Genomic DNA, 121,587 nt, shown 5'->3' with positions numbered 1-121,587 from the left:
CTGGAGCTTTAGACTTAGCTAGCTGTGCGATCGCTTCCGTGATGTCGTGCTCGGTAATAGGTGCTTCAAGTAGCTCAACTTGTTCTCGATTCAGCTGGGGGAACTGTATGGAAGATAAGTACGATTGAATTTCCCTCTGTGTGTATGACTGGTGGGATCTATATAGATTACTATAGAATTGTCTAAATTGAGCTCCCTCCCACCTGTTCTGGGTTCGTTATATTACACCCGTCTGGGTCAACAAGTGACACCACGACTGGGGGCTTGTCGTCCATGTGAGCCAAAAAGGCCAAAAGTCTCCCCGCCCTTTCACCCTGCTCATACACCCTCTGCCTGCAAAAAAGAACCACGCTGTTTAGCCTTCTCTGTGTGCAGCTGCGTGACTAATCGGGTCTGCAGTTTCACTCTGTCCAGGTTTTCAAGGGTCGGGTTAGAACTATAGGCCTCTTCTAAGTCTTGCAGTTTGTCAGATGTGAGTTGAAGTACAGTGTTAGACTCTCGTTTTAACCTATTTATCCTGGAGGATAATATTCTACGGGCGTGAGTTTTAAAGTCATCCCAGTGTGTGGTAAGGGCATGGGGTCCTTGTATACCCTCCAAAAAGAAGAGCAGCTCCCTGGCGATGGAGTCATGGTCTTTAAGAAGAGATAGCCAATGAGGGTTTAGTCGCCAGCATCTGGTGGGAGAAGCTACTCTCAAGGAAGCTGTCAGCCAGCACGGAGAATGGTCTGACAGGATCCTAGGAGCAAATCCCGTGCCTGTGACCTTTGGTAAAAGGGCCCTGGAAACAAGTATGTAATCTATCCTGGACATGGTATTATGACTTATTGAGTGGCATGTGTATGCTCTAGTCGTGGGGTTAGCATGTCTCCACGCATCAACAAGGGCAAACTCAGTCAATGTACGTTACAGCCTAGTGTGCTGTGGTTCATCAGGTCTGGTTGCAGCCCGCGCCGGGTGGTCAAGGGATGGAGTCATCGTGTAATTGAAGTCCCCCATCCACACTACCGGTATGGACAGGTACAACGCTATAAATGCGAGACCCTCTGCGACCACATCCGACCTGTATGGGGGGGGGGGGTATAGCTTGCCAGTATCAACAAGGGGTCTCCCCCCACAATTGCATGCAGAAAGAGGTACCTACCCTGCCGATCTGACACCATGGAGACCAGTTCAAAAGGTGTAGATTTTGCAATCAACACCGTTACCCCTCTAGACATATTAGTGTGGGTGCTGTGGTAAGCCCACCCCACCCAGGGACGCTTCAGGGCCGCCTGTAAGTGACCTGTAACATGCATCTCCACCAATGCGACAATATCCACCTTCTGACCTTTCAAATATTGTAACACTGCTGTAAAAACATTCCAAGTAAATAACTTGTGCACAACGGTGCCAACATTCCCAATGTTCTGATCAAAAGATATAACATTTTCCTTCCCACCCAGCTTCTCGCCTCCCCAACTTGGCGGAAGCATATAGTCCCATGCAACCTGTATATATATCATTTCCAGCTAGCAACATTAGCTGGAGGTACAACACTTAGAATAGAATGAGCAAAAAAGTACAAAAAAAAGAAAATGGGTTGCAAACTTGAAGGGGGCGATTATTCACTGATTGAAGCAAGGTTAGGACACGAAACATAACCTATGTCTCTTTCTCCATCAGAGTGAGTCTCTCGCTGTAAGGATACACAGTCATGCGGATGTACTAGAGTTCTGGGGCCTCCACCCTACGGTATCTCGATAAGTATGCTGTGAGGACAATAAGATGCACAGGATGGTATACTCTATGGTTCAAATAACTCCAGGCCCAAACCCGAGTGTCCAGGATTATCAATGTCCCAAGTCCCCCCCCCCCAAAGAGGGAGCACAAGGGCTGGACACCCTAACTTCAAAAAAAGGGGGGAGTCTCCATTCTCATATGCAGTAATGCGTGTGTTATATAGAAGGGGGGGGGGGAGTAAAAAGAAGAAAATGGTAGATTGGGAATATCACCCACAACAGAGGGGACGTTTAGAAAAAGGAAGGGCCTTGCCAGTAGTCAACATCATTGACAGTACTCACAGTAACATGCCGCATATCCGGTCAGCCATCTGGACACCCGCGTTGATCCAACCAGTGTGTTGCCGCCTTCGGGTCCTCGAAGAATATGGCTCTGCCATCCTCCTCCACTCTCAATCTGGCCAGGAACAACATGGCATATTTAAGGTGCGCCGCTCTGAGCCGCCTTTTAACATCTTGGAACTGTGTTCGCTTCCTTTGGACTTCATTAGAGAAATCGGGAAACACTGCGACATGGCCATTGCCCATGGTGATGTTACCTTTCTCTCTGTCTCTGAAATTAAGAAACTTGGCAATAAAAGTTCTGGGGGGGGCTCCCACAGGAGGAGGCTTTGCTGGGATGCGGTATGCCCGTTCCACTGCGAACATAACAGAAAAGGCCTCTCTACCAAAGTGTTGAATCAGAAGGGATTCCAAGTATTCAGCAGGGTTGGTGCCTTCAGCCTTTTTAGGTAAACCGATGAATCGGAGATTGCAGCGTCTCAAACGATTCTCCATGTCATCTTGGTGAGCATGTAATTGCTGAATCTGGTGCTGCAGGTCCTCCGTGGTGTGACTCAGGGGGTGCAGGATGTCTTCCGCCGCTCCGATGCGTGTCTCGGCTTCTGTAACCCTATATTTTACCTTAGATAGATCTTGGCGCAGCAGGGAAATGTCAATCTTGACCTCATCTATTTTGGCAGCGAGCGTCCCTTGCAGTGCCGCAATAGCATCCAGGACCTTAGTTGTGTCTGCGCCCTGATGGCCTGCCTCTGAACACGTGCCTTCGCCATTTTTGGCCTGCGGGTCTTGATCTTGATGGCGATATTTCGCCAACTTATCCACCGCCTCGGAATTTCTTTTCGGCGGGGACATGTTCTCACTTTGCTCCAGAGTGCGGACAGCCGAGCCATCCCCAGGCAGCGCTATATGGCCGCCGCGCCAGGAGTTAGGCCTAAGTTTCGCTCCTTCCCCAAAGGCAATGTTAGATGTGCTTGGATTTGTACAGTCACAGGCAGCCCAGAGGATATTTCAGAATGGGCTGGGGTACAGGACTCTTAGAAATGCCAGGGTATCTCCTCCAGGCCTCCGCCGGGTGGAGCAAGATGGCCGCCGCTCCAGAACACAGGCCGAAACCGCGGCCCGTCTCAGGGCCAACACTGGGTAGAAAAGTACCTCTGCAGCGGCCTGGATTAATCCGGAGGGTCCTCCCGCTAATGGGCGAGTTCCCGGTCGTCCAGGAGGCCAGTACAATGTACAAGATGGCCGCCGCTCCGGGAACTAAGCTGAAGCCGCGGCCTTTCCTAGAGCCAAGGCCCATCCGGCGGTCCGTGTCTCAGCGGCCTCGAGCGGCGCCTCAACGGGCTGGCAGACTTCAGATAATACAGGGGAGATCCTCGGGTGTATCACAGGGTGCACAGGATATCGCCAGGATTTTACAGAGGAGTATAGGTCAGCGGAGCTCGCTCTATATGCGACCTACTCCATTACTCCCCAGGCCACGCCCCCAGAGGATTCTGCTTTAACAAGACCAGCAATGCAGCTTTGAGATAGGAGCTTTTTTGAAGAATCTCCTAGCCTCACTTTACATGTAGCACAGGAGACCCAACAGAGGAACCTAAATGACACTGCTTAACTGGGCTTTCTCTCACCACTTCTCCTGCCTCCTCTATGATGCAAAGAACACTGATGCACTTGACCGGAACCAGAAGACACCAGTCTGTACCCTCCTCCTTCCCCTGTGTTTACAGCAGCTGAAACTGATGCCACACGCCTCACATTTAGCAGTGGTAGTAATAGCACTGATAAATAGTTCAACTTTTAAATAATACATTTGTTAAATAGCAAGTGGATAGACAAATACTTAACAATTTTTTTTTTATTTTAGTGAATGGACTAAAATGTAATTTGACCCCCCCCCAAATATTTAAAGGTAGTGAAATGACACTTTATATATCACAAGATATTTTCTATAAATCACAAATATCTAAATTTGATGAACATTAGTGAATGGACACCCAGATCTCATAATATGCTCTCGAATAATGGTTTTAGCAAATTTTATTTTTAGTCTTCAAAAAGACGCATTGTGGCAGCTGTACAATTATCAATGTCTCCTTGATGAAGTGCACATTAAGGCTTGATTCACACCTATGCATTTTTAGTGCTTTTTGCATTTTGCACTACAGATCGTGTTCCATAGGAAACAATGTTAAATGGACTGTAGTGCAAATCTGCAAAATGCAAAAAGCACTAAAAAGGCATAGGTGTGAATCCAGCCTTAGGCTGGGTTCACACCACAGCAGGGAGCAGCTCACAGCAGGGGTCCGATGTGTCCATGTTCACCGTTTCAGGTCCGATTTCAGCCCCAATTTTTGGCTGAATTTGGACCTGAAAACAGACGAGAAGACGCACAGGATTCCTGTGCAATTCGCGCTGGAGCCGCTCTGGAGATGTGAGAACCCGGCTCCATAGAGAGCCGGTCACAATCTTCTGATATGTGAAGAAACCCGCAATAGTGTGAAACAGGCCTCAAGGGATTACAGCAACTGCCATTGGAGGGAGAGGGAGAGGTGTGTTCCTACATAAGTACTCTCTATCACTCTCCGTAGCCTTCAAATTCCTTTTGTTGCTGCTCTCGCTTCCTGTTAGGTGGCTGCATTAATTTTATATGATCTTATTGTGTGCTGCCATGTAGCCACCCTCTCTTGCTTGCTCCCAAGGTGAACTATGGGATTTGTAGTGTGAGAAAAACCACTGTATATCTAATCAACATGAGCAATTCTTTCCCAAGAAACACTGCATTAAGAGACAACATGTGAATATAGCTAAAGACATAACAAGGTTTTCCATTTTATTCTGTATATATTTTTTATGGTAACATATCAGCGGATGGTAACATTAAATGTTATATTTACAAATGTTTTCCTTTTTACAAAGTTTTTATATGCGGCACACTTATTTCATGACATGTAAACTAATCAGAATAATTGTTTACATTAAAACTACAGCAGCAAAGAATGAAAAACAAAATGACAATGCAAGTAGGAATACAAGGCTTATAATTAACTGGTTAGAGGTGAAGACTGATTCAATAATAAATGAGAATAAGGAGTAAAGGCCATAAAAACAAAATTAGTTTCAGGACTTCTTGTACTCAATTCGCTCTACTTTCACATCATCCCCAATTAACTGGTACACGTAGGTGACCACTGTAGAAGCCTGGATATCCATGAGTACAAAGGAAGGAATAATGTTGCTGTAAGACATCAAAATGATAAAAATAAATTGTTTTGCATCTAGAACTAAAGAAATGTCCTTATTATAAGCAAACTATCATTACACCAACCATTCAACAATTTTCATATAGTGGCAGTATAAATTCCGTCATTTATAACTTCAGTTAAAATTTAGATTTCCCCAAATTGAACATGGTTAACAGTTGAGTTTTAATTTCCAGAGAATGAGGCTGGTTTACTAAAGGAGTTGAGAATCTTCACACAAATTGTGTAACCTTCACTTCCATTATCCAATCATGTGGATAGCAAATTTCTTTTTACCTCTAATCTTCACATTTATTGTATAAAAAAAAAAAATCTCAATTCCCTTACTAAATCTGCCCAAAAAATGTCCATGCTGACCCTCTGGATTCAATTCTTTGGACCAGGTGCAGGTAAGTGTTTATAGGGGGACTGGGCCTTGGGTGTCACTTCATCACGGCCATCTTATTATTAAGCCAAGAGTCGGCACATGTGTTTAATACGTGCATAGAGCTAGCACTGGTGCAATATTCTGCTTTTATTTATTAAACCTTGTAAATAAAAGAACATTCGATCTTGTGTACTTCCCTTTTCTTACCATATACATTGGGTGTTCCTGAGGACCTATGTACCCTTCCTATTGGAAAAGAGGAGTGAGGATCTGTTAAAAGCCTGTCAGAGCTCACAAATTATCTCCGGGAACACTGCTTACTTTGAACTTCTGGTAATGCAGTGGTCATGGCTTCGAGGTGAGCGGACAGTTTGTATGGTGGTGGAACGCAGAGAACTTCTATTATTTGGATCACAATGTATATACTGATTGAATTTAAATGTTACACCATTTGTGGACTATCATATTTGTTGCACACTATAAAATTGTATTAGATGTTTATAGCACTTTAATATTTAGGTGTTGATATTTAGTACAAGAGATTTATTTTTGTTGTGCTGCACTGTTTTCCATTTAAAGTATTTAGAACTATGTATTGGCTTTTCTGATCTTCACACTTGCTCTGGGTCAGCAACTGTGAAATAAGGAAGCCAGTGGGTCAGTATAAAAGTCAGGCAAATAGCACATCAGGCTGAGATGTACTTTATTCAGATCAGCGATCCTTGTGTGCAAGTTACCGTAAATGGATGATCATGCAAATATGAAATTAGAGTGGAGCAATTCTATTTGCAAAACAGGAAGCAGAAGTGCATGACATGGAAACATTGAGCTACGTAAACAAGCATTTCATACTTACCTGCTCTGTGCAAGAGTTTTGCACAAAGTGGCCCCCGATCCTCCTTTTCTGGAGGTCCCCCCGCGGTGTTCTTGGCTCCTCCTGTTCGGTGAGTGCCCCCATGGAGAGCCGATTTCCACGGGGGCACCCGTGCGGAGCGCACTCCCGAGACAGCAGGACTCGGCCCCGCCCCCGTGTCACTGGATTTGATTGACAGCAGCGGTAGCCAATGGCTCCTGCTGCTATCAATCCATCCAATGAGGACCCAAGACAGCGGCTGGACCCGTGCCTGTCACTGGAACGATCGGGTTCAGGTAAGAAAAAGGGGACCTCTGAGGGGCAGCGCAGAAGGTTTACACCTTAAAATGCATAGAATGAGACTGAGACTTTACAAAATGTCCTTTCCTGTTATAATTCCTTAAGCTCTTCTTTAAATTGGTATTAAACCCAAAACCAAAAATGTAATCTATTGCCACTTGCCAATAATTAGATGTGGTGGCTGCAATTTTTTTTTTTTTTTTAGGCTTTTTTCCCCCCTCTGTTTTCATCTGGTGAGTCTGCCATTAACACATCTCCTATACTTTGGTGCCCCCACTCTGGAGGAAGGAGCACCTTTAAACAGCAGTACTGTCAGTCTGGGGGTAGGGGAGTATTAGATTGACTAGCAGTTACACAAGCATTTACAGCAAACTTTTTTCTTCTTTTGGGATAAATGTTTTACAATAATAAAATAAAAGCTGATCATTGTAAGCACCCCTGTCAGTGTTAAATGATTAGTCTCAACACTTTTAATTGAAACATTTGCAAGAGAGCTTGTTCCTTTGAAAAAAACAGACTTACTGACCAGAACAGGTGAAAATAAAAGAAAGACGACCCAAAAACACACCACTAATGCAGCCATCACATCTAAGAATTGGCAAGCTGCATTTTAATAAAAGGTTTGTTTTTGATTTTAATAGGACTTTAAGAAGCAAGCCATACCAGCAGAGATGAGCAGAATATCAGACAAAAGTCCAACACCAGACTGTGAAGATTATCACACAAGTGCTGAAACCTCTGCCTGTATATGTAGCCTTTATTTTTGAAGCACAGCAATGTGAAATACATAGAGTTATGACCAAAAATATCAGCATCCCTGCATTTCTGTCAGATAATGCACCACTTCGCCCAGAAATTTTTTGCAATTACAAACGTTTAGGCATTCTCATATTTATTTCTATTGGTATAACACAAAAGGCACAAAAAGCCAAATGTGACACATTTCACGCAAAAAAACTCCATAAATGGACTGGACAAAAATTATTGGCACATTCTCAAAATTGTAAGAAATAATTGCATTCCAAGTTTGTGATGCTCCTTTAATTTGTAATTATACTCAATTGTATCAATTAACAGGTGCTGACAATATAGAAATCACACCGGCAACCAGTTAAAATGGTGAAAAATTGACTCAACCCTTTCTGTTGTGTGCCACATGGAAAAGAGAAATAGCAGCAAAGAATTGTCTGAGGATTTGAGAACAAAAATTGTGGAAAAGCATGGACAATCTCAAGGTTCATCTCCAGAGATGTTATTGTTCCTGTGTCCACTGTGCGCGACATTGTCAAGAAGTTTACAGCCCATGGCACTAGCTAATCTCTCTGGACGTGGACAAAAGAGAAAAATTGATCAAAGAGCTTGCCACAACTTACCCAAGGAAGCCAAAATCTTTTTGGGAGAATGTGCTGTGGACAGATGAAACAAAAATTACAGCTTTTTGGTAAAGCCCACCGCTCTATGGTTTTCGGGAAAAAAGAAATAGGAGGCCTTTAAAGAAAAGAATACAGTACCTACATTCAGGTTCACTGGATGTTTTGGGGTTGCTTTGCGGCTTCAGGCACTGGATGTCTTGACTGTGTACATGGCGTTATGAAATCTGAAGACTACCAAAGAATTCTGGGGTGGGATGTAGAATTCAATGTAGGACCCAGTGTCAGAAATTTGGGTCTCGGGTAGAGGTCGAACGATATGGGTTTTTCTCTGGCCGATGCCGATATTTAGAAATTGCGGCGACCGATGGCCGATATATGATGCCGATTTTTTTGGGCCGATATGTTAAGCCGATTTTTGTTTTTTACCCCTTCATCTCATAAAATCTAAGTTAGACCCCTTTCACAATGGGGCGTTTTTCAGGCGCTTTTGGGCTAAAAATAGTGCCTGTAAAATGCCTGCAAAACGGCTCCTCTGCAGTCTCAGTGTGAAAGCCCAAGTGCTTGCGCTGGCAGGATGTTAAAAAAAAGTCCTGCAGCATCTTTGGAGCTGTGTATACCGCTCCTCCACCATTCCTGCCCATTGAAATGAATGCACACCGCTGCTGAAGCACCTGCAAAGCGATTCGGCAGCGGCACTTCACGGGCGCATTCAACCCCTTCCTCGGGCGCTAGCTGGGTTATAAGCGCCCCGCTAGCAGCCGAATAGCGCCGCTAAAATGACGGTAAAGCGCTGCTAAAACTAGCAGCGTTTTACCGTCAACGCCTGCCTGCTCCAGTGTGAAAGCAGCCTTAAGTAATAAGCAATACAGAAAATTTCTTACATTTAAACAGGTAATCAAAACTTTTTTTTTTTTTTTTGTCCAAAAAAGGAGGACTAACTTTACTGCTTAGTTTTTTTATTCATTAGTGTATTTTTTCCCAAAAAAAAAAAAATTTGCGTTTGAAAGACCGCTGTGCAAATACCGTGTGACATAAAATATTGCAGCAACCGCTATTTTATTCCCTAGGGTCTCTGATTAAAAAAAAAATTTTTTTTTTTTAATTATAAATTTTTGGGGGTTCTAAGTGATTTTCTAGCAGAAAATACATGATTTTTACTTGTAAGCCACAAATGTCAGAAAAGATTTAGTCTTTAAATGGTTAAACTGAGAACTCCTCCACACAGAGTTCAGTCCATTGATAAGTTTAAACATTGTATCTTTTTATCTTCTTTTATCAGACTTGGCAGGCTGCCCAGAGAGGATAGAAGTGGCTCCACAGAAGACTTCAGGCAACTTGCATTGACTTCTATTACAGAAGTCATTTGCAAGTCACGCTGAAGTTATAAATCTGACTTTTTATCAGCACAATCGGCCAATGAATTAAAAAACGCCAAATATTGGTCGACCTCTAGTCTCGGGCAGAGGGCATGGGTCTTACAGCAGACCAATGACCCAAAGCACAAGTCAGAAAGCAACCAGAAATGGGTTACATCAAAGCGCTGGAGAGTGCTACAGTGGGCAGCAATGAGTCCAGATCTAAATCCCAAAGAGCACCTGTGGAAAGATCTTAAAACAGTCGTTGGGAAAAAAAGGAACCCTTCCAATCTGTGAGACTTGGAATGAAAGAGTGGTCCAAAATTCCAGTAGAGGTGTAAGAAACTCATTGATGGTTACAGAAAGCGATTGATTGTAGTTATTTTTTCCAAGGGGGTGTGCTACCAAATATTACATTGAGGGTGCCAATAAGTTTGTCCAGTTCATTTTTGGAGTTTTGCAAGGAATGTGTCAGATTTGGCTTTTTGTTTCTCCATAGTTTATATACATACATACACACCGCAGGTAGAGCTCAGCTCCCAGGATGCAGCATGCGCCCTTTCCCTACTCTTGTCTATGTCCTAGCAATCAACAGCATGTAATAAAGGGTGGGCATAAAGATTTTCAAGGAAAATCCAATGCCAAGCTGTATACTATATGCTCTCAAACTGAAAGGAAAGCTTGAAGTGGTTACACTTAGTATTTACTGCAATAACAGCCATGTGCTTGGTTTAAAATGAATCCACTGGCTTTTCTATACTTAGACTCTGAGGTTTATTTACTAAAGGCAAATCCACTTTGCACTACAAGTGTGCTTGGAAGTGCAGTTGCTGTAGATCTGAGGGGGACATGTAAGGAAAATAAAAAACAGCATTTTAGCTTGCACATGATTGGATGATAAAATCAGCAGAGCTTCCCCTCAGATCTAAAGCGACTGCACTTTCAAGTGTACTTGTAGTGCAAAGTAGATTTGCCTTTACTAAATAAACCCCAAAGTGATTTAGGTGGCTGCAAAGGCTTCTATATTTCCAAGAAAGTGTTACAGCCACTGCTGCTATCCAACACTTCCAGGTTTTTGGATAACTGGTCCCTCCCCTTGTCCTGTGGTTCCCTTCCCTGACCACAAACCACTGCAATACACAGTAATAATGCAAGCATTTGTTGGAGAACCACGCTATCCAAACACATTCAGAAGTGTCAATGTGTATATGTATGTATATATATATATATATATATATATATATATATATATATATATATATATATATATATATATATATTATACACATACATATATATATATATATATATACACATACATATACACACACAAATTTTTTTCCCACAGAAGCCTGCAAAGCATTGCACCTGTGACCAGTGGATATGGGGGTGGGGTTGGCTTGGCAACGTGGTAAAACCTAAATACGGGTTTAACATGTACAATGCAAAAAGGCGAAGGCTCAAAATAAAGGCAATAGAAATGCGGCTGTTTCCCTAGCCAGCACCTCTGTTTCTTTTATCAGCTTTTATACAAGTTCACTGTAAGAAAATACCATCTTGAAGTTACCTTCTAAACCAAAGCTGGCAAGATTTAACTCACCATTCTAAAGCACTGTAGGCTCCTGTTGCAGATCCAGGGTTAATATAAAACTTGTTTTCATGCTCAAAGGCCTCAAATTTCTGCGTATGTCCGGAAACCATTATGTCTACATCAAGTTGCCGCTGCAATAGTGCCAGGCTAGCCATGTCACCCCAAGGAATGACCTGGTGGCCATGGATTAAGCCGATTTTGAACTGCCCAACTGTCACCACTTTTTGTTCTGGGTAGTTTAGGTTCTATGGGAGGAAAATAAATAAATAAATAAATAAATAAACACAGGAGATTAATGAACTCCAGCTTGGAAAAAAAAAATCTGCTGTTAAAGTTAAATATCAGGTTATATGTAGGGGGAATTTCCTAAATTGGAGCAATTAAAAAAATAAAAAAACTAAAAAAAAAAAAAAATAAAAAATGTAGTAAGCATTTAAGGCAAATAATAAATTGCAGGGGTGGGTGGGGAATTAGGGGAGCAAGGTTGGAGAGGGAGAGGGTCTGCTGCCTTTCTATGGATTTTTAGTTGCTGCTTGGTGGTGTACACACTACAGTCTCTTAAAGCAATAAAAAGTGAAAGTCTAAAAAAAAAAAAAACGCTGACAGGCAGGGATTTTATGACAGAAGAGATCATAAAAGGTCTCTTCTGTCATAAATGTTCCCCCTGCCTGTCAGCGGGTAAGGTGATTTGAGCCACACATGCGCGGTGATGGGACTCCCATGCGCATGAGTGACGTCACCTTAGCCTGGCCAATCGGCTGAAGATACTAAGCCCGGGTGAAGATGGGAGCCGATGGGGACCAGGGAGAGCACTGTCAACGCTGCGCTGGAGGGCACAGTTTTAAGGCAAGTCTGTCATAATGTACCAGTATACAGTGCATACTTGTACATTATGACTTAAACCTGCCGAGTGACCCATTTTTTTTTTCCATTATTACAGACTTTACTAATGCTTTAAAAGCAGTAAAATCCCTTGTACAACAATCACAGGTTCCCTATTCGGGGCATATGCGGTGATATCAAACTAACTATTGGGATCTTAAAGGGGTTGTAAAGTTGTTTTTTTTTTTTTTTTTTTAAATAACAAACATGTTATACTTACCTTCACTGTGCAGCTCGTTCTGCACAGAGTGGCCCCGAACCTGGTCTTCTGGGGTCCCTCGGCGGCTGTTTCAGCTCCTCCCCGCAAGCATTTACCACCTTCATGCGAGCTCCCTCGCACGGTGGTGAGTGCTTGCGGGCGCGCTCCCGTGATACAGCTGGCGGCTATAGCCGCTCGCTGTATCACTCGGCCCCGCCCCCCGGCGCGCCGCGTCATCGGATGTGATTGACAGCAGCGCGAGCCAATGGCTGCGCTGCTTTCAATCCATCCACTGCAGCCAATCAGCGACCAGGCTGAGCTGCAATGAAGCTGACGAGGACGAGGAGCGAAGATTCGAGGCGTCAGGTAAGTAAAACGGGGGGGCTGGGGGCGGCGGTACTGTCAAAAGTTTTTTCACCTTAATGCATAGAATGCATTAAGGTGAAAAAATTTTTACCTTTACAACCCCTTTAAAGTTATCACCATCAATCTCAGCTTTATAGCCAAAGATGCAGAGAAAATTGGATGAGAATTATCCAACTGCATTAATCTCTGCATTTCACATCAGGAGATTGTATTGTACAATAATCTTATTCCATGCATGGTCATTAAATGTTACATGTCAAACATATGCAAACAGAAGTGTCTATAAGAAATAACGAGAACCTCATCAAAGTCTCCTCTGACGATGTGAACATCCCCGGCCAGTGTCTTGAGGTAGTCATAGCTCTCCTTGGTACAGAGATTCCCAGTGCATAAAATATGTTGGATCTTGCCAGGCACAAGCAATTTTTTAAATTTTGCTGGCAAACTATTACATCGATGTGGGATATGTAGATCTCCTAACACCAAGACCAACTACAGAGGTTAAAAAGAAATCACATTAATTACACACAATACATAAAAAAAAAAAAAAATTATGCAAGATATTTATATAATGACACTCAAAAGCAGACATTAGTGTTTATTCAAAGCTGCATCCATTCATAATATTTATTGCCTGACAATTGCAATTTACTGTAAACTCTACAAAGTTAAAGAAAAAAAAAATGTATTTGTTGAACATGGTCAGTTAAAGTTAACCTACATTTAAAAAATTAGACAACCCACTAAATCCTGTGCTGTATAGTAGGCACCCCAGGAGCCTTTACTTACATCCCCTGCTCCTATCTGCTTCCCATGGTCCCTTGCATTCTGTTTGGCCCCTAATGTGGACAAACCCTTTTATAAAACTGAGAAAAATCCAATCTGAATATCCCTACACGGTCAACGTTTACTACAAAGGACAATGCACCACTTAAAATGTTAGACTTCTACAGTTCCAAGGTGCATACCAGTCAATAGAAAAGCAGAGTCAAAATGTCTCTCATGGGAGTGGATACATCTTTATAATTCACAAATACACTGCAAGAATCCAGTCACATCATAGTTTATTACAAAAAAAAAAAAAAAAAAAAAAAAAAAAAAGGGGGTTATAAAATATAGAATAAACTCAAAAAAAGAAAATAAAACAAACAGATAAAAATACAGGGGCCATTTTATTATCTCAGTCATGTATTTATTTCAATTTATGGTTTGTATTATTAGTCATTTTACAGCTCTTGTAGGTCAATGCCTTCAAAGACATATCAGTCTCCATAGGAAAATTTGATACAGATTACTTCCACCCTAGACATGCAAATTAGTCACATGACAGGCACAAGAACAGCAATCAATGAGTTTTTTTTCAAAGCAGTGAATAAAAAAGGAAATGCATCTATCCAAAATTCAATGATGTACCTACTCCGGTTTGTCCTCCGTTACTGATAAACCATTTTGGTACATATACTCTAACAAGGATGAGGCATTAAACTTAGAAGTGTATCCTTTGCTAGTTTTCTAGAAATAAAAAAAATGTAACTGGCTGCAAAGGGCTTTGGAAGGCGAATGTATGTTTTATTATATGACTAAGTTGTGATAGGAAAGGATAATGATTTCTAGTATAGAGGGAAAGATACATAGGAGTCCAATCACACACCCGCAGTGTTAGTGCACGATTAGAGGTAAACTTACTCTGTGCCCAGGCTTATGGAGGAGTTGATTGCAGACAAGGGAGTATGAAAGGGTGAAGCATGAGCGATGTTAAATAAAAAGAAAGCAAAAGAAAATGGGTGACAGATTAGGAAAATGAATACAAAATAAAAAATAATAAACGATTTGGGATGTTAAGAAAGAATATGATTTAAGAGGTTCCTTTGAAAAGCAGAAAAAAAAAAAAAAAAAAAGTGGTTTGAAGAATACTGTGGATATACTGACAACACTTGCCATAATATCTATAAAAAGTGTTCTTCATGATGAATGAAGGCTCGTAAAAAATATACTCACTCATTTTGGTTGTAAAAAAAAAAAAAAAAAAAAAACAAAAAACAAACACACACATTTAGGACATAATATAATATAATGTAATATAATATATGGTATGCTACAGTTAATGCATTTAATTTGATGCAAAAGAAAGTGAAGCTGTTGCACATTTTTCTTTCTCTGGTTAAAACAACAAAGGCAAAGTGAGTCTGTTATTAAACGTAAATTCATCTTTAATGTATGGAATTTGTATTACTGTATATGTTAATAAACTGAATTTTTGTCAGCCAGATCTGGACTGCACATTCAGTCAAGGCATTTACATATAGGATTGCTGCACTACTGCCAACAGCACTCCATCTCCAAAGAAGTTGTAGCTGCTGAAGAACTGTCCTGGGAAGGTCCCTGCCAGGACACAAACCGCAATTACAAACTGAAATGGGTTAAGGGGTTCAGAGTCTTCCCCACTCTATCCAAAAAACATGTCGACTACAGATATTTGAAAAGCACCAGTGACCCTAAAAATGCCCCCCCCCCCCCCAAACACAAAGTTGATTGAAGGTAGCCTTTGTTGGAAGACCCCCATCAGTCAGCCATTGCCCAAGAGTAGGGCTTCTCATAGAAATATGAGCTGCCAATATGGACCCTTACACAAAGGTGTCATCCATTCAGTCACTTTTTTTTAGCAAAGGAAAAAAAAAATTGAAGAAAATGGATTCAGATTACATCAGTTAACATCAATTTGCACATCTGTCTTCAGTTGAGTTCACATCAGTTTTTACTTCAGATCAGTTTATATCAGTCTACATCCTTTGTTGTAAAAACCAAATCAGAGGTGACAACTGTATAAACAAAAAAAAAAACTAAAAAAAAAAAAAAAAACTGTTTTTTGGTTCTTGCATAACAAAACGGACATAAACAGAACAGATGTAATCAGATGGCATCCGTTTACATTTATTCCATTTCAACAGATCTGAACGCTGGCTGTTCAGTTTAACAGAAAAGAAAAAAATAGAACTGAATGGATGTAATCAGATGATCATCCGTTTGTCCATAGAAATAAAATGCTGTCCATTTTTTATCCATCAGTAGACGGATAAAAAAAAAAAAAAACAGACAGACGGATTGCCTGTGTGAAAGGGGGCCTAATTGTGCAAACTCCAGTTGCCATCCTTTTCCTTTTTCACAGCAAGTATGCAGGAAAAGAGTCTTGACTTTAACGGCTTACCTTACAGTGAAGCAAGCATGAAGATGACACAGCTTGCACTTTTTTTTTTTTTTTTTACTTCTAAAGACAGCTCCCATATCTCTATTATGACTGGAAACTCTTTTCACCACTATTGTAATAAGCTGAAAACAATATCTAGGTCCACTCAATACATTACTGTGCACCAGTTAAAGCCCAGCGCTGTGCATTACCAGGTATAGGTTAGAACCCAGCACTGTATATTATCAGGTATTGGCTAGAGCTCTGTACATTTCCAGTTATTTGTCAGGACTCAGTGATGTACGTTACTGGGTACTGATAAGGAGATCAGCACTTTACATTACCAGGTATTGGTTAGTGATCAGTTCTGTACATTACCAGGTATTGTCAGAGCTCAGTGCTATACATTACCATTTATTAGGTTAGGGCACAAGGTCATACATTACTGGGGTGTTGGTTAAAGATCAGCACCGTACATCCCTGGGTACTGGCTAAAGTTCAGCGTTGTACATTACTGGGTACCATTCTGGCACAATTGCACTGCTGGCAGTTCTGAAGCACTCAGTGAAGTTCCCCCATGTTGACAGCTGTAAGAAAACTTATTAAACCTCATATCAATTACAGGTTGAAGCAGAACTCTGAGATAACAAAATACCCTTGCAGTTCCCAGCCATTTCCTGTACTGCAACGGTTAGATGCTTGCCAAGTCTAGGTGTAGAGGAACAAGCTGTAATATATCATCCCTCCCCACCTTCTCTGAGCTGTCAGTGTCCTTACACACATTGCAAGACTATTGGTCCTTTATTATCCTTGATGTGCGCACTGGCTAAGCATTCCGTAAACGCGTGTGAAATTGCACGTTTTCACACATGTTCACAGGACGCATATAAAAACGAAATAAAACAAACTAAAAAAAAACAAAACATTGTTCGTTGTTAATGGCCACCAGTCCCATGTTTCTACGCATGCCAAAATGCACTGTAAAAAAATTCAAAATACTGCAGGAGCTTCTGTGGCAAGTTAGTTGCACCTAGGGCAGCTTCAAATAAATCGGTTGCCCTGTGCATGTAGCACAAAAACGTGCATTGTGCTTGCCAAACTATTTATTGTTAAAGAGTAACTCCTTTTGTTAAAAATAGGAATGCACCAATACCGAATATTTTCACGAGTACGCATACGTTTGGCCCTGCACAGTAACACTAATGGCCTCTGCACAGTGCCACTTCTCTGGTACTAGTGAAAATGCTCCCAATACCTATACTTTTGTGGTGCGATTTGCATTCAAATTATTGGTTGCCCTGTGTATGTAGCACAAAGACACGGTATTGTGCTTGCAAAACCATTCACTGTTAAAGAGTAACTAGACTTTTGTTAAAAATAGGGATGTACCGATACAGAGTATTTTCTTAAGTACTCCTACCGATACTTTTTGCCATATACTTGCCGATACAGAGTACCGATAATTTGCGGCGCAATTTGTGTTCCTAGAAAATTAATTGGTGCAAATTGCATTGCAAAGAAATCGCATGCAATTTGCCCCTCTCCTCCTGTGTGTGCACCGCAGAAAGTGTGAAGCGAAGCAGCTGAATTTGATCATTCAGCTGCTGGGCTTCACACTTAACAGCTGAGTTCCAGTCCCCCATTTTTTTAAACACTCCGCCATACTTGTCTACACATACACAGCAACATTTAGAGAATGTCATATATGTGGGCGGCACAGTGGTGTTGTGGGTAGCACTCTCGCCTAGCAGTAAGAAGGGTCGCTGGTTCGAATCCTGACCACGACACTACCTGCCTGGAGTTTGCATGTTCTCCCTGTGTCTGCGTTGGTTTCCTCCGGGTACTCCGGTTTCCTCCCACACTCCAAAGACATGCTGGTAGGTTAATTGGATCCTGTCTAAATTGTCCCTAGTATGTATGAATGTGAGTTAGGGACCTTAGATTGTAAGCTCCTTGAGGGTGTAGGGACTGATGTGAATGTATAATGTATATGTAAAGCGCTGCGTAAATTGACGGTGCTATATAAGTACCTGAAATAAAATTAAAAAAAATAAATATGTGGTCCTTGTAGTTTATGTTAAAATAGTGGAATGCTATATCAGATCTCGGAAGCAGGCAGATTCCACTTCAGCTGTGGGCATCTGAAACCCTTCTTTTCATTTCTGGGAATTGGTGCAGTTGGCTACCCAGCATGCACCTCCCGATCTCACGCCTGAGTGGTAATGCCACTGTGCGGTGCTCTCTCTTCCTTTCCTCTCTTTCTGGTCTGGAAATAAAGCGAGATTGTGTCACTAGGCGATTCACATGGTTTCCTCAGATACATTAAGCCTATATCCCTGGAGTCCTTGTGAATTGCCTAGTGGCAAAATTGCCCTAGGCGGCTGCAGCCAGAAGTGCTGCTGAAAATAGAAAAAAAAAATAAATAAATAAATTGCCTTTTGTAAGAGCATTCTCAATGGCCATGGGAAAGATTGCACATGTAGAAAATGGGTGGAACGCCACTGTAAACAGTGCCCACACAGGAGGAGAGGGGTGGGAAGAGAAGTAGCAGATTGGCTCTCTCCTCTCCCATCCGTGCGAGGGAGGGTGAACTGTCAGTGCAGGCTCTGGGCTGTATGAGAGAGATGCTGTCAGCTCAAACTCCTGCTGAGGAGGCACTGATGAGTACTGATAGGTGGCATGGATAAGCACTGATGGATGATCACTGATGGGCGGCATGGATGAGCACTGATAGATGATCACTGATGGGCGGCATGGATGAGCACTGATAGATGATCACTGATGAGCGGCATGGATGAGCACCGATAGGTGGCATGGATGAGCACTGATGGATGAGCACCGATAGGCGGCACTGATAATCAGTGTAAACAACGTACTGACAGTCTTGCCGGTTAATGGCTCTCCTTTCCTCAAACAGACACAGCGTGGGAGGAAAGGACTGCTGGTAACCGGCTAGTCTGTTGCCATGTGATCAGCTGATCACATGGTAAAGGGCCGCTGTGATTAGTCCTTTACTGTGAAGGGCACAGCAGTCGCAGAGCCCCCCGGATGCACACCCCAGGGGGCGGGATTCTGGAAGAATATCCATGGACGCCTTCCCACTACTGGAAGCCGGGGGCTCGGATGGGGGGCTGTCAGGCCGGCCCTTGATGGTTTCTTCCACCGGGGCAATTAGCGCTCTGGTGGGAAGGGTACTTTTCCTACACGGATGTCTTGGATCTTCACAGAAAGGAAGTAGTAGTGGTTCCCATTTTCTTCAGCACCCTGTATTGTAATGTCAGTTCCTCCATGTCTCTCCCAGTGTTGGTGAACACAGATCAGCCTCGATCAATGGCACATGAAAGGCGTCAGAAGTGCTGACTTCCTGTGGGGACTTTTCATTGAGAATGACTGAGATCATATGACAGAACCACCACCCATGTCTGCAGCCCAGGCCTATGTCACTCCTTAGCCGCACAGCGGACCTTCCTTGCCGGACTATACATTGCACACCCTTCAAAGCCCCGCCGCAATAAAAGAACTGAGCACCGGGACGTGTCCCCCTCACTACCCCAGGTATCCGAGTTCTTACCATCCTGCACCCCGGAGTCGTGCAATCACACTGGATGCCGCAAGAATAAACGCGGTGACCAATGGGCAAAGAGAGGCCTCTGCCAATCACAAGATGGCGACAGCAGCAGCAAATGAGCAATCAGTCACCACAGCCAATCAGCGAACAGGCTGCTAAAGAATTTTCTACGGAGCGCCAGATAGGCCCAAATTAACGTCACATGAGAAAAAGGGAACGCAGGAAGCGTGACGTCTACGGCTGTCACATGAGTGGCCTGCGCCCTGGGCGGAAGCTGTTCTGCGCGTGCGCAGTTGTCTTCTGAGGTGTTCCCGCTTTTTATTGAGCTAAATGATGACACTATCAGGTTATTGGTCACAGGAAGGGATCCTGGAACTGTGAGATTTTCTGTGTCAGCAGTCAATGAGCTCTGTGTGCTGTTTTGGTCATGAAGTGTGTAATACCCGGCGGGCACTTAAAAGGTATTAAAACATAATGATGAGCTTTATTCAGAAAGACGCCTTTTATAGAGAATATTTATTTATTTCAGGTACTTATATAGCGCCGTCAATTTACGCAGCGCTTTACATATATATTGTACATTCACATCAGTCCCTACACCCTCAAGGAGCTTACAATCTAAGGTCCCTAACTCACATTCATACATACTAGGGACAATTTAGACAGGATCAGATTAACCTACCAGCATGTCTTTGGAGTGTGGGAGAAAACCGGAGTACTCGGAGGAAACCCACGCAGGCACAGGGAGAACATGCAAACTCCAGGCAGGTAGTGTCGTGGTTGGGATTCGAACCAGCGACCCTTCTTACTGCTAGGCGAAAGTGCTACCCACTACACCACTGCGCCGCCCTTGATATGACTAAATGTAGAACCTCTTACGGTTTTTAACCACCTAAGCCCCAGACCATTTGGCTGCCCAAAGACCAGAGCACTTTTGCAAATCGGCAATGCGTCGCTTTAACTGACAATTGCGCGGTCGTGCGACGTGGCTCCCAAACAAAATTGACGTCCTTTTTTCCCCACAAATAGAGCTTTCTTTTGGTGGTATTTGATCACCTCTGCGGTTTTTATTTTTTGCACTATAAACAAAAAAATAGCGACAATTTTGAAAAAACGCACTATTTTTTACTTTTTGCTATAATAAATATCCCCCCAAAAATATATAAAAAAACTGTTTTTTTCCTCAGTTTAGGCCGATACGTATTCTTCTACATATTTTTGGTAAAAAAAATCGCAATAAGTGTTTATTGATCGGTTTGCGCAAAAGTTATAGCGTCCACAAAATAGGGGATAGTTTTATGGCATTTTTATTAATATTTTTTTTTTACTAGTAATGGCAGCAATCAGTGATTTTTATCGTGACTGCGGCATTATGGCGGACAGATCGGACACTTTTGGCGCGATTTTGGGACCATTCACATTTATACAGAGATCAGTGCGATTAAAAATGCATTGATTACTGTGTAAATGTGACTGGCAGTGAAGGGGTTAACCACTAGGGTGCAGTGAAGGGGTTAAGTGTGTCCTAGGGAGTGATTCTAACTGTGGGGGGGGGGCATGGCTATGTGTGACATGACACTGATCACAGCTCCCAATTACAGGGAGCTGTGATCAGTGTCCTGTCACTAGGCAGAACGGGGAAATGCTTGTTTACACAAGCATTTCCCCATTCTTCCTCTCCGTGAGACGATCGCGGGTATCCCTGCAGACACCGGGTCAGCGGGACCCGCAATCACACTCATGGAGGGCACGCCCGCAAACTGCTTCTCAAAGGGCAACGTACAGGTACGTTAATATGCCTGTACGTGCCCTTCTGCCGACGTATATCGGCGTGAGTCGGTGAGCAAGCGGTTAAGTTGGCAAACAAAGGCCTCACTGAAAAGCGATTACAGTAGTATTAAACCTTCAACATTTTTTATTTAACGCTGAGTTCTACCCAAAAGTGGAACTTCCCCTTATATGCTTCTCCCCCCCCCCACCCTCTAGTGCCACATTTGGCACCTTTCAGGGGGGACCAGCAGCCCAATCTCCTGGAAGTCCCCCCCTCCTCCTTCCCCCGCTGCCAGGCCAATTAGAGAGCGCTTTGCGCATGCGCAGTAGGCATGCGCCCAAAGGCTTCACTGCCTGGTTCCCTTAACAGGAATGGCGGCGGCAGTACCCGGGATGGGATGCCGACATCATGGGCTCCCTAAACAGGTAAGTGCCCTAATATTAAAAGTCAGCAGCTACAGTATTTGTAGCTGCTGACTTTTATGTTTTTTTCACCCAGGCCAGGAAGCTTCACCCCCGTTCATGACCAGGCCATTTTTAACGATACGCACGGCGTTACTTTAACTGACAATTGTGCGGTCCTGCGATGCTGTACCCAAATAAAATGTATATCCATTTTTTCCCACAAATAGAGCTTTCTTTTGGTGGTATGTGATCACCTCTGCGGTTTTTATTGTTTGCGCTATAAACAAAAAAGAGCGACAAATTTGAGAAAAAAAACAATACTTTTTACTTTCTGCTATAAAACATACCAATACAAAAATGTAAAAAAATCTACTTTCTTCATTAATGTAGGCCAATATGTATTCTGCTACATATTTTTTGGTAAAAAAAATCCCAATAAGCTTATTTTGATACTGGAATATTTAATTATTTCATTTTATATACCAGTAATGGGAGGGATCAGCGAATTATATATATTTTATATATATATATATTATAGCAGGACTGCAATATTGCAGTGGACAAAGGGACACCTAACTGACACTTTTTGGGAACATTAATACAGTGATTAGTGCTACAAATATGGATTGTCACTGTACTAATGACACTGGCTGGGAAGGGGTTAAACATCAGGGGTGATCAAAGGGTTATTTTTTTACTAAGGGAAGTGATGGATTTTATTCCCTGCTTTGCAGGGACACACACCTTATCCCTTCCCCCCTGCCAGAACAAAGCTCTGCCTTGTTTACATACATAGGCAGATCCCTGTTCTGTGTCTCTGCCTGACGATCGTCAGGTGTCAGCGGACATTCAGTAATCACAGCAGAAACGGACTGCCGGCAGCGCGCGCCCCCTAGGCGGATGCGCAGAATCACATATGTGTATGGGATTCTGCATAGGAGGGCCATCCTGTAGTATATCTGCTATGGGGCGGTCCTTAAGTGGTTAATACATCGAGCACAAGAAGATAAACTTTCCTCAACAAACTATTTGTTAAAATTCTTACCTCAGCCCCTGCAGTTTTATAACACCGCCAGCTCCTGCTCTCTAAGCGCTTCTTCGCTGAACTTCCAGTATTCACACAAAAAATTTAAGTAGAATTGCTGCCTAACACTTACTATGTTTAAAATGTCCCCCTCCCCCACCTGTGCTGTCTAACATGTGTATACTTACCTATTTTCAGCTTTCTCTGGTCACGTTATCTACAGCCAGGGTGAGGAGGATGTGCCAACAGCAGCTGGGACATGGGAGCCTATGGATGACAATACAGCTCCCTCCTCTCCTTTGCACAGGGGAACACATAAAAACAACAAAAAGGGCGCAAACACCTAGTGCATTACCTCCAACAATTTATTAAAGAATAGAAAATTAAGTTATATTCACTAGACATGTGCACTGACAAAAAATGTATTAGTTTCCGTTTCATTCTCTTTTTGCTATTTTCGAAAATTCGGAATATCAGAAATTTGGAAAATATCGAAAATTCGGATTTTCAAATTTCCGAGTTTCGAATTTTCGGATTTTCGAATATTCACATTTTCGATTTTCAAATTTTCGATTTTTAAATTTCCGAATTTTTGAATTTACAAATTTTTGAATTTTCGAATTCCGAATTTTCGAACTTCGGAAATTCAAAAATTCGGAAATTCAAAAATGTAAAATCCAAAAATTCAAAAGTCTGAAAAAAAGGAATAAAATCAGTAATAACTAACTATTAAATTATAGGTATTGGAATTTCCTTTCAAATTTGGCTGTTTGTGAACGTAACGAATACAAATTTATCTGAGGTTATGAATTATCCGAAATAACGAATGCCGCATCTAGTCAAATGGAATGGAACAAATTAATATTATAAATAATAATAAAAGGTTTCATTATTATTGTTATTTATTATTATTAGAGCGTTACGTTCTATGCGTTTAGATACAGCATTCGTTATTTCAGAAAATTTGTAACTTTGGATAAATTCATACTCGTTACGTTCATTTACCGCTTCCTGACTGCCTCACGCAGATATACGTCGGCAGAAGGGCACGTACAGGCAGAATCACTTACCTGTACGTTGCCCTTTAAGAGGCAGCTTGCGGGCGCGCGTGCACCGTCAGCGCTGCGCACGCCGGGAGCTCCGTGAGCGTGGTCGCGGGTCCCGCGGACTCGATGTCCGCGGGGATACCCGCGATCGTCTCACAGAGAGGAAGAACGGGAAATGCCAATGTAAAGAAGCATTTCCCTGTTCTGCCTAGTGACACTGTCACTGATCACCGCTCCCTGTAATCAGGAACGGTGATCAGTGTCATGTCACACATAGCCCATCCCCACCACAGTTAGAATCCCTCCCTAGGACACACTTAACCCCTACAGCGCCACCTAGTGGTTAACCCCTTCACTGCCAGTCACATTTACACAGTAATCAATGCAATTTTAATTGCACCGATCGCTGTATAAATGTGAATGGTCCCAAAATCGCGCCTAAAGTGTCCGATCTGTCCGCCATAATGTCGCAGTCATGATAAAAATCGCTGATCGCCACCATTACTAATAAAAAAAAAAATAATTAATAAAAATACCATAAAACTATCCCTTATTTTGTAAACGCTATAACTTTTGCGCAAACCAATCAATAAACGCTTATTGCGTTTTTTTTTTTTTTTTTACCAAAAATATGTAGAATACGTATCGGCCTAAACTGAGAAAAAAAATCGTTTTTTTTTCAAAATTGTCGCTATTTTTTTGTTTATAGCGCAAAAAATAAAAACCACAGAGGTGATCAAGTACCACCAAAAGAAAGCTCTATTTGTGGGAAAAAAAGGACATCAATTTTGTTTGGGAACCACGTCGCACAACCATGCAATTGTCAGTTAAAGCGTCGCAGGGCCGAATCGCAAAAAGTGCTCTGGTCTTTGGCCAGCCAAATGGTCCGGGGCTTAAGTGGTTAGCAGCCAAATTTGAAAGGAAATTCCAATACCTATGATTTAATAGTTATTATTAGTTATTTATTATTTCGGGTTTCTATTCTTTTGAATTTTCAGATTTTCATTCTTATTTTCCGATTTTCAAATTTCCAAATTTTTGAATTTCCAAATTTCCTCATTTTGAATTTTTGAATTTCAGAAATTTCAAATTTTCGAATTTCAGAAATTTCCAATTTCGGAATTTCCAATTTCCAAAATTCAGAATTTTCGAAATTTCGAATTTTCGGAAATTTCAAAATTCGGAAATTCTAAAATTTGGAATTTCGGAATTAACGAATTTGTCAAAATTTGTTAAAAAACGAATTCGGCACTAAACGAATTGCACATGTCTAATATTCACAAATCAATGTGGTATATGTGAAAAGCAGAGTCCAAAAGCCCTATCTCCACCTGCATGGAATGTTGCAGATGGCGACAGCTGATGCGTTTCGGGGGACAGGCCCCCTTTTATTCTTTAATAAATTGTTGGGGGTAATGCATTAGGCATTTGTTCCCTTTTTGTTTTTGTTGTTTGAATAGTATCCGGTTCCCGACCGGCTCACGCAGATACAGTGCAGCAGAATGGCTCTCCTGGGCAAAATCCCATATATATACACAGAGGCACACGCGCGCGCCAGCTGCACGCACGATCACGTGCACGAGAGCCAGCATAGGGATTTGTGTGTGCAAACACACAAATCCCTGTGCTGTCAGAGGAGAGGAGACAGATCGTGTGTTCCTACAGAGTAGGGACAGCAATCTGTCATCTCTCCTAGTTAGTCCCATCCCCACACAGTTAGAACACAGTGAGAGAACACACAGTTAACTCCTTGATCGCCCCCTAGTGTTAACCCCTTCCCTGATAGTGACATTTATACAGTAATCAGTGCATATTTATAGCACTGATCGCTCTATAAATGTCAGTGGTCCGAAAAATGTGTCAAAAGTGTCCGATCTGCCAACCGCAATGTCGCAATACTGCTAAAAATCGCAGATCACCACCATTACTAGTAAAAAAAATAATAATAATAATAAAAACGCTATAAAAATGCCATAAATCTTTCCCATAGCTTGTAGACCCTATAACTTTTGTGCAAAGCAATCAATATACACTTATTGATTTTTTTTACCAAAAATATGTAGAAGAATACATATTGGCCTAAACTGATGAAGAAATTTGTATTTTATAAAAAATTTGGGGGATATTTATTATAACAAAAAGTAAAAAATATTGTTTTTTTTCAAAATTGTCGCTCTTTTTTTGTTTATAGCACATAAAATAAAAACTACAGAAGTGATCAAATACCACCAAAAGAAAGCTCTATTTGTGGGAAAAAAATACGCAAATTTCATTTGGGTACAGCATTGCATGACCGCGCAATTGTCAGTTAAAGAGACGCAGTGCCAATTTGTAAAAAGTGCTCTGGTCAGGAAGGGGGTAAAATCTTCCGGTGCTTCTCATAAAATTAGAATATCATCAAAAAGTAAATTTATTTCAGTAATTCAATTCAAAAAGTGAAACTCATATATTTTATATAAATGTGTTACACACAGTGATATATTTCAAACATTTTTCTTTAATTTTGATGATTATGGCTTACAGCTAGTGAAAACCCAAAATTCAGTATCTCAGAAAATTACAGTCAGGAAGCGGTAGAATATTACATAAGACCAATGTTTGGAAATTTTATGAAGACGTATTTAATATGTATTGTCATAGTGTCTCCCAGTGTTAGTTCTCCCGCAACTCGCTCTAAAGAGCTGACTGGGGCAGACTGACGCTGGTTGAGATCCGTTTAGTAGTGAAAAACTCCTTGGGAATTGTGACAGACCTAGCCGGGACAGAGCCTTTTGGAGGGGACTGAATGCCAGACTCTTGCCAACCAATTATGGGCCCTGGCATTTGGGGGAATGGTGCTCTTTGTGAGCTGTATGCCTGGGGACCCTTGAGGTGGCATTACTTTAGATTCAGATCCATGTCCCCTAAGACACACAGACTCTGGGGACCCTGGATATGCCATTGTGATAGGAGTCACGAAGAGGGGCACAAGGTGAATGAGAACCCCACTATGATCTGTGCTAGTCAGACTCAATGCTGTATATATGTATATATAATGTGTGCTGTCTCATTGTGTTGTGTACTATTTGCTGTGCTAGTTTGGGGTGGGGCTGTATTCCAATGTTCTATTGTGTCTCTCTGCCTTGGATATCACAGGATGTGCATCTCTATGGAGGGAGGGGGGATTCCTCCAACAGCTCTCCCTGCTGATAAGACTGTGTTCTGATGAGACGTTAAACTCACCTGACCTGTGTGTCCATTGTCATTGGACAGTTTAACCCGCCCTGTTTTCCAAGGGTGGGGGGGGAAGTGTTTTGAAGTGGGATCTGTATAACATGTTTTTGAATAAAGATTCATTCCTGCTTGAACCCCAAGACAAAGCATCTTGTCTCGTATTTGGGGGAGAATTATTTGTATGGGTTCCTTGTTCGGCTGATTGAAGTGCTCGATAGCTGCCTTTGTGTTTGGGTATGGAATGTCCTAAACGACTTTTACCCCTTTCATACTCAGGGTGTCGTTACAGGGATGTAGAGAAGTGTTTGCAGAGTGGGGATATGTCCACCAGCGAAGGGCCCCTGTGCGATGTACACAACGATCTTCTGGGGGGATGTGTTCGCTCTGCAAAGACATTATCGGTTTAGCGGATGTATGCTCGTGTCACCCCTGTGTGACTGATCAACACATTTGGGGGGGCGTAGTGTGCACCCACACAGGACAGTAGTATAATCCGGGTATGCTTTGTTCTCTGAACAACGCAGAATAAGGATTCACACCAAACGGTAAAAACGGGAGTCTTTGGGTGCGTTATGGTCAGAGACAGCGTTCATGAATTCAAGCCATGCGACTTCCTTTGTCTAGGTATTTTAGATTACAGAGACAGGGGGCGGGAAATTGTACACGCTGCCTCCCACCCAGACACACCCATAAGACTCCCCTAGTGATTGTTCATTGGTTGTTGTATAACCCCTCCTGTTTGAAGGCATGCCTGTGCTTGATTGGTCGATTGTGAAACCATGAGGCTCTATTTGTTATAAGAATAAAATTTGCTCGGAGGTTCAGGGCAGTTGGTTTGACGATGGAGCCAACAACATCAGAAAGGTGACTATGTCTGTTTATTTGGGAAATGCAGGAGACACGGGTTGTTTAAAGATGCATTATACTGACAGGATGGTGGTTTATCCATGACACCAATAAAAAAAAGGATTTTTAATACAGAAATGTTGGCTTACTAAAAAGTATGTCCATGTACAGTATAGTATTCACTATACCAATACTTGGTCGGGGATCCTTTTGCATGAATTACTGCAACAATTAAAGCAACCTGGGCTTCCATAACACCTCAGCAGTGCCACAGGCTGATCGCCTCCATGCCACGCCGCATTGATGCAGTAATTCACGCAAAAGGAGCCCCGAGTTAGTATTGAGTGCATACTATACTGTACATGGAGATACTTTTCAGTAAATAAAGTTAAAGGAATACTGCGCTGTGAACCTGCAACCTAGCAGCCAGCACAGCTTGTAGACAAAAAGGAAACACTGTGAATAAATGCAGCGCTAAGGTTGTAAAAAAGCAAATTTGCATAAATTATATAAATGTGACTTAAACATAAATATATCAAATAAACAGAGATTCATACATGGTGAAATGTGACTCAACTAAAGAAAAAGTGAAATTTCTGAAAAAATACAGGTATGGTGAAGAATGTGCTAGTATGGTGACTTTACCTTAAATCAGGTGAGAGATAGAAATTAGGGTGTTAATATTAAACAGAAACACATCAAATAAACAAGGATTAACACAAAACGAATGTGAGTCCAAACTCAGAAAAAATTAGAATAATTTCTGAAAAATGTGCTAGTATAATAATGTGCTAGTATAATAATGTGCTAGTATAACAACTGCACAATAAACAAAGTCCAAAAAACGAAAATGGTGATTTATAAAGTCCAAAAAAATCCAATTAGATGTGCAGTCCCGTTAAAAAAAAAAAATAAAAAAAAAATGCTGGTATAATGAAAAATGTGCTAGTATGGTGACTATACCATACATAAGGTGAGAGATAGTAATTAGGGTGTTAATATTGAACAGAAACACATCAAATAAACAAGGATTAACACATAATGAATGTGAGTTCAAACTCAGAAAAAATTACAATAATTCATGTGCTAGTATAATAATGTGCTAGTATAACTGCACAATAAACAAAGTTCAAAAAACAGAAATGGTGAATAGTAAAGTCCAAAGAAATCCAATTAGATGTGCAGTCCTGTTAGACATATGGGGGATTCCAATCACCGGTATGAACTGTGAAGGAAAAAACGAAAGTACCACCATCATAAACAGGGGGAGGCTTACCAGATCTTATTGACTTGGCGGGGCTTACACCACCCAATTCTGCAGAGCTTATTAGGTTGAACACATCTGTTGGAAACAACTGGTTCTACAGATGTGTTCAACATCTAAGCCCCGCCAAGTCAATAAGATCTGGTAAGCCTCCCCCTGTTTATGATGGTGGTACTTTCGTTTTTTCCTTCACAGTTCATACCGGTGATTGGAATCCCCCATATGTCTAACAGGACTGCACATCTAATTGGATTTCTTTGGACTTTACTATTCACCATTTCTGTTTTTTGAACTTTGTTTATTGTGCAGTTATACTAGCACATTATTATACTAGCACATGAATTATTGTAATTTTTTCTGAGTTTGAACTCACATTCATTATGTGTTAATCCTTGTTTATTTGATGTGTTTCTGTTTAATATTAACACCCTAATTTCTATCTCTCACCTGATTTATGGTAAAGTCACCATACTAGCACATTTTTCACCATACCTGTATTTTTTCAGAAATTTCACTTTTTCTTTGGTTGATTCACATTTCACCATGTATGAATCTCTGTTAATTGATATATTTATGTTTAAGTCACATTTATATAACTTATGCAAATTTGCTTTTTTGAAACCTTAGCGGTGCACTTATTTATTCACGATACTTTTCAGTAAGCCAACATTTTCTATTAAAAATCCTTTTTTTATTGGTCTTATGTAATATTCAAATCTTCTGAGATACTGAATTTTGGGTTTTCACTAGCTGTAAGCCATAATCATCAAAATGAAAGAAAGAAATGTTTGAAATATATCAGTCTGTGTGTAACACATCTATATAAAATTGATGAATTTCACTTTTTGAATTGAATTACTAAATATAAATTAAACTTTGATGATATTTTAATTTTATGAGATGCACCTGTATGTATGTGTTGTATAGTATAGTATATACAGTATTGCTGCCACACATCTCATGGCTCCTGTTTAGCATTGCCTTGCCCTGCGAAAGGATTGATCAATGTCCCCTTGTATCTCTTTTGCTGCTGTGCAAAGTATCCGCTATGAGTAAATAATTAAAATACATTTAACACATTAAAGTTTAGCATCAGTGCTGCTCTTTGCACAGTGAATGATGGGTGCTGTGGTGATGCCCCCTCAGGAGGTAGGCCCATGACATTCTGCAGAAACTTCCAAAAGACTGGGGAGATCTTGTGGCAAAAAGAGAGTATCTTAACATGCAAATACAGGGTGAGAGGGAGAAATCCATTTATAATAAATACATATTTAAACAAATTAGTAAATAAAGAAAATGTAAAGGATATTGCACGTACTTTGATCATGACAAGCAGTCTGATTTGCAGTAGACCCCTATCTAATTTTGTAGGTAATTTGCTTAATAAATGTTCCTCATGGTGGTTACTGGTGCTTTTGAAGTGTGAGAAAAGGCACATTTTGCTTGTCACATTATGAGAGGTCTGGACCCAATACTTTTTTTTTTAGGTTGTTTTATTGTGTTATATTTTAACATCCCATCTTGTTTCTTTGATGTTAGTTTTTGGAAAAGCACTTCACTCACTTTCACGAGTTGGCGATGAACTGTGGTTTGACCCACTGGAGAACGGTGTAAGTTTTACTACAGCTTTCTTTTGCATTTTTTAATCAGATATGTTTAGATTTAGATTCAGATTCATGCATGTAGAGTATAGACTAATCTTTTTCTGTTCATTAGAGGGCATGCCTGGTGAGTAAATGCAAGTCAATGGTCTTTATATTTACATTATGATGAATCAGCAGTAATACCCCATGTATAGTGTTATCAAACTGAAGGTGTTACCTTCTGTAATACTATTATCTGCTTTTGGGATTCTCAGGAATTTCTATGTAATTTACACAGATGATGATGTACGCAGCAGTGGCCATGAGTGCCAATGGAGGAGAGCAAATTGCACACAATAGTGTGATACAGCAAAAGTCTGCACCACTTATTCTAAGCAGATGCTGTTATCAGTGTTGTTAATTTGGTGTGATCAGTTCTCTGTTCTGACGTGTCTATGACAGGCAACACAGAGAACATGAAATTTGGAGCTGTATCTTGCTCTGATCTCTTATGCCGCGTACACACGGTCGGACTTTTCGTCTACAAAAGTCCGACAGCCTGTCCGACAGACTTCCGGCGGACTTCCGGCGGACTTTCGGCGGACTTGCAGTAGACTTTCTAACGAACGGACTTGCCTACACACGACCACACAAAAGTCCGACGGATTCGTACGTGATGACGTACACCGGACTAAAATAAGGAAGTTCATAGCCAGTAGCCAATAGCTGCCCTAGCATGGGTTTTTGTCCGTCGGACTAGCACACAGACGAGCGGATTTCGGGGTCCGTCGTAGTTACGACGTAAAGATTTGAAGCATGTTTCAAATCTAAAGTCCGTCGGATTTGAGGCTGAAAAAGTCTGCTGAAAGTCCGGAGAAGCCCACACACGATCGGATTACCAGCCAGCTTTAGTCCGTCGGCGTCCGTTGGACTTTTGTAGATGAAAAGTCCGACCGTGTGTACGCGGCATTAGCTCAGAGTGGATGGAGGAGGATTGTTACCCTGCATGCTCTGCTCATGTAGTGAAATCTCTGTGCAAGCAAAGAGAGGGACGTGAATTGTCTGCTGGCAGCCTACATTTGGTATGACAAGGTCATACCTGGCAGGAATCTGCGGCAGTTTTCTACATTCCCTCTGTTGATTAGGGGTAGACCTGTGCTAAGTTTTATTTCACTCTAAAATACATACTTGCACAGGTTGTGCAGATTGACCTAAAATAGCGAGTTTCCTGCATTATTATAATGGAACAGGAAGCTTAGTTAATTTCTCCCGAAAATTGTGGTATTCCTCCAGTTGTAGCCACATGACCATAGTAGTATCCAGGAGTAGTATTGGGCAGTTCGTAACGGTGTGAATAAAAGACCAGCTGTTAAAGGGGTTGTAAACCCTCGTATTTTTTAACCTTAATGCATCCTATGCATTAAGGTGAAAAAACTTTTGACACAGAGCAACCCCCCAGCCCCCTTGTTTTAATCACATGAGCCCATTCGTTCCCATGGCAGAAAACGCACTCTACTTCTCTGCCCGTTGTCTCAACTCTTGATTGGATAGATTGATAGCAGCGCAGCCATTGGCTCCCGCTAATGTCAATCAAATCCAATGCTGCTGGTGCCGGGGGGCGGGGCCGAGTCTTGCTTTCTGTGTGAATACATGCAGAAGCAGGACTCGGGAGCGTGCCCGCATGGGTGTCCACCAAATAGAGCGCTTCTCCAACGTGGACACCCAATGCGGGGAGGAGCTACCAGCACCGCCGGGGGTCCCCAGAAGAGGTGGATCGGGGCCACTCTGTGCAAAACGAACTACACAGTGGAGGTAAGTATGACATGTTTGTTATTTTAAAAAAAAATGAGGGTTTACAACACCTTTAAGTACAAACTTAAAATTAATCTGTAGCCAGGCTACGGACAATACAGTATTTACAATTTCTTAACAGGCAGTAAAGTATATTTAAAGCAAGGTCTCACTGACCTCTTTAGTTGCAGGCACTGTGGAGAAATTTTTAAAAGTGAATTCCATGTATAGATATTTTATACATACTGTAGTTACGTTACATTGATCCAGCTTTGAAAGAGGGAAAAAAACACTTTATTTATGGGTTGCTTTAATATAATGGAGGTTACTGTGCTGTAAAAATGTAAAGGGGCCCTAAGGCATTTTAAAAAGCCAGTCTAGCAAGAATGATATTTCAGTTTTGGATGGATTATAGTCAGAATTGTATTGTGATAGGATAATCACTTATTTATTGGCTTACTATAAATTTTAAAATGCTCTGGACATTTTTTTAATGAAAATGCAGCAGTAAATTCTAAAGGGTTAGCCTCCCTCTCTCTCTTCCTTTCATTTCTCTCTCCCTCCCCATACTTTTTTCCATCTCTTTTTCTCCCAATCCCCTCTTCCTTTGTGCCTCCTTCCCACTGACTCCAGCAATGCTGGAGTACTTTTTTTCTCTGCGACTGTTAGACTAATATCTTAGTGAGGTATGCTACTGTGGGTGCTGTTCTAGTAAACTCTTGATTGTTGTGATGCATTTAGCACGCCTCAATTGTTCAATTGAATCTACATGCGCCACTATTCATTTTTTTGCAGCATCCAATTGCAGGCTCCCTAACTCCTTATGCCATGTACACACAAACGGAATGTCTGACAGAAAAAGTCAGACGGGAGCTTTTCATCGTATATTCCAAGCGTGTGTATGCCCCATCGGGAAAACCGCTCATCTGTATGCTGTTCTGACGTACCAAAAACTACGCACGCTCTGAAGCAAGTACGAGACGGAAGCTATTGGCTACTGGCTATTGAACTTCCGTTTTCTAGTCCCGTCGTACGTGTTGTACGTCACCGCGTTCTGGATGATCGGAATTTGGTGTGACCGTGTGTATGCAAGACAGCTTGAGTGGAATTCCGTCGGAACTCTGTCGGAAAAACCTTCAGAGTTTATTCCGACGGGAAAACTGGTCGTGTGTACAGGGCATTAAAGTTCCAAGGTATGATTACCTGTGCCACAAAGATATAATAAAAATAGCAGACTAGACCTCAGTTCTCTTAAGTGAGTTTAAAGTACTCAAATAACCATTTAGTCATACTTAATTTTTGTTAATTTTTGAGGAGCAGGGAAATTTCCATTCACTTTCTGTCCCAGAGACACAACAGGAAATGAGTGGTAATCTATTTATAGTGAGGGGAAATCCGTCTTAGGGCTCATTCACATGAACGACCAGGGAGCAGTAAAACCAGGTTGCTGAACCATTTGTTTAAGGCCCCCCTAAACACTGTCATGCACACACTCATTGTGGTGTTGTGGAGCTGTATTTAGTGGGTTAAATCAGACAGTAGTGAGGAGACGACATGTAGACGATGAAAAATACAGGACAAAGCACCTTTCTAATTACTATTTTTTCCTTACAACAAACCAGTGCCTGAAATGTCTTTGTATGCCATTCTGATCTTCTCACAGGGCTGGTGCAAAGAATCTTTGACACCCTAGGCGAAACCTCATTTTGCCGCCCCCTTGGCTCTGCCCCTGACTCCACCCCCTTTGCCCTGCCCATGAATTCCCCACCTTTTTAATGACTGCTACCATTTTGGGGGTGGAGTCAGTCACCATGGGCACTGAGTGCCACCTATAAGTCTCCATCAGTGCCACCCAGGGCCGCCATCAGGGGGGTGCAGCCAACACACTTGTAAGGGGCCCAAGCGTCCCAAGGGGCCCGCCCGCACCCCCACAGCAGCTTAATTAATGAAACTGTTAGTCTTAGCACAGCAGGCAGCCCAGGCCTAAAGCGGTGTAAGGGGCCCCAAAATTACTGATGGCTGCCCTGGTGCCACCTATCAGTGCCGCCTCATCAGTGCCCATCCGTGGGGAACCCCTCATAATGGGCACAGCAATTGTACATAAATAAATAAACAGTGAACGTTCAAAAATTCCTAAACACAAAATACATGTGTACATGTAAAAAACTTAATAGTGAGTGATAAGAAACAAAGTTATAAAGTTATTAAAAAAAAAAAAAAATGAATGACAAATAAATGAAAAAAAGTCCATTGAAGTAATAAAATGAATAAAAAGGAAAAATCCGTTAAGGTGCAAAGTTTCAAGGGTTATCCACCTTCACCATACAGGATAGTAGAGGGGGGAAGGAAAGGATCCCAATCTGAAGAGAAGAACCCACTCTATAATTGGAAACCCTTACTGGAACAGATGGACCCCCTCTAGAGCGAGGTCATAAACACAGGCAGATTAAGCCCTCTGTGGGGACTGGTAAGTATCCGATACCTCCGGGATCCTCTGAGTATGGACGGGAGCCACTCAGCAGGGTATAACAGGAACAGACCAACAGGCAATCCAATCACTTGCAGTACATTTAAAGTCCCCCACATATGCTTGGTTAAGAGTAGTTTATACTTGTGTATAAAATTGGTTTAGCCTCAAGAGATAATCTGGGTTTGTTCTGACCTTGAGGATGAAAAGGTTGTTTGTGCAGCTATTACTCAACGGGGAGGCGAGTCTGGCTTGGTTGGGGAGCGAAGCGTGAGCTGAGGAGTACGGAGAATTGAGAACCCTGGTTTCAAAATTTTGCCAAAAAGAATACGAATAATCACCACATGTGTATTAATGCTTGGTCATATCTACAAGGTCAGTAGAGCAATAGCTGCACAAACAACCTTTTCATCCTCAAGGTCAGAACAATTCCAGATCACCTCTTGAGGCTAAACCAATTTTATAAAGTACTCTTAACCAAGCATACGTGGGGGACTTTAAATGTACTGCAAATGATTGGAGTGCCTCTTGGTCTGTTCCTGTTATACAATGCTGAGTGCCTCCCGTCCATACCTCGCTCTAGAGGGGGTCCATCTGTTCCGGTAAGGGTTCCCACTTATAGAGTGGGACAGGGGAGGAGAGGGGGGGATCCTTTCCTTTTCCCCCGCTCTCCTCCCCTGTTGGTGGATAACCCTTGGAACTTTGTACCTCAACAGATTTTTCCTTATTATTCATTTTATTACTTCAATGGACTTTTTTTCATTCTTTTTTGATTTTTTTTATATATTCATTAACTTTGTTTCTTATAACTCACTATTAAGTTTTTTATATGTGTAACGGTACATTTGTAAGGGCTGCTGATTTGGTTACTTAGCAATCCGCCAATCACCCTGCTGCCAGGCTCCCCGCATTCAGATGAGACAAGGAACAGTCATTTGCACGCTTTTGTTGTGTTTATTTGAAGGATACAACTTGGGTGGAACAAAAGGGGTGATATGAGATGCCCAGAAAACTTGGTATATTGTACTACAATACTGAATAGCCTTGGCTTGAAGTTGTTGTACATCTAGTATTTTCAGCAAACTGTTGAAACACTACTTCTTCACTTCCAGTTTTGACAAAGAAGAATCACACTGAATAATTCCACCTTGCAGACTATGACGGTTTCTGGGAATCAAAGATCCAGAGGCCTAACACAACCTCTCCCCGATGGATCAATGAGTTAGACAGCCACACAGTCTTTGGAAGATATTACCAATGTGCTAACCAGACCAAAGATAGCACGGTATTCCCCCCCCCCCCCCGATGGCCTGACACATGGTAATAGAGGGACTACTGCTCCCAGCCAGTCCTTTGCTATCAATGCTGTGTTCCCCAGCCACAGCATTCCATACTGTTCTTAATAACTTGTCTAGTTCTGTACACTGACCTTTGGTTACTTCGCCATTCTGTGTCCCTGGTCACAGAACGCTGCTCTACTCTCTTCAGCTTTACTGCTACTTCTTCTGTTCTGATCTTGTCCAGCATTCAAGTACTGTGTTCCCCTGTCACAGCAGCTTGATACTCTTTTAAAGTCGAAGATCTTTATCTAAGACTCCCTCTCCGCGGTTCCTCCATCCCTCCTCTGCGCCCGGCGTATCCCTGCGTGGGGACGCCCGGAACAGCACCTCAATACTCCATGCTGTCCTTTCTGGCACTTCAGACTCCTCCCTGGAAGCATGTGACCCCAGCTTATATGAGAGGCCTGCCCCCTGCCAATACCAAAAGATAATTGGTCAGGGCTCCTCACATGAGCTGCCTGCCACTGCCAAGTCCAACCTCTCTTCCAGAACCATCCGTCTGAAAGCAGGGGAGGCATCTCTGAGTCAGAGCATCGGTGGCCACACCCCCCACTACACTGGACACTCCCAGTCCCAAATCACAACAACCAGGCCCATCTTAAGGCACAGGCCTGGCTAACTTTACTTGCATCTGAGCCCTGTGCTTAGAAAAATCCTACTCTAGCACCCAGGGCCATCTTTAATTTTGATTGGGCCCTGGGCAAACATTTTCTTGGGGCCCCCCCTCCATTCTGAGACATACAAAAAATAGCAGGTAGACTCAAAATCAGTTTACTGCAGCAGATCACGCAGCGATTGCAATTGTTTGCCAGAGGTTACAGCCTATCATTACTGCTCAATGGCTGGTTTCTAGAGGTTACAACACATAATTTGTGCTTGCTGATTGGTTGCTAGGGGTTAATGTACATTATTAGCGCTCACTATTTGGTTGCTAGGGGTTACAGCACATCATTAGCACTTACTGATTGGTTGCTAGAGATTAAAGCAGATCACTACTGTTTGATGATTGGTTGCTAGAGGTTTATGCACATCATTACCTCTCACTGAACAGTGGAGCAATCCCAAATAATTGAGCAAGTAAAGGGGCACATTAATACACATACTACAGGAGAGTGTAAGAGACTGTGGACATACTGCAGGAGACAATCAGAGACTGCGGACATACTGCAGGAGATTACCAGAGACTGCGGACATACTGCAGGAGACACTCAGAGGCTGCGGACATACTGCAGGAGACAATCAGAGACTGCAGACATACTGCAGGAGATTACCAGAGACTGCGGACATACTGCAGGAGACACTCAGAGGCTGCGGACATACTGCAGGAGACAATCAGAGACTGCGGACATACTGCAGGAGATTACCAGAGACTGCGGACATACTGCAGGAGACACTCAGAGGCTGCGGACATACTGCAGGAGACAATCAGAGACTGCAGACATACTGCAGGAGATTACCAGAGACTGCGGACATACTGCAGGAGACACTCAGAGACTGCAGACATACTGCAGGAGACAATCAGAGACTGCGGACATACTGCAGGAGACAATCAGAGACTGCGGACATACTGCAGGAGACAATCAGAGACTGCGGACATACTGCAGGAGATTACCAGAGACTGCGGACATACTGCAGGAGACACTCAGAGGCTGCGGACATACTGCAGGAGACACTCAGAGGCTGCGGACATACTGCAGGAGACAATCAGAGACTGCGGACATACTGCAGGAGATTAGCAGAGACTGCGGACATACTGCAGGAGACACTCAGAGGCTGCGGACATACTGCAGGAGACAATCAGAGACTGCGGACATACTGCAGGAGACAATCAGAGACTGCGGACATACTGCAGGAGATTACCAGAGACTGCGGACATACTGCAGGAGACACTCAGAGGCTGCGGACATACTGCAGGAGACACTCAGAGGCTGCGGACATACTGCAGGAGACAATCAGAGACTGCGGACATACTGCAGGAGATTAGCAGAGACTGTGGACATACTGCAGGAGACACTCAGAGGCTGCAGACATACTGCAGGAGACACTCAGAGGCTGCGGACATACTGCAGGAGACAATCAGAGACTGCGGACATACTGCAGGAGACAATCAGAGGCTGCGGACATACTGCAGGAGATTACCAGAGACTGCGGACATACGGCAGGAGACAATCAGAGACTGTGTAAATACTGCAGGAGACAATCAGAGGCTGCGGACATACTGCAGGAGACAATCAGAGACTGCGGACATACGGCAGGAGACAATCCGAGACTGCGGACATACTGCAGGAGACAATCAGAGACTGTGTAAATACTGCAGGAGACAATCCGAGACTGCGGACATACTGCAGGAGACAATCCGAGACTGCGGACATACTGCAGGAGACAATCCGAGACTGTGTAAATACTGCAGGAGACAATCCGAGACTGTGTAAATACTGCAGGAGACAATCCGAGACTGTGTAAATACTGCAGGAGATTACCAGAGACTGTGGACATACTGCAGGAGACAATCAGAGACTGCAGACATTATACAGGGGATGGTCAGAGAACTTTCAGCAACGCACAGCTTTACAGTGAAATAACACAGCTCAGGGTTTAAACAGTCAGGCATTTTATGGTTGTAAGGACATACCTGGCCAGCCAAACTCATTACATACATTCAGGACTGTGGGCGGGGTTTCCACTCTCTGCTCTCACTAAAGCAGCTGGGAGCTCCACTGATGCTTTGTTGGGGGGGCCCTGGGCCCACATCACCCGTGAATTGTCGCCCCGATGACAACTTTAGAGAGCGCACAGAGGACATGGGAGGATGTATTTCGCGCTAGCCAGCTGAGAGCGGCGGGGCCGGGAGCTCCACTGACGCTCTGACCCCACCCACGTGCAGCCTGTGTACTCGGAAAAGAGCTTCTGTAGTGAGAGCCAGTGATCGTAGTGGGAGTGTCAGTGGAGCTTCCGTCCCCGCCCCCGGACCTCTGTATTCACCAGCCAGTATAGAGGGGGCGGGGACGGAAGCTCCACTGACACTCCCACTACGATCACTGGCTCTCACTACAGAAGCTCTTTTCTGAGTACACAGGCTGCACGTGGGCGGGGTCAGAGCGTCAGTGGAGCTCCCGGCCCCGCCCCCTCTCAGCTGGCAAGCGAGGAATACATCCTCCCGTGTCCTCTGTGCGCTCCTGCAAAGCTGTGATCGGGGCCCCCCAACAAATCTTTCAAAACAGCATAAATCTTTCAATCTTCTTTTATGCTGTTTGGAAAGATTTTTGATGCACGTTTACATCTCTACAGCTGTTATCCATCTATCCTCTGAAGAAGACCCACTGGGGTCGAAACGTGTCAAGATTTTACTATTTTGATCTTGTTGCTCTAGGTGTATTGTACTGTACACTGGTCCCGGTCATGGGCATTGTGTTTTTTATTAACTTTGTACTCCATTTCATGTCTTGACTTTTTAATGTCAGAATTCACTATTACTTTTATACTTTTTTGTACCAATAAAAACTATTTTTGATTATCCATTTATTTTGGAATTGTGTTACTGGCTGCATTAAAGCCCCGTCAGGGGGTCTTTCGTTTGTTTTTTCCGATGTCTCCCTATACACAGGATCTGTGGCTCCCCAGCTAGGACTTTATCAGTGTGTGCCAGTGCCCAGGACAAGTGTTGGGAGCTGGGCAGAAGACACTTCCAGGCCACTCTGTGTATTCTTCATAGGAGGAGAGTGCAGATCTCTCCCATGCACATGTAGTGCAGAGCGGATCCACCAAAAATCTGCTGCTTAATAAAATGCCCCAGTGACTGAGCTGCACTGTCTCTACACTCCTCCCCCTTCTCGTGTTTGTCAGTCCTGTCAGACTCAGACACCCAGTGTTCTATCGAGAAGTGCCCACTATCGAGAAGTACCCGGGACGAATGGCGCATGCGCCATATGGAACTGCACAACAGCTGATTTTACGTGAGACGGCGCCTGTGCACAATAGCCGACGGAAGAAATTTTACGGTCAGATTGTGCCTTGCGCTCCCGAGGCGTGTTCATGTTGGTGAGGGGCGTATTTGTACATGTTGGGGGCGGATTTATAAATGATGGCCAGTGCTGCAAATATGGGGCAGATTTTTTAAAGATGGCCAGTGCTGCAAAACAAACCTTTTTCTGCTATTCTTCCTGGACGCTGGCAGGGCGTGTTTAGTCAACTGAAGTGCGGGTTTTTCTATGTTGATGGGCGGGTTTGTAGGCCGTATTTAGCTAGCTACCACAAGCCATTTGCCACAGTACCAGTGCCGATTTTGATGTTGTGTTGCAGCTTTGTTGAAGGACCCTCTAATTTGCACATAGTTTCAAAAAGATTTTTTTTTCAGCACTGGCCATCTTTAAAAATTCCGCCCCCATCTTTGCAGCACTGGACATCATTTATAAATCCGCCCTTAACATGTACAAATTTGCCCCTCACTGACATGAACACGCCTCGGGAGCGCGAGGCACAATCTGACAGAAAAAAATCTTCTGTCGGCTATTGCGCGCAGGCGCTGTCTCGCCGTCACAACAGCTGATCGTAAAATCAGCTGTTGAGTTGTTCCGTACAGCACATGCGCAGTACAATCCGGGCACTTCTCGATAGCGGGCACTATCCGACAGAACACCGGCTCTACACACAAGGCCATTGTTATATCCACAGCAGAGACCTGTGTACACAGCAGCCGCGGTTGCACCCTAGGTGGCAGTGCACCCTAGGCGGCTGCCTAGTCCGCCTATTGGTAGCATAGGCCCTGTCTTCTCGTTACCATAAACACAGATTCCCAGCAAAAATAATTGTGTTTAGATATGACAGCCACCAAACATTGGTGCATGAGGGTGGTCAGATTATGCCTGCATGCCTGATTGCGCTCTAGTGTTCTTGCCTATGACTAAGGCCGTTAGGCTAGGCCAGTGATGGCGAACCTTGGCACTCCAGATGTTTTTGAACTACATTTCCCATGATGCTCCTGCACTCTGCAGTGTAATTGAGCATCATGGGAAATGTAGTTCCAAAACATCTGGAGTGCCAAGCTTCGCCATCACTGGGCTAGGCTGTAACATGTAAGCGGGTCTGAAACGTTTGGATTTTACCTTATGTCTTAATAAAGTCTTCATATGTTTATTAGATCCTGCCATGTGCCGAATTTTGCTAGACTTTCTAGTATTTTTGCCCCCTTTAAAAAAAATTAAGAACTCTGCTAGAGTACACAGCACACCATATATAACTGACATGTTAAACTGTTGTGTTTAGATTACCTTTAATAACGTATGGCTGATCACAGTCATTTATAGGTTTCTGTTAAGATTAAATAAATAACCAATAATCTAAAATCTTACTAAGCTTTCTTAACATTACGACATAACTGTTCAACTTTCATAAATACATTGTTTAACTTTAAGTTCTTTCTATATATCTAGCTTGCCTTGAGAGTGCTCAATTCTTCCAGATCTGCATACGCCTACGTCTTCTTTTCTTCCTTATTTTTTCAAAACTACCAAAGGCCATTTGTTCATGAACAAGGCCAAGGCGATGTTCCTTTAAAGCTGAATTGCAAATTTTCATTAAAGGTATCTAAAGCCTAAATTAGTTAAAGTGATATTGGTCAATGACATGTTTAAAGCAATCACTTGAATTTTCTTGTCAAAAGAAGTTTATTGAGTATACAATGTTATAAAGATACATAAAGTAAGTTTACAAGGATCTATAAAGTAAGCTCGTTGTTTTACAGTAGGGTTTATATAGGTAAATATCATGAAATTTCAAATATTAAACATTGGGTTCACGTAAACCTAAATTAAAGATATATATCATTTCCTTAGTTACTTTTGTAGGTATTTAAATGATTTATACCTACTATACATATTGTTTACAAGTAGAGTGTATATAGGTCAAATAAATTCTGATAATGAGCTTTAATCGTAAGGTGGAGAAAAGGAAAGAGAAAGAAGAAAAAGGGTTGAAAGGTAGAGGTATGGTCCACAAGGTTGTCCCGCTCGTCAGTTTATTATTCTTTTTAGTTCTCTTTGAAGCCATAGAATGGGTGTCTCTGTAAGTCATTTAATCTGTTACCATGGCAACAGGACAGAGTCATTGAAGTTTGACAGGAACTGTTGTTTTATCCAAGGATGCCAAAGTTTTTCAAATTTTGGAATTTGGTTTTGATCGATGGCTACCATCTTAGCATGGGACATTGTATTATTCATTCTGTGAATTGTTTCTGCTAGTACCAATGTAGGAGATTTCCATGCCTTGGCCACTGTTTGTTTTGCAGCCGTTATTAGTTGGATCATAAGTTTGAATTGAGAGAGTGTTAACCATTTTGGTTTTAGCTTAAGTAAAGTTAAATATGGATCTGGTTGTATTATTTTTTTAAATATTTTAGATGCAATCACGAAGACTTCCTTCCAGAAGGTTTGGATTACTGGGCACGTCCACCATATGTGTAAATATGTGCCTATTTCTGGGCATCCTCGAAAACAAAGAGCTGAGGTATTAGGTGAATATTTTGCCACTCTAGCGGGTACAAGGTACCAGCGAGTTAGGACTTTATAATTTGTCTCCAGTGCTAAGATGTTGGGTGAAGATGACTTAGATGTGAGCCATATGTTAGGCCAGTCCGTGTCTTCTAAAGTTCGTCCCAGGTCCTCCTCCCACCTCTGAACGTAAGAGGGTCTATTAAGATTTGCTACTCCATATAATTGATTATAAAGTGATGAAATTGTACCTTTAGCAAATGGATCTTTTGTACAGATTGATTCAAAAATGGATAATTGGGATAATGGTGTATCCCCTTTAGGAATGGTGTATAGAAATTTTTGATTTGGAGATATCTAAATATCTCAGAGTTTGGTAGATCATATTTTTCTCTAAGCGATGGGAATGAAAGGAATGATTTAGATGCTATGAAGTCATTTAGTGTCTGAATGCCTGATGTTGTCCAAGCTTTAAAAGAATTTGGGTAGATCCAAAAGGCCGGATTTCTGATAAAAGAAAGGAGAGGATTGTGTGGAGATTGTAACTGATATTTGGTTTTTAGTTTATCCCAGAGAGATAAGAAGTGTTTAGTTTATGGGATTATGAATTTTAAAGCGGTCTTTAGGATCAAGCCATAATAAATTTGATATTAATAGAGGGTCATTTTCTGAAGCCTCTATAAATACCCATAATGGGATTTCCTGTTTTGCATGGTATTTGGACAGACTGGCCAAATGTGCTGCTCTGTAGTAGTTAGTAAAATTAGGGTATCCCAGGCCTCCTTTATTTTTGGGAAGATGTAGTGTGTGTATAGGTATACGTGGTTTAGAAGAGCCCCACATAAACGAAGTTGCTCTTTTTTGTACTATTCTCAAAAAATAGGAAGGAATTGGAATAGGGAGGACTCTGAATAGATAAAGCAATTTGGGTAGAATAGTCATTTTGATTGCATTAATCTTCCCTATCCAGGATAAAGGAAGTTGCGACCATTGTTTTATTAGATTTGTGATCTGTCTTAATACAGGAGGATAATTGGTTGAGAATAAGTCAGAATGAGATGCTGTTAAATGAATTCCAAGATATGGGATTGATTTTTCTGCCCATGAGAATGGGAGTGCAGCCCTAGCCGGGATCAATTCTATGTTTGTGAGTGAAATATTAAGCACTAGGCATTTCTTAGGATTAATCATAAGGCCGGATAGGGCTGCAAATCCATCAAGAGCTGGTATTAAGTTAGGACCAGAGACCTGTGGTGATGATAGAAAAAGTAATATATCGTCTGCAAATATACATAATTTGTGTGTAATACCTCCTACTTCAATGCCAGTTATAGTTTGGTTTGTTCTGATGTATTGGGCCATGGGTTCGAGTATAAGGGCAATTAATAAGGGAGATAATGGGCAACCCTGTCGGGTACCTCTTTCGATATTAAAGGCTTCAGATTTGTATCCAGCATATTTTATATAGGCTTTGGGTTTATTATATAATGCTTTGATCCATGTTAAAAAGTGGGGTCCAAAACCCCATTTTTGTAATGAATATTGCATATATTGCCAGGATACTGTGTCAAATGCCCTCTTAATATCGAGAGATAGAAAACATAAAGGGATTTTCCGTTTTTTAGCAATATGTGCCAATAACACTGCCCTGCGTATATTATCGCCTGCCTGTCTATTTGGCATGAAGCCTACTTGATCTCTATGTATTAATTTTCCTATAATGCTATTGAGGCGTTTTGCTATTATTTTTGCTAATAATTTAATATCAAGGTTTAACAGAGAGATAGGCCGATAATTCACACAGGAAGTATCATCAGAAAGGGGTTTTGGGATCATACAAACAATTGCCATTAGTGTTTCTTGCCGAAAAGAATGTCCATCTAGAAGTTTGTTAAAAGTTTCAGTGAGAATGGGAGAGAGTATTTCTGAGAATGTTTTATAGTATAAAGCCGAGTAGCCGTCTGGGCCTGGTCTTTTGTTAAGTTTTAGGTCTTTTATGGCGTTAGCAACTTCATCTATAGTTATAGACTCATCCAAACTGCTTTTTTGATTCTGAGATAACTCAGGTAAGGTTATTTTTGAGAAGAAGGATTCAGCCTCTGTAGGATTAAATTCATTGTTTGTCTTGTATAAAGTTGCGAGATGTGAGTGAAATTTATGGACTATTTTAACTGGATTACAAGTGTAAACATTTTTTGATAATTTCAAACGTATTGGTTTGAAAGATTTGTTAGTTGAATTTAATGCCCGAGCCAAATATGTACCTGGTTTGTTTGTATTCATGTAGAAATTGTTTTTGGAGCGTTTGAGGGATTTATCAACTGACTCAGTGAGAAATAGATCGTATTCCAATCTAGATTTTTCCAGATGAGATTTTGTACTCTGAGATGGATTATCTTGAAATGATATGTAGGCTGCATTAAAATTGAGTTCTAGTTTTTTTGCTAGATTTTTGCGTTCCCGTTTAAATAGTGCCATTTGTCTTTGTATTGTACCACGCAAGACAGGCTTATGAGCTTCCCACAGTGTTATTGGGGAGATGTCTGTTGTATTATTAATTGATATGTATTCCTTTAAAGCTTGTTCAATGGCCATCTGATGTAGTGGGTGTTTGAGCATTATGTCCGGTAAGTACCACGTTGGGTCATGCGCTTTTGGTATGGCTGAGGCTATAGTAGTGTATACTGCATTATGGTCAGACCACGGAATCGGAATTATATCTGATGCAATAATTTCTGGTATCATTCCTATTGTTAGAAAAATATGATCTATTCTGGTGAAGGTTTGATGAGGGTGCGAGAAATAAGTGAATTTCTTTTTCATTGGGTCACTTTCTCTCCACGAATCTACCAGATTGTATTTGGAAAGAAGTTGAGAAAAAGGTAATCTAGAGGTTATTTTGGATGGTGTAAAAGGTGATTTATCTAGAAATGGGAGGAGGACCTGGTTCGAATCCCCACACATTATCACTGTTCCTATTTTGTGTGTATTAATCACTTGTAATATATGTGAGAGGAATGGTGTAGGTTGTTTGTTAGGAGCGTAGTAGGAAATCACCGTGATTGCTGTATCCATTATATAACCCATGAATATCAGGTATCTACCTTCTGGGTCTTTAATTTCTGATGATAAGGTGAATGGTGTGGATCGGTGAAATGCAATTAGAGTTCCCCTTTGCTTGGTACAGGCAGAAGCCGTGTAAATTTGTTGATAAAAAGGAGAAATATATTTTGGAGTAGAATCTTTGGTGAAGTGTGTTTCTTGGAGGCATACTATGTGAGCCTTCTTGTTATGGAAAGTACGGAAGGCTTTGGTCCTTTTTTGAGGGACATTTATTCCCTGAACATTCAGGGAAAGTATATTTAGTGGTGCCATGGCAACAGATCAAATAGTTTTGACTTACTTTTTGTTATGCAGAGCTGACTGCGCAGATCAACCTGTGTGGACTGAAGAGATGAATAGATAGAAAAGAAACCAGTAAATTCTGGAGTAAAGAGTAAACAAAAAACATACGAGATTAGATGATACATTGTATAAATTATTTTTTGCAAGTAATCACAATTTACCCGTGAAAGAGAATAAATATCTCTCTCAGGGGAATAAGTGCCTTCGTCACACTCCCACATAATATGGTTGGGAGAATGAGGAGGGCTAATGGGGGAACACGGATCTTCCGCTTACAGGAGAGAAGTGCTATGTCAAAAGACATCAAAATGATGTTTCATTAATTGGAGTGCAGAATATAGTTTTTGTTGAAATTATTTATTCCAGGGTGGTTGTATATGGTTAGTCTTGCCCTAAGCTAAATAATTCAGTTAGAAAGGTACTGTTAATAACTTTGGTATTGATGAAGATAGTTTGAATTATTTTGGGATTTTAACCCTTTTAGAGTAAACAATTACATATTTTATTCATATGTAACTGTTTAGATATGTTAACTCATAAAATTGAGGTTGTATTGCTTCAGATTAGAATAAACAAAAACATAATTCTAGGAACTAGTTAGGTAATAATATATTTGTTTTAAGAAAAGAAAGAAAAAGCTTCCATTACTTCTGGATTATTGAACATATTTGTCCTAAAAAGTAATAAATCTATTGTTATTACCTGATAATATATAACTGAACAAGAATTTCCTTATTTCACTTATATATTCTAAGGCTATATGAATCAGAAGTAATAAGAAATATAACTGGAATGTAACATGATCCCACACAGTGTGTGACTATCAGAATGCAGTTACATTCAGTTATAAATACAGGTTTTTTATAGAGAACCATCTCTTAGTATAATAAATGAAGAGATATCAGGAATTAGGATGTCAGTCCATTGAATCTTCTTGGTCCATGGATGATGTGGCATAACGGCCTCTTTTGTGAGAATGATGATTCCCATTTTGTTCGGGAATTTTCGGGGTGCTGCCTGAAGGTGAAGATGATGCCATTCTTCTGCGTGTGGGAGTGTTGCTGCTTGTGGGTTCTGTCAGATTTAATTTTAAAAGGGTTTGTTGTAGTTCATCTGCTGATCTGCTTCTGTAAATTGTACCTTGGTGGTTAAATCTGACTGAAAAGGGGAAGCCCCATTGATACATAATGTTGTGGCGTTGCAGTTCCATTAGTTGGGGTTTCATGGATCGTCTTTTAGTAATAGTAAGTTGGGATAGGTCAGCAAAAATTTGATAATTGTGTCCTTGAAAATTAAGTTCCTTTTTTTCTCTTGCAGCAATTAGTATTTGTTCTTTCGTTCTGTAATAATGAAATTTTGTGATTATATCACGTGGGGGTCCATCTTTCTTTTTGGCTGTGAGGGCTCTGTGTACTCTGTCCAGTTCTAAACGTTCAATAGGGATATCTGGCTTTAGTTCTTGTAATAGAGCAGTAATAGTAGATTGCAGGTCTGTCACAGTTTCAGGTATTCCCCTTATGCGCAAGTTTGAACGTCTGGCTCTATTTTCGTAATCTTCGAGCTTAGTTTGAAGTATTAAATTCTCTTTTTTTAATTGTTCCAATTCTGTTATATTTTCTTGGGTTGTAATTTCAATTTCATCCATTTTTATTTCTAAGGCTGCGGTGCGGTTTCCCAGCTCTCTTATTTCTTTAGTTAGGCTTTTTGTTATTTGGTCTGAGGTTTGTTTTAAAGCCTTATGAAACATCTTTTCAAATTGTAATAATATTACTGGGGATACTGCGGAGGCTTGTGGAGAAGTTTGTGAGAGGATTTGTTCTGTATCTGACTCAAATGGAGAGTCTTGCTGTGACATTTTCTGTCTGTGAGAGCGCCCTGATGCTGTATCTTGTGAGGTGATTGGAGCTGCTTCAGCTGCAGTGAGTGCCTGTGAGCTCTTTGTGAGGTGATTTTTATTTCTGCCACGGTTTCCTCCCAGTACCATATTTCCTGCCCAAACTTTCACAGTTTGTTCCCTGGGGCAAAAAGGTTCAAATGGATACCTTTTGAGCCTGCAGGCTCCGCTTTGTCCTTCTCTTCTCTCCTCAGCAGTGTGGAGCTCTAACAATGCATGTCTGCTCCGCCAGGCTCCGCCTCCTGCCCCCATCACTTGAATTTTCAATAAAGTTAAAGAGAAAATTGAGTACTGTCCGTGATACTTTTTTTATTTGCACTAACATACAAGTTTTCAGGACAAGCTTTCGGGGTATGTCCCCTTCTTCAAGGTCCAAGCAGTACTGACACTCTCTGATACTCTGGGTTCCAACATTCTTGTGGTGACAAAAGTCAGGATGTGATGACAAAGGCAGAGTCCAGGCTGGGCACTAGTAGGATACTGTCTCACTGTGGCAACACTGCAGAATATCTCCTAAATATGCAGGCAACACTAGCCAGCTCCTGGGTACATCAATTTAGACTTGTGACAAGTGTCACAATTTTTTTCTATAGCAGTCCTTTCAACTTTACTGAGACCAGTGCCCAGTGAATTCTTCAAAAGCCTTTCATGCTCCAACAGCATAAAAAAAAAAGTTTATACTCACACTAGAAGAGGGATGGGGTTAAGAGAATTTGCAGCAGACTTGGTGGCCCTGTAGCGTAAGGTTTCTGCAGGGAGCTGGGGACAACTGTGAAGGGTGGGATCTCAGGCGGGGAATGGTGGTATCTCCAAGAGGCTGGGGGGCTTTGCAGAGGCACTGCAGGAGACTGGAGGGCAGTACAGTGGCTGTCGGGGGGGGGGTGTGCACTGGGGACACTATTTGGAGTACTTTGGGGGGCTGGATGCTCTGTGGAAAGCTAGGGGGTGCTGCAGGGGCTGGGACACACTGTGGGAGGATGGATAGCACTGAGAGAGGTTGGGGGGGGAATGTGGGGGCTGAAAGATGGGATCTTAGGTGACCTGGGGGCACTGTGAGAGGTTCAGGGGCACTTTGGGTGCTGGGATGAACTGTGTGAGGTCAGGGAATCTGCCGCTGGCCTGGTTGAGTATCATTGTCTTATAGCACACTTTCATATATTAGCCCATCTGTGTTTTTTGTGAATTGTGAATTAGTTATAACACACAATAAAACAGACCCCCCCCCTCCCCATGCTACATGCTATCAATAGACAAATCTCTCTGGCAATTGTATTTTGACAGCTGGCCCCACCAGCTTTCAAAATACCTGAACAGCTTCTGCATCTGATTTGGATACAGGTGCTGTTTGGCCAACAATTTTCAGTAGAAAGATGTCACACAACCCAGGAGCTGGACAAAATTTGCATAATGTATGGACAGCTTTAGGGAACGCTTTTGGTGCACTAGGATTCAAGTGGTCTCCGCAGGGACACAGGAAAAGTATTAAAACGTACACATTTTCTTCCAGTCCAGCTCTGTATCTTACCCTAGAAACATATTAGGTCAAGTCAGGATCACTACAGTTTAGACCAAGGGATAGTTAGACATCTCCTTTATTCTGTTGTGCGCAGCTCAGCAGTCAGTAGCATATCTCAACAATGTCCTTGCAGCCTCACGTTCAACTTTACCACCCTCCCCAGCCCTCCTTGCAGCCTTTACAGGTGCCCCAACATCTAATGCTGGGTCCTGGCCTCTCCATTATACCTCCATGGGTACTGGCAGCTGTGGTTGAGCATGTTATTTATCATTGGCCTAATGCACCCATGTGTGACGCATTTTCTTTTTCTCAAGGAATGTGGCCCAACTTATATGTTTAAATATACTGATCAGCCAAAAAAAACCCCCAAAAAACAACCTACTGCATTTTCTTTTACAGTCTCTACTGCATGTGTTTAGATGTCTCAACATATTGGACAAGAATGTGGAAAAATGCCAAATTTATTTAAATTTCAATTCATTTCATATGGTATTCCGTTTTTTCTGCAAACACGGTAAGCAGCTTTTAAATGGATCCTAAAGTACTTTGAGCATTGATCTCATCTGCAAAGGTTGAAATATCCATATCAGAAGTGCCAGACAAATTGGCAGTATTAACATTAGGAGGCCAAGAAATGAAAGAGCCATGACAGCTTAAAATATTATTTTTGTGTTTGTATACATTTTTGTGTTTTTAATAATTAGTAACTGTGAAGTTACACATATGCAGAGAAACATGGTAGCTCTAATTTGGTCATATTCACATTTCAACCCATTTGTAGCAGGCAGATAGAACACATTTAATTCTCTGGTATTTCTTTATTACAATCAACAATCAGGGCTGCTGTTAGAAACCACAGGGCCCCCTACAGCCAACCCGACAGCCCCTCCCCAAATAAACAAAGTTTACTATGCTTCAGGTATGAATGAACACACTGAGTGGTCAGTACTAGTCACTCTTTGTGTTCATTCAAGAAAGAAAGGGGCTTGGAAATGTGACATATTTACTGGACCCTTCCCCCACTCTCCATCCTGAAGGATCCTATTGTGTGCTTGTAGCTGCCGGCGACAAGAGGAGGGAAGTTGGCAGCACTGCAGGGGTGGGGATGGGGCACACAGGGGGGAAATGCATGGTGCACAGGGAGGGTGATCTGTGTGGCGGGTGGGCAGTTACTGGAACCAATCCCCTGTATGGCTCTCTGCAGCAGCTGAAAGCTGGCAGGAGAGAGAGGAGGAGAAACCAGCTTTCTGCTGCTGCTGCAGAGAAAGCCATACAGGAGATTTGTTCCAGTAATTGCCTCCTCACCCTCCCTGCTCACATTCATCCAGCTGTCTGGGCCCCCCTGTTGGCCTGGGCCTCATGCAGGAGAACTGGTGGTACCACCTTATCCACAGCTCTGCATACAATTAAACTGGTGTTAAGAAATCTTATAATACATTTCCAGGGGCCTGGCGGTGACCCCCAAAGACAGGGAGGGCCAACATTCCTCCTCAGGGTGCACAAAGAGAAGTTTATTTCTCACAAACAGGAAAATGTGGGAAAGAGGGGATGGGGCACAGGACATCCTCTGCCAAAAATAATAATGATTAGCAGACAGGCAGACTTCTTAGACAAAAAGGTGAGATAAGGCAGACAGCGGTACAGGAAAAGAGCCTTCAAGCTGAACCAGCACATCTGTACTTTGTAGAACAGGATGCCTCCTATGGCAGCCGAACTTTACTCACAGCATCATACAGAATTTTCTTGGATAAGTTCTCTTTTGAAGCTCTCCCAGCCACCTCATGGGTTCCTGGTCCATGAAGAGTCACCTCTGGTACTTCTCTAGAACTACATCCCTCTCAGCATTGTTTCCAGGTATTGAGCAGGCTCTCCTCTGTAAAATCTTGAACACCTGGATAGGCCTCAAACAGACCTTTCAACCAGGAGAGCTCCTGGATAGGCCTCAGGCTTTAGGCATAGCAGCCAGGAGTTGTTCCTCACGCAGCCACCCAGACCGCAGTATGGGCAGAGAAGACCTAGTTCACCTGACTTTCTCCAAATAAATACCTTCTCCCAGCATTCATAGCAGCTAGTCTTATTGGCTGAGAAAGGTATGTTTATTCATAACCTGACTTCACTGTAGCTCATCATACTAATGCCTGAGGCAACAGTGCCACCTACTGACAAAAGGCAGAAGCAACAGCTGAAACTGGAAGCCCATTTGATCCATAAAGACTACAAATTAGCCAGGCTAGCTACCACCCAGCACAGTTAAATTTACCTGTAGCCCTGTTTTAGGACAAGGGTGCTACATGTATTATAATAATATATAAATAAGAACTGCAGTTGTGGAATTATTCTGTGTCTAACATATTTTCAAGGTCTTACTAAAACGCATAACTTGGCCTATGAAGAGTGCGAGTCACAACAAGTTGTGTTTTCCAAAACATCATGTCCTAATGTACTGAAAATTCAATCCAGGTATATTTTTGCTTCTTAATTATGAATGCATTTAGTTTATAAATGAATTGGATTTTTTCTAAAGGTAGCTATAGACCCTTTAAATGGTATAATATAGAATAACCTGTGCGCTGCTATGTGAATGAACCTATCACTGTGAATAATTACCTAGGAACAGCTGCTACCATTCTAAAAGTGACCTCACACTAATAAGAATATATACAGCAAATAATGGTTCACTCATGTAGTAATTAACCTGCAAATGGATTAAATGATACAAAGCAAATACAAAAATGTATTTCGAGTGCAAATACTAAATAATTAACATGTGAATCCATAAAAGTGTAGTTTATAAGTCCATGAATATGCAAAAAATTCCGGAGAAAAATCCAAAAATAAATAGTTCAAAGTGAGCAAAAGTCCCTCTCACTGAAAAGTGAAATTCCTATACGCGCTTGAATATAAATTGTAGTCACCACCACCACCTTTAACTGAATTGGCCTCTCACCTCAGAATAAGGTCCACCTGGGTCTAATCAAGCCTTGTTTTAAGCATAGGAAGATCCTGTAATCAGGAACGCCAGCTCCAATATCACACGCTCTCTTTAGACAGAACGATTTCTCTAATAATACTCAAAATATATAAGAAAAGATCATTGCGCAATATCATTTAAATTGATTTATTGTATAAAAACATATGGTTGGTGCACTCACACTTTACACATCTTGGAAAATAACAAAATAGTAATCCAGATTGCGAGCTCCTTGCCTCCTCACTGCAATCCCGATGCACGAGACACCGGAAATTATGTCACCAGCTCCACCCAACGCATTGCGTCACTTATCACTTTGAAGGGATCCTTTGAAGAAGTCACTTCACGAGTGTCGGGTGGAGCTGGTGATGTCATTTCCGATGTCTCATGCATCGGGATTGCGGCAAAGAGTTCACAATCTGGATTACTATTTTGCTATTTTACAAGATGTGGAAAGGTTGAGTGCAACATCCATATGTTTTTATACAATAAATAGATTTAAATGATATTGCGCAATGATTTTTCCTTATATATTTTGAGTATTATTGGAGAAATTGTTGTCAAAAGAGAGCATGTGTGATATTGGAGCTGGCATTCCTGATTACAGAGGATCTTCGTATGTTTAAAACAAGGCTTGATTAGACACGGATGAGTCTTATTCTGAGGTGAGTGGCCAATTCACTTAAAGGTGGTGGTGGTGACTACAATTTATATTCAAGCACATATTGGAATTTCACTTTTCAGTGAGAGGGACTTTTTGCTTTTTTGAACTATTTATTTTTGGATTTTTTTCCAGAATTTGCATTTGCATATTCATGGCCTTATAAAATGCACTTTATGGATTCACATGTTAATTATTTAGTATTTGCACTCAATATCAGTTTTTGTATTTGCTTTGTATCATTTAATCAGTTTGCAGCTTTATATATAGACCTTTTAACCCCCCCCCCCAAAAAAAAAAAAAAACATTTCTTCCCCCCACCAAATTTCACATTGCTTCAGCAAGAATCAGAATAACAATTTTGTCAATCATGTTATTTGGTACTGGTATTAAGCAGGGTATACACAGATCCCTGCATCCATACAGGCGATGCCACGCTATTGTATTCTGACTATGGGGACTCCCCCCATCAGAATACAGAGATCAGCGCTGCAGCCATTGGCTGCAAGCACTGATCAAATTATGGTTTTCCAGCAGGACTGCCCGACGACAGAAGCCAGTCGTTAGACCGGATTCTGTTGAACAGACAGCAGTACACATAGAGCAAAATTTGGCCAGTTCCTGCTGAATCAGGTGATTATCAGTCTGTGTATGCCAGTCAGATTAGATTAGATTGAATTTAGCAATAACTTTCCATTGTACTTTCTGCTGTAAACAATGGTGAAATTATAAGCGTTGCAGAGGAACTACAAATCATTGCATTGTACTACCTTATAAGCTTGTAAACAATGTTTTAATATTTTTTATTCAGGTACCTGCAGTAAGTGTACAAAATGATACGGCATCATGAAAATATTGTATTAGTCCCAACCTGCAGCCCATTGGTACTTGTTGTGTTGTCCCTGAACCCCAGTGATCCTTAGTAGTCCTAATAGGAAGCATTGAACTTTAAAGGGGCTATACTGATAGTGATCTTTAGCTATCTCATATAATGTGCCCCCAGCCACATTAGTTGCATGTCCAAAGACTGTAATTATCTGATGTTGTATGTCTGCAGTCTCTGACAGTCTTCACTAGTGTTACGTAAAATGAATATTATACAGTGTGTGGCTTCTTGGTAGTGTCAGGGGCCACAATTAGGACCACCCAGTCTTTGGCCCATAAAGGTCATAAAGACATGGATGAGTGTGTTTGGGGTGGAGGAACTTGACTGGCCTGCACAAAGTCCTGACCTCAACCTAATAGAACACCTTTGGGATGAATTAGAGTGGAGACTGCAAGCCAGGCCTTCTAGTCCACACTGACCTCACAAATGCGCTTCTGGAAGACTGGTCAAACATTAGACACACTCCTAAACCTTGTGGACAGCCTTCCCAGAAGAGCTGAAGCTGTTATAGCTGCAAAGGGTAGGCCAACTTAATATTGACCCCTATGGACTAAGACTGTGATGCCATTAAAGATCATATGCGTGTAAAGGCAGGTGTCCCAATACTTTTGTTAAAACAGTAAAACCTTGGATTGCGAGCATAATTCGTTCCGGAAACATGCTTGTAATCCAAAGCACTTGTATATCAAAATGAATTTCCCCATAAGAAATAATGAAAACTCAGATGATTTGTTCCACAGCCATTTATTCATAGGTTGTGTAACTGTAAAATTTCCATCCACAAACGGCAGCTTCCACAAGGGGATTAAAAGCAAAATCCAGCAGGAGCTACAGAGTATAAAAGAGAAGAGAGGCACCTCTAAGCGTAGCAATATGTTGCTAAATGTTGTACCTTCATTAAGTGTAACCATATTGCTACAATTAGAGGCGCCTCTCTTCTCTTTTATACTCAGTTGTGACATGATGCTACTCTTATATCAAGACATCGCTTGTATATCAAGTCAAAATTGTTTTAAAAAATTTGCTTGTCTTGCAAAATGCTCTTAAACCAAGTTACTCTCAAACCAAGGTTTTACTGTATAGTGTAGGTCCAGTTTCAGGCAGGAGGAAAAGCCTGAACTGACACAGATGTCATGGAAGCCTGCAGTAGCACAGATTCCTGTTTACAGATTCCTCACTAACCAGAAAGGACGTGCCCGTGTGAAAGGGCCCTAAGGCCGGCCATACACAAAGTGAATTTCTTTCAAAGTGAATTTCTTCCCTGCAACCATGGGTTGTAGGAAAGAAATTTGCTGGATTCCTCCATCAGCACAGACAGTGTTACTGCGGGAATCCCTCCTGCCGAGCCACTATCTTCTCCCAGCAGGGGGAATCCATCCCCGTCGGGAGAAGACAGTGATTATCTCTAGCAGCTATAGCAGCCGCTAGTGATAATCGCAAGAGAATCCAGCAGGCTGGTTGTAGTTGATCGATCGATTAACTTGGTACATTCACCCTGCCCATTAATGGTTTGAATCTCGGCCGGTTCAGCACCGTGTATGGCCAGCCTTAATCTTCTACCCTTCCGTCAGAAGGTTCGTATTGTGGAAAAGAAGAAACCAAATTAATGTTATGCTGGTGTGAAGATGGGTCAGTGGGGTAGGGGGTTATGGGAAAGGGAGGGAAGTCTCAGGTGAAAAAAAAAAATTCACAGAGAAAGGGAGTGGAAAAGAAGGGTGAAGAGGGGAAGAGAGAGGCCTGCAAATATTTAAAATTATTTTACAGGGTTTTATCTGATGTGATAATTCACTTTCCATCTTGCCAAGAGGAAGTTACTCTGACTGCAACACCAATGAAAATTACATTAAAGAGCTACAGTGAGGAAGATATCGGTAAGAATAAATACCTTACTTTTCTAAACAATGCAGTATGCAGTAAGTACAGTCTCCCTGAACTTGGTCTTTTCAATATGAACTGAAAAGTATGAATAATATGGCTATGGTATAAACATGGGAATGTTGTTTCCTCATCACCATTATGGGTTTGTAGAAACAGGTTTTTGGCTAGCTGCATGTTAGTGGGCTAGAGATGTTGTTAATATTTAGTGTAATTCATCACAACTCACTCAGTCCTGAAAGAAAGAGTCATTCGACCTCCTTAGTTCACACTATTGAGAATTGCATGCGGGTTTCTCTGCATCCAATTCACATGTCAGGAAACTGTGACTGGCTTCAATGGAGCCGGTTCACACAGATCTGGGACTGCTGTCGAGCAAATTGCACAGGAGTCCTGTGCATCTTCTGGTACGTTCCAGGTCCAAATTCAGTAAAAAATTCGGACAAAAATCGGAACTTAAACAGTGAACAAGGATGCACCAGGCCCCTGCTGCGAGCTGCTCCGCATGGCAGTGTGAACCCAGCTTTAGAGTTAATTTACACTCACTTGCAGGGCAGCCATCAGAAATTTTGGGGCCCCTTACACAGATTTAGGCCTGGGCCCCCCCGGGGCCTGACCACCAACATTCCCCGGGGCCAGCCCACTGGCTGTCCCACCGAGTCCCCATTCACGCCCAGCATCATCCATCCCTCTTGTACAATGTATCCCCATCCGCACCCAGAATCATCAATCCCTCTCTACAATGTATTCCCATCTATTCCCAGCATCATCCATCCCTCTCCACAATGTATCCTCATCCACGCCCAGAATCCTGGAGAGGGATGGATGATTCTGGGCGTGGATGGGGATGCATTGTGGAGAGGGATGGATGGTGCTGGGCGTGGATGGGGATGCATTGTGGAGAGGGATGGATGGTGCTGGGCGTGAGTGGGGATAAATTGTGGAGAGGGATGGATGGTGCTAGGCATGGATGGAAGATGCATTGTGGAGACTGGAGGGATGAATGGTGCTGGGCGTGGATGGGGATGTATTGTGGAGACTGGAGGGATGGATGATGCTGGGGTGGAATGGTGATGCATTATGGAGACTGGAGGGATGGATTGTGCTGGGCGGGGATGGGGATGCATTGTGGAGACTGGAGGGATGGATGGTGCTGGGCGGGGATGGGGGTTGAAGATGCATTGTGGAGACTGGAGGGATGAATGGTGCTGGGCGTGGATGGGGATGCGTTGTGGAGACTGGAGGGATGGATGGTGCTGGGTGGGGATGGGGATGCATTGTGGAGACTGGAGGAATGGATGGTGCTGGGTGGGGATGGGGATGCATTGTGGAGACTGGAGGGATGGATGGTGCTGGGCGGGGATGGGGATGCATTGTGGAGACTGGAGGAATGGATGGTGCTGGGCGGGGATGGGGATGCATTGTGGAGAGGGATGGATGGTGCTAGGCGTGGGTGGGGATGCATTGTGGTGACTGGAGGGATGGATGGTGCTGGGCATGGATGGATGATGCATTGTGGAGACTGGAGGGATGGATGGTTGCTGGGCGGGGATGGGGAGCATTGTGGAAACTGGAGGGATGGATGGTGCTGGGCGGGGATGGGGATGCATTGTGGAGACTGGAGGGATGGTTGGTGCTGAGCGGGGATGAGGATGATGGAGTTGCATTGTGGAAAATGGATGAGGATGACTCTAAGTGGGTATGAGTTACATAGTGAAAAGGCTCTCCACAATGTAACTCTCATCCCCACCCAGAGTCATCCTCATCCATTTTCCACAATGCAACTCCATCATGCCACTGATCCCAGCTTGTCAGCCTCGGCCCTCAGGTGTCCCATCCAAGGAGAAGGAGATAAATAAATTCTAAATCTACAGGCAGCACATGGGCACAGCAGTGCACACAAAATTTTTGTGACTTACCCTCCAGGCTGCTCTCTGGTATCTATCTGCATGCACCTGCTAGGGCTGGGTGCATGCAGATAGACGCTGACAAGCTGACCACAACCCCTGCCCATGTCCAGGCCAATTACGCCAATTACATTGTAAACCAACCTAGTAGCAGCCAGCAGGCTCCGCCTCAGCAGGGAAGGAAGAGGAGCGAGTGCTGGGCGCGATCACCTGCTGGGGGGGTTACTAGTCAGGAAGGTGGCGGCCGGCGGAGGCTCAGGCTTGGTGTAATGCTTCTCTCCACTTCTCTACTGCGGGGGGGGGGGAATACGACTGCTAGTGAAAGGAGGCTCTATAGCGGCCAGGCGCCGCGCAGTCTAGCGGCACAGGTGATAGATTAATTTCATGTGCTGCTGTGGGTGGAACGGGCCCTGGCCAGCTGGGCACCTTGGGACGCTCGGGCCCCTTACTTGAGTACTGCCTGTACCCCCATGATGGTGGCCCTGGGTTCCAGAAGGAAAACTGGACCTTGCCAGAGTAGATGAACCCTCCACAGGAAGAGTGCTGCCATGGAGTTAGTCAGGAAAATCCCACTAATGGCCAGTGCAATGCCTGGTACAATCATCAAAACAGTAAATTAAGGTGCTGCTGGCAGCTATAGCGAATGCTGCTGGGGAATGAGAGTGATGTTATATCAGCACAGCGTAGAGCACCTTGCAAAGGTTTGCTGAGGACTGCAGTAAGTTCTTTTCCTGACTTTAATTCTGCTTTAAATCTTCTCAGCCAAACTTGATCTTTCATAGGAAAAACATGCTTTCACATTTCTTTGTAGATATGTGTCATCATAATTACCTTGTTATTTCATCTAGGTATTTCAAAAGTAATGCATACTGAAGTGCATTTAAATCCTGAAGAATTTATTAACTTCCAAATTGGAACTGATTCTGAAGTAACATTTTGCTTAAAGGAACTTAGGGTAAGTACAAGGAGTTTGAGGGATAAAAAATTGTTCAATTCGTTCAATAAATGTAATCTGCATTTTATATTGTAGCAATAAATACAACTGCATACTATAAAGGCTTGATTTTGAAGGTGATGTATTGCCATAGCCATAGCAATAGCTGCCAGATCTCATGTGCATGTAAAAAAATAAATACATTTGACACTTGTCTGACACAAGTAACATAACTAGTTCTTAGAAATGTTATTCACCAGCTGTTGCCTACACAATATGGTGCATCAAACAAATATCTGGGCAGACATATAACTTGACTTGCATTATATTTATTGTGGGTATATTTAGTTACTTAAAGCGTTTGTCAACCCCCCCAAAAATATAGATTTCCTGGTCCCTTAAAGCAGATTACACAGCACAGTGCTTGTGCTGTGTAATCTGCCTCCCTCTAAACTGTAAAAAAAAACCCTGAACCCTCCACTTCCTGTATCCCCCTCTTTAAACAGACTACGAAAATCATGGCTGCTGAGCCATGACCACTGTGGTCAAAGTTCGTCCCTTCGTCATACACTGCCCTGCTCTCTGCTCTCCTCTCTCCCCCCTCACCCCCTCCTTCCTGCCTGTCAGCTAGTGTCTGTGTGTCTACATCTCCACCCCCCGCCCACCGCCGCTATTAGCAAAATTAAAAATTTGTAAATGCACACTGCCAGCCCCTCTATGATATCCTGCCACAGCACACCGCATTCACTTTTCATAAAAACAAGCTTTGTAAATAACGATTCAGTGCTGTCTTCAGGCTGGTCACGTGACTCTCAGCCGGTTTCCAGGGTTACTGCAGGGGAGGCTGAGCAGCCAGCTGACGTCGGAGAGAGATCATGGCCCCTCCTGCAGTATCCATGTATCAGAGCGGTACAGCGGCCGTGAGACATGTGACCGGCCTGAAGACAGCTCAAAATAGGTATTTACACCACTCGTTTTTGCAAAATACTAATGCAGTGTGCTCTGCCAGGCTCTAATAGAGGGTCTGGCAGAGTTTGTCTTATATGGGTTAACAAACCCTTTAAGTAAGCATCAGTGGCGTCACTAGGGTTGGTGTCACCTGGTGCTGTAAAACATGGTATCACCCCCCTATTCCTGCCTAGGCTGCACCCTGCAGGCAGCACATAGTCACAGGGCGCACCCCAAACCAGCCCCTGTAAATGATGGTATAGGGTGGTATAATGGCAGGTTAGGGTAGTATAGGGTGGTATAGTGGCAGGTTGGGGTGGTATAGGGCAGGTTGGGGTGGTATAGGGCAAGTTAGGGTGGCACAGGGCAGGTTGGGGTGGTATAGGGCAAGTTAGCGTGGCACAGGGCAGGTTGGGATTGGTATAGGTCAAGTTGGGGTGGCACAGGGCAGGTTGGGGTGGTATAGGGCAAGTTAGGGTGGCACAGGGCAGGTTGGGGTGGTATAGGCCAAGTTAGGGTGGCACAGGGCAGGTTGGGGTGGTATAGGGCAAGATAGGGTTGCACAGGGCAGGTTGGGGTGGTATAGGTCAAGTTAGGGTGGCACAGGGCAGGTTGGGATGGTTTAGGGCGGGTTGGGGTGGTATAGGGCAAGTTAGGACTCTGTAGTGACACTGCACTGCATTTACTTACAGCATGCTTCATGCCTGCATATGGGCGGGGCTGCTGTGTCCTTGCCTCTCATCTCCTTCAGCTGCGGGATCAGCAATAGTGAAGGAGTCTGTGGGAGGAGTGGAGGATGCAGCCACACCCCCCAGCTCCGCCCACCAACTCCGGTTCACTCGGGGATATTAGCCTGCCTGCCTGGGGAGTGTTACAGGCAGCCTCCCCCGCACCGCCTCACTGCAAGCAATAAAGTACAGTGTTTAGCGGCGGCCCCGGTGTCACCCCACTGGTAAGCATCATTCCACACACTTCCTTTGTAGGCACCTCAAGGTATTTCTTAGATGACTGTTGTACAACATTTGATTAAAAAAAACAAACAAACAAACAAACAAAAAACACTCGCTGGACTCCGGAGATCATTTGATATTAGGCCATCTTCATTTTGTATCTTCATATTGATGCAGTTTCACAGGGTATGATCTGGGAGGGTTTCGAGGAGGACGTGCGTCAGGATTTCACATGAAGCATTATTTGCCTAAATTTATTTTAGCCATATTACATATAGATTTCTCAGGGGTTGAATGATAGGAAACTAATAGAATCCTTCATCCATACTAAACAGCATGGATGGAGGAATCTCCACTGCCAGGTATTGTATTCAGACAGCCAGCAACTGAGGCTGTTTGAATACCTGAATACCTTGAATACCATAGACTGTACTTGATTGGATGTAGTTACTGGCTGACAATTTTCCACCACGCTCATTGGATTGTTCAATTGAAGTTTGTCAAGCCGAATGCTGCGACAAGGACACCCACGGCTTGAAATTTGGCCGATTACCAAGAATCAGTCAAAATTCAAGCTGTGCATGGACTCACCCTTTTGGGGTGGATCATCACGTTGACCTGGGCTCATAATACAATACTGCACAGAACTGTGCTGATGGTATAACATCAGTGCTGCTCTCTGCAGTATTGATGATCAAGTTCCACTGCCAGAAACAGAAAAGAATTAATACCCTAGGACTTCATGTGTCCACCCAGAGGACCTCAGCTTAAAAAGGTACGTATGAAGGGAATTTTCAAAATTAGCAAAAAACTGGAGTTTTGCTTTAACAAAAATTATGCTCTGCTTCATCTAGTCATGTTGCAGACTGACAAATTCCAGTGTACCCTCACGTGCTCTGTCACATTTTTCCACTGGATCTTACTAATAAAAGAAGCTGTATATTATATAAAAGCAAAAGCTGTGTACACACTAATTTATGTTGCTTTTTTTCTAGGGATTCTTGTCCTTTGCAGAGGCAACCAGTGCTCTGATTATGGTTCACTTTAACAAGCCGGGAAAGTATGTGTATAAATATTTACGATCAATGTATGTTATATAACGTTCTTAAGAATCCCTCAAAAACTCTTTCTGAGAAACGTTTGAGTCAGTTTACAGAGACATTTACGTTATTTGACCATCATAAAACCTCTCATTAAAATGCTTAATTTACAGACATAACTATCAAATTGGTGTGGAATTAGTATTTTTTCACATAGAGGTCAAATTTATTTAAACCTTAAAATTATAGGTAATCAATTATTGGCATATCTGTACATAATGATCTTATTTTTCCTTTCCTTTATTTTGACCTGGTGATCCTTCTAGTTTTATCCTACACTGGCACTTCCTGACCTAGAGTGACTAAACTGCCTGAATGGCTCCCAGCAGCAATATTGTCACACTAGAAATGCTTGCTTCTCCTGGGTATAGTAAGCTATTGCGTCAGCGTTTACTGTGACAGTATGTTCAGTCTGCAGTCATAAAATGAAGTGTGCCTATAGAGTGATTTTTACTTTCTACATTGCTCACCTTCAGTGACTGACAGCAGTTTCCTCCTAAAGTCTGTTGCTGTCACTTCTAATAGTAGTGGCGCAAAGCAACTTGTGCCAGATGCTTACCACAATGCCTGTGTAGACATGGCTTATCTGCACAAAGTAGGTATGAAGCTCTTCTGCAAGGTGTTATATATAGTTATGTTATATATAGTTGGGTTCAGTTTTAAGCGGAGAGCTCGCAGAGAGGTAATCCAAGTGTCAAGTGGGTTTAAGGGCTTTCTGCCCATGTTTATTGGTCAGTGGTTCAACAAAACAGGACCCAAAACAAAAGCCAACAGAAAATACTAATTATATCCTAGGTTTAAAAAAGGGTGTGGCCAGTGCTACATCCTGCTACAAAATTTTACTGCCATCCATTTATCTCATGAACCACAAAATCAAACAGTGCCTTGAAAAAGTATTTCTACCCCTTGAATTTTTCCACATTTTGTCATGTTACATCCAAAAACATCAATGTATTTTTATTGGGATTTTATGTGATAGACCAACACAAAGTGGCACGTAATTGTGAAGTGGAGAGAAAATGATAAATGGTTTTCAAAATTTTTTACAAATAAATATCTGAAAAGTGTAGCGTGCACTTGTATTCAGCACCCCTGAGTCAATACTTTGTAGAACCACCTTTCACTGCAATTACAGCTGCAAGTCTTTTTGGGGATGTCTCTACCAGCTTTGCACATCTAGATAGTGAAATTTTTGCCCATTCTTCTTTCAAAATAGCTCAAGCTCTGTCAGGTTGGATGGAGAGCGTCTGTGAACAGGAATTTTCAAGTCTTGCCTTAGATTCTTGGATTTAGGTCTGACTGGGCCATTCTAACACATGAATATGCTTTGTTCTAAACCACCCCATTGTAGCTCTGGCTGTATGTTTAGGGTCGTTGTCCTGCTGGAAAGTGAACCTCCGCCCCAGTCTCAAATCTTTTGCAGACTTTAACAGGTTTTCTTCTAAGATTGCCCTGTATTTAGCTCCATCCATCTTCCCATCAACTCTGACCAGCTTCCCTGTCCCTGCTGAAGAAAAGCATCCCCACAAAATGATGCTGTCACCACCATGTTTCATGGTGGGGATGGTGTGTTCAGTGTGATGTGCAGTATTAGTTTTCCACCACAAATAGCATTTTGCTTTTAAACCAAAAAGTTAAATTTGGTCTCATCTGATCAGAGCACCTCCTTCCACATGTTTGCTGTGTCCACCACATGGCTTCTCGCAAAATGCAAACAGGACTTCTTATGGCTTTCTTTGCACAATGGTTTTCTTCTTGCCACTCTTCCATAAAGGCCAGATATGTGGAGTGCACGGCTAATAGTTGTCCTGTGGACAGATTCTCCCACCTGAGCTGTGGATTTCTGCATTTCATCCAGAGTTAACATGGACCTCTTGGCTGCTTCTCTGATTAATGCTCTCTTTGCCCAGCGTGTCAGTTTAGATGGAAGGGCATGTCTTGGTGGGTATGAAGTTGTGCTATACTTTTTCAATTTTCGGATGATGGATTGAGCAGTGCTCCATGAGATGTTCAATGTTTGTGATTATTTTTTTATAACCTAACCCTGCTCTAAACTTCTCCACAACTTTATGTCTGACCTGTCTGGTGTGTTCCTTGGCCTTCATGATGCTGTTTGTTCACTAAGGTTCTCTGAGGGCTTCACAGAACATCTGTATTTATATTGAGATGAAATTACACACAGGTGGACTCTATTTACGAATTAGGTGACTTTTAAAGGCAATTAGTTCCACTAGATCAGGGGTAGGCAACCTCAGCATTCCAGCTGTGGTGAAACTACAAATCCCAGCATGCCTCTGGCTCTAGGAGTCATGCCTGTGATTGTCGAGGTCTTGCAATGTCTCATGGGACTTGTAGTTTCACCGCAGCTGGAGGGCCGAGGTTGCCTACCCCTGCACTAAATTTTAGTTAGGGGTATCAGAGTAAAGGGCGCTGAATACAAATGTACAGCACACTTTTCAGATATTTATTTGTAAAAAATTTTGAAAACCATTTATCATTATCCTTCCACTTCACAATTTTCCCACTTTGTGATGGTGTATCACATACAATCCCAATGACCATCACCTTCAAGACACTGGCGAAAAAACTGAGGTGCTTTCGGTATAGGAGGGGTTATATGGGAGGAACCGTCTTACTATTGGTTGCCAGTGTCCAATCACCTAAAGGTAAGCGTATAACCCACATAGTCATTATTATGGTGCTCTGTGTCTCGTTATGTACAATAAAGAAATGTGGAAAATTTCAAGGGGTATGAACAGGGCCGGCCCTACCATGGGACCATGGCTCCAGGCGGCATTTAAGAAGGGGCGGCATCCCAGGGCCGTCCTTTTGCATTGGCATGCTGGGCAGTTTCCCGGGGGCCCCACTTGCCTGGGGGGCCCCTCCTGCCCAGCGTCCCCAAAAAGCCCCGGGTCTCATATTGCTCATTAGCCCCGAGTGTAAACATCCAGTGATTGGTGGGCAAGCTGGGGGTGTGCGGCTGCAGTGAGAGTGGAGCTGTCAAATCTAAGCACTGATGTCGGGGATGGGTGGGGCTCCGCCCATCCCCATCAGTGCTTAGATTTGACAGCTCTGGGGCGTACCAAGTGGGGGGGTGGTCCACCCCGGGTGCCACACATGGGCGGGGGTGTCAGTGGCTAGGTGGCATTTCTATGGGGGTGCGCTCTGCACCCAGGTCGGGTAACACTGTTTGACAGAATCCCAAGGGCATCCCTGGCTCTGGCTGCTCTGTTTAGTAGGTTTTTTTTGTCAGCTGGAACACCTCCAGCACCGTGGCCAAAATAGTATGGTCTGATTACTGTTTTCCCCTGCTATCTCCACTCACCACTGCTGAGCAGCTAAGCTGAATGTGTCATCATTCAGCGCGGGGGGGGGCGGCTGCTGTTACACACTGTGTCCACACAGTCTTCCGGAGTCCGGACCTCCCCAGCTGAAGCTGAGAGCCCGAGGTGAGCTGGTGATAGGGGGTGTGTGTGGGTTGTGAGAAGAGGCTGGAGGAGTGTTTGTGTCTGCCCTGCCACCCTGACTGTGCTGGTGTGACAGAGAAAGGGGGGTAATTGCTGTGTCCACCACCACCCAGGTATAGAAAGCTGAGCTGATAAGGGTTGCAGAATCCACACATGCGCTATGTACAGGTTGCAGAATCCACACATGTGCTATGTACAGGTTGCAGAATCCACACATGTGCTATGTACAGGTTGCAGAATCCAGTTGTTAATTGTTACAGCGTGGCCGCCGAACACAGACCCAGCCAGCTCCGTGATATACAGGAGGAGATGCCTGCCGTGTGTGTGTTACCAGGCGATGGTGAGTCTGTATTAATTGGCACAGTGATGCTGCAATCATGGGCACAGGGTGCAATTGTGGGCACAGTGAGACTGCATTCATGGGCACAGTGAGGCTGTAATGGTGGGCACAGTGAGGCTGCATTCACGAGCACAGTGAGGCTGCAATGGTGGACACAGTGAGGCTGCATTCATGGACACAGTGAGGCTGCATTTGATGGGCACAGTGAGGCTGCATTCACGGGCTGTCAGAAACCATGAATCAGACCAAGATAGAAGTACAGTTTATCACACTTGTTTAATAATAATAAAAAGGTAAACAGAGTAAGCATAGTCAATACATAGCCAGAGTTCAGTAACCTGATCGGGTAGTCAACTAATGCCAGAGAGCCAGAGATCAACGTAGTAGTACAGCAAGCAGGATCAGGAGCCAGAAGGGATGTCAGCCGAGCAAGTCTTCAACAGGAACGCAGGAGAAGTCTCTGAGATGTGACCAAAGGCGAAGGCAGAGATGAAGTGAGCTGGACGGCTTTAAGTAGCCAGGACTGACGAGCAGATCATTAACAGCTAAGTCACTGTGGAGAGAGAGAGAGAGGAGCTGCCAATTAGCTGACAGCTGAGCGGCCAGCTTTGAGAAGGAAGGGCTGAGCCCAGCCCTGACAGTACCCCCTCCTCCCATGACCCCTCCCCCTCTGAGGACCACCAGGCTTGAGGGGAAAACGCCTATGGAATTCATGAAGGAGAACAGGAGCATGTACGTCCGAGGATGAGACCCAAGAGCTTTCCTCCGGACTGTACCCCTTCCAATGCAGCAGGTACTGTATGCGCCCACGGAACCTATAGGAGTCAACAATGAATTGTACTTCATACTCCTCATGGTTCTCAACTTGTATAGGGTGAGGACGTGGCACCAAGGTGGTAAAGCGGTTGCAGACCAAAGGTTTCAATAAGGAGACATGAAACACATTAGAGATGCGCATACTAGGAGGAAGGTCCAACGCGTAAGCCACTGGGTTAATCCTGCGAAGGATACGGAAAGGCCCAATAAACCGAGGTGCGAACTTCAAAGAAGGAACACGAAGTCGGAGGTTGCGAGATGACAGCCAGACTCTGTCCCCAACCTGGTAGGAAGGCGCAGGCTAGCATCTGCGGTCAGCATGGAGTCTGTACCTATCGTTAGCATGTCGCAAAGCCTCCTGGACTTGTGCCCAAGTGGAACGAAGGCCACGGAGATGCTCCTCTAACGCAGGAATACTCTGCGGAACAAACGAGGCAGGCAACACGGAAGGTTGGAAACCATAGTTCGCCATAAACGGGGACAAACGGGAAGCTGAATTCAAGGCACTATTGTGAGCAAACTCTGCCCATGGTAAGAGGTCTGACCAGTTGTTATGATGGTCAGAAATATAGCAATGTAGGAATTGCTCCAAGGACTGATTGGCTTGTTCTGCGGCCCCATTAGACTGCGGGTGATACACAGAGGAGAAAGCAAGCTGAATACCCAACTGTGCACAAAGGCTCACCAGAATCGGGATACAAACTGACTACCCCTGTTTGAGACAATCACCTTGGGTAGCCCATGTAAGCGGAAGATCTTCCGAGCAAAAATAGAAGCTAGTTCCTTAGAAGTAGGCAATCTCTTGAGTGGAATACATTGCAACATTTTTGAGAACCGGTCAACCACCATAAGAATAACTGTGTTGCCCTGGGAGTTGGGTAACCCCACAATGAAATCCATAGACAGGTGGGTCCAGGGCCACTCTCCATTGGGTATGGGTTGTAAGAGGCCCACTGGAAGGTGTCGTGGAGTCTTACTCTGAGCACACACGGAACAGGCAGCTACAAAGGCGGTTACATCAGCACGTAGACTAGGCCACCAGAATTGTTGGGATATGACCCAAAAGAGTTGATTCTTCCTAAGGTGGCCAGCAGCCTTGGGAGAATGGTAAGTCTAGTCACAAGGTTTCTCAGGAGGAACATCGACCTGAGCAGCAAGAATTTTGTCACCCAAAGGAGAAGTAAGACTGGTGTGAACTGTAGCCAGAATACGATCAGGAGGAATCACAGGAACCGGAACCGACTCCATCTTGGAAGTGGAGGAAAATTGTCGTGACAAGGCATCAGCCCTTACATTCTTAGTATTCGGTAAGAATGAGACAATGTAAATAAAACTCGACAAGAAAAGAGCCCATCGCGCCCTTCTGGGAGAGAGGCGCTTAGCCTCAGACAAGAATGTGAGATTCTTATGGTCAGTAAGAATGAGAACCGGCACAGTGGTACCTTCAAGGAGATGTCTCCATTCTTTCAGGGCTTAAATGATCGCCAACAGCTCTCTGTCACCAATCTCGTAATTGCACTCTGCCGGTGACAATTTCTTGAAAAAGTAGCCAAACGGATGCATAGCGCACTCAGAGTTAGGATGTTGAGACAGAAGGGCGCCAACTCCAGTCTCAGAAGCAACTTCTAGGATAAAAGGCAACGTAGGATCAGGGTGTGCCAACACAGGAGCAGAAACAAAGGCAGCCTTGAGACTCTCAAAGGCCTTAATGGACTCCGGAGACCAACTCTGTGGGTTGCCATCTTTCCTGGTCATCAGTCAGGGGCTTGACCATAGATGAGAAGTTACGAATAAACTTCCGATAATAGTTAGCAAAGCCAAGAAAACGCTGCAGAGGACGTAAACCCACGGGTTGAGGCCACTATTGGACCGCTGAAAGTTTCTCCGGGTCCATCAAAAAAACAGCAGTGGAAATGACATAGCCCAGGAATTTAACCTGTTCACAAAGGAATTTACACTTTTCCAATTTACAATAGAGATTGTTCTCTCTTCTGCCCCGTACACACGGTCGGACATTGATCGGACATTCCGACAACAAAATCCTCGGATTTTTTCCTACGGATGTTGGCTCAAACTTGTTTTGCCTACACACGGTCGCACAAAGTTGTCGGAATTTCCGATCGCCAAGAACGCGGTGACGTCAAGCACGTACGACGAGACAAGAAAAGGCCGGTTCAGAACCAAGCGCGGCACCCTTTGGGCTCCTTTTGCTAATCTCGTGTTAGTAAAAGTTTGGTGAGAGACGATTCGCGCTTTTTCAGACTCGTGGCTTTCAGATCGTTTTCTGCCGTTCAGTTTGTGCTTGTGGGTTTGTATCTGCTCTTCAGTGCGTGCAGTCAGTTCGTATCGGAGTTTTCTGTGCGATCTTGTCCGCTCGTTGCTGTTTTTCAGGTCGCTCTTCACAGGCCTTGCTGTTCTTCAGTGCGTTCTGTTACTTCGTTCTGAGCAGCCGACCGTTTTCTAGCCATGTTTCCTATGCGTACTCCTCGTACAGTTCGTGCTGTGCGGGGGCTTGGTGTTGGGGTCCTGACCTTGACACAAGTCCAGTCCATGAACAGGGGGGGGAGGAGTTCATGGACCAAGAATTGGTTGCTTCAGCGTCACCAGTTCTGTCATATGCCTTTGCTCCGTGAGATCCGTGAGAAGAATCCTGAGGATTTCAGGAACTTTCTCAGGATGACGGACCCCGTGTTTCACCGTTTGTTGGCTTCGCTGACCCATTATATTAGCAGGCAGGATACCTGCATGAGGCAAGCCATCACTCCGGAGCAGAGGTTGGTTGCTACCTTGCGGTATTTGGCCACAGGGAGAAGTCTGCAGGACCTCAAGTTCTCGACAGGCATCTCCCCCCAGGCTCTTCTTTGTGGACATTTACTGCTTGTGTTTGTTTTAGCTGACCCTGACAGAAATGTGTGGAGTCCAGAAAATGTCGTGATTGTGTAACCTTATACAAAGCACTGTTGGCTGTTATTTACTAAATGCAAAGACACTTTTCACTACAAGTGCACTTGCAACTGCCCTGAAACTGCACTTGTAGTGCAAAGTGGATTTGCCCTTAGGAAATAACCCCCATTTTCTTATCAAACAACAATTACATCACCCCAAAAGTGTTGTAGCGTTGAGACAATAATCCACACATTCTTGATGAACAATCTTTTTAATACCTGCACAATCACATGTGCATTTACCAAAGGTTTTTCTGACAAACCAACATGTTTATTGTATAACATATTTTGTGGTGTCATTATCCAAAATCAAAATGTGCATTTTATAGAAAACAGGCCTGTGTAAAACCAACAAGAAAGAAACAAATCTTGATCTTACAAAGTTCACATTTGGTAGAACTTGAAGGCAATATCAGACATGAGTATTTAGGAACTGTGTTTGATATTGCGTTCAGATGGGGGAAATCACCCCTGGAAAAGCCAAATTTGGAAGATGCACACAAATTTCCCAATGTCAACATGTGCTATCTGCCATCACGGGGGATCAAGGGACGTGTTTTGGGGGAGAAAGCCCTTCCTCACCGCTACTTTATAGTGAGGACCCCCAAAACGCGTCCATTGATCTCCCGTGATGGCAGATAGCACATGTTGGCACACTGTGTGCATCCTCCAAATTTGGCTTTGGGAAAAATCACAAAAACATTTAGCACATTGTAGCACACAAAAGAAGAAAGTGATTTGGAGGGGCTTTAAACTCGCCCCAAAACATCAATGATGTTTTTATATTTTGGAATAACATCATTGATGTTTTGCTTGATGTTTTCCAATTGTAAATTACACCCCATGATCTCCCCGATCAGGATCTGGGCACTTTCGGATGTGAAAGGATCTTCATCCACAACCTCACGATCACCTAAAAAGAAAGGAACCCCAAAATAAATTAGGTCAAAAAAAAAATGCCGCCATCCATCTCTTATCTGAGCCTGTAGTCGCAGACACTCACCTGTTGTGGTGACTACTTCCACCACATCTTCTTCCTCCTGCTCAGCTTGTGTTGGGGGGATTTCACCTTCTTCCAGAGGGGGGGGGGGGCTCTGGTCTCCTGGGATGAGGGGTGTCCTCCGAGTCTTTTCTCCCCTATGTAAAACAAAAATGGTATAATTAGCACACAGATATTTGATGGCAGAACTCTAAAGATGAAACATTGCTTGGAAGTGGGGTACAATTGTCTATTTTAGCAGAGTTCCAAGATGTAGCTTTTTTAGTGTCCTTTGTCAAGCTGCAATACTTTACCTGTTTAGTACAAGCTTCACAGATGTAGCCCCCCCTATAGTATACACTGGAGCACCTGTGTGGCCCCCCTAATAAAAATGGTGTTCTGGGGTCCGACACTAGTGCTCCAGTGTCCAGATGTGAAAACAGCTGCTGAGTGTCCCCTCCTTACACACAATCTAGTTTGCATTTCATTCTAGTAACAAAGCCATCTACACAACCCAATTCTTTGAAGACAAGTATAGGGCCTCAAAATGGTGGCCAAATGCATATGGGCTAAACAATGGTGTTTTATAGTCCGAAAAAAAAATGTGTGATCCGAACGAATAATGTGCCCATGAACATGAAAGTTGCCATTTTAAACTGTACAACAGTTCCTAAAAGCACATGGAGCAGCACGAACGTAAGAAACATAAAAAGAATAGGAACACAGCACAACTACTTACTTTTTTGCAGCACTCTCCGGATCTTTCTGTACTGCTCATGTTCTCATAATTTGAGGTCTGACCACTGCTTCCTGAGCTGATCTTTCGATCGTCGTACCCCGAATTTCCGGTGCAGACTCCTGACCACTTTCCCCATGATCTTGGCCTTTCGGACATTGTGGTTGGGGTAAGGCAAATACTTTCCATCATAGTCGGCCTTCTTCAGGATGTCCACCATCTCCAACATCTCCCCAAAGGACATATTTGAGTCCTTTAATCTCCTTCTGGATCGGGACATTTCAGGCTCCAGCCTTTCCTCCTCCTCCTCCTCCTCGTTGCTGTAAATAGCACGATCCTGCTGTCTATCCGCCATGTGCTCTTCCTCCACTGCGCCGAACGAAAAGGGGCGGGGAATAGAATAGAAAGAACGTCAGGGGCGGGCGGAGTTATACGCATGCGCAGTGTGTATAAATCGTAACGCGCGCGTCTTACGTACGATCTGTGAGCGGAGGAAGGAGCATCGGAGACGCCGATCGTGCTAACGAAGGTAGGATCTAAACTTGGGCCTATACTGCTTCGAAATGGAAGCCTATATTGTAACAAGATTAGGGGAGTTTGGCCTGACATTAGGGTTTGTCTTGTGTTGTGTCTTGCAGAGAAAATGGATGGGTTCAACGACCACAATTTCCTGCCCCTGTTCATAGACAAGTACAGGGAGCTGCCCTGTCTGTGGCAAGTGAGACACCCCCACTATATTCACAAACAGAAGAGGCAGGCAGCGCTGGAGAAACTGCTGGAGTTGGTGAAGCCGGTGGTCCCCACAGCAACCATCCCTTATTTAAAAGCTAAAATTGGGGGCCTGAGGAGCACTTATCTTAGGGAGCGCAAGAAGGTCACAGATTCCCAGAGATCAGGAGCTGCAGCAGATGACGTTTATGTCCCCAGGCTCTGGTACTATGAGAGACTGTGATTTCTGTCAGACCACACTGAAGTCAGGGAATCCCTCTCTACTCTTCCTTCCACTCTTCCTTCCACCCCAGCTGAGGCTTCCGATGTCCAACCTGGGCCTTCCAGCCAGGAAGAAGTGGAGGAGCCCAGCTGGAGTCAGGTATAGCATTCTTCTACAGATTTCTGGGCAATAAAGAAATGATGTTTACTAGATGTTATTATTGATCACTAATTGCTGCTTGAAAGTGTTTTACATATCAATAGACAGTAGTGGGCACCCAAAATTGGGACAAGAATGAAAAATGCTGGGCTCAGAAGGATAGTCTGTTATATTTGTTAACATTCAATTTGCAGCAGTCAGGAGGTGAAAATTGTGTGTAATTGATGAAAACAATACTAAAACTATGTCCCTTTTTCATACACAGGAAGACCTCAGCCAGGAGGAGGCTGTGGAATATGGCAGTCAGGAGGAGGCGGGGATTATTAGTGTCAGCCAGGAGGAGGCGGGGATTAGTGGCAGCCAGGAGGAGGCGGGGCTAAGTGGCAGCCAAGAGAAGCCTGGGACAAGTCGCAGCCTGACTGAGTCTCAGGTTCCTCCCCTCCGCCTGCCATATAAAAGGGCCAGGAAGGCCACTCCCAGTCCTGTGCAGGATTCAGCATACAGGCTGATCCAGGAGGCTTCGGCGTCCCTCAGAGCCTTCCCCAGTCCTGAAGAGGCCTTTGCCTGCATGGCTGCCACCAAATTGCAGGGCATGCAGGAGGGTCAACGCAAGATCTCTGAGGACCTGATTTATAAAGTCCTTCGTAAGGGGGAGAGTGGGGAACTGACACCCAAGACGGATGTCATGGAGAGGGACGATCCTCCTCCTCCTCCTCCTCCTGCTGCCACAACTCCACCACCACAGCCAAAGCCTGTAAGGAAGCGTGTAAGGAAGACCAAAGAGTGATTGCCCTGGGTTCAGTCTGGTCTGACAGAAGCTGCAGTCTCTCGTATGACCACAGCCTGGGGACACAGATGTCATCTGCTGCTTTCCGGATCTCTGGGACTTCTGGACCAGACTGCCCTCCCTTAGATATGGACTCCTCAGGCCACCAATTTTGCTTTTAAATAATTGATGTCTGCCCTGGGGGTCCAAGGCTTCGCCCACTTCTGCAGTTTCTCCTGCATTGCCTCCCTCTTTGTTTATAGTTGTGACCCCTTAATAAAATATTTTTAGGTAAATTCTACTCTCCTGTGTGTGTTTTCATCCAAAAAGGACAGTTTGTTGGTGACGATTCAGGTACATTTCTAAAGTACAATGTGAAATTAACAAGGGACAACAACACCAAACAATCTCCTCCTACAGATTAAATAGAACAACATATCAATGGTGTTGTGGGAACTTGTCACAAAAAACACACAAACATTTTCGGGAGTACAAATCAAATTCACCAACAAAAAAAAATAAATAAAAAGAGAAACACAAAAAAAGATTCTACATTAAAGTAAAAAAAAAAAAAATAAAAAATATGTTGTCAGATGTGAGAAATCAAAATATATTGAGGGAATCCCGATAAATAGTAACGAAAAAAGTTTGTGAGAAGTGTGTGTGAATATGAGCATCAAAACGACTTAATTCTTGTCACATTATAAAGAAGAAGAGAGTGCGCTATATTAAACCATTTTTTACATTGCAGCGTGACGAAAGTGCTTTATCCATTACGAACGCTAAGTTTACCAGAACGAGCTGTCCCGTGTCGGAATTTCTTCTGAGCATGCGTGGCACTTTGTGCGTCGGAACAGGCCACACACGGTCGGAATTGACGCGATCGGATTTTGTGGTCGGAAAATTTTATCTCCTGCTGTCCAACTTTGTGTGTCGGAAAATCCGATGGAAAATGTCCGATGGAGCCCACACACGGTCGGAATTTCCGACAACACGCTCCGATCGGACATTTTCCATCGGAAAATCCGACCGTGTGTACGGGGCATTCGTCTCTGAAGCACACAAAAGACATCTGTGTGATGGCTCTCCAGGGACTTGGAAAATATGAGGACATCATCTAGATAAACCACCACACATAAATAAAGTTGCGCTAAAGACAAACGTGAATTACATGTGAGAAATCATAAATAATACATATGCATAAATATTTAAATGCACTGTAATAAACTGTGAATCATAATGTGAAAAGGGATTAAATCAAATCACAAGGTGCAATAGATCGAACATGTGATAATGTCCACAGTGGGTAGCATAAATGAATAGATTTCACACAAACAATATGTGATGAGTTCCAAGGTGGGAGATAATATGGTGAAGTATTAAAAAACTCCTTGGGACATAGATGGTGGACAGATGGATTACAATATCAGAGAGGCAATCTGTGTGTGGAGACCCTTACCGGAAAAGGTGGACCCCCTCCAGCGCAGGGTCATGTAAGCAGACAGATTACCCTCTGTGGGGAACTGTAGAAGCTGCAGGTGTTTGATGCAGCGGCAAGTGGAGTGTCACGCAACTGCAGTGGAATCGAGTGCTTTGATACAAAAGCTGCATCAATGAACAGGCCTGCAGCCCCAGAGTCGATTAGAGCCTGTATCTCGACGGATGACTCAGCCCAAGACAGGGTAACCGAAACCAGAGGCTTATCTTTCTGGGAAACTGGAGACTAAACAACGCTACCTAAGGTCTGTCCGTGACAGGACCTCAAGGTTCGGGCGTTACCTGGACGGGTAGGACAAGACTTCAAAAAGTGACCAGCCTGGCCACAATAAAGGCACAATCTCTCCCTCCTCCTAAGGGCTCTTTCATCCGCAAGTGCATGGGTTCATCTTCACAGACCGACTCGGTATCAGGAGGCATGGGAGGTGAGGGAGGCAAGGGTGGGACTGCAAAGCTCGGAGACAAATGTACAGGAGGCTTGCGCCAGCGCTCCTTTAAAGAGAGTCTTTCTCTGAGTCTGGAGTCAATGAGGATGGCAAATGTGATCGACCTCTCCAGCTCAGTGGGTATATCTCAGGCTGCTATCTCATCCGAGAGACCATGAGAGAAGGCAGCCACGAGGGCCTCAGTGTTCCAAGCAACCTCTCATGCCTGAGTATGGAATTCAATGGTGTAATCGGCAACAGTTCTCGTACTCTGTTTGGTGGACATGAAGCTCTTGGCAGCAGAAGCGGAGCATGCAGGAACATCAAATACCCTTTTGAAGGAAGCCACAAATTCTAGGTAACTCAGGACCACGGGTTTTTGCGTCTCCCATAGAGGGTTTGCCCAGGCCAAGGCTCTCTCAGAAAGCAAAGATATCACGAAACCTACTTTGCTTCTGTCCGTGGGAAACGCCTGGGGCAGCATCTCAAGAGAAAGGAGCTGGCAATCAGCCGAAAGCTGAGCGGCCAGCTCAGAAGGAAGGGCTGAGCCCAGCCCTGACACGGGCACAGTGAGGCTGCATTCACGGGCTCAGTAAAGCTGCATTTGATGGGCAATCGTGCGTGATTGTGTAGACAGGGCCCCAGTGCACTGTATTGCCCGGGGGCCTATAATGCTCTTAAGATGGCACTGCAGTAGCCAGGCCGGCAAGAAGTTACCGCCAGGAATCCCGGATCAGTCAGCAAGACTCTCAGGAGCAGAGCCTAGCGGATGGTGGTCGGCTGTGCACTGTCTCCTGCGCCCAGCGCCTAGCAACCAGTGACGTCAGAGGCTGCGGCCGGCACAGCATTCACAACGCTCAGCCTCCGCGTCAATCAATTGCTCCGCCCACCCCTTCCATTTTCCATCTCCAGCGTGAGGAAAGGAAGGGTCTGAGGAGAGCTGCCTGTGCGGCTGTGCCCGTGACAGAGTGTGAGCTTAGGCTGGGAAGCCTCTCTGCCTATCTGAAAAACAAGGTGAGTTAGGTTGGTTGGTAGTACAACTTCAAGTGATTTCTCTCTAAGATTTTTTTCTTTTATAAGGGACTCAAGCTGGATTGAATGTGACTGACTGTACCCATATTTTCCCTGGAAACACCTTGAGGCCTTTTCTTCTGTACTGTTTGTAAATGATCATGCAGATTTACAAAAGAAACATGCTTTTTACATACAAACTATAAAATTATTTGTATGATTTTGATGGTTTCTAATCAAGATGCAATAGTGTTACAATAGTGGTGAATTTTATTGGGAACAGGCATAAAAGAGGTTAATTACTGCTGTGCTTCAACTCCCTCTCTGTGCAAGATAGATCAGATTGTCAGTAAGGCTACTTTCACACTGAGGCGTTGCGGCGCTTTACCGTCGTTTTTGCGGTGCTTTTCGTCTGCTAGCGGGGTGCTTTTATCCCCCGCTAGTGGCAGAAAAGGGGTTAAAACCGCCGGCAAAGTGCCGCTGCAGCAGCGCTTTGCCGGCAGTTCGGAGGTGCTGCCCATTGATTTCAATGGGCAGGGGCGCTTTAGGAGAGTGTATTCACCGCTCCTACAGCACCTCAAAGATTTAATTAAATTTTAGTTATCATGATATAAAATAATGAATGTGGGGGCCTTTTGGTGGGTGTGATTTTTTTTTTTTTAATTTGGGGGGAGGGGGGGGGCAGCATTTCATTCTTGGTCCCAGGCAGCACCATGTCTTGGGCGGCACTGGGTATGAATACTCTTTCAAGGCACTGTATGTGGCAAATACACTCCATCCACAACTGACAGCAGAGGATGTTTGTTACATACCTCCCCCTCTGTTTGAACCTGTGATTTCAAACACCAGCTACCAAACAGTGGGTTATTCTCATTTTTTTTTTTTTACATCCCGCTGCTACACTTTAACAACTTGCCTACTGGGCACTTTTATCCCCTTCCTGCCCAGGCCAATTTTCAGCTTTCAACGCTGTCGCACTTTGAATGACAATTGTGCAGTTATGCAACACTGTACCCATATGACATTTTTTCATTTGTTCACACAAATAGAGCCAAACATTTTGGAATAAAAAAAATGTTTTTCTTAGTTTCTGTTATTTTGCAAACAGGTAATTAAAAAAAAAAAAAAAAAAACAATGAATGGCGTCCTGTGAAATCAGTGAACAAACATAATGGAAACATAATGGAAGCTGCCCCTTTAAAAGTGAACAGGTCACCAAATGCTGTGGGAAAATTATATTAAAGGATGAGGCGCTAGTGATGTTCAGTGAATCAAAAATGCAAATACAAAAAAATAGCAAGCTAAAAGTCCATATATGATAAATCCCAACACCAAATTGTGATGCTCAAAATCGGATTCCTATTTCTTCACCACAGGAGAGATAGGTGGCCACTCACCAGAGAATTATGCCCCCTTTTTACAGGAAGGTCAAACAGCGCTTCTGGAATACCAATTGATTCCACTGACAGTACAGTTCAACTCCACTGGCCCCTCAAGATGAAACTAGGATGGTAAAAATGACTCCACAAGAGACATAGAGTTACACACACCGTTCCCACCATACAGCATAAACCAACCTGATATCAACATGTAAAAACTCAAAAGACACATTAAAAAAATCACAAATTTATAAAATATCATAGCTAAATCACATAAAGAAAATAGTGACATGATAAAAAATATAATAAACAGGAACCATGTAAACTGGCACCATCTAGTGGCCAGGCATAATAAATGTGTAACCTAGATGCGTGCAACATAGCCTATAATGAAAAAACACCACAAAGCAGCGCCATCTAGTGGTCAATATCTAAAAAGGCCTGAAACAAAAATGTATACATGGCCAAAACTGGAAAAATAAAATTATATATTAAAAAAAATTCTATAAAAAATATATTTTATAAAATAATATAAATTCATGCATACAAGCTAGATGAACTAGCAAAAAGGAAAAGAAGAAAAAGGAGAAGAAAACCTGGAAAGAGTCACCCCGTAAAAATAGATTAAAAAAAAAAAAAAAAATGCTACACTCCACCCACCAAAAATGTGATGGATGGCCCATAGCACAACAGTTCTCAATAGTCAGTCAAAAAACACTTCAGATCAATGTTCAACCCCCTAGGCTGTAAAGATTGGAGTCTAAATATCCATCGCGTCTCCATTTGAGACATCTTCTTTGCCATGTCTGTACCTCTCCAATGCTGGCGAACCCTAGCAATACCCTAAAATCTGAGTAGGGAGGGGTCTTATTGTGTACCAACCTAAAGCAGTTGGGAACACTATGGTACTTAAACCCTTTTTTGATGTTTTCTGTATGCTCCGCCACCCTTATAGCCATGGTCCTGGTGGTTCTGCCCACATATTGGAAATTACAGGGGCACATCAAGAGGTAGGTGACATATCTTGTGTCACAGGTGATGAACTGACGAATATCATATTCACCCCCCTGACCACCGATGGGAAAACTTGTGGCCTTCCTAGTTTCATCACTAGTGGTTCTGCATGCTTTACATCTCCTGCACTTAAAGAATCCTGTGCGATCCAGAAAGGTAGGAGGTCTCTTGGGGGGCCGGGTAACATTTTTGGCCAACATATTGTGCAACCCTGGAGCCCTCCTATATATAAACTTTGGTTTTCTAGGAAGAACCTTTTTTTAAGGTAGGGTCCTTACACAATAATGGCAAATGGGTCTTGATAATTCTCTCAACTTCCTTATATTGAAGACTAAAGCCAGATACAAAAGCAAAATCAAACTTATCTTGTCCTGGATTTTTTACTTTAGGCTCCAAAAAGGTTGAATGATCAATTAATCTGACTTGTTCCCTCGTAGCTTCCAATTGCCTTTTATTGTATCCTTTTTCCACAAACCTGCCAATGAGCATATCAGTCTGAACCATGAAGTCTCCTTCACTCGCACAGTTTCTCTTGATTCGGAGAAACTGGCCTTTCGGAATCGCCCGCACCCAGTTTGGGTGGTGGCAACTCCGAGTGGAAATGTAGCCATTCCGATCGGTCTCTTTGAAGTGGGTTTGTGTCTCTAGACTGGAACCCACCTTAAAGATTTCAAGATCCAGGAACTGTATAACTGTATTGATGCCAAGTGCTTATAAACTTGATATGATAATCATTACAATTTATGTATGATAAGAACCTTTCCAATCCCTCTTGCTGACCCTCCCACACGATGAAAATATCATCTATGTATCGTCGGTACATTTGTAGTTGTGGCCACTGGTTAGTAAAGATACATTCCTCCTCCCACTTGTTTAGAAACATATTTGCAATGCTCGGAGCATACCTAGCCCCCATAGTCACCCCATTGATTTGGTTGTAGAAATTTCCTGTGTGCCAAAAATAGATATTGTTTATTGCCATGTCAAGAAATTTGACTTGGGGCTTTTTAAGGTGGGAGTATTTTTGTAACGCCCATAGGGCAGCATCAAGAGCATCCTGTTGGACAATGTTGGTATATAGGGACTCAACGTCCACTGTTACCAGCAACGTATAGTCTCCCACCACAGTTGTCTTAGTGGGTCTGCCTAGAGGAGTTTGTCCGTTTTTATGTATCTTCGGAATATAATAAATAACCGGAATTTTAGGGACTTTAGGTAATAGGTATTTGGCTTCTTTTTTGTTAAGTATATCCAATATTAAACCTTTATCAATCAATTTGGACAAGGCGATTCGAAATTTCCCAGTCGGATCACCCAGGAGTCTTATGTAGGTAGCTGGATCCTGCACTAATCGTTGCATTTCTGCAATATAGTCCTCTTTCTTCAGGATAACCAACCCATAGTCTTATGACTGTGTCTCTATTTTGTTACAGTTTAGAAATGGCTTCTCTGGTTTGTTTGACTTTTCTTTTTTTTATTGAAAGGAATGTCCTTAATATTTTCCTGTACTAAATGTTTGAAAACCTCTATGAACCTATGGGAGGCATTTTTGGGATTGAAAGCAGACTTGTTCCACAGCTCCGTGTGAACATGGGTCTGCGGAACAACTGCCCGATTGGAACTGGGGTGTTCCTCAAAAAATGTCTTAATGTTCAGTTTCCTGGAAAATTTTTCCAGGTCTATGAATGTTTCAAATTTTTTTAGAAACTTTGCCGGTGCAAATTTTAAACCCTCATTGAGAATAAGACGTTCCTCCTGAGTGAAGGTAATATCAGTGAGGTTTAAAATGCCTGTGGTCAGGCTTCTCTTATTCTTTTCTTTTCTACCCCCTCTGCATCCTCTCCTCCGTGGTCTACCAGAACCTTGGATGGTCGGGAAAGGATGGGGGTAATGATTCCCCTTCTGTGGATAACCGGTTTGCACAATTTTGAATTGTTCCTTTCACTCCTTTTTTTGTAAATTGTTTTCCTTTACTGATGTGCGTTGATGCTGCACTGATGAGACGGCACTGATGAGGCAGCAATTGTGGGCACTGATAGGTGGCACTGATGAGGAGGCACTGATTGACACTCATAAGCAGCAATGCCCTGGTTGTCAGTGCAGATGTCCCCTTTCACCCTAGCTGGTTACCAACTCTCTCCTCTCCTCACGCTGAAAGGAATGCCGATAACCGGCAAGTATGTTTACATTGTGGACACAACCGATCACGTGGTAAAGAGCCACTGTCATTGGCTCTTTACCCCGATCGGTGATGCAGTGTGTGTCCTAGGGACACAGCTCACCACCGATCGCCGCACCGCGTGCCCCCAAGGGCGCGCATGCATGGCAAGAATGGGAGGATGTCATATGAACAGAACTAGAGCGGTCCTGCCTGGCCGTCATTTGACTATACAGCGGGCGAGAACCGGTTAAAAGAAAAATTTTTGGATGGTCAGGAACCAGCAGGTAACCCTTGAATTGTGATCCTTAGGCTGGGCCATTAACCACTTGACCTCTGGAAGGTTGTACCCCTTCAGGACCAGAGCATTTTTTGCTATTCATCACTGTGCTACTTTATCAGGTTGATTAAATGGTCATGCAACAATGTACACAAATTAAATTTATATAATTTTTTTTCACACAAATAGAGTTTTCTTTTGGTGGTATTTGATCACCACTGGGTTGTTTCATTTTTATTTATAAACTAAAAAAGATAGAACATTTTGCAAAATACAATATTTTCTACTTTCTGTTATAAAACATATCCAATTAAAAACAAATCAAATCAGAAGCCAGAAGCATGGAGGGCACAGTACAGGGGGATCAGGAGGGTTGGAGTCTCAAGAAGGCATGGCAATGGGGAGACAGGAGGATATGGTATTGGGGGGATCAGGAGGACTGGGGTGTCAGGAGGGCTGGAGTGTACAGAAGTTTTTAATGCAGAGTGGCGCAGAGTAGGTGCAGTGGTGCTAACCCCTGCCAGGAAATCCTCTCTCACCTTCCCACATGGTATCCTTGTATCTGGGAGGAGGGTCGGTGGTGATGGGCGCGGAATATCGATACAAAGCACTCGGGCTTGTTCGGAGAAGAGCCCGAACCCAGGTGAGCTATTCTGGAGGCTTTCCCCACCCTGCAGCCGCACATATGCAAGGGGCCTCTGCAGCCTGGGATTAGATGAGCGTGCACATGCATCACTCTGGAGTAAGGACCGGGTCGGCAACGGTGGGACGTCTTCATGGTCTACTGTCATCTGTCGGTGGTCGACAGGTAGCCCGCGATCGACGGGTTGCTGACCCTGCTCTAAGGCCCACTTAATGGCCAAACACTCTCTCTCCACAATACCATACTTCCTTTCCACAGGGGTCAGCTTTCAACTCAAATAGACCACCGGGTGTTCTACTCAAGGCATTGGTCTGGACCACAAATTCTTTCCTGAAGTTGAGGCTACCAGCACTGGCTGCTTACACAGAGCCTGCTTCAGACTTTGGTAAAGCTTCTTAGCTTCTCAGTCTCTGGATTTCACTTAATCGCTACAGAGGAACTCTTGCCCTTGGTGAGACCAGTTAAGGATGCTGCTATTGTGGCAAAATCTAGGATGAACCTACGATATTACTCGTGCTGTCAATATCATGAGAACCAAGTTTCTCACTTGTTTCTTGATGGCAGGAGCAGGCCCGTCTCTTATGGCTTCCACCTTATGGATTTGGCTTTTCATTAGGCCCAGCTCCATGGTGTATCACAGATAGTGCCCCCCACCCCCACCCCGATCCCCTGTTGTGATAGTGGGCTAGGGATCTTTTAAAAAACATGGCCCTGTGGGGCTCCTTCCACCCAGCCGTGGTGCTCATTTACAGAGTTCTGTGAATGGGAGAACTTCAACTACTGCGGCTGATGGCCTGTACTTCTCAATGAACTACCAGGGCGTTGATGAGCGCTTTAGGTAGTTCATTGAATCTTCAAGTCATTCTGAGGTACAAGCAGACAGCTACACTCACAGTCTGTAGGAGTCTCAGATTGCACCCGTAATCTGTACAATGCTTTCCAGGCTCCTAACAAAAAAAATAAATAAATGCACATTTTTTTACTAGTAAAAAGAGGTGCATTTATTATTTTTCATAAAAAAGGTGTACTTATCCTTTAAGCCAAAGTTTCCAATGGAATTCAGGACAGCCTGCACTTTAGGTAGGTGACTTTCCCAGTCTGTGCTTCAAATAACCACATCATCTAGATAGGCCACTAAAAAGTGTTGATGTGGGCTGAGAATTTCATCCATCATCCGCTGGAATGTAGCGGAGCTACATTCAGCCCAAAGGGCATCCAGACATACTGCCATAAATTCTCTGGGGGCTGCCTTTTCTTTTGCTTCATCTGTCAGGGGACCTGCCAATATCCTCTAGTGAGATCAAGGGTGGTTATATACTGGGCAGGACCCAATTATTCAATTAGTTCATTAACCTTTGCATACATATTCAGGGTAACAAGTGTTAAAGTGTCCAATATTTTGGAACAAGACCACAAGGTCCAATTCACATCTACTCATTGTAGTTAATGTGCAAGAAAATTAGTATTTTCCTGTGCCTTACCACAATATACATTGCTGCATAAGCCACAGTGCTTTGCAGTGCCATAAATTTTGAATGACACCCAATGCACAGTTACAGTAGTGGACCCATACCACATCTTACACATTGTGGTGTGTTGAGTTTTAAGCAGGCCTATGTGCACAATAATACACTGCATTGACACAGGTGCGGGTGTTAACACAACACAAGGGAATCTATTTAAAAAAATGCTGTATGAATATTTTAAGTACTTCATCTAGTGGGCATAATCCAGTATTTTCCTGATTTAGGTATTTCAGAAAAATATTGCATTATGGCCACTAGACGAATAAACATTAGGCAAAATATAGGGATTACTTGTGACAGCTGTGCAAATGCTTGAGACATTTGTACAGCAACATTTTTTAATGAATAGTGTATGTAAATGGGACTAAGACAGGGGTCTCCAAACTTTTCACAGGGCCAGTTTAACGTCCTTCAGACTTTAGGGGGGCTGGACTGTGGCCAGTGAGGGTAGAAAATGTCCCAGGCCCAGCATGAGTGAGAATAAACATTGCCTCAGGGTTTGTGGTCAGTTACATAGCGCCTGTGGTCAGTGAGAGGAATAGTGCCCCATCATTGGTATTACTGAAAAGAATAGTTCCCCATCATTGGTATTACTGGAAGGAATAGTTCCCCATCATTGGTATTAGTGGGAGGAATAGTGCCCTGTCATTGGTATTACTAAGAGGAATAGTGCTCCGTCATTGGTATTACTGGGAGGAATAGTTCCCATCATTGATATTAGTGGGAGGAATAGTGCCCCGTCATTGGTATTACTGGGAGGAATAGTGCCCCTTCAATGGTATTAGTGGGTGGAATAGTGCCCCGTCATTGGTATTATTGGGAGGAATAGTACCTGGTCATTGATATTATTGGTAGGAATAGTGCCCCATCACAAGTATTACTGGGAGGAATAGTGTCCCGTCATTGGTATTACTGGAGGAAAAGTGCCCCGTCGTTGGTATTACTGGGAGGAATAGTGCCCCGTCATTGGTATTACTGGGAGGAATAGTGCCCCGTCATTGGTATTACTGGGAAGAATAGTGCCCCGTCATTAGTGTCAGTGGCAGGAAATATGCACAGTTATTGGTGTCAGTGGAAGGAATAGGGCCCCATATCAGTGGCCCAAGGGCCAGATGAAGACTAGCAAAGGGCTGCATCCGGCCCTTGGGTCCCAGTTTGGAGACCCCTGGCCTAAGAGGTACTGCATGTGCTGTTTACATTGATACTATGGGGTAATGACTTCTGTAAATGAGCCGATATATAAATGCCTAATGCCCCGTACACACGGTCGGATTTTCCGATGGAAAATGTCCGATCGGAGCGTGTTGTTGGAAATTCCGACCGTGTGTGGGCTCCATCGGACATTTTCCATCGGATTTTCTGACACACAAAGTTGGAGAGCAGGAGATCAAATTTTACGACAACAAAATCCGTTGTCGGAAATTCCGATCGTGTGTACACAAATCCGACGGACAAAGTGCCACGCATGCTCAGAATAAATAAAGAGATGAAAGCTATTGGCCACTGCCCCGTTTATTTATTTATTTCAGGTACTTATATAGCGCCGTCAATTTACGCAGCGCTTTTACATATACATTGTACATTCACATCAGTCCCTACCCTCAAGGAGCTTACAATCTAAGGTCCCTAACTCACATTCATACATACTAGGGACAATTTTTTAGACAGGATCCAATTAACCTACCAGCATGTCTTTGGAGTGTGGGAGGAAACCGGAGTACCCGGAGGAAACCCACGCAGGCACAGGGAGAACATGCAAACTCCAGGCAGGTAGTGTCGTGGTTGGGATTCGAACCAGCGACCCTTCTTACTGCTAGGTGAGAGTGCTACCACCACACCACTGTGTTTATAGTCCCGACGTACGTGTTTTACGTCACCGCGTTCAGAACGATCGGATTTTCCGACAACTTTGTGTGACCATGTGTATGCAAGACAAGTTTGAGCCAACATCCGTCTGAAAAAATCCTAGGATTTTGTGGTCGGAATGTCCGAACAAAGTCCGACCGTGTGTACGTCCTATTAATGTGTTTTTTACACAGGTGATCAAATAATGCATAGTAAAACAAAATGTGTGCTGTAAAGATTTTGTGATTTGACCGCATAGGGGTTTACTTTTTCAGTTTCCATAGGTCAGTAAATTGGTCACTGTTTTTATTCCATTCCATATACAGACCAATTGTCTTCAGCTTGGATGACATAGTCTTTAAAGCCAATTTTATTCTGGCAACATTAGCAGAAGTAAATTATAACACTTGTCCGAAATCACCTGTCAACTCCCTAAAGTAAGTGCAGCTATTTTGTATTTCTACTGTGGTAATATGTAATTAGCTCATTGGTCTATAAAAGATGTTACAGAGAAATTTTGTAGAGGTTGAAGAGGTTTTGAATTAATTCAGAAGCACTATCTATAGTACAACTATTTATAATTTCTAGAATCTACAATGACCAAAGGTCACAAAATGACTGTATCTGATCAATATTACTGATCATTTATGCTTACACAATTTTCCTTCAGTTATTTGGTACCACTGTGTAGCATCACACAAGTATGGGAAGAAGAATCAGCTTCCTCAAATATCACACAGTAACAGCATCTTGGAAGTTGACCAGATTACTCCACGATCATGTGACAAGAGCATAGATATCAATGATGCAGTGTTGCTTTTCTTTTTTATAAAGCTTTTTCTCTTTTTTCAATTTAGGTCATCTTCAATATTAAAAGAACGTAGAGAAAGCTCTACTGTGGATAAGAACAATGAACAAAGTGTCCCTGCAGGCCATACTAGGAGCCAGCAGCCACCTATTACCTGCAGCTCTAAATTAAACACAGGCGGGCTTCACGTTCAAGAGAAGCCACGTCACACATCATCTTATCACAAGGTACTCCTTAGCGTAAATAAAAAGGGGTTACTGATTATTTATTGGTATTGATACAATATTTTTCCATGCTGGAAGTGTGAAAATTACATTCGTAATCTTTTTTCTTACAAGAGAAGGCTTCACAGATCATGAAACTTGCATAGTACTCCACCCAGTGGCAGAAAGTAGAATAAAAAACTTGAAGTGTTACTAAACCCAGTATTTTGAAAATAGTTCATCTGCCCCCCACCCCACCCACAGTGCCCACAGTGCCCACAGCTTATAAATCTTCTTTTTACATTAAAATATTGCCTTTATATACGTTTTTGGCTGATCTTATACCACGATCAGTGATAAACTGCACAGTTTCTCCAGAGCTGAGAGTTCAGGTGGGAGGAGATTTCCACTTCAGCCTGAATACATGCCCACATGTGTGATGCCAATATCATGTGACCTGGCTATCTCTGACAAGTAATTATTCTCTCCAGCATAAAAGACACAACTGAGCGTGCATGTGCAGGTTGGCTACTCTGCCTGTGTTAGCTGGCTTTCCCCAGATAGACAGCGCAGGAGGGAAGGATCTGTGCATACAGGATAAAACAGCCTTTTTACACAATGCAGAGGATTAACCCCTTAAGTTCCACATGAGAATAACAAGTATGCTATGCTGCATATACAGACAGATTTTACTGTTGTGAGTTTAGTAACACTTTAAGATTGCATTTACCGTATTTTGGCACTGAACACAATAAGTAAAGAATGAAAAATCTTTTGAAAACACAATATATTCCCTTTAAAGAAACAGATACAACCATTATCCAATAACTGTAATTACAAAGATTTGATGCTATATCTTGTCATTCTCATTTAATGTACATGCAAAAACACACTCAGATAAGACTATTAAAACATCTCGCTGTATAGGGTCAAACAGCATTTTGCTCCTAGAAGATGGTGGGTGGTACAGCCATGTACATACACATTCCATCATATAAATTATTAGGATTTTTTTGGTTTGTACTTACTGTACAATCCTTTTCTCTGCATGCATTGGACACAGCTCTGCTTTACATCAATACCATTGGGGTACAGGCCACCTATAGGAGGCTAGGTTCAGCTAAAAAAAACAAATGACATCCCAGGAATAGGCCTTGCAGGTAAGCAAAACCTCCCACACTGTAAAACGAACTGTTAATAACACAACAGTGCAAGATACTTAATCTTTAAACTCACAGACAGCAGCAAAAGAATGAGTGGGTGCTGTATCCTTCAATGATTTCAGAGAAAAGGCATTTACAGTGTGAACAAAAATCAAATTTTATCTTTCATTCATTGGAGAATACAGCACTACTTTATTTCATTACCACTGTGGTGTGCCAAACTAGTGGCACCAACAGGACAGACAAACAAAAAAAAAGATTAAAACCTAGTATACGGGGGATGTTGCAAAAAAAATTGACAGCTCCGGTCAGAGCCGCTGTACTAACAATCCGATCTTAGTATGGCGATCTCCCCTGCTGTTCTATTGTGTTCTGACAGGGGGGACGAACTCCCCACCAGAACACTCCTGTCAGCTGTTGGTTTTCCAGCATGCTTGCCCAACAGAAGCCGGCTTCTGACGGACCGGCTGCCATACACACAGGCCGAATGTCGGACGTTTTTTTCTAGGCTTTACCATTCCAAAGGCAATGATACAGGCCAGACTGTTGTCTGCAAAACCTTATCACCTAAACTTGGTTAGCTTACAGTATGAAAAGACAACTGCATTACAAATCTGGGAAACTAAACCTTGGTGGTGGAAAGCCCAGAAAGAAGTTACTGTTCTCGTAGAATACACTGTAACCAGAAAAGGTGACTCTCAAAGTTTGATAGCATAGGCTCATGAAACAGATTTCCGGATCTTGCATGAATTAGTAAGAGTTCATGCTGCAGGGCCCTTATGTGGGCCCTCTACAACCACAAACATAGAATCTGACCTGCGAAGCCCAGACATGGCATTCAAATATAGCAGAACTGCCCTGACTACATCAAAGGAATGCAAATACATTTTCTTAGGGTGGACTGGTTTGGAACAAAGCAAATGGAACACAATGTCTGTATTAAAGTAAAAAGGCAATCCCAACATATAGAAAAAAGGAGAGTCTCAGGTAATCGGTAGACATGCCAAGTACCAGCCAAATGAGATCCACATACCATGACCCTTGGGGCCAATCTGTAAGCACCAGAATCACTGAAATACTACCCAACCTTCATCTGGCGCAATACCTGTGGCAAAAGCTTTATCCAAGGGCAAGATAACAAAGTGTAGTGAACCAACAGCACCACCAATGCATCCCCCTTGCCTGCCCAAAGGTTGCTTACTCTGGCTAAACATCTGTCCACCTTTTGATTAGGCCATAGCACCAGAAAGTTTACATCTGGAGTTCCCCATGATAAGATTTGTTGGAAGACTTTGTTGGTGAACAGTCCCACTCTTTCCAATCTGGATCCTTTTGACAGATCATCCACTTGCCAGTTTTCTACCCGAGGTACATGTACTGTGGACAAGGCCAGCTTGTAACTCTTTGCCCAACTCAGAATGGACTGCACCTACAGTGCTGCTGTGAAGCTCTTTGTTTCTCCCTGATGGTTTATACAGTATATCACAAAAGTGAGTACACCCCTCACATTTTTGTAAATATTTTATTCTACCTTTTCATGTGACAACACTGAAGAAATGACACTTTGCTACAATGTAAAGTAGTGAGTGTACAGTTTGTATAACAGTGTCAATTTGCTGTCCCCTCAAAATAACTCAACACACAGCCATTAATGTCTAAACCGCTGGCAACAAAAGTGACTACACCCCTAAGTGAAAATGTCCAAATTGGGACCAATTAGCCATTTTCCTTCCCCGGTGTCATGTGATTCGTTAGTGTTACAAGGTCTCAGGTGTGAATGGGGAGTAGGCGTGTTAAATTTGGTGTTACCGCTCTCATTCTCTCATACTGGTCACTGGAAGTTCAACATGGGACCTCATGGCAAAGAACTCTCCGAGGATCTGAAAAAAAGAATTGTTGCTCTACTTAAAGATGGCCTAGGCTATAAGAAGATTGCCAAGACCCTGAAACTGAGCTGCAGAATGGTGGCCAAGACCATACAGCAGTTTAACAGGACAGGTTCCACTCAGAACAAGCCTCGTCATGGTCGACCAAAGAAGTTGAGTGCACATGCTCAACATCATATCTGGAGGTTGTCTTTCAGAAATAGACGTATAAGTTCTGCCAGCATTGCTGCAGAGGTTGAAGGGGTGAGGGGTCAGCCTGTCAGTGCTCAGACCATTCGCCGCACACTGCATCAAATTGGTCTGCATGGCTGTCGTCCCAGAAGGAAGCCTCTTCCTAAGATGATGCGCAAGAAAGCTCACAAACAGTTTTCTGAAGGCAAGCAGACTAAGGACATGGATTACTGTAACCATGTCCTGTGGTCTGATGAGACCAAGATAAACTTATTTGGTTCAGATGGTGTCAAGCGTGTGTGGCGGCAACCAGGTGAGGAGTACAAAGACAAGTGTGTCTTGCCTACAGTCAAGCATGGTGGTGGGAGTGTCATGGTCTGGGGCTGCATGAGTGCTGCCGGCACTGGGGAGCTACAGTTCATTGAGGGAACCATGAATGCCAACATGTACTGTGACATGCTGAAGCAGAGCATGATCCCCTTCCTTCAGAGACTGGGATGCAGGGCAGTATTCCAACATGATAACGACCCCAAACACACCTCTAAGACCACCACTGCTTTGCTAAAGAAGCTGAGGGTAAAGGTGATGGACTGGTCAAGCATGTCTCCAGACCTAAACCCTATTGAGCATTTGTGGGGCGTCCTCAAAAGGAAGGTGGAGAAGTGCAAGGTCTCTAACATCCACCAGCTCCGTGATGTCATCATGGAGGAGTGGAAGAGAACTCCAGTGGCAACCTGTGAAGCTCTGGTGAACTCCATGCCCAAGAGGGTTAAGGCAGTGTTGGAAAATAATTGTGGCCACACAAAATATTGACACTTTGTGCCCAATTTGGACATTTTCACTTAGGGGTGTACTCACTTTTGTTGTCAGTGGTTTAGACATTAATGGCTGTGTGCTGAGTTATTTTGAGGGGACAGCAAATTTACACTGTTATGCAAGCTGTACACTCACTATTTTACAATGTAGCAAAGTGTCATTTCTTCAGTGTTGTCACATGAAAAGGTAGAATAAAATATTTACAAGAGGGGTGTACTCACTTTTGTGAGATACTGTATATGGAACCGCCATGGCATTGTTGGACCACACCTGCACCAATTGTCTTTCTAGAAGGCGCAACCAAATGTTTAAGCACATTGGGCACAATTCACTAAGCGATATGTTATCACATCTGAATATGTACAATGGATATAAAAATTCTACACACCCCTGCTAAAATGTCAGGTTTCTGTGATGTAAACAAATGAGACAAAGATAAATCATTTCTGAATTTTTTCCACCTTTAATGAGTCCTATAAACTGTAAAACAAACTGAAATCTTTTAGAGAGGGGAAGTAAAAATAAAAAACTAAAATAATGTGGTTGCATAAGTGTGCACACCCTCTTAAAACTGGGGTTGTAGCTGAGTTCAGAATTAAGCAATCCCATTCAAGCTGATGTTAAATAGGAGTCAGTACACCCCTGCCATCATTTAGAGTGCCTCTGATTAACCCCAAATAAAGTTCAGCTGTTCTAGTAGGTCTTTCCTGACTTTTTCTTAGTTGCATCCTACAGCAAAAGCCATGGTCCGCAGAGAGCTTCCAAAGCATCAGAGGGATCTCATTGTTAAAAGGTATCAGTCAGGAGAAGGGTACAAAAGAATTTCCAAGGCATTAGATACACCATGGAACACAGTGAAGGCAGTCATCATCAAGTGGAGAAAATATGGCACAACAGTAGCATTACAAAGAACTGGACGTCCCTACAAAATTGATGAAGACGAGAAGAAAACTGGTCAGGTAGGCTGCCAAGGGGCCTACAGCAACATTAAAGGAGCTGCAGGAATATCTGGCAAGTATTGGCTGTCTGGTACATGTGACAACAATCTCCCATATTCTTCATATGTCTGGGCTATGGGGTAGAGTGGCAAGACAGAAGACTTTTCTTACGAAGAAAAACATCCGAGCCCGGCTAAATATTGCAAAAACACATCTGAAGTCTCCTAAAAAGCATGTGGGAAAATGTGTTATGGTCTGATGAAACCAAGGTTGAACTTAATTCCAAAAGAAATGTTAAGTGCAAAAACAACACTGCACATCACCAAAAGAACACCATAGCCACAGTGAAGCATGGTGGTGGCAGCATCATGCTTTGGGGCTGTTTTTCTTCAGCTTGTCAAGGTAGAGGGAATTATGACCAGTTCCAAATAACAGTCAATATTGTCACAAAACCTTCAGGCTTCTGCTAGAAAGCTGAACATGAAAGGGAACTTCACCTTTCAGCATTAGAACGACCCAAAACATACATCCAAATCAACAAAGGCATGGCTTCACCAGAAGAAGATTAAAGTTTTGGAATGGCCCAGCCAGAGCCCAGACCTGAATTTGATTGAAAATCTGTGGGGTGATCTAAAGAGGGCTGTGCACAGGAGATGCCCTCGCAATCTAACAGATTTGGAGTGTTTTTGCAAAGAAGAGTGGGCAAATATTGCCAAGTCAAGATGTGCCATGCTGATAGACTTATACCCAAAAAAGACTGAGTGCTGTAATAAAATCAAAAGGTGCTTTAATAAAGTATTAGTGTAAGGGTGTGCACACTTATGCAACCATATTATTTTAGTTTTTTATTTTTACTTCCCTCCACCTAAAAGATTTCAGTTTGTTATTCAACTGAGTTGTACAGTTTATTGGCCACATTAAAAAAGGTGGAAAAAAATTCTGAAATTATTTATCTTTGTCTCATTTTTTTTACATCACAGAAACCTGACATTTTAACAGGGGTGTGTAGACTTTTTATATCTACTGTATATAAAATAACACACAATGTTCCGGATAAAAAAAAACTGTATTTCAGGAAGAAACTCCCCTTAAAGACTCACATGTGTTATTTTTCCAAAGTATGCCTCAAATACCGCATGAAACTTACCATGCAGTAAGTTATCACCAGCATGAACTTCACATCTTGTGTGCGAACATCATAACCTGTAGGCGTAGACAGCAGAAGCGGATGAAGCTGATAATATTCAGGCAATATTATAAAAAAAAAAAGTTTTGCTTTAATCCCACTCCTGACTGCTATTGCACGGAAACCATGTAGGACTTGGGTGAGGAGATGGGAAAATGAGGCCTGGGAAATTCCCACTCTCTCCAGCTACCATGTGGTATGATGCTTTTCCAAAAAAGTATAAGGCAACCAGCAACTTAGTCATGGCTAGTATGGCATGGCTTCTCTGTGTTGAGGGCTCAAGGTACCCTATGAGTTGAGTATAGAGCCTCATGATAAATGACTTAGATAACCTGAACTTCTGCAGGGTATCAGCATCAGAAATTGATCCAGCGGTGTGTGCTCCTTAAAGGTTCTTTCCTTTAAAATTACCACTTGAGATCTTCTCCTCTTCTGCATTACTTTACACTTCAGAAAACGAGATTCAAAGGGCTCCATCCTATTTGATATGCCATCTGCCAGCCTCCAGACACAACTTCACACTAAAATCTAGCGGACACCTGCTCCAGCTTGCACTTTCCTGCCTATTTTTTAAACCAATCACTAGTGGGTCTGACCATTGCATGGTTACCACATAGTTTTTGCAAGCTTTTACCAGTACTTAATAACCGCATACATTTATTTATTTCCTTTTGTGAATTGACTTTAATGCCTTTTTGTGCGGTATTTAACAAGCGTTTTTGGTGTTTGCACTAAATACTGCATACAAGCAAAGGTGAATTTACATTTTCATTATCGCATGCATTAACTGGTCATGTGACTGTCATAACGCATGCGATAACCTTTAGTGAATTGTGCCCAGTGATGGGGAGCAGAAAAAAATAATTTTTGCTCTACTTAAAGATGGCCTAGGCTATAAGAAGGTTGCCAAGACCCAGCGATGGGGAGCAGAAAAAAAACAATTGTTGCTCTACATAAAGATGGCCTAGGCTATAAGAAGGTTGCCAAGACCCAGAAACTGAGCTGCAGCACGGTGGCCAAGACCATACAGCAGTTTAACTGGACAGGTTCACTCAGAACAGGCCTCACCATGGTCGATCAAAGAAGTTGAGTGCACATGCTCAGCTTCATATCCAGAGGTTGTCTTTTGGAAATAGAAGTATGAGTGTTGCCAGCATTGCTGCAGAGGTTGAAGTGGTGGGGAGTCAGCCTGTCAGTGCTCAGACCATACGCCGCATACTGCATCAAATTGGTCTACGTGGCTGTTGTCCCAGAAGGAAGCCTCTTCTAAAAATGATTGTCAGAAACCATGAATCAGACTGAGACAGAAGTACAGTTAAATCACACTTGTTAATAATAATAAAAAAAAGGTAAACAGGGTAAATGTAGTCAAAACATAGCCAGAGTTCAGGAACCGGAACGGATAGTCAGACAAGCCAGGACGTCAGGGAGCCAGAGTTGAGCGTAGTAGAACAGCAAGCAGGATCTAGAGCCAGAAGGAATGTCATCCAACCAAGTCTTTAACAGGAAAACAGGAGAGCGTCTCTAGAGATGTGACCAAGGCGAAGGCACAGATCACCTGGGCTGGACGGCTTAAGTAGGCAGGACTGACGAGCAGGATATCATCAACAGGTGAGTCACTGTGGAGAGATAGGAGCTGGCAATTAGCTGACAGCTGAGCAGCTAGCTTAGAGAAGGAAGGGCTGAGCCCAGCCCTGACAGTACCCCCTCCCCAATGACCCCTCCCCCTCGGAGGACCACCAGGCTTGAAGGGAAAACGTCTATGAAAATCACGGAGGAGGACAGGGGCATGTACGTTCGAGGATGAGACCCAAGAGACTGTACTGTATGCGCCCATGGAACCTACGGGAGTCAACAATGGACTGTACTTCGTACTCCTCATGGTTCTCAACCTGTACAGGGTAAGGACGAGGCACCGAGGTGGTAAAGCGGTTGCAGGCCAAAGGTTTTAATAAGGAGACATGAAATACATTTGAGATACGCATATTAGAAGGAAGGTCTAATGCGTAAGCCACTGGGTTAATCCTGCAAAGAATATGGAAAGGCCCAATAAACCGAGGTGCAAACTTCAAAGAGGGAACATGAAGTCGGAGGTTGCGAGATGACAGCCAGACCCTGTCCCCAACCTGGTAGGAAGGCGCAGACAGGCGTCTGCGGCAGAATTCAAGGCAGTATTGTAAGCAAACTCCGCCCACGGTAAGAGGTCTGACCAGTTGTTATGATGGTCAGAAATATAGCAACGTAGGAATTGCTCCTAGGACTGATTGGCTCGTTTTGCGGCCCCATTAGATTGCGGATGATACGCAAAGGAGAAAGCAAGCTGAATTCCCAACTGTGCACAAAAGGCTCGCCAGAACCGAGACGCAAACTGACTACCCCTGTCCTAGGCAATCACCTTGGGTAGCCCATGTAATCGAAAGATCTCCCGAGCAAAAATGGAAGCCAGTTCCTTAGAAGTGGGCAACTTCTTAAGTGGAATACAAAGGGACATTTTTGAGAACCAGTGTCAGGGCTGGGCTCAGCCTTTCCTTCTCTGAGCTGGCCACTCAGCTGTCAGCTAATTGCCAGCTCCCATCTCTCTCCACAGTTACCCAGCTGTTGTTGATTCTGCTCATCAGTCCTGCCTACTTAAAGTCGTCCAGCTCACTTGATCTCTGCTTTTGCCTTTATCAACATCATAGAGACTTTCTCCTGCGTTCCTGTTAAAAACTTGCTCGGCTGATGTTCCTTCTGTCTCCTGATCCTGCTTGCTGTACTACTACGTTTATCTCTGGCTCTCTGACATTTGCTTGGCTGACTACCCGATCCGGTTACTGAACTCTGGCTTGTTTTGACTACGCTTACTCTGTTTACCTTATTATTATTATTATTATACAAGTGTGATTTAACTATACTTCTGTCTCGGTCTGATTCATGGTCCCTGACAGTAGGCGAAGGACATGAATACATGAATTCAGAAGATACAGTCAATCCACTTGTTGGTAATATTTTTTCCAGATTGGATGAACAAGATCACCGCTCCTGAGTCGCACGGCTCACCTGGAGTCTCCCACTGTGGCTGCTCCGGTACAACCTGAGTTGCAGGCCGTCCCTGCTTCTGCGCCAGTCTCTGTGCAGGCACCCGCCTTGAGTATTACCTCTATAAGAGGTATGTCTGGTTCCGCTCCGCTTCCCCGGTGATTTGGAGGCGATCCAGTTCAATGCAGAGGCTTTGAGATTTGAGAGTTGAGATTTACTTTGAGATGCTGCCCCGGGCATTTCCCGCGAACAGAAGCAAAGTAGGTTTTGTGATATCTATGCTTTCTGAGAGAGCCTTGGCCTGGGCAAACCCTCTATGGGAGATGCAGAAACCTGTTGTCTTGAGTTACCCTGACTTTGTGGCCTTCTTTAAAAGGCTATTTGACGTTCCCGCACACTCCGCTTCTGCTGCCAAGTGCCTCATGTCCATCAGAGTACGAGAACTGTTGCCGACTACGCCATTGAATTCCGTACTCTGGCAGCAGAGGTTGCTTGGAACAATGAGGCCCTCGTGGCTACTTTTTCTCATGGTCTCTCGGATTCCATCAAGGATGAGATAGCAGCCCGAGATATACCCACTGAGCTGGAGAGGTTGATCACGTTTTCCATCCTCATTGACTCCAGACTCAGAGAGAGACTCTCTTTTAAGGAGCGCTTGCGGAAGCCTGCTGTACGTTTCCCTCCGAGCTTTGCAGTCCCACCCATGCCTCCCTCACCTCCCATGCCTCCTGGTACAGAGTCAGTTAGTGAAGATGAACCCATGAACTTGGGCTTCACGCATCTCTCTGCGGATGAGAGAGCCTTAAGGAGGAGGGAGAGATTGTGCCTTTATTGTGGCCAGGCAGGTCACTTTTTGAAGTCTTGTCCTACCCGTCCAGGGAACGCCCGAACCTTGAGGTCCTGTCATGGACAGACCTTAGGTGGCGTTGTTTCGTCCCCAGTTATCCAGAAGGATAAGCCCCTGGTTTCAGTCACCCTTTTTTGGGCTGAGTTGTCCATCGAGATACAGGCTCTAATCGACTTTGGGGCTGCAGGCCTGTTCATTAATGCTGCCTTTGTATCAAAGCACTCGATTCCGCTAGAGCTGCGTGACACTCCACTTGCCATTGAGGCTCTTGACGGGAGACCTCTACAGCCTGCCGTAGGGGCTCTTCACCATGAGATAATCCAATTCCAAGTTATTTCCTCACCTAGGTTTCCGCTGGTTATTGGTTATCCTTGGTTACAGAGGCACAACCCCTCTTTTGATTGGCTCCGTGCTGAGGTTCTCTCCTGGTCACCACAATGCAGTGAGACATGCTTCCAGAAGGTAGCCAAGGTCCTGTGCACCTCTTCACTCTCCTCCCTGCTGGAGGAGTACTGTGATTTTAGCGATGTCTTTGACAAAGGTCAAGCCGGTAGTTTGCCTCCACACTGGCCTTATGACTGCACAATTGACCTTCAACCTGGTGCCATACCCCCTCGTGGCCGGATTTACCCTTTGTCGGTTTTGGAGGATAAGGCCGTGAAGGAGTATGTTGCAGACGCACTTTCTCGAGGTTTCATCCGCAAATCCTCGTCTCCTGCTGGTGCTGGTTTCTTCTTTGTAAAGAAGAAGAGCAGTGAACTGAGACCTTGTATTGATTATAGGGGTCTCAATCATTTCACGATTAAGAATGCCTACCCAATTCTGTTGATTACAGAGTTATTTGACCTCCTCAAGGGAGCAACGGTTTTCACAAAGCTTGATTTGAGAGGGGCATACATTCTCGTGCGGATTAAGGAGGGTGACGAGTGGAAAACTGCGTTTAATACCAGAACAGGCCATTATGAGTACCTCGTAATGCCTTTTGGCCTTTGTAACGCCCCGGCAGTTTTCCAGGAATTTATTAACGATGTCCTCTGAGATTTGTTGCAGTTATGTGTGGTGGTTTATCTCGATGATATCCTCATATTTTCCAAGTCCCAGGAGAGCCACCACACAGGTGTCTGTCGTGTACTTCAGAAATTAATCTCTATTGTAAACTGGAGAAGCGCGAGTTCCATCGTGAACAGGTTAATTTCCACTGCTGGTTTTTCGATGGACCCAGAGAAACTTTCGGCAGTCCTACAGTGGCCCCGACCCGTGGGTTTACATCCTCTGCAGCGTTTCCTGGGCTTTGCCAACTATTATCGGAAGTTTATTCGTAACTTCTCGTCTCTGGTCAAGCCCCTGACTGATATGACCAGAAAGGACGGTAACCCACAGAGTTGGTCTCCAGAGTCCATTAAGGCCTTTGAGAGTCTCAAGGCTGCCTTTGTTTCTGCTCCTGTGTTGGCACATCCTGATCCTATGTTGCCTTTTATCCTAGAAGTTGATGCTTCTGAGACTGGAGTTGGCGCCCTTCTGTCTCAACGCCCTAACTCTGAGAGCGCTATGCATCTGTGTGGCTACTTTTTCAAGAAATTGTCACCTGCAGAGTGCAATTACGAGATTGGTGACAGAGAGCTGTTGGCGATCATTTTAGCCCTGAAAGAATGGAGACATCTCCTTGAAGGTACCACTGTGCCAGTTCTCATTCTTACTGACCATAAGAATCTCACATTCTTGTCTGAGGCTAAGCGCCTCTCTCCCAGAAGAGCGCGATGGGCTCTTTTCTTGTCGAGTTTTATTTACATTGTCTCATTCTTACTCGGTACTAAGAATGTAAGGGCTGACGCCTTGTCACGACAATTTTCCTCCACTTCCAAGTTGGAGTCGGTTCCGGTCCCTGTGATTCCTCCTGATCGTATTCTGGCTACGGTTCGCACCAGTCTTCTCCTTTGGGTGACAAAATTCTTGCTGCTCAGGTCCATGCTCCTCCTGAGAAACCTTGTGACCGCTGCTTTGTCCCTGTACTGCCATGCTCCAGACTTACCATTCTCCCAAGGCTGCTGGCTACCCTGGGAAGAATCAACTCGTTTGGGTCATTTCCCAACAATTCTGGTGGCCTAGTCTACCAGAACCGGGAGACAAACTGACTACTAGGGATGAGCCGAACACCCCCCTGTTCGGTTCGCACCAGAACATGCGAACAGGAAAAAAGTTCGTTCGAACACGCGAACACCGTTAAAGTCTATGGGACACGAACATGAATAATCAAAAGTGCTAATTTTAAAGGCTTATATGCAAGTTATTGTCATAAAAAGTGTTTGGGGACCTGGGTCCTGTCCCAGGGGACATGGATCAATGCAAAAAAAAGTTTTAAAAATGGCCGTTTTTTCAGGAGCAGTGATTTTAATAATGCTTAAAGTCAAACAATAAAAGTGTAATATCCCTTTAAATTTCGTAGCTGGGGGGTGTCTATAGTATGCCTGTAAAGGGGCGCATGTTTCCCGTGTTTAGAACAGTCTGACAGCAAAATGACATTTCGAAGGAAAAAACCCATTTAAAACTACTCGCGACTATTGCATTGCCGACAATACACATAGAAGTTCATTGATAAAAACGGCATGGGAATTCCCCACAGGGGAACCCCGAACCAAAATTTAAAGAAAACAACGACGTGGGAGTCCCCCTAAATTCCATACCAGGCCCTTCAGGTCTGGTATGGATATTAAGGGGAACCCCGGCCAAAATTAGAAAAAAAAAAACGACGTGGGGTTCCCCCTAAATTCCATACCAGACCCTTCAGGTCTGGTATGGATTTTAAGGGGAACCCCGCGCTAAAAAAAAAAAACGGCGTGGGGTCCCCCCAAAAATCCATACCAGACCCTTATCCGAGCACGCAACCTGGCAGGCCACAGGAAAAGAGGGGGGACGAGAGTGCGGCCCCCCCCTCCTGAACCGTACCAGGCCACATGCCCTCAACATTGGGAGGGTGCTTTGGGGTAGCTCCCCAAAACACCTTGTCCCCATGTTGATGAGGACAAGGGCCTCATCCCCACAACCCTGGCAGGTGGTTGTGGGGGTCTGCGGGCGGGGGGCTTATCGGAATCTGGAAGCCCCCTTTAACAAGGGGACCCCCAGATCCCGGCCCCCCCTGTGTGAAATGGTAAGGGGGTACTAAAAAAACTGTCAAAAATGTTAAAAATGACAAGAGACAGTTTTTGACAATTCCTTTATTTAAATGCTTCTTTCTTCTATCTTCCTTCATCTTCTTCTTCTGGTTCTTCTGGCTCTTCTGGTTCTTCCTCCGGCGTTCTCGTCCAGCATCTCCTCCGCGGCGTCTTCTATCTTCTTCTCCTCGGGCCGCTCCGCACCCATGGCATGGGGGGAGGCTCCCGCTCTTCTCTTCATCTTCATCTCCTCTTCCTTCTTCATCCTCTTCTCTTCTTCTTCTTTTCTTCTCTTCTTCTTCTTCTTCTTCTTCTTCTTCTCCGGGCCGCTCCGCATCCATGCTGGCATGGAGGGAGGCTCCCGCTGTGTGTCTCCTCGTCTGACGGTTCTTAAATAACGGGGGGCGGGGCCCCCCGGTGTTCCCGCCCCCTCTGACACACGGTGACTTGACGGGACTTCCCTGTGACATCACGGGGAATGCCACAGGGAAGTCCCGCCATGTCCCGTGCGTCAGAGGGGGGCGGGGTCACCGGGTGGCCCCACCCCCGTTATTTAAGAACCGTAAGACGAGGAGACGCCGTCACAGAGCGGGAGCCTCCCTCCATGCCAGCATGGGTGCGGAGTGGCCCGGAGAAGAAAATGAAGAAGAGAAGAAGAGAAGAAGGAAGAGGAGATGAAGATGAAGAGAAGAGCGGGAGCCTCCCCCCATGCCATGGGTGCGGAACGGCCGGAGGGGAAGAAGATAGAAGACGCCGCGGAGGAGATGCTGGACGAGAACGCCGGAGGAAGAACCAGAAGAAGAAGAAGATGAAGGAAGATAGAAGAAAGAAGAAGCATTTAAATAAAGGAATTGTCAAAAACTGTCTCTTGTAATTTTTAACATTTTTGACAGTTTTTTAGTGAAATGGTAGGGGTAAGTACCCCCTTACCATTTCACACAGGGGGGGGGCCGGGATCTGGGGTTCCCCTTGTTAAAGGGGGCTTCCAGATTCCGATAAGCCCCCCGCCCGCAGACCCCCACAACCACCGGCCAGGGTTGTGGGGATGAGGCCCTTGTCCTCATCAACATGGGGACAAGGTGTTTTGGGGGGCTACCCCAAAGCACCCTCCCAATGTTGAGGGCATGTGGCCTGGTACGGTTCAGGAGGGGGGGAGCCGCACTCTCGTCCCCCCCTCTTTTCCTGCGGCCTGCCAGGTTGCGTGCTTGGATAAGGGTCTGGAATGGATTTTTGGGGGATCCCACGCCGTTTTCTTTTTTTTTTGGCACGGGGTTCCCCTTAAAATCCTGTGGGGAATTCCCATGCCGTTTTTTATCAATGAACTTCTATGTGTATTGTCGGCAATGCAATAGCCGCGAGTAGTTTAAATGGGTTTTTTCCTTCGAAATGTCATTTTGCTGTCAGACTGTTCTAAACACAGACACCCCCCAGCTATGAAATTTAAAGGGATATTACACTTTTATTGTTTGACTTTAAGCATTATTAAAATCACTGCTCCTGAAAAAACGGCCGTTTTTAAAACTTTTTTTTGCATTGATCCATGTCCCCTGGGGCAGGACCCGGGTCCCCAAACACTTTTATGACAATAACTTGCATATAAGCCTTTAACCCCTTCCCGCCGACCGAACGCACATATGCGTACTCGGCTTTCCGGGGTTATACCGGGATGATGCCCGCAGCTGCAGGCATCATCCCGGTACCGTTGTTTACAGCGGGCGATCGGCTACCCGTGTATAACAACCGATGCGGCTAAAAGCCGCTCGGCTGTTATACCGGAGGAGCGGGAGGGGACATCCCCCCCCTCCCGCCGCCTCCCGCCGCTGTTACCGGGCCTCCCGTGCGATCGGTGTCCGTTCGGCTGCCTTCGGCGGCTGGGGGCGGGCTGGAACGAAGCTGCGAGCGGCTTCGTTCCAGCCTTCTTGTTGTAAATGCGGAAGCGACGTCATGACGTCATGACGTCACTTCCCGTTTACTCGGCTGCCAATGGCGCCGAATTTAAAAAAGTACACAGTATTCAGAATCGCCGTTTTTGGCGATCTGAATACTTTGAAGTGCAAAGGAGGGATCGGGGGTCTTTTAGACCCCCGATCCCTCCATAAAGAGTACCTGTCACCACATATTACTGTCACAAGGGATGTTTACATTGCTTGTGACAGCAATAAAAGTAAAAAAAAAAAAAAAAAATTTTAAACACAATTTATAAAGTACAAAAATAAATAAGTTAAATAAAAAAAAAAAAAAAATTTTAAAGTGCCCCTGTCCCCGCGAGCTCGCGCAGCGAAGAAAACGCATACGGAAGTCGCGCCCGCATATGTAAACGGTGTTCAAACCACACATGTGAGGTATCGCCGCGATCGTCAGAGCGAGAGCAATAATTCTAGCCCTAGACCTCCTCTGTAGCTCAAACCTGGTAACCGTAAAAAATTTTTAAATCGTCGCCTATGGAAATTCAAAGGTACCGTAGTTCGTCGCCATTCCACGAGTGCGTGCAATTATAAAGGGTGACATGTTTGGTATCTATTTACTCGGCGTAACATCATCTTTCACATTATACAAAAAAATTGGGGTATCTTTACTGTTTGGATTTTTTAAAATTCATGAAAGTGTCACTTTTCCAAAAATTTGCGTTTAAAACACCGCTGCACAAATACCGTGTGATAAAAAATATTGCAACAATCGCCATTTTATTCTCTAGATTCTCTGCTAAAAAAATATATATAATGTTTGGGGGTTCTAAGTCATTTTCTAGCAAAAAATACGGATTTTAACTTGTAAACACCAAATTTCAAAAATAGGCTTAGTCATGAAAGGGTTAAAATTAGCACTTTTGATTTCTCCCATAGACTTTTAAAGGGTGTTCCGCGGCATTCGAATTTGCCGCGAACACCCCAAATTGTTCGCTGTTCGGTGAACTTGCGAACAGCCAATGTTCGAGTCGAACATGAGTTCGACTCGAACTCAAAGCTCATCCCTACTGACTACCCCTGTCCGAGACAATCACCTTGGGTAGCCCATGTAAGCAAAAGATCTCCCGAGCAAAAATGGAAGCCAGTTCCTTAGAAGTGGGCAACTTCATAAGTGGAATACAATGACACATCTTTGAGAACCGGTCAACCACCATCAGGATAACAGTGTTGCCTTGGGAGTTGGGTAACTCCACAATGAAATCCATAGACAGGTGGGTCCAGGGTCTCTTTCTCCATTGGGTATGGGTTGTATGAGGCCCACTGGAAGGTGTCATGGAGTCTTACTCTGAACACACACGGAACAGGCAGCTACAAAGGCTGTTACATCAGCACGTAGACTAGGCCACCAGAATTGTTGGTAAATGGCCCAGAAGAGTTAATTCTTCCCAGGGTGGCCAGCAGCCATGTAGTTAAAACTAGACAAGAAAAGAGCCCATCGCGCCCTTCTGGGAGAGAGGCGCTTAGCCTCAGACAAGGATGTGAGATTCTTATGGTCAGTAAGAATGAGAACCATCACAGTGGTACCTTCGAGGAGATGTCTCCATTCTTTCAGGGCTAAAATGATCACTAACAGCTCTCTGTCACCAATCTCATAATTGCACTCCGCAGGTGATAATTTCTTGGAAAAGTAGCCACAAGGATGCATAGCGTTCTCACAGGTAGGACGTTGAGACAGAAGGGCGTCAACTCCAGTCTCAGAAGCATTAACCTCAAGGATAAAAGGTAACGTAGGATCAGGATGTGCCAATACAGGAGCAGAAACAAAGGCAACCTTGAGGCTCTCAAAGGCCTTAATGGACTCCGGAGACCAACTCTGTGAGTTACCATCCTTTCTGGTCATATCAGTCAGGGGCTTGACCAGAGACAAGAAGTTATGAATAAACTTCCAATAATAGTTGGCAAAGCCAAGAAAACGCTGCAGAGGACGTAAACCCACAGGTCGGGGCCACTGTAGGACTGCTGAAAGTTTCTCTGGGTCCATTGAAAAACCAGCAGTGGAAATGACATAACCCAGGAATTTAACCTGTTCACGATGGAATTCGCACTTCTCCAATTTACAATAGAGATTGTTCTCTCTTAGTTTTTGAAGCACACAACGGACATCTGTGTGGTGGCTCTCCAGGGACTTGGGAAAAAATTAGGATATCGTCGAGATAAACCACCATACATAACTGCAACAAATCTCAGAGGACATCGTTAATAAATTTCTGGAAAACTGCCGGGGCGTTACAAAGGCCAAAAGGCATTTTGAGGTACTCATAATGGCCTGTTCTGGTATTAAACACAGTTTTCCACTCGTTGCCCTCCTTAATCCTCACAAGATTGTATGCCCCTCTCAAATCAAGCTTTGTGAAAACCATTGAGGTGGTCAAATAACTCTGTAATCAACGGAATCGGATAGGCATTCTTAATCGTGAAATGATTGAGACCACTAATCGATACAAGGTTCACCGCTCTTCTTCTTCACAAAGAAGAAACCAGCACCAGCAGAAGATGAGGATTTGCAGATGAAACCTCGAGAAAGTGCGTTTGCAACATACTCCTCCATGGCCTTATCCTCCAAGACCGACAAAGGGTAAACCCGGCCACAAGGGGGTATGGCACCAGGTTGATTACGCGATCCGACCAGTGTGGAGGCACTACCAGCTTGACCTTTGTCAAAGACATCGCTAAAATCGCGGTACTCCTTCGGCAGGGAGGAGAGTGAAGATCTGCACATGGCCTTGGCTACCTTCTGGAAGCATGTCTTACTGCATTGTGGCAACCAGGAGAGAACCTCAGCACGGAGCCAATCAAAAGAGGTGTTGTGCCTCTGTAACCAAGGATAACCAAAAACTTAGGTGAGGAAATAACTTGGATTTGGATTATCTCATGGTGAAGAGCCCCTATGGCCATGGACAACGGAACAGTCTCATGATTCACATGGGCAGGCTGTAGAGGTCTCCCGTCAAGAGCCTCAATGGCAAGTGAAGTGTCACGCAGCTTCAGCGGAATCAAGTGCTTCGATACAAAGGCAGCATCAATGAACAGGCCTGCAGCCCCAGAGTCGATAAGAGCCTGTATCTCGACGGGTGACTCAGCCCAAGAAAGGGTAACCAAAACCAGGGGCTTATCCTTCTGGATAACTGGGGATGAAACAACGCCACCTAAGGTTGTCCGTGACAGGACCTCAAGGTTCGGGCGTTCCCTGCATGGGTACAAGACTTCAAAAAGTGACCTGCCTGGCCACAATAAAGGCACAATCTCTCCCTCTTCCTATGGGTTCACGTGAAGCCCAAGTGCATGGGTTCATCTTCACAGACCGACTCGGTACTAGGACACATGGGAGGTGAGGGAGGCAAGGGTGGGACTGCAAAATTCAGAGACAAATGTACAGGAGGCTTCCGCAAGCGCTCCTTAAAAGGAAGTCTTTGAGTCTAGAGTCAATGAGCATGGCAAACGTGATCAACTTCTCCAGCTCAGTGGGTAGCGGAGCATGCGGAAACGTCAAATACCCTTTTAAAAGAAGCCACAAACTCAAGGTAACTCAAGACAACAGGTTTTTATGTCTCCCATAGAGGGTTTGCTCAGGCCAAGGCTCTCTCAGAAAGCAAAGATATCACAAATCCTACTTTGCTTCTGTCCCTGGGAAATGCCTGGGGCAGCATCTCAAAGTATATCTTAACCTGGTTGAGAAACCCTCTGCATTGGATTGGATCGCCTCCAAATCACTGGGGAAGTGGAGCGGAACCAGACAAACCTCTTATAGAGGTAATACTCGAGGTGAGTGCCTACACAGAGACTGGAGCAGCAGCAGGGACGGCCTGTAACACAGGTTGTACCGGAGCAGCCACAGTGGGAGATTCCAGGTGAGCCGTGCGACTCAGGAGCGTTTGTAACGCCATGACAAACTGATCCATGCGGTGATCCTGCTCATCCAATCTGGAAAAAATATTACCAACACTTCTGAATTCATGGCCTTCGCCTACTGTCAGAAACCATGAATCAGACTGAGACAGAAGTACAGTTAAATCACACTTGTTTAATAATAATAATAAAAAAGTAAACAGAGTAAACATAGTCAAAACATAGCCAGAGTTCAGGAACTGGAACCGATAGTCAGACAAGCCAAAATGTCAGAGAGCCAGAGATGAGCGTAGAAGAACAGCAAGCAGGATCTGGAGCCAGAAGGAATGTCAGCCAAGCAAGTCTTTAACAGGAAGGCGGAGGCAGAAATCATCTGGGCTGGACGGCTTAAGTAGGCAGGACTGACGAGCAGGATAACATCAACAGGTGAGTCACTGTGGAGAGATAGGAGCTGGCAATTAGCCGACAGCTGAACGGCCAGCTTAGAGAAGGAAGGGCTGAGCCCAGCCCTCACAATGATGCACAAGAAAGCCCGCAAACAGTTTGTTGAAGACAAGCAGACTAAGGACATGGATTTCTGGAACCTATGGTCTGATGAGACCAAGATAAACTTATTTGGTTCAGATGGTGTCAAGCGTGTGTGGCAGCAACTAGTTGAGGAGTACAAAGACAAGTGTGTCTTGCCTTCAGCCAAGCATAGTGGTGGGAGTGCCATGGTCTGGGGCTGCATGAGTGCTGCCGACACTGGGGAGCTACAGTTCACTGAGGGAACCATGAATGCCAACACACCAAACACACCTCCAAGACGACCACTGCCTTGCTAAAGAAGCTGAGGGTAAAGGTGATGGACTGGCCAAGCATGTCTCCAGACCTAAACCCTATTGAGCATCTGTGGGGCATCCTCAAACAGAAGGTGGAGGAGCGCAAGGTCTCTAACATCCACCAGCTCCGTGATGTCGTCATGGAGGAGTGGAAGAGGACTCCAGTGACAACCTGTGAAGCTCTGGTTAACTCCATGCCCAAGAGGGTTAAGGCAGTGCTGGAAAATAATGGTGGACAGGGGCGCACTGAAAACTAATGGGGCCCCCGGGCAATAGGAGATTATGGGCCCCCCAGGCAATCAGAGATTATGGGGCCACACAGTATACACACACAGTATACAATCACACAGTATACACATACATGTACACACAGTATACACAGACAGATGTAAAAAAAAACACAGATTTATACATACTGTCCCTGGTTTTACTGAGGCTGGCAACCCTGATGGGGCCCCCTAGTGGCCCAGGGCTCTTGGGCAGTGCCCGAGTGGCTCAATGGTCAGTCCGCCCCTGATGGTGGATACACAAAATATTGACACTTTGGGCCCAATTTGGAAATTTTTACTTAGGGGTGTACTCACTTTTGTTGCCAGCACTTTAGACATTAATGACTGTGTGTTGAGTTATTTTAAGGGGACAGCAGATTCACACTGTTATACAAGCTGTACACTCACTACTTTACATTGTAGCAAAGTATAATTTCTTCAGTGTTGTCACATAAAAAGATATAATAAAATATTTACAAAAATGTGAGGGGTGTACTCACTTTTGTGAGATACTGTATCTAGACCAATCATTACAAATCCTCCCATAACCACTTCCAGTGTTATAAGCTTCAATAACTTCTTTAGAGCTCCTCTGAACACCCATTTTTTATCAGAACCTTATTAAACACAGGTGCCAATTTCTTAACAGGATCCATTTGGCAAACTGCACTATCTGTTAGAGACCTGAATGGTTTCAAAGCTGACATAATGACCTGTAGGTTTCATAGTTGCATAGCTAGTCAGGTTGAAAAAAGTCCATCAAGTTCAACCAAAAAAAAATAAAAAATACAATCCCATATACACAAACCTATACCCACAGTTGATCCAGGGGAAGGCAAAAAACCCCAGCAAAGCATGATCCAATTTGCTATAGCAGGGGAAAAAATTCCTTCCTGATCCCTCGAATGGCAATCGAACTTTACCTATAAATGTTAGTACCCAGTTATATTGTGTACATTTAGGAAAGAATCCAGGCCTTTTTTAAAGCAATCGACTGAGCTTGCCAGAACCACCTCTGGAGGGAGTCTATTCCACATTTTCACAGCTCTTACTGTGAAGAAACCTTTCCGTATTTGGAGATGAAATCTTTTTTTCCTCTAGATGTAAATAGTGCCCCTTTGTCCTCTGTGATGACCTTAAAGTGAATAACTCAACACCAAGTTCACGATATGGACCACTTATGTATTTGTACATATTGATTATATCCCCCCCTTAATCTCCTCTTCTCAAGAAGGAATAGATTCAGTTCCTCTAATCTTTCCTCATAGCTGAGCTCCTCCATGCCTCTCATCAGTTTGGTTGCCCTTCTCTGCACTTTCTTCAGTTCCCCCGATATCCTTTTTGAGAACTGGCACCCAAAACTGAACTGCATATTCCAGATGAGGTCTTACTAATGATTTGTACAATGGCAAAATGATATCTCTCTCTCTGTAGTCCATACTAGACATGTGCGCCGTCAATAAATTAGTTTTGTTTCGTTCCGTATTAGAATTAATTCGTATTTTGTAATTCGTGTCCGAAATTTCGTACGAAATACGAATTATCGTTAACTTTTCGTAACAATTATGAATGTTCGTTATGATGAATTTATCATTATGAGGGGCTTCCACCATCCCTGTGCTGACTTCCTGGGTTTTTAACTTTTAGGTTCGTTAACTTTTCGTAACAATTACAAATGTTCGTTAGGAATTTGGATCCGAAATTCGTAAATTAAATTTTGTATTTCGTACAAAATTCGAAAGCATAGCAATTCATATTTCGGATACTCCCGAATGTACGAATTTACGGAAATTCGTACGAATTTTCGATTCGTGCAAAACTAATCGCACATGTCTAGTCCATACCTCTCTTAACCGCTTGCCGACCAGCCGCCGTCATTATACTGCGGCAGGTCGGCACGATTCCGCGAACCGTCATAGCTGTACATCGGCTCCTTTAAGCGGGATAGCGCTGCCTGAGGCGTGCGTATGCTGCGCAGGGGTGCCGATATGCGTGGCTGGCGATCGCGATGACCACCGGCCACGCGCTATTATGGGCATGAGAGCCAGTAGAGGGACGTGTGTGTGTGTAAACTGGAGAGACAGATTGTGAGTTCCTACTAGCTAGGAACAGCGATCTGTTATCTCCTCTAGTCAGTGCCATCCCCTTACAGCTAGAACACACACTAGGGAACACAGTTAACCCCTTGATCACCCCTAGTGTTAACCCCTTCCCTGCCAGTGACATTTACAAAGTAATCAGTGCATTTTTATAGCACTGATCGCTGTATAAAATGCCAGAAATCAATCCCCTATTTTGTAGACCCTATAACTTTTGCGCAAACCAATCAATATACGCTTATTGCGATTTGTATTATCAAAAATATGTAGAAGACTACATATCGGCCTAAACTGAGGAAAATATTTTCTTTTTTTAAAAATAATTGGGGATATTTATTATAGCAAAAAGTATAAAATATTTGGAACCATTCAGGTCTCTAACAAAATTGTCGCTCTTTTTTTTGTTTATAGCGCAAAAAATTAAAACTGCAGAGATCAAATACTACCAAAAGAAAGCTCTATTTGTGGGAAAAAAGGGACATCAATTTTGTTTGTGTACAGCATCGCATGACCGCGCAATTGTCAGTTAAAGCGACGCAGTGCCGTATCGCAAAAAATGGCCTGGTCAATGAGCAGCCAAATCTTCCGGGGCTGAATTGGTTAATGCAAGAGAGGACTTTGCTCGCTTTGGAAACCGCAGCTTGGCATAGCATGCTATTATTGAGCTTATGATCTATCAAAACCCCCACATCCTACTCAAGCATTGATTCCCCCAGTGGTACTCTCCCTAGTATGTATGATGCATGCATATTCTTAGCCCCCAAGTGCATAACTTTACATTGATCAACATTAAACCTCATTTGCCACTTAGCTGCCCAATTAGACAGTGCATTGAGGTCAGCTTGTAAATTGGAGACATCCTGTAAGGACGTTATTCCACTGCATAGCTTAGTGTTATCTGCAAAGACTGAAATTTTACTTTTAATCCCAGACCCTATATCATTTATAAAGATGTTAAAAAGTAAGGGTCCCAGCACTGAACCTTGGGGTACACCACTGATAACCTTAGACCATTCAGAGTAAGAATAATTAACCACTACTCTCTGAATTCTGTCTTTTAGCCAGTTTTCTATCCGTTTACAAATTGATCTTTCCAAGCCTGTAGACTTTACCTTATACATGAGCCGTGTGTGGGGAACTGTGTCAAACGCTTTTGCAAAGTCCAGGTATACCACGTCCACAGCCACCCCTCTGTCCAAGGTTTTACTTACCTCCTCATAAAAAGAAATCGGGTTACATAGTAGGTGAGGTTGAAAAAAGATACGAGTCCAACAAGTCCAACCGATGTGTGTGATTATATGTCAGTATTACATTGTATATCCCTGTATGTTGTGGTCGTTCAGGTGCTTATCTAATAGTTTCTTGAAACTATCAATGCCCCCCCCCCCCCCGCTGAGACCACCGCTTGTGGAAGGGAATTCCAGATCCTTGCTGCTCTTACAGTAAAGAACCCTCTACGTAGTTTAAGGTTAAACCTCTTTTCTTCTAATTTTAATGAGTGGCCATGATTCTTGTTAAACTTCCTGCTGCAAAAACGTTTTATCCCTATTGTGGGGTCGCCAGTGTGGTATTTGTATATTGAAATAATATCCCCTCTCAAGCGCCACTTCTCCTGAGAGAATCAGTTCAGTGCTCGCAACCTTTCCTCATTACTAATATCCTCCAGACCCTCTATTAGCTTTGTTGCCCTTCTTTGTACTCGCTCCATTTCCAGTACATCCTTCCTGAGGACTGGTGCCCAGAACTGGACAGCATACTCTAGGTGCGGCTGGACCAGAGTCTTGTAGAGCGGGAGAATTATCGTTTTATCTCTGGAGTTGATCCCCTTTTTAATGCATGCCAATATTCTGTTTGCTTTGTTAGCAGCAGCTTGGCATTGTATGCCAATGCTGATCCTATCATCTACTAGGACCCCCAGGTCCTTTTCCATCCTAGATTCCCCCAGAGTTTCTCCCCCCAGTGTATAGATTGCATTCATATTTTTGCCACCCAAATGCATTATTTTACATTTTTCTACATTGAACCTCATTTGCCATGTAGTTACCCACCCCATTAATTTGTTCAGATCTTTTTTCAAGGTTTCCACATCCTGCAGAGAAGTTATTTCCCTGCTTAGCTTAGTATCGTCCGCAAATACAGAGATTGAACTGTTTACCCCATCCTCCAGGTCATTTATGAACAAATTAAATAGGATTGGTCCCAGCACAGAACCCTGGGGTACCCCACTACCCACCCCTGACCATTCCGAGTACTCCCCATTTATCACCACCCTCTGAACTCGCCCTTGTAGCCAGTTTTCAATCTATGTACTCACCCTATAGTCCATGCCAACGGACCTTATTTTGTACAGTAATCGTTTATGGGGAACTGTGTCAAATGCTTTTGCAAAACCCAGATACACCACGTCTACGGGTCTTCCTTTATCTAGATGGCAACTCACCTCCTCATAGAAGGTTAATAGATTGGTTTGGCAAGTACGATTCTTCATGAATCCATGCTGATTACTGCTAATGATACCGTTCTCATTACTAAAATCTTGTATATAGTCCCTTATCATCCCCTCCAAGAGTTTACATACTATTGATTTTAGGCTAACTGGTCTGTAATTCCCAGGGATGTATTGGGGGCCCTTTTTAAATATTGGTGCTACATTGGCTTTTCTCCAATCAGCTGGTACCATTGCAGTCAGTAGACTATCAGTAAAAATTAGGAACAATGGTCTGGCAATTACTTGACTGAGTTCCCTAAGTACCCTCGGGTGCAAGCCATCTGGTCCCAGTGATTTATTAATGTTAAGTTTCCCAAGTCTAATTTTAACTCTGTCCTCTGTTAACCATGGAGGTGCTTCCTGTGATGTGTCATGAGGATAAACACTGCAGTTTTGGTTACTGTCCCCCCCGATTCCCTCATGAAGACTGAGGAGAAGAATAAATTCAATACCTTTGTCATCTCCCCATCCTTTGTAACCAGATGTCCTTCCTCATTCTTTATGGGGCCAATATGGTCTGTCCTCCCTTTTTTACTGTTTACATGTTGCTTTTTTTGCTCTCCTCCGCTATGTGTCTTTCATGTTCTATCCTAGCTGTCCTTATTGCACTCTTACATTTCTTGTTGCATTCTTTATAAAGTGTGAATACTGATGATGATCCCTCAACCTTGTATTTTTTGAAGGCCTCTTCCTTTGCTTTTATATGCATTTTTACATTGGAGTTAAGCCATCCAGGACTTTTGTTCGCTCTTTTAAATTTATTACTCAATGGGATGCATTGGCTAATGCCCTTATTTATAATGCTCTTAAAGCAAACCTATCTCTCCTCCGTGTTCTTTGTTCCTAAGATTAGATCCCAATTTATGCCTTCTAGCAAGGCTCGTAGTTTAGGGAAGTTGGCTCTTTTGAAATTCAGTGTCTTTGTATTGCCCTTATGTTTCCTATTTGTGTGATTTATACTGAAGCCAATTGACCTGTGATCGCTGTTACCTAAATTGCCCCGTATTTCCACATCCGTGATCAGGTCTATATTGTTGGTAATCAGTAGATCCAGTAACGCTTTATTTCTAGTTGGTGCAACTACCATTTGACCCATAAAATTGTCCTGCAAGACATTTAGGAACTGGCGAGCCTTAGATGAATGTGTGGTTCCCTCCGCCCAGTCTATGTCTGGATAGTTAAAATCCCCCATTATGATAACACTTCCCATCCTTGCTACTAATCCAAATTGTGATAGGAGATCTGTCTCCCCTTCCTCCGTCAGGTTAGGGGGCCTATAGCATACTCCCAGTATTATTTTGTCCTTAGCTTCATCCCTCTGGAGCTCTAGCCATAAGGATTCCACCTCCTCCCTAGCTCCCTTAGTGATGTTATCTCTCACATTCACTTGTACATTATTCTTGATATACAGGCATACCCCTCCCCCTTTTTTACCCTCTCTATTCTTGCGATAAAGGGTATACCCTTGAATGTTTGCCAGCCAATCATGAGAGCTGTTGAACCAGGTCTCTGAGATTCCCACAAAATCCAAATCCTCCTCGTACAACAGTATCTCTAGTTCACCCATCTTGTCCGACAATTTCTGTCTTTCATGAATTCATGCTGTCTGTTGCTTAAAATATTTTTTTCCAAAAAGAACTCATCTATGTGGTCTTTTATTAAACTCTCCAGTATCTTCCTGACTATAGAAGTTAAACTAACAGGTCTATAGTTACTTGGTAAAGACTTTGATTCCTTTGACTTTGATTAAACATGGGCACCACATTGGCCTTACGCCAATCCAGTGGTACCATTCCAGTTATTAACGAGTCCCTAAAAATTAGAAACAATGGCCTTGAAATGACAGAGTTTCCTTGTCCTCATGGGAGAATAAAGATTATTTGATGAAAAAAACGATAAGGCTGGGTTCACATATATGCGAATTGGATGCGGATTTACCTGAATCCAATTCGCATGACAGGTGAATGTGACTGGCTTGCAATGGAGCCGGTTCACACAGGTCCAGGGTGGCCACGGAGCGGATTGCAAAAGGGTCCTGTGCATGTTTGGGTCCAGCTCATGTGCGAATTTAGGTAAGAATTTGGACCTGAATCGTACCTGAACCGGTGAACAGACACGCACTGGACCCCAAGCACGAACCCACGCCCACACACACAGTAAAAAAAAATATACATACCCCTTGAAATTTTCCACGTTTTTTCATGTTACAACCAAAAACGTAAATGTATTTTATGTGATAGACCAACACAAAGTGGCACATAATTGTGAATTCGGAAGGAAAATGATAAATGGTTTTCAAACTTTTTTACAAATAAATATGTGAAAAGTGTGACGTGCATTTGTATTCAGCCCCCTTGAGTCAATACTTTGTAAAACCATCTTTCACTGCAATTATAGCTGCAAGTCTTTTTGTGTATGTCTCTGCCAGCTTTGCACATCTAGAGAGTGACATTCTTGCCCATTCTTCTTTGCAAAATAGCTCAAGCTCTGTCAGATTGGATGGAGAGTGTCTATGAACAGTAATTTTCAAGTCTTGCCACAGATTGTCATTTGGATTTAGATCTGGGCTTTGACTGGGCCATTCTGACACATAAATATGCTTTGATCAAACAATTCCATTGTTGCGCTGGCTAAATGTTTAGGGTCATTGTCCTGCTGGAAGGTGAACCTCCTTCCCAGTCTCAAATCTTTTGCAGACTGTAACAGGTTTTCTTCTAAGATTGCCCTGTATTTGGCTCCATCCATCTTCCTATCAACTCTGACTTGCTTCCCTGTCCCTGCTGAAGAAAAGCATCCCCACAACATGATGCTGCCACCACCATACTTCAAGGCGGGGGGGGATGGTGTGTTCAGGGTGATGTGCAGTGTTTTCTGCCACACATAGCGTTTTGCTTTTAGGCCAAAAAAGTTCAATTTTGGTCTCATCTGACCAGAGCACCTTCTTCCACGTGTTTGCTGTGTCCCCCGCATGGCTTCTAGCAAACTGCAAACGGGACTTCTTATGGCTCTTTCAACAAGGACTTTCTTCTTGCTAAGACCAGATTTGTGGAGTGCACGACTAATAGTTGTCCTGTGGACAGATTCTTCCACCTGAGCTGTGATCTTTGCAGCTCCACCAGAGTTAACATGGGCCACTTGGCTGCTTCTCTGATTAATGCTCTTAATTGCACGGCCTGTCAGTTTAGGTGGACGACCATGTCTTGGTAGGTTTGCAGTTGTGCCATACTCTTCCCATTTTCAGATGATGGATTGAACAGTGCTCCGTGAAATATTCAAAGCTTGGGATATTCTTTTTATAACCTGACCCTGCTTTAAACTTCTCCACAACTTTATCCCTGACCTATCTGGTGTGTTCCTTGGCCTTCATGATTCTGTTTGTTCACTAAGGTTTTCCAACAGACCTCTGAGGGCTTCACAGAACAGCTGTATTTATACAGAGATTAAATTACACACAGATGGACTCTATTTACCAATTAGGTGACTTGTGAAGCCAATTGGTTCCACTAGATTTTAATTAGGGGTATCAGAGTAAAGGGGGCTGAATACAAATGCACGCCAAACTTTTCAGATATTTATTTGTAAAAAAAATTAAAACCATTGATCATTTTCCCTCCACTTCACAATTATGTGCAACTTTGTGTTGGTCTATCACATAAAATCCCAATAAAATACATTTATGTTTTTGGTTGTAACATGACAAAATGTGGAAAATGTCAAGGGGTATGAATACTTTTTCAAGACACTGTATGTGAACCCTGCCTAAATCAACCAATTTCTGTGTCTTTTGGACTTCCGATCTGCTATTGTTTTTCCTATTTGCAGCATCTAGTGGTAATTCCACAAATACAGTTCAGGCATTTTCTGCGTCCTCCATCCAGTGGATAACTCTTGTCTATCTGTAATTCAGTGCCTACTCTGGAATCATTATGTTGGTTTCTTTTGTTTTAGTTTTGTACACTATTCTTTGGAGCCATTTCATCAGAGAAGCAAGATAACATGTCTAATCAGCTATTATACAGTCTGGCAACATCTAGTGAAGAAGATGAGGATGAAGTTTACAGAAAGGAACTCTCTCAGAAGTTTTAATGTCTGAAGCATGTTGTTGAGTAGTCAGATATTTTCTGTAATGTATATTCTTTTGCCCAGTTTACAGTGTTAGATTGCATGACTGCAGTATTGTTGTTTCCGTGCAAATGTTAGTATGTTGAATAACCACTTTGGTAGGTACTATCTTTATTTTGCTCTTGCCCACAAAAGATAATAAAGTGGTCGCTACACTAGTCAGCAAGTTTACATTATGCAGTTATTAGTTTCAACTTAGCTGTTAAATAGGCTTTCCCTTATTACATTTAAATTTCAACTCATGCTCATATTTAAATAGATTTCATATGTATATACACTTTCTGTTGAGATGTATATGCTTAAATAGCCTACCTTTTAGGATTATAACATGTGTTCACTTATGCTATTAAGAAGCTTAGAAATAAAATAAAAACAAAAATTAAAAAATCCTACATTTTTTTTTCAAAGGTTCCTTTCCTTTAAAGTGGGCATGCAGCCAGGGTATATATAGTAAGATGGTGTATGTGTGTGTGTGTGTGTGAAATATTTATGCAAAACGACTGCCTTGCTGAAAAGAACCATATAAGGAAGAGCTAGCTAACAAGTGCTCATAATTCTCTATAGGCAGCATTCAAAACAAGGCAGCCCATGGAACCGTGTTCCAAAGAAGACAGGGGGTTAGCAAATGCAGATTTCAAATTACAAAAAAGAAAAACATTTTCACTTCTGATACACAATATTTCAAATAGCATGTATATTAATATGAGCAATGTGGAGAAAGGCTATTACTCATTAGGGACAAACGGGAAAAAAGAGTGACTACAAAAAGACCAGTCTATGCATAAAAAGGAAAGATTACAAATCGACATACTGCATGTATAACCCAGACATTGGGGTTGATTTACTAAAGGCAAATATACTGTGCACTGCAAGTGCACTTGCTCCAGAGCTTGCTAAAAGAGGTAAAACTTCACTTTGCATAAAAATAAAAATACTCAATCACATGCAAGGAAATTAAAAAAAACTGCATTTTTGTTTGTACATGATTGAATGATAGAAACCAACAGAGCTTCCCCTCAGATCTAGAGCAAGTGCACCTAAAGTGCACTTTTACAGTGCAGTTCCAAGTGCAGTTGCAGTGCTTAGTATATTTGCCTTTAGTAAATCAACCTCATTGTCATTACTACATAATAAGATATATGTCACATAAAATACAATAAAGAGGTAGACAGCAGAGGGTAACTATAATAATATCTTGCAAGAGTATTTGAAGAAAATAAATTCTCGGCTGTCTAATCTTAGCAACTTGTTGATAGTAACCAACAGTGACCAAACAAAAAGCACAAGCAGGCCAATGGGAGGTGTATGTTGGGGGGCAGGAGGATTGCTGTGAATAGATTTGATTCTGTCTGAAGACAAAGGTATTCTATGAAAACCAATCCTGAATGTATAAACCACAAAAAAAAAAAAAAAAAAACAAGCTACCCTCTTTTGGTTGAAAGGGAAATACTGAGACACAGTATACCTACTAATATACCCCTTCTTCAGTAATTTTCCTTATGAGAACAGAAATATAAAAGTTTGCAATAGTGCTGTGGTTGTCACAATACCTAAATGCACGGTTAATGCAACTTGCATGAATATTCCCATTTCCCATTACTTTTTATATTTCAAAACCTAGTATTTAAACAGATTTAATTGGGATTGTTGCCATATGATTTGCACATCACAAAATGTACAAAAAGTACAATATATTTTATATTGTGAAAGCATGCATTTGACGGCAGCTTAAAGTTCAAGGTTTACTTTGACTTTAAATAGTTCATTTGTGCAAAGCTGGCCCACAAGCTATTTCCAATATTAACCGCTACAGCCGCCATGTGTGCTGTATAATACTGTAGCCCAAACAAACTATTTAAAGTCAAAGAAAACCTGGAATTCAGCTTTAAAGTGGAATTCCATGATGAACCTAACTAATTTTAAAAGCACTCCTTCCCCCTTGCTAGCCTGTGTAAGAAAGATGTATTTACTTACCTATTTTCAGGTCACTCCGGTCCTGTCATATGACCTTCCCTTTGTCAGGCAGCAGGCGAGAGAGCACTTGACAATGGCTAGTATAGCTTGGAGCAGTGACACCACCCATAGGCTTTCTATGGCCCATCATTTGTTGCCACTCCCTCCTCTCCCCTGCAGCCACCACTGGCTGACATGGGGAGCTGGATCCCATGACCAGACATGGTCTCAAAATAGGTATATGTAAAAGTATATACATCTTTCTTACACAGGTTAGTCAGAATAGGTGTTGGGAACATTTTTAAGTTTAGTTAGGTTTATCCCAGAATTCCACTTTAAGTATGCACCTTCCCCCTGAGCCAAAGCTTTGGTTGCAGTTACATCAGTGAGGCTTTTAGGGTAAAGCTATCAGTTTTGCTCCTCATTTTTTCCCAGTTCTCGTAAGTAAATTCTTTAGCTCTGACAGGCTGGAACTGGACTGTTTTTTTCTTTTTAAATCTTACCATAGATCCGGGATTCTAAACTAGGAGTATTCATATGCCTGAGCATATGGAAGCCAAACGAAGTGAGTATGGGACTGGATTTCTGAATACATTTACAAAAAAAATAAAAATAAAACCAGATTCTCTGCATTATTGAACCTGTGATGTGACAAGATGGTCTGTTATGTCAAAAAAATTTACCTCAATTCCATGTTTTGATTGTATGGAAAAACAGCAAAAAATCTCACTAGTTGTAGGATGCTTTTGTGGATTTGTGATTTGCTGTTTTTATATGAATATGATCAAACCTTATGATTTTGTAAGCTGTTATGTTCTAAACTGTCCATATGTAATAAGAAAAACCATACCAGTACCTAATAGGATTGGCAACGGTGAATATTTTGATGTTTGGAAAAGGCTGTATGAAATCATTAGGCAACGCATTGGGGGTCTGTAATTGGAAACCATAAGAAACTGTAACATTGATACATCATTGGCTTGTGGTCTGACTTTGCCATAAGACAATAAAGTTCCTGGATGGAAGCTACTTGACTGTAGCTTTAGCTCCAGGGTGTTTCTTCTGTTGGTCACTGTAAAGTAGGTCAGAAATATTACATTTTTCTTTTGTTAATTCAATGACCACTTATCCAGAGGTACTGTGTAATAAAGTCAGTATATCTACAAAATTTGGTCCATGAGTTCCTGTGTCCCCCACAGAGGATTTTAGATGAGGCTCCTCTCAGCAGGTAGTATAAAAGGTATTGTACTCTGGACCAGAATAGAACCAGACACAATTTTCGGCTGAGATCTTGGCTGAATTTGAATTACCAGATAACATCCCTTTGCTGAGAAGAGAGGGTCAGACTATTCAGATCTTCCCAAATTATTAACACAGGGGAACTCGTGTCTGGAAGTTCTACTGGAAGGAGACTAGAAGGTGTTTAGGCCTACTGCCTGCATAGACTGCATTCTGCTTTCTGGACACTGGGACTTGCAGTTTCATATTGGCTGTGCTACTGTCCTGCAAACACTTCCCCTTGCATTTCCACATTGCTACTCCATTGACTTTTTCTCTTTGCTGTGTCTCAACTAACGGGAGACATATGTAAGGAGACCAAAAAGGCTGCACACCCCAAGATTAGTTTAACTAAAAGATTTGTGGATTCCCCAGTGGGGCTTTAAAACAGCAAGGTACAATGTTACAAAGATCATTGATGTTGATGTTGTAAAGACAATTTATTGACAAGATGTCCAATAATGTCATATGCTTATACAAAGTCTGATCCAATGATGAATACAAATTACATAAAACGGTAAAAATGCAGTTATAATCCATAAGGCTGTAAAAGTGCATTGGCACATCATTACATTGTACAGTAAAATGCCGAAGCCCCAACGCGTTTCGACCTGTATACGGTCTCTTCAGGGGGCACATTTGAATCTATAAAAAAAAAATATATAGTACAAATATTCAGAATTAAAGATTTTGTTAGGAAAATATCGCATTAATTAAATCAAGGTGATGAATTTTACCGTTGTGGATAAAGTAGGTATTTCTAATAGAGATATTAGGAGCCATGGAGGGGTCCAAGTGGTACGCAGGTGATCCCCACCTCCCCGAGCAGGGGTAGAGAGCCAGCCCCAAGGGGCTTACAAGGAGCCACACAAATCCACGCCCCCCGGGGGGTGGAGTGCACACCTGCAACAGACATCCATTGTTTGCCATTAATAAAGTGGTATACTAGTATTTACGTCATCATTGTAAATGTTTGTTTTTAGTTATATATATATAGACTGAAGGTGTGTACATATTTTAGAATATTGATTGTGTCACATGGAGTAGGTTTAAGGATGAACATGAAAATATAACAAAGATAGGTGAATGATCCAAATAAATTGGTGTTGCTACCAAACACAATATGGTACACAGAAAGTGCCCAGTCTGTGTGTGAAAATGTGTGCAGTGAATAGGGATATAAAATCCCTAAGAGAGTGCATGTTGTGATGAAAGCATTTTGTAATAGCTGAGTGTAAGCAAAGGGTGAAAAGTGAGGAACAAAAACAAACACAAGCAAAGATGTGAAAGGTAAGAACGTGAAATGAGTGAAGAACCAATCAAATATGACAATGTATGATAGTGTGATGTGTGAAGTGAGATGATATGATTCAAAAGGAGTGATAGTATTACCTTGTGCTGTGGCATGACCCTTGTAGGTTGTATGACATGTATGGAGCATATTGGTTGACAGAAACCAGACTGCAGTAGTTTAAAAAGAAGAAAATGCCGTCTGTCCAGCCTGCATAGAAATTTTGTTTGATTTGTAACCATAGGTCTCATATATAACTGGGCTGAGGCTATTAGGATTATCATATGCAGGTGCAAGACTCCCCCACCCACCCAGGATCCAGGCATATGGGCCGCCTTCGGCAGCCCACGTGTGGCTCCCTCGGCGTCCCGGAAGGCCAATAGGTCCCGACCACCGTCGTCATCTCCGTCGCAATACGCGTGACGTCATGACGCCGTGCGCGCGCCGGGCCCTCGCGCACGCGCACCTCGTCCCATACATTCCGGAGGTGAACACGAGACGCCGCCGGCAGGATGAAGCTCGCCTCCGCGGCTGGTATAGACGCAGAGTAGAGCAAGCATAGGGGCGTACGGATGTGTCCACACGCCCCCACCTTGCCGGGAAGTCCCAAGGAAGCCAGGCTCAACCCCGGGGGGGGGGGGGGAGCTGAAACTGCACCCACCGGAGCTTACAAAAATACCCTCAAAGGCTCAAAGAATACACTTGGACAAACATTTTTAGTGGTCATGAAATGTACCAGAAAGAACAATAAATGTTGTATTTGTACATAGGAGCAGAGTGCCAAAACCATAACCCCAGATTCCTGCATAAAGTCCATAGAGGGTAATCACAAGCTACCGTGTAGGTATTTGGAGCATCATGCAAAACAGGGGTTTATTCCTCCTGGTGCATGGAAAGGGAAGGGATTGGATCTCAGTCCGGTTCCCCAAAGGAGAATGGGTATGTCATCCAAACCTTTGCTGTGTCTCTTTTCCTCTCACAAGCACAAGCTGTAGCCATGACACACAGTTCTCTAAAGGAACCATGATTAGCCTGTTAAAGTCCTCTACACCTGCTCTCCCAGCCACCCTATCTGGATTCCCTGGCTGAGGTTGTTGTCAGCTGGTGAGTCACCTGATCCTTGCTGTGCCACATTGCTGCCTATCCTGCTGTGACTGGATTATTGCCCTGTGTGCTGGTCTCAACCCTTGCTGTGCCCAGATTACTGCTCTGTGATGCTGGACCAAATCTTTGTTGTGCCAGATTGCCCTGATTTTCTGTTTGTGCCTGTACGGCCCTTCTGAACATATCCTTGCAACTCTCAAAGAACCTTGTGATCTCTCCTGCCCCCTGCATGTGTTCTATCCCACCTGCACTTCTGTCACAGGCACTCTTTTAGAATGTCCAGTTCTGTGGAGTTCATAGTTTAGATGTGCCTGATGACTGTCTTCTCCCATCTGAATCAGGGATCTTTTTAGCTCATTTAGAATTATCACTTAGCCTCCTGATTCCTTCTTGGGCGTCCTCATACAATTCCTGAGTTTTATTGGACTAACTTGCATAGGAAGTGTCACAGTTGTGTCATACTTTTTTTTTTCTTAAAAAATGTCATGGTGCTTTTTTTTTTCCTTTAAAAAATATGGCATTATTTTTTCCTTTAATAATCCAACTATGGTTGATACATCTGCAAAATCTTCCAGACTTGTTTTGGCAGCTACTTGGTCTTCATGCTGCCATTGTCTAGAGCAGGGGTGCCCAACCTTTTAAAGAGCGAGGGCCACTTTAGCGACTTAGCAACCGGTCACGGACCACAATGAGCAGAGAAGGGGCAGATGATAGGTCCGTGTTCACTCTGCATATGCAGGTAACCTGGAGGTGCACTGCACTGCACCTGCGGATCAGTTTGAAAGCTGCCCAATGTAGCTAGTGTAGAGAACAGATATGCCCATTGCTGTTTGATTCCAATTAAAAATTGACCTCAATCTTCACTTCTTCCTTGGGATTCCTGCAGGTATGGCTGGCAGCTGCTGCTGGCTGTCCCCTAGGGTGGGTATGGCTGGTGGTTGCTACTGGCTGTCCCCGCAGGGCAGGTATGGCTGGTGGTTGCTACTGGCTGTCCCCCCAGGGCAGGTATGGCTGACAGGTACTGCTGGCTGTCCCCTAGGGTGGGTATGGCTGGCAGCGGCTACTGGCTGTCCTTTAGGGCCCGTATGGCTGGTGGCTGCTGCTGGCTGTCCCATAGGTCAGGTTTGTCTGGTGGCTGCTGCTGGCTGTCCCCAGGGCGGCAGCTGCTGCTGGCTGTCCCCAGGGCGGCAGCTGCTGCTGGCTGTCCCCCAGGGCGAGTATAGCTGGCGGCTGCTACTGGCTGTTCCCCAGGGTGGGTGTGGCTGGCAGTACTGCTGGCTGTCTCCCAGGGTGGGTATGGCTGGGTGCCGCTACTGGCTGTCCCCCAGGACAGGTATGGGTGGTGGCTGCTGCTGGCTTTCCCCCAGGAAAGGTATGGCTGGACGGTAACATTAAAATCAGTCTGCATATGCAGTAAAGCATGCTTGTTATACTCACTGTGGAACCTAAGGGGTTAATCCTGTACATTGTGTAAAAATGCAGTTTGATCCTGTCTTCTCTGATCCTCCCCTTCCCCAATCTATCTCCTGATAAGACAGAGCCTTTGGATGCACTCTGCACACTTGGTTTGGTGTGTATTGCTAGAGAGTTTTTTTTTTTCTTGGA

At 43.5% G+C, this 121,587-nt stretch overlaps 2 protein-coding genes across 2 annotated transcripts; one reads left to right on the top strand and one right to left on the bottom strand.

Annotated features, from left to right (window-relative positions):
• Window positions 1-4,862: 4,862 nt before the first annotated feature.
• Window positions 4,863-19,518, bottom strand: VPS29 (VPS29 retromer complex component). Its single transcript, XM_073626384.1, has 4 exons — window positions 19,365-19,518; window positions 12,910-13,101; window positions 11,172-11,407; window positions 4,863-5,298 (listed from the first exon to the last, which is right to left on the bottom strand). The coding sequence occupies exons 1-4, from the start codon at window positions 19,365-19,367 to the stop codon at window positions 5,181-5,183; spliced, it is 549 nt and encodes a 182-aa protein (XP_073482485.1). The 5' UTR covers window positions 19,368-19,518; the 3' UTR covers window positions 4,863-5,180.
• RAD9B (RAD9 checkpoint clamp component B) lies at window positions 19,309-115,667 on the top strand. The gene is made up of 9 exons (XM_073626373.1): window positions 19,309-19,822; window positions 30,469-30,539; window positions 49,810-49,924; window positions 51,771-51,870; window positions 55,693-55,799; window positions 58,559-58,665; window positions 61,538-61,602; window positions 85,417-85,594; window positions 114,183-115,667. The coding sequence occupies exons 1-9, from the start codon at window positions 19,789-19,791 to the stop codon at window positions 114,318-114,320; spliced, it is 915 nt and encodes a 304-aa protein (XP_073482474.1). The 5' UTR covers window positions 19,309-19,788; the 3' UTR covers window positions 114,321-115,667.
• The last annotated feature ends 5,920 nt before the right edge of the window (window positions 115,668-121,587 follow it).

This window comes from Aquarana catesbeiana, linkage group LG01 (genome assembly GCF_042186555.1).
Source record: "Aquarana catesbeiana isolate 2022-GZ linkage group LG01, ASM4218655v1, whole genome shotgun sequence".
Classification (NCBI taxonomy): Eukaryota; Metazoa; Chordata; class Amphibia; order Anura; family Ranidae; genus Aquarana; species Aquarana catesbeiana.
This window is presented reverse-complemented; position numbering and strand designations above follow the sequence as displayed.

What these genes read in the sequence shown, in the direction of transcription:
- VPS29 (XM_073626384.1), bottom strand. An exon ending in TCAGAGGAGACTTTGATGAG is followed by an intron (nt 11,408 to 12,909) that starts GTTCTCGTTATT and finishes TTCCTCCCATAG; the next exon opens with AACCTAAACTACCCAGAACA. An exon ending in GCCTACAGTGCTTTAGAATG is followed by an intron (nt 5,299 to 11,171) that starts GTGAGTTAAATC and finishes GATGTCTTACAG; the next exon opens with CAACATTATTCCTTCCTTTG.
- RAD9B (XM_073626373.1), top strand. Translation starts at nt 19,789, where the DNA reads ATGAAGTGTGTAATACCCGGCGGGCACTTAAAAG. An exon ending in CTACAGTGAGGAAGATATCG is followed by an intron (nt 55,800 to 58,558) that starts GTAAGAATAAAT and finishes TATTTCATCTAG; the next exon opens with GTATTTCAAAAGTAATGCAT. An exon ending in ACACATCATCTTATCACAAG is followed by an intron (nt 85,595 to 114,182) that starts GTACTCCTTAGC and finishes CTTTTGTTTTAG; the next exon opens with TTTTGTACACTATTCTTTGG.